This window comes from Alosa alosa, chromosome 9 (genome assembly GCF_017589495.1).
Source record: "Alosa alosa isolate M-15738 ecotype Scorff River chromosome 9, AALO_Geno_1.1, whole genome shotgun sequence".
Lineage (NCBI taxonomy): Eukaryota > Metazoa > Chordata > Actinopteri > Clupeiformes > Clupeidae > Alosa > Alosa alosa.
The window spans coordinates 12,312,679-12,422,843 of record NC_063197.1 but is presented as its reverse complement, the minus strand read 5'-3'; the positions used below and the strand labels follow the sequence as shown (position 1 = coordinate 12,422,843).

At 43.9% G+C, this 110,165-nt stretch overlaps 4 protein-coding genes and 1 long non-coding RNA gene across 6 annotated transcripts; 3 read left to right on the top strand and 2 right to left on the bottom strand.

Moving 5' to 3' along the window:
* The first annotated feature begins 10,132 nt into the window (after positions 1–10,132).
* bsnd (barttin CLCNK type accessory subunit beta) lies at positions 10,133–15,137 on the top strand. 2 transcript variants are annotated; one of them, XM_048253741.1, is made up of 3 exons: positions 10,133–12,860; positions 13,582–13,640; positions 14,616–15,137. In XM_048253741.1, the coding sequence occupies exons 1-3, from the start codon at positions 12,684–12,686 to the stop codon at positions 14,875–14,877; spliced, it is 498 nt and encodes a 165-aa protein (XP_048109698.1). In that variant the 5' UTR covers positions 10,133–12,683; the 3' UTR covers positions 14,878–15,137. The 2 variants fall into 2 exon arrangements, with proteins under 2 accessions (XP_048109698.1, XP_048109697.1); XM_048253740.1 differs by having other exon boundaries at positions 13,558–13,640.
* LOC125301282 lies at positions 13,647–16,366 on the bottom strand. Its single transcript, XR_007194703.1, has 3 exons — positions 16,177–16,366; positions 15,889–15,983; positions 13,647–14,297 (listed from the first exon to the last, which is right to left on the bottom strand). It is a non-coding gene; the product is annotated as an uncharacterized LOC125301282 (long non-coding RNA).
* Positions 16,367–16,474: 108 nt separating this feature from the next.
* pcsk9 (proprotein convertase subtilisin/kexin type 9) lies at positions 16,475–23,185 on the top strand. Its single transcript, XM_048253499.1, has 12 exons — positions 16,475–16,782; positions 17,130–17,321; positions 17,418–17,541; positions 17,826–17,959; positions 18,518–18,659; positions 18,968–19,164; positions 19,388–19,571; positions 19,899–20,075; positions 20,376–20,524; positions 20,705–20,870; positions 21,604–21,776; positions 22,303–23,185. Exons 1-12 carry the CDS (start codon positions 16,603–16,605, stop codon positions 22,531–22,533), a joined length of 2,049 nt encoding a protein of 682 aa, XP_048109456.1. The 5' UTR covers positions 16,475–16,602; the 3' UTR covers positions 22,534–23,185.
* A 3,672-nt stretch (positions 23,186–26,857) lies between these two features.
* Positions 26,858–81,420, bottom strand: usp24 (ubiquitin specific peptidase 24). Its single transcript, XM_048252043.1, has 63 exons — positions 80,783–81,420; positions 73,220–73,388; positions 72,733–72,800; positions 72,294–72,437; positions 70,781–70,903; positions 69,198–69,233; positions 68,628–68,693; positions 65,203–65,268; positions 64,631–64,705; positions 64,257–64,415; positions 63,495–63,609; positions 61,742–61,899; positions 59,599–59,694; positions 58,799–58,906; positions 58,331–58,480; positions 57,834–57,965; positions 57,535–57,646; positions 57,179–57,255; positions 56,896–57,036; positions 56,720–56,773; positions 56,517–56,632; positions 56,009–56,075; positions 54,497–54,607; positions 53,427–53,525; positions 51,549–51,722; positions 51,090–51,175; positions 50,822–50,930; positions 49,656–49,814; positions 49,329–49,426; positions 49,103–49,198; positions 48,622–48,850; positions 48,329–48,392; positions 44,724–44,794; positions 44,457–44,617; positions 43,140–43,201; positions 42,627–42,818; positions 42,008–42,122; positions 41,213–41,357; positions 40,937–41,056; positions 37,955–38,080; positions 37,703–37,801; positions 37,265–37,347; positions 36,723–36,864; positions 36,036–36,155; positions 35,347–35,567; positions 34,424–34,548; positions 33,613–33,754; positions 33,187–33,337; positions 32,982–33,077; positions 32,767–32,870; positions 32,292–32,405; positions 30,796–31,003; positions 30,533–30,622; positions 29,815–29,917; positions 29,456–29,574; positions 29,196–29,309; positions 28,953–29,018; positions 28,785–28,851; positions 28,399–28,477; positions 28,162–28,237; positions 27,941–28,027; positions 27,698–27,808; positions 26,858–27,453 (listed from the first exon to the last, which is right to left on the bottom strand). The coding sequence occupies exons 1-63, from the start codon at positions 81,059–81,061 to the stop codon at positions 27,391–27,393; spliced, it is 7,308 nt and encodes a 2,435-aa protein (XP_048108000.1). The 5' UTR covers positions 81,062–81,420; the 3' UTR covers positions 26,858–27,390.
* Positions 81,421–81,516: 96 nt separating this feature from the next.
* bloc1s2 (biogenesis of lysosomal organelles complex-1, subunit 2) lies at positions 81,517–89,848 on the top strand. The gene is made up of 5 exons (XM_048253500.1): positions 81,517–81,728; positions 82,151–82,267; positions 83,566–83,685; positions 83,834–83,938; positions 88,718–89,848. The coding sequence occupies exons 1-5, from the start codon at positions 81,560–81,562 to the stop codon at positions 88,747–88,749; spliced, it is 543 nt and encodes a 180-aa protein (XP_048109457.1). The 5' UTR covers positions 81,517–81,559; the 3' UTR covers positions 88,750–89,848.
* Positions 89,849–110,165: the final 20,317 nt, after the last annotated feature.

Here is a 110,165-nt window from a genome sequence, read left to right as displayed (position 1 = left end):
ATTCCAAAAGGACACAACAACAGATTATATAGATCTCTGCATTCCAAATATCTTTATCTAATACTTTGAGCATTGTGGGGTCAACCCAGTAAGCTTTAGATGAGCGTGGGAAATCTATAGATTAGATTAGATTCAACTTTATTGTCATTGTGCAGAGTACAAGTACAAAGACAACGAAATGCAGTTTGCGTCTAACCAGAAGTGCAAAAAAGCAGAAAAGTGCAATGTGAGGTTGATGCATTATCAAGCAATTCACAATATAAACTATCAATGAACTAGTGGGAAGGTGGAGGCATGCTAAATACCTGAAACCTTGTAATGTATTATTTTACAATAAACATATTGACATTCAAAGAAAATACATTTCACAATCTTCCAAAGTAAACAACAATGTCATTAGCAATCCAAATCACAGGAGGCCCTTTTCCTTTTAGATGACATGCAAGCACAATATCTATGTTGTTTCAAATATATTGTCTTTCAATATAAAATGTCCTATTAAATGGATGTTATGCAAGTGCAATTTTATTTTCACTGTTACTGAGTGTCAGATGTGTAATTCATAGTCATAATTTATCAGATAATCCAAAGAAACACACTTGAAAGTCAGTGGTCACAGCTCTCACGTTCACAGCGTCCAGAGACCATATTCAGTCCGTATTCAAAGACCTGTATCAGGATCATGCCAGTACTCCCATGATTGCATGCCGCTGGTATCCCTGTCGAGGCCAAACTGACTGTGTTTTAGCTGACAGAGTCTCTGTGAGCATGATCTGTGGGTGCTAAACGACCTGTGTCTACTCTGCATGCATGTATAACGTTGGCGTTGAAATGGCCATATCATTGTGATAGGCACCCTTCATCACATGACATATGTGCATTAAAATATTATATACTCACTTTTGTCCAGATTTTTATGTGAAGCTGACTGTTGATGGGGAAGTGATGACATATTCTCAGCATGGGATTTGGTAGAGGCAGAGGGCAGACACAGGAAAAAACCCCAATGGGGGCATAAATCATACAACACTGAACCGGTGGCAGGATCCACATTTGGAGATAAGTGCCCTTGGGGACCTGGGCTCAATCCTGACCTACGCTTATTCATTTCCCAATACTCCCATCTCTCTCTCTCCCATTTCCTGTCAATCTCTACTGTCCTGTCAAAATGAAAGCCAAAAACCCCCCAAAATAAACATAAAAAAGACCAGATCACTGACAGAAGATACATACTAACATCGACTCAAAACTAGAAGATAGAAATACACCATAAGTTATACACACTCCATTTGGACTATGTAGGCCTAATGGCTACACTCTGACTCTCCCTCTCTCTCTCTCTCTCTCTCTCACACACACACACACACACAGAATTAAATCTCATGTATGCATAAAAACATATGCAGATATGGACATAGCCTCCGTCCATTCTCTGCATTGATTTCGTCCGTCATTTGTGTGCTCACTTCAAGCTTATGAATACGGACGGAATGTACCAATGGATGAAATGAATGTAACCATTAACATATGAAAGGGGAGCATAAGGCTTAACATACACAAGTGCACACCATGTAGATCCAACCAGGCAGGTTGTTTCTCACATGAACCCATGCCTTTAACACAAAGTCTCTTAAGTGTGCTTAAAGTTGTCAGCAATGCTGTGAGTGCCCTGAGAGTGCTTCCAATGCTGGGGAGAGAGAGTACAGAATCAGGCACTGCACCCTTGTCCTCTTCTCTCTCTGGGAAAGTCTGACACTGCGGCCTGTATGGAGGCAGCGATGGTGGAGGATCACTGTCCTCCTCCAACTTTCCAGCTGGACTGATACACAACATCTGACAGTCTAGCAATCACCATAGTTCATCCCGGTAGGTTGACAGCTTTGGAAACACCGCTATTTTTATTTGGAGCAGAAAACCCATACCCAATCTCCTGCGTTGAAGTCCTTTTTTGCGTCCAGCAAAATTTTGTGCGCACGCAAAACCTTTTCACATGAAACTTTCATGTGAGCACATGAAAGTTTCACGTGAGCACATGAAACTAAACTTTAGATTTTTTTTGCTCATGTCCCCTTAGGGGCTCCGTAGTTTTGTGTTATTTAAAATATTTATAAAATATCTGGTCATGTCAGACGTAATTATTCCACTCATTTTTGAAACAATGCAATTACCCGTTTCAGTCACCAGGGGCAGTGCAGCTTTGCACCTGGACCCTGGTTTCCACTGAGGTTGGATGCTAGTGTAAAGGTAGCCAGCCCAGCTGGTACATAGCTGTGCAGTATGCACATTGTGTAAACCTCCCTCCCGATGCCTTAAGAGTTTTACTAGAGAGAGAGCTGGCAGCCTGGGCTTTTAGCTCAATTGCTAGCACACTTGACTCCTGATGTGATGTGCTGCTGTTTGGCCAGGGAGCGGCAAGGTTTGTTTTTTCTCTGAATGGGTGCTTCCATCGGCTGAAGCGGGTGGGCTGGTGTCTCCAGTTCCTGATACAGCTCCAGTGTCAGCGGTCAGTGGGCCTAGTGCTGGTTACAGGGTGCAGTTTCTACCTGCTGCTCCTGGCTACTAGTGTAGCATTTAATATGAGAACAGCTTTGCTAGCATTGCTTAAGCTATCTTTAAGCTTCCACTTTCTCATTTGGACTAGGCCTACTACATCATAGTACCCTACCTGAACATGGGACACACATGTTCAATGACACTCCTGCATGACACAATAGCTAATTCCTAAAACGTTGGGACGCTATGTAAAATGCAAAGAAAAACAGAATGTAATAATTTCAAATCTTGTAAACCCATACTTCAACATATCAATTTGACTACTTCATAGGGAATATAAGCACATTTTGAATTTAATGCCAGTAGCACACCTCAAAAAAGTTGGGACGGGGGCAACAAAAGGCTGGAAAAGTTGTGTAATGATAAAGATTACAGAAGGAGGAACATTTCACGACTAACTAGGATAACTGGCACCAGGATTGGGTGTATAAAGAGCATCCCAGAGATGCCAAACTTCATTCTGCACACATTATAAAAGTAAATAAAATTGCCTGTGACAATCCATCCTGTCACACTGGGTACATGGAATGAAAAACATAGTTAAGATGGACTATTGAGTAATTTAAATCCTATATCTATAAATGGTACAACATCTAATTCTCAAAACTAGCAGCTGGTCTCCTCAGTTCCCAACATTTACAGAATGTTGTTAAATTAAGAGGTGGAGCAACACAGTGGCAAACATGCCCCTGTCCCAACATTTGTCAGAGGTGTTGCTGACATTAAAATTCAAATTAATATTTTCAACAACAAAAAAAACAACAATTCTCGGTTTCTGTTGAAACTGATGTTGTGTTTCTCAATGAAATATAGGACTAACATGATTTGTAAATCATAGTATTCTGTTTTCATTCACATTTTACACAGCGTCCCAGGACAAACATGATTTGTAAATCATAGTTTTCTGTTTTCATTCACATTTTACACAGCGTCCCAACTTTTTTGGAATTGAGGTTGTAGGCGTGAACTTACTCTAAAAACCATCTATTTTTTTCGGGAGAGAAAAAAATAAGATTTAGATTTACCAAAATTCTGAAATCAGACTAATAATTACCCCAACTATATTGCACTTGTTGACCTTAAATATCACGTTAGTAGCCTACTCTATGAATAAATGCAGTTATCAGAGCTATGGGAGGGGCATTCTGGAGATGCAATGAGATATCTAATCTATCATCAGTGACACTGATGATGAATTGGTCCATTACCCACAACTTGCCTTCACACACAGGTGTTAAACACCATCATGTCCATCCAGGGGAGTCACGGATTACTTATGCAACTGTCAAGAAACTAAAGTACTCAGAAGCTAATGTTTTCGTGGGAAGATCCACTGGTTTAAAATCGCAGCGCAGGTGATTAATTGAATTACATGGGAAGTGAGGAATATCCGACTCCATATCCTGCTCACTCCCAGCTCTGAGTAAAATAAATACAAAAGAGAGCTTCACGGCACAATGCCTTCTCTTCACCATGGAGGAATAGCCATAGGACTGATACTCATCGTCGCCGGTGGATCCATGGCTTTCAGACCATCTAGTTACACTAGGATACATGCGTTCAGCTTGTGCAGTTTGGTCATGGGTACCCTGATGCTCATACTGGGTCTCTTCTGGGCAATGAAAACAAGGAGAACCCCAGTGACTTACAGGAACGAGAACACACAAGACAACAGCTACGTCTCTTTCTCCCCTCTTCACGGGAACCACGTCTCAGAAACAGAGTCATCATCCATCAACTCGCAGAGGTAAGCAACGATTTTGTATAGTTGACAGTGCATGTCACTATTAACCATTAAATATAGAGTAGCGCATGTTCTTAACTAACAAACCCAGCAAAACAGCACTCACATTATTCGTTTTTTTAAATATTATTTTGCATTAGTAGTTATCTAACCACGGAACCACGCCCAGACTCATCGTGAATTTACAGAAAGATGACGCCATCATTTAGCCATTAAGATAATTAAACTCTCTCTCTCTCACACACACACACACACACACATACACACACACACGCACACACTAGCCTACACTGAGGGAAGGAGGGCGCGTGCTAGTTGTTCCCCTGAGATGCACTGGCAACATTATCCGCTCATAAAAATCTGTATTTTAACGTCAAAGTATTTCTGCCGCCATCTAGTGGTGTTACACTTCAAACAATTTATATTTGGCACCTGTGTCAGTATCATTGTCAAGTCTCATTATAGGTGTTTTTAAGATAGAACACAAGTGAGTTGACATTGCAAGAAAAGTTTGTGCAAGGTTTGCGAAAGGGAATGTTTTGTCAAATATGATTATTGTAATGTATGAAATGATGTGCTGATGATTTGACATAATCCGAATCATTTTTATTTCAGGACTGTGGACAGACAGAGGAGGGGAGGTTATGAGGACTTTGACTATCCACCAATGGAGTCGACCGGTTTCAGCCCCCCTCCCTGGAACCCGGATCCCCCTCCTCCGTATGAGGAGGCCATCAAAACCTCAACGAGCTCCACACACCTGAGGAGAAGCTACTCTGACACGTTCCGGCCGACAGAGCCCCTCTTTGGCTGCTCGCGAGAGATCAGCTTTGAGGTGTGATGGTGCCATCTTGACTCGGGCCTTCACAATTCTATGAGACCTTTGTGGAACAATTCCCAAACCACTCCTGTCTATCATACACAAACTGTAATTATGTAAGATGTAAGCCTTAGTCATACCTGATAATACAAGCCCCAGCTTCCATTTGCACACGTATAGGCCTACACATTCTCTACCAGGTTCCTTGTTTTGTGTGATGTGTCCTTGTGTTAATGCTACAGTACAAAATGGCTGCAAAAAGAATTCCACTTTGCCCCCTTTGCCCTGTATTTTAAACGAGTGGAAACAGTGTCGGTCCTGTATCCTGTGGTAGGATTGCCACGGGTTAAATCATTGAGATCATGGGCCTCATTTATAAAACGTTCTTACGCACAGATTTGATTTTAGTGCATACGTTTGTTTTCTCTGAATCACACGTATGATCATTTCAGAAATTAACGTAGATCATTTTTTATAAATGAGGCCCAAGTATGATCTGTTGATCTGGGCTAGACAAATATTCTTTGCTAATCTTTTAGATACAGCCATTTCTTGGTGCTAATTGACCTTCGAAAGTGCCTCAGAGTGTTATGTGTTTCTGCATGCATGTGTAATGAAAAGTGCCTTATGTCTCTGCATGCATATATGTAATGTTTACAGTGAAATGTCCATGTCGTCGTGACGAGCACACCACAGCACAGGTGCATTCAAATTTAAGTTATGGGGGTCCTGTGGCACAACTGGTTGCAGTGCCCGTGCCATATTTGGGTCTACGTGCCCACAGGGACCAGGGTTCAAGTCCAGCCCGCCCAATCTTGCTGCTTTGCTTGCTTCCTGTCACTCTCTTCACTGTCCTGTCAAATTAAAGGCATAACCCCCAAACATTTTAAAATAGAAGTTATTCACTTTTGTCCATTTGTTTTTCTATTTGATGGAGACAGTGGATGGGAAACCGCTTGTCATCATGGACTGAACACTAAGCATTGTTATACATTTCACAAGAACTGAGCCTATACATTTTAAAAAAGTAAAACATAAAAAAAAAAAATAATCTTGCTCTACAGGCCAGGCTCTAGCGTTACCCTGTCTGGTGGGTCACAGCATGTACAGCAGGGGCCTGTGAGACTTTTGAAATACACAATGATAAAACAAATGCATGTGACAGTTATACATTGTGCGTGCCATGGCAACATTACTAAGCAACCCTGCTTTAAAATAATGCAGCGTAATGCTAAGATCACATGTCTGCAATCAGACAAATCAGTCCATTCCATGAGTGACTTTTTTCATATTACATCTATGGAGTTATAAAAGATTAGGCTACAGTAGCAATACTTAGATGACATGTACTCATCCATTCATTTTACCTATTTGATTTTCATGTGTCAATTGTTAGGGCTGACAAATGTATGCATGCAGCAACTTGTGTAGGAAGACTCTAGTGTGTTGCATTGCTCTTTGGTCCTATGTGCCCATCTGTGAAATTGTGTGAAACAAAGCGGGTGGGGGGGTTAATTCTGTACCTCATGGTCTAGTCCTATGCATTTACAATTTATTCGAAAAGTATATACTTGCTTCAACAAACCAGACAACAAGGGTGACAGGGTGGCATACAAAATCATAATCTTCACATGTTTGGCTTCTCCCCTTTGAGCTGATCGACCGGTTCTCGTCCTTTGCACTTCTGAGAGCTAAGCTGCAACGAGGCTCGCCGTTTAGATCCCCGTGTATACGCAAGCAGTGGGCGCTGCTATTCGAGGGCGTATTTTGATATTTCTATCCTGAAGTCCTACTCCTCCCACCACCACCACTACCGAAAATAATAGCAAGAGGAAGTCAAACAGAAAAGGGGGAAACGACTGAGGACAGCTGAAATGCAGTACCAAGACAGGCTACAATGCTACAATGTTTCTTACAACCATTGTACGGCTGAAGTAATGCAATATGATGCGAGATGAAGTAGCCTGGCGTTGGCTGATCTTAATATAATTAGCTTTGTGTGGATGTAAAGATATGGGTAAGATCGAATATATCATTTTGTATAATGTGCAATGTAGGCTACTTTAAAAATCAACATTAGTAAGTCACACGACGTTTCTTACTATTGTAGAGATTGCAGTGAAATATCCCAGACTTCTTATTGTTCAGTTCTGGTGCGCTCCTGCAACAAGTACGCTTTTGTACAGATGTTGTGAGTAGACAAGACGCATAGAACTATGAACTATCCATTCGGTTTATGCCTTTAAATAGCTGTATTTAAATGTGATCGGTATGATATGTTGTACGCTGGGCAGAGATATATTAATTCCTTCCTGCAGATCTCACCGAGGATGTCAGTTAGATGATCCTGTTGGAGCAAGACCTAGAAGACTAAAACAGACCCAGGCTGGCAGGGCAGAGGGAGCAGAGAGATGTTGTAACCTAACGCGGGGGAAGATGCCATCCCTACGCGCAATGGCGATGACCGGGGGAGCCCTGTTAATAGCCATCGGGCTGTCACTCTTTTTGACCATGCATCCGCCCCTGCAACTAGTCGGCTTCCTTTTGGGTGTTTTCGGCATCATCATCCTCGTGTACGCCTTCTGCCAATCCATGAAGTCTGACCATGTAGCTGTCCCGGGACACTTCTTGCTCCATCCACGCACAGGGACGCGCTACAGTCCCCATCAAGCCATGGCCATTCAAAGGTACCACACTGTTTGATTACACACACATTACAGAGATAAAGTCGTCTTTTATTTGTCTGTTCACTAACAGCAGCCATCTGATCAAATATCAACAAACACATTTCAGAAAGTGATTAAAAACTAGGTTGAGTTCGTTCTACAGTTGGCCTATTCATGGGTTTCATCAGGTCCCCACAGGTGTATACAATCAATCACCTAGATTATGAATGCAGACTGCATGGTGCTTGATTAATACCTGTGGAAAGGGACCTGATGAAACCCATAAATACATAAACTGGTTTGTCTATATTATAGCTTGGCGTGGCTATAACTTCTCTTGCTTAACATGAGGAAATTGGCAGAAGCACAATGGATGATGTGATGAAATAGTAGGTCAAGCAAGGGAAAGCACTGTTTGTTTATTCACTCAGATGACAAGGCCACTTTAACTGGGATCTGTGTATGATCTGCCCCTGCCACAGTACTTTATACAGTAGTGTATCTCAGGACAGCTCCCGGATCTCTTTGTTCTTGGGTAAATGGGGCAACCTCTGCATCTAATGCTCTAGTCCAGGGCACACCAAAAGGTCAAACTAAAACGGGAAGGTACACCAACAGATGGTTACTTATGGTTACAAGTAATGTTACCCCAGGTTTATGTGGCGTTATTTGTGAGGAAGGTCTGGGATAGGTCTTTAAAGATCCCTTTTTCAGCTGTAAAATGTGGTGATTTAAAGCTCTTAGTGGTTGTCTGAGACTTCTAAACTAGAGAGTTCTGCCCCTTCCCCTTCTTTCACTTCCCCCTCGCCTCCAATCTCAACTCATTGTCACGGGGAGGAACTAAGGAACTAAAGTCCTTGCTGGCCGAGACAAAGGCAGCCATTGGCCAGGCTAATTCCTGTGGCCCACCGGCCTGTCATCGCAGTACTGGGCCAGGCGCGGGACTCAGTGAGTGGAAGAGCAAACTTGGCATGAGAGTGCAGGGGCCTGGTAATAATGAGATCCAGACATCCTGAAGGAAGAGACTCGTCCATGGCACGGCACTGCGTGGCACTTTGAACAACAACAGTTTTGCAGATATGTTAGTTAGTAGTTAAATAGTTGTTGTAATGTCACAGCGGTATGATTACAGACGAGTATGTATGTGTAAACCATACGTTCTCATGTGTGATGAGAGCAACTGGTTAAAAGCATGAACAGCTTGTTTCTTGAGTGACTGATATTTATTGAAACGCCTGCAATGTAAATGTTTAAAAATGCAGGGTGATTTAATAGTGTTAAACAAATTTGAAGGGTATTTTCAAAAGGTTGCAGAGGTTTTGTTTACCCATTCTTGGATGTTACTAGAAAACAATGTCTGCCTTCTAGTTTGGTTCAGATTGTTGTGCAACATGGTGTATGTGTGTCTGTATGAGTGTGTGTGAGAAAAGGGAGAGAAACAGTAAGAGAGAGCAGGAGAGAGAGTATTTTGTGTGTGTGTGTGTGTGTGTGTGTGTGCCGAGGCAGTTGTGTTTGTATATGAGCATACCGGAGTGATCACAGCAGCCTGGGGTCATTCCTTTTTTTGTTTGTGAAGAGAAGTAAACAAAATTCCTCTAGCTAAGCACTGGCATTGTCAGTATTTTACACAACCAGCCAGACTTACTCGTTCCATTTAGAACACAAAGACTTTCATCTGCTTTTTGAAAGAAATACCATCTACTCATGGTATTAAGAATTGAGAATGATCACTTATTACTGTACATGTTTATATTTGACAATTTGCATTTGAGAATTTAATCCATTATGCATACTTGTTTATGTTAAACATAAACATGTTCATTTATTTGGTGGTTTTATAATCAGTATAACTGAGAATATATTAGCAATAGTGGGAATAATTGAATATTTGGAGAAAATTGAATATTTATGACAATAGTAACAGTTTTTCAGTGGTTTAGATATGTTAAACAAGATGTACAGTATGTGTAAAAATTTTTATGGTGTGCATGAGGCTGGAGAGTTAATAAACACCGCTGCTGATCTATCCTGTCCTCAGGAGGCTCGATAGGATCCGCCGAGCGGCCGAGGAGGAGGGACACCAGGTCCGGCCCGTCAGCACCCCCCCAGCCTTGCTTCAGCACCTTAGTCAGCAGAGCCTTCCGCGGACACCCCCGCCCTGGGAGATGGAGCCACCGCCGTCCTACGAGACGGTCATGAAGGGCAGCCAGAGTCCCGTCCAGAACTCGTGACAGACCGGACTGACTGTCTCCTGCCTGATGGCGAGAGCACATAAACCAGCTTTGTCTTCAGTGGCTCGTCGTGACCAGTTTGTGCCTTTGGGTGGAGGGGTGTCATTGGGAACCCCCATCCACTGCCCCCTTTCTGAGGAGGGTTCGAGTGAAGAATGTCAAATGATGATTACTTTTTTTCTTTCTCACACTAGGCCTCGTGGGGCCCTTAGCCAGCTATGAGCTCACCAAGGTCCGGATCTCGGTCATTTTTTTTAACTAAAAATAACTGTCGAAATACAACTGGATAAAAAAAATCAGTGGTTGAGAACATCTTAATGGGACATCTTCACAGGGATTCATTTTATACATGTTATGAGAGTCTGCTGCGAGTGAGAACTTTGAAAATGGGGTGCAAGAACAGTTCCTGGCATCAGCAGCACTTCCCCTGATCTTGTGTGTGAACTGCAGGAAGCATACCAATTGCTGAGATATTGCAAAGCTGATTATGCCTAAGAATTGTTCAAACAGTAACATGGTAGGCTGCAGTGTCTGGAATTGCAAGACATGAAACATGTTAAACAAGCGTCATATTGCATATTAGGTCTTATTCGATACAACCACTGATTGATAAACAGGGACAACAAACCAGTTCAAAGCTAAATGTGGAAGGGTACAATAATGACATTAGCTTATAGTAACACTTTGATTTTTTGTCATTTTCTTGGCTATAAGGTTATTATTATCATGTGTCAAACAGTAGACCTGTGGAGTTTGATTTTCTAGAATACTTTTGACATCTTTCTAACTGGCCCAACTAAAACAGCACCATTAGAAGTAGATGGGGTGGGGTAAAGAGGGAACATCCAACATCAAAACAATTCAGTTCAGATAGTTTACTTACAATTGAAGGGACACTATGGAACAGTTTGGCACTTTTTTGAGGTATTTTATCAGACAACCAAGTTCCCCCGCTGCACTGAAAGGATAAGAGGCAGAGCAAAGATCACCTCCATGATCTGTACTCCTGCACAGGCTTAAGGATGACTGACAAATGGTTCCTCCAGTGTAGTCTTGCAGTTGGGAAGATGATTACAGTTCCAGTGGATGGATCAGGTCTTTTCATTAACCAGTTTCTGGACTGAATGTATTAATGTGGCCCTTCGAGCAGGAAAAAAGGTATTAGGTCCACCTAGTTAGCATTTTCTGGTCTCTACCTCTCTCTTGTGTTACTCAGTGAAATATACTCAGGCATTGGGAGTGCTTCGCATACAGTTCTGAATGTTAATTTTTTTTGGTTGGAATTGTATCTCACCCAATTAAGTGTCAGAGAATACATCATCCTAATACAAGAGACAAATGCACTTATAAGTTTTTGTATGTAAGGTCTTGCATCCGGTCAATGGATTCCAGACTTTCTCTGCTGAAATATGTTTTCATAGGAAGGACACTTCCCACTCAGCAGGAGTTTGTTTATGCATTTTGGAGTACTTGTGCACTTACAAGGTCAGGGCTTCCATTGTTGGCAGTCTCTACCTATCAATTCACATTCTAATGATGCTTGTTGCCTGCTTGCTTCTGCTTAACTCAGCATGGACAATACATCTGCAGTCTCAAAGTGCCTTGTCAAGATACCAAGAGGCCTGGGCATGTGTTATTGAATAATAATGAGTGCTTCATTGTCAAGCCATGGTTGGAATTAATGTTTATTTTAAAAACTTAACAACTGAATAGATGTACTGGTATACTGGATGGAACAGTAAGACGTTACAGTTATTATCTTTTTGGCCGTGCATATGGATGTATGTATGCCTGGTCATGATAGAGGATGGTACACTATGCATCAGGTGCCTTCTGACCCCCAGGTTAGATCCAGGGGCTCTACCCACTGCATTGATGAATTGGCACTCACTGCCAATAACTTTATTACTAGCATTTAAAAGTTTGAGGATTTGACTCCTTATCGATGATTCTTCATTTCATGTGGCCTAAAGATGTTACGTCTATGCTATTACTGGTTCTGTAATGTATCCCAGCTGTTTACATGGCAATCAGTAATCAGTTAAAATGGTTCTGTCGCTGAGTTTTTCTATGTCATGGTTACACACTTACCATAATGCAAGTGAATACTGATGCTTTGATGACCTTTGTTAATTGTTCACTTGTCAGCATGAGAAAATACATAATAAGGGATCTATGCCTTTAATCTGTGAGGCACTTCAGTGTAAGTGTGAAATGTGTTTCATTTGTGAATATATATATATGTCTCTCAGAGCCAAGAATGTTGTATGTTCAATGTTTACTGAACTGTAAAGGTTTTTATAACATGGCAAATATGTGCACAAACAAATACATTCACAGGTCTAAACACAAAATGATTTTAGTGAGTTTATCCATCCTTGACTGGAGGAAACCACGTGAGAAGCTGTAGGCAAGGTGACCTGCCAAGCCTCATTGCACCTGAAATGGCCCCCGAGGCTCCAGTTTTACATGCCCCCTGTAACGACCCACTCTACCTGGGCAGGTCAGGTGGTACTCGGCACACCCAGCCCACACTCTCACCTTTACCCCACGTTGACAATGTCATAGCGGCACATTTATCACAGTAGAAGCGGAGTGTGACTGTGAGGAGCCTGTGTCAGTCTCGGCTGTGTTGGTCTGGAGCTGCCCTGTTCCTCCGCAGCTAGCCGATGGCTGAGAACAAGCCGTATCGTTATGGGCTGATCGTGCTGGGGCTGCTACTGGTGTCTGTGGGCCTGTTTGTGATGAGCGTGGAGGAGCCCCACGTTTTTGCCACCTTCTGTGCCATGGGGGTGCTGACGGCCGCCGTAGGCACAGTCTGGAGTATGTGCCAGTGCTACCCAAAGGTAGGTGGGCCAGAGAGAGGGGGACAGACAGAAAGGAAAATGACAGACAGAAAGAAAGAAGCAGCGAGGAGATTGGAGAGTGTGCATTAATCTTTTGTGGGGTTTTGGAACCTTTCGAAATTAAATGAGGACAAAAATAATTATAATACAGTCTAAAAATGTATAAAATTCAAGTGAATAAGTAGCCTAGAAATCTAGACGCGCCCCTAGCGCCCCAGGGCTAGTCTAGCAACTCTCCGTTGGCTTGTGAGCTCCAGAAATCGAAACTAAATCAGGCCAATGAAATCGTGCATAGAGTCGTTAGGTGGGCTTAACATAATGATTGATGGCAGAGTTGCAACGGATTGGCTTGAATTCCCTGCTACTTGAAAACAAATAAGATGGATGTTGCTGTTAGCGAACAGTGTGACACGAGTTAAGCTTTTATTAAGTTGGCAAACGTTTGAACTAGCCAACTAGCTCCGCTGGTGGGAAACGCATGAGACTCATAGCGTTGCCGCTGTCCTATTGCGTCCAGAGGGAATTTGAAAGACAACTGATTATCCCGCCCCTCAGACTGAGCACTGCGAACGGTGAGTGCCCAGACCCTACATTTTAATGTGGGTCTGGCTCGTCAGGCTAGTGAATAAGTGGAGAACTACATAAATATAAATTATGTTCAGAAATATGTAGAATTCTATATCATGTTTATTTCCAGGCAACCTTCATTATACCCAACCAGGAGGAGATCTGGACGAGTGAGAGGGGGGGACAGTATACCATTCCAATAATCAGCTCATGGTATGTCTAATGGATCTCATTAAATTGCCACTTTTAATGCCCTGCCTCTTCAAGGAATTTGTAGCATAATCACACTGTACTATTGTAATTAGTAGCTTTTATCCAAAGTGATGCACAGAAGAGGAAACGAGTCACACACACACACACACACACACACACAGGAATTTGAAACTTGAAACTCTCAATTTTGAGTCCTAGAATCATTTTTTTTCCACAAAATTAGTTCCTGGTAACACATTATGATGAACAGGAGCCCATTTTGAGTCCTAGAATCATTTTTTTCCACAAAATTAGTTCCTTGGTAACACATTATGATGAACAGGGGCCAGTTGGGGGGAAATCTGTGTGAAGGCCCAAGATAGTGGTTGAGTATGGAGAGAGTCCATCCCCTGTCTGCTGTGAACCCTCTGGCCAGCTGCAGTCTGGAGATCATCAAACGCAGAAAATCAAAACCAAAAATGAAACTGCAGACTGCATCTTCAAGTCTCCCAGTATCAAGGAGAGGGCTTGGCACCTAAGAGACCGTCAACGTTTCATCTTCCATTCACCCAGAGATCAGTCACATCCCATTATGAGCGTCTCCGGCCTGCCAATCCAATCCATCCCGAGCAGGCACTGGTCTCCATCTCCCATGATATAATTAGGTGCTCTGAAATACTGATAATGAGGGAGAAAAGAAGACAGAAACAACAACCACTCACTCAGCAGACTAGATGCATCTGGATGCATCTTAAAGTGATAATGGCCAACAGGATTGATGGTCCAGCAAAGGAGTTTTTTAACAGTCAATACAAAAATACAAAATCTGCCTTAGAGAGCCCTGCATTCCATGGCACATTGTGTGCTCTGTGTGCATTTGGAGATTGCATGGATTGTATTTTGGATTTCTGTAATTTTTTCATCCATCAAATTTCAATCCACACACAGTCTAACTGAATTTGGTCCCCTTCTAACATGATTCTGTTTGTTGTACAGTGAGACAACCACTGAACCACTGAAGGCTCCTCTGGCAAATCTCAATGATGAAGAGGAGGAAGAGGAAGATACATATGTCATGAGTGGCTCTGCTGTGACAGCCATGGCATCAACCATGGCCGCCATCCAGGCCTCTCTGACTCCTCCATCCCGCAGTCCTCTGTCTCACAGCAAGACACTGGGGCTGGAGTTGGAAGCTGAAATGTATTATGGGACCGTGGAGGACTCTTGCCATTTCAGCTCTGAAATAGACAGTGACTGACCGGTGTCTGTACTTTGAAGATAAGCTGTTAGCTAAAATTAGAATAGACAGTTAGAAGGACATTGACTAGCTAGACACTTGTTTTGAATGCAGAAGCATTTGAATTCTGTGGGTTTATGAAGGATAATCTAAATTTGAATTGACTCAGGGCATCTGCATTCTATTTCAGGTACAAATGCGGGTTTCTCCCATGGTTATAATATTCAAGTTTGCTCTTATAAAATAGATTTGTTAATAAAAAAGAGTTCTTTTTTACAATGGTGCTTGTGCATTCTAACTTTATTCTCACATCTGAAACAGAAGACCTCAGATTATAGAAAACCTTTTAAGAGACAGAGCCTTGACCTTGGCACCGGTCCCCATGGAAACCAGAGGGTGGTGGGGAAAAGGGGACAGACAGAGCTGTGTCTGTGTTAAGGCAGAGCTCAGAAACCTCTAGCAATCATCACCTCTTAATAGGCAGGATTCTGCAATCACCATAAGAGCACTCATAAAAAACTCTGCAAGGTGGAGAATAACTGAACACTGAAAATTGAGGAAGGTCTGAGCTCGGAATTTTGCATAGTTCTGACAATGTGGACTACATGCAGTACATAAACAGAGGACAAAAAGACTATGTGAATGAGAGGGAAGGAGGGTTTCAGGCAGAGAGAGTTAAACTAGAGAGTTTACATTCCTAAAATTGCATCTGCTGATGATTTACTGGAAATAGTGAGACCACATGAGACCACCAGAGGGCAGTAGGAGATTACTATTATATACGATTATATAGACGGCGTTATGTGGAACATTAAATTGTGGAACATAGGCTACTGTTTCTCCCCAGGTGATTGCGATTTGCACCATATATTTTTTAAAATGATTATTTAAATGCATTTTTTCTTACACGAGGAGACAATGCATGTCAGTCTGTGGAAACAGATAGGTCATAGAGTTTTCAGATGAAGATATCAATCATCTATGCGCGTGAAACCGCAAGTACACTCCAGAGAAACTTCGTTCTGTACTTACCAAACAACTGGCAACATGATAGACTTTCTATGCCACAAACACTTGTGCACATGTGCGCGCACAGAATTGGCTACACACCTTCCTCCCCGGGGAGCCTGCGGACGCACAATGAATGAACAGTGGGACTATAATGGAAATGTAACCACATGTGATCTTGATTAAAACGCATTATTACTATTTACAGATGTCCCATGTTCATACATGCATCATAATTGTTGCAAAACAAACTGTCCAGTGGGACCTGATAACTATGTAAATACATGTGAAAATATATTTGATTACACATACCAAAACTGCGCTGGATAATCACAGCATTCAAATAAGATACAAGTCTAAGCTTGTTGGTCACCCTCCACATTTTCATACTGACAAAGCTGATAGCCGCAGGCTTGGAACGTTACTGGTGATTGCAGCTCTGAAATTTGAATCCTTTTCAGGACATTTATTAAACGAAGACATCATTCGATACAAAAGCGGTGGCGTGACCCCCCAAAACGTCACAAGTCCCCGCCTTGAGGGTTTGCCCATGTCAGACTTCAGTAATTTAAATTAATCTCTTAAATGCCCAAATGAAATTACTGAGAAAGTACAGTGTTTCTGGACTGTCTCTTATATATGGCTATTGTTAATGACTTTTTTTTTTAATGATATTCATAGAACAAAACGTATAAGTATCTTATATATTTCAACGAAATTCAACAATAATCCGTGAAAATGAGCGCTATAGTTGAATTTGTGATAGTCGGTGCTCTTCTTTGTATGCTTGTTCCAATGACCTTGTCCACAGAGGACTATACGGAAGATGAGGAGATGATTATCTCTCTAATTCGCCAGGATGATAGCCAACCTGAGTCCGGAACAGAACAGCCCGCAGACTTCTACAGGTGTAATAAGGTAAGTTAAAATATGATTATTCCCAGAGCAATATATACAATGACGTAAAACATTTTTTTTCCCCCACAAAACATTATGGCTTTTGTCTTCATGTAGAGTGTGTATTCAGATATTACTTTCTTGTCACGGATGGTTTTACGCATTAATAAGACAGAGTATTGCCATTCTTAATCCCCCCCCCCCCCCACACACACACACAAGGTTGCAATGCGGCGTAGTTCACTTGCGACAGAACAGTGACCTCAGCTGACCCTATAGCTTATTATACGAAAATGTGGTTAAATATCTCAGGGTGCGGTGTTTGACATAACGCACTTTCATCTCACTAAAACAAACTTTCCGCACAGGACCAATGGCGAATGCCTGGTCAGTACATAGTCGTGTTGCGAGAGGGAACACACGACAACCATGTGGACCGCACCATCCGCAGGCTGCAAGTTAAAGCAGCTAAACGCGGATATCTAATTGAGGTGGTCCAGAAGTACGCTGGAGCTTTCCACGGCTTTTTGGTGAAGATGAGCAGCGATGTTCTACATCTGGTAATGTGCAAAGTGCATTGTATCACATCAGTAAGGCATTCAAGAGTTTCAATAATCTTAGGTCAAGAGTGATTGTGTAATTCTCCCTGTGTACAGGCAGTAAAGTTGCCACACGTGAAGTACATAGAGGAGGACTCTTCTGTATATGCTCAGGCTGTACCCTGGAATCTGGACCGCATAGTACAGATTAAGCACGAGGCTGGAAAATACACCCCCCCCAGTGAGTGGATGCATTTCTCAGGACACACACACACAGTACACACACAGTACACAAACACAGACAGACAGAGAGAGATTAGACATTAGATAAAAACAATATTTCATACACTGTTTTTTTGTGGGAACTGATCATGACTGAACTGATCTGATCTGAACTGATTCCTCATTATATGCTATATGTGTCAGAGGTGCAATCAGTACAGAGATGGCAATCTTCACATAGGTTGTATATGTCTATGGTTATCTTATGTGCATGTTTGTTTGTGTCTGTATGTTCCTTAACAGATGACGGTTCCCAAGTGTCAGTGTATCTCCTAGACACTAGCATCCAGCTGAACCATCGTGAGGTTGACGGCCGAGTTCAGGTCACTGACTTCAACAGTGTTCCAGACGAGGATGGTGTTCGATTCCACAGACAGGTCAGTGATCAGAGAAAGAGCTTGAAAGCATCTTGTGATGTTGTTGTCCATGTTTCTATATGGACTTTGCATAAATATCCCTTATCAACTCTTATCACTTGTGTAGTTGTCTTATAAGATGCAATTTGTGTTGTGGCTATCTGAAAAAAGAAAGCCAGTCAGATGACTATTTTCATCTGGAAGAACATCATACTGCAGTACCTGTATGAGATCAGCAGGGGGCAGAAGAGATCACATGTTTATCACAAGCGTCTTTAATGCTGCGTGAAAAAAGTGCTGCCTCCTCACTTTGTTGTAATCTCAAATGCCTTCATGCTCCTCAGACACATGACTGATTACTGTTTTTACGTTGAGAAGTCAAGACAGGAAATCCCCAAAACCTCACATGGAGCTTAACTTCTTTCCTGCTGGGACAGACATGCATACAGCTGGATGAATTTATGTTTCTGTGGGTCTACAGTGGGTGGCGCAGTGAAAAGTGGAGTTAAAGAGTAATGTACCTATTTATAGGCCATTACCTCACCTTAACTTCGCATCTTTTCTGTCACGCTCCCATAGGCCAGTCAGTGTGACAGTCATGGCACTCACATCGCAGGTGTGGTGAGTGGGCGGGACTCGGGCGTGGCCCGGGGGTCGAACGTGAACAGCGTGCGTGTGCTTAACTGCCAGGGTAAAGGCACCATCTCTGGAGCACTGGCAGGTAAGGGACACAACAGGGACAGTGTACTGTGGAGAAGATGTCATCCTGAAATTGCATTGTGCAACTGCAATTCCATTTTGATGCAATAGATTGGAATTAGATCTAATCAGGCCTAAAATATTGTATATATAATATATATAAACTGAGCCTACAACAGCAACATATTACATTTAAATATACAGCTTTATCTAGACATGCAAAGCACAAATGAAAGGGGGAACTCCCTTCAACCAATGAATGGCACCCAACTGGGTGATGCAGATCCACCATTTTCCGTGCGAGCACTGACCTATTCACCCAATCCTCAGCTCTAGAGTACGTCCGAGCGTCCCTGCTGATTCAACCGCTGAGCCCACTGGTGGTACTACTCCCGTTTGTGGGGGGGTTCAGTCGCACCCTCAACACTGCCTGCAGGGACATGGTGCAGTCTGGGGCCGTGCTTATCGCAGCAGCCGGGAACTACCAGGACGATGCCTGCCGCTACTCTCCGTCATCAGAACCAGAGGTAACCCACTACTACTGTGAGCTCATTCTTCTGCAGGTATAATGGAAAGTAAATACACTGTGCAAATTGTGTTATATTTTAAAGTTTTGCATGACTACTAGTTTGTAGTATAGACTCTACAGACTATGCTATTATTACACAGACAATATGAACAGAGCTAATATGAACAGTTTTATCAATGTTACAACGTTTTGCCAACATTAAAAATACCTCCTGATAATAGGTGATTACAGTGGGAGCCACTAACCATGCTGACCAGCCTCTTACCACGGGCACGACAGGCACCAACTATGGCAGCTGTGTGGACCTGTTTGCCCCTGGTGATGACATCGTGAGTGCCTCCAGTGACTGCCCCACGTGCTTCACCACCAAGAGTGGCACCTCTCAGGCTGCGGCACATGTAGCTGGTGAGTCTAACAGACAGAGAAGTCCACCGAGAATATCATCAACTAAGAATTAGAAACATCTATCCGACATGTCCACAAATGTACCAAATAATATACAATAATGTGGTGCAAAGTAATATTATAGTAATTATAAAAAACTAAAATCATATGAAAATGAATTTCTGAATTGTACTTGAACCATGTCAATTCTCAGATGACTTTGAAGTAGCCTTGGCTTTGGACTCACTATTAGGTTGTTTTTTTACATTTTGGAAGATTAATTCTAATCCATGGAAAAGGATTTCTATGTTCATCGTCACACTCAAGTATGTTACTTGACTCTCTTAGGCATAGCAGCGGTGATCCTGAACTCAAGGCCCAACGCCACGTCCACTGAGGTCCTGCAGTTGCTGCTCAGGCACTCAGTCAAACAGGCCATCAACCCAGAGGGCTTCCCTGAAAAGCACCGCCTTGCCACACCCAACATGGTCGCCTCACTGCCCAGTCCAAACTCTGCCCTCACAGGTATGGCGGCATTTCAGGAATTATAAAAACAACACCAACAACAAAACAATTAAAAACTAACCGTGCACTTTTCACTTGATTTGAGATGAAAGAGTTATATATTACACGTAGTAGTTGTGTGATGGCCAAATTAACATTTATTACTCAAAATGTAAAGATTAATGTCGACATGTTGAGTTTAATCTCGTCATAGCAAAAATATTTCTTTTTCTTCATGTGTTGTCCTAATATTCCATCGTATCTTAAGGACAAGGCTTAGTGGCAAGATTTTAACTGTCTGTATCTGCCCATGCACCACAGAGGAGGATCTGCTGTGCCGAACAGTGTGGTCAGAGATGTCGGGCACCTTGGCGTTAGACACGGCGGTAACAAGATGCCGCCAAGGAGAGGAGCTCTTCAGCTGCTCCAGTTATGCCCCGGGTGGAACTCGAGCCGGAGACAAAATAGAGGTGAGAGGCAGGAGCGGATGAACAAATGAAACGTCAGGCCAGTTGGGAAACATAGAGGAAGACAGAATAATGGACGAACATTGTAGAGATTTTTGGAGAGATCAATATGTCTGATATTTCATCCGCCAAGCTAACAGTGGTATTCTCACTTTCCTTTGTCGCTTTCTTTTTTTCTTTGAGGAGCGGGATGGTGTAAAGGAGTGTGTCGCCACCAACAGTTTCGGGGGGCAGGGAGTGTACGCAGTCGCCCGCTGCTGCACGTGGAGCCCTGTGCAGTGCCAGGTCAGTGCCAGCAAACAGACGGGCACCAAAGCGTCCTGCACCAACGCTGAGCACCAGCTCACAGGTAAGATGTGCGATGCACACACACCCTCATCACCAACACAATCAATAGCCCGAGATAAGAGGTGATTCACAACGTCCCACCAGAATCGTGTGTTTAGGGCAGCCGTGGCCTACTGGTTAGCACTTTTAATCAGAGGGTTGCCGGTTCGAACCCCGACCAGTAGGCACGGGCGGCTGAAGTGCCCTTGAGCAAGGCACCTAACCCCTCACTGCTCCTCGAGCGCCGCTGTTGTTGCAGGCAGCTCACTGCGCCGGGATCAGTGTGTGCTCACTGTGTGCTGAGTGTGTTTCACTAATTCACGGATTGGGATAAATGTAGAGAACAAATTTCCCTCACGGGATCAAAAGAGTACACTTATACGTACCTACCATGGCAGATGATTTGACTAATTAGCTGAAGAGTGATGCTGATCAAAATGAGCTGGTTTATTGAATTGTTGCAACAAATATGCGGTAGGACTTTTACTTTGTTAAGATGGAGATTTCCACCTGGGGATAGGGCTGTCAATCCACACCAGACCCAGGTCACATTAGAGTAAGAGACAGTTCATAATCATGCCCTGGTTCTCTGGTGCCTATACTTCTTTACTGCTCAACTATTGCTGTTTTTACTACTCTACTATACAATTGAATAAACTCTGCCATTTCTAGCTTGGCCCCTGATGGCATCCTGACACTGCATATGTTAATATCTTTGGATGCCCGTACTAACCTCAATAATGACCCCACCTCAGGCTGCAGTGCCCATTCAGAGTCAGGCACTGTGCTGGATGCTGGGCGGCCTCTCCATGGCGACCAAAAGGCGTGTCCTGCAGGGGAGGGACTGATGGCATATGCCTCTTGCTGCTACGCCCCCGACTTGGAGTGTCATCTAAGGGAGCATGATCCAACTGACTTCACTGAACAGGTATGTGGGAGCTGGGGGGGATTGTTCTGGTACCATTTTCACGCTTTATGACAGATGCACCATAAAGCTTTATGCAGACACTTACAGCGTGTAAGTTCATAGCTTTTCTGTTAGCATGCCGGCTCTCTGTGTCAGAGGGTGCCGAACCCAGTGAGGGACTTTCCTTCTCACAACACAGGTGACAGCGCAGGACATGTGCAGAGGTTGTGTTTATGTAACAGTATATCTTCAGAAGGTTGCACAGATTTTGTAATTGTGAAACAGGACGGTTTTAAATAAAATGTCTATATAGGATCTGCAAAAAAGTAACATGAGTGAATTAACACTGGCTAGCAATAGGTTGAGTAAGATGAATGTATATTTGAATGGTTTGGGAATATCTGGATTGTGAGGTTCTGTCTCCTTTCAACATTCATCGTAGCTTTGAATGCTTGATGGAGATGGAGACTGGGGCTGCAGGTGTGTCATGTGCTGCCCTGCGCGCCACTCCATCCTCACTGATCCCTATGCTGTGTTGTGGCCGCAGGTGGAGGTCTCGTGTGAAGACTCCTGGACGCTAACCGGCTGCACTGCCCTCTCCCACGGCTCACCCTCCCGCGGCTCCTTCAGCCGAGCCAACACCTGTGTGGTGCGCAGCTCGGCAGGAGGAGGCGGCGGCGGTGGCCGAGGGTCCACCGCTGCCCTGGCCATCTGCTGTCGGAACGGCCGGAGCAAACCGGAGGAGCGGCTGCAAACGAACCAGAGCAGTCACAAATGAGGATCCCTGTCTGTCTGCAGTCTGGTCAGATGCGTGCCATGCGCTCACATCATTAACTACACTCCTGTCTTTCCACGCTTTCTCTGTGGTGCCCCGTTTCTTCGCCAGGAGGGTAGGCTACTGGATCCATGTTGCAGGTTGTATGGAGAGACAGAAATATTTATCACCATTAGGGCACACAGAATATAGAGAAGATATGTTTTGACCTCAATGTTTTCCAAGTGAAATAAACTGAAACATAAAAAAAAAAAAAAAAAGTAAGTGAATGTATCGCTACTGCCATATTTTACATAGAAAGGTACATAGAGTACCATTGCTAAAGCTTTTTATCTTTTTGTATGTAAAGCGGTCACCTACAGTAGCTTTAAAATCTTGGCCTACCTATTGCTTGTGGTTCAGTGAGAGCACATTCCACCAGACAAATGTAAGCTATTCTATAAATTCGCAGTAGAAATGAGCTCAATGATTCTGTTTAGAATTATATGAATGCTGCTTTATGTTTTTTTGTAGTTAAATCATATGCATACAATGGAATGTGCCAAGTCAAAATGTATTTTCCTAACTGTATATATACACACACACTATTCTTAAACATTAAAGCTGGTTTCTTAAATGGTTGGTCATTTTTAAATGCCCAAAATGGCATAAACGAGAAAAAAAAAAACTCTGTATAAAAGGTTGAGCATTCCAGTTTTATTTTTTTTATATCAAATATTCCCATAATCAAACTCTGATGTACAAATTAAAACGCGGTTTTAACATGCATTAACAGAATTGTCACTTCAGAACGTTCAGACTTCCAGCATACAGGTGGATGCTCAAAGCTGAGGAACTGAAGCATTCAATAAAAACCCGTATAGGCTTCAACCCCCTCCCCTTCACCCGATTTTTAAAAATCCAGGAGACCCTCCAGAACCCTTAGGAGAAGAACTACAGGCGCAAGAGGGGCAGTAAAAAAAAAAAAAAAAGGAAGAACAACAAGGAGTCAAGAGGCGACACATGTTAGAGCTTTAGCGCTTTTGTAACGGTCTGCCTCAGGCCCCTCACGTCCGTCTCTTTTAGCGGGTCAGCAGATTCGGCTTTGTCTCACATGAACCCGTCTTCAGTCGGGGAGGAACTCCTAGTCCTTGGCACACTAATTTGAACTTGGCTCAGACTGATGAGATGTTCGTCACTGCAGCTGACGCAGGTTTGTGGCGGCTCTGACCACGGACAAGACCGCACACAGCTGACGCTGAGGTGTCCGTCTGTGAGAGAGGGGGAACTCTATGTGTGTGTGTGTGTGTGTGTGTGTGTGTGTGTGTGTCAAAGGGAAAGAAATAAAAACAAAAAAGTGCCTCTGGTCAAGGCACAGCAGTAGTGAACTCTGAGCTTTGAAACTCAATCTACGATTATCGCAACCACCAGAAAGCCACTGATGGGACGAACAAAGGGAAAATACAAAAATAAAGTCTGACGATTTTCGTAGGTGTCTATAATAAAAAGAAAAACCCATCTCACGTCCATAAGCTCATGGGAAGCTATACTCTAGGCTATTTGCAGTGTGGGATGTAGTTCAAAAAAGTGCATTCTGTCCAGGAGAGTGATAAAGGACAAGGATCATATAGTTGCAGTTAGGCCGACATCACTTGGCGGAGAGGTTGTAGGATAAAAGCAATGTAGGCCACTGTGACTATTTAGCCTAACCGTCCTAGAAAGCTTTTCAGAGACAAATCAGAAAAAAAGCATTCTGACTCACTAGAAATGTGAGTTCTGCCAAATAGTTGCTTGTCCAGAAAAGGTTTGTACACTTAGTTCTAGTGATTGTTTCAGGGGAAGCGTTTTGGTGTTCCAATATGTCACTCGGTGATACCCTGAATACGAGGTAACTCACACATACATTCACTGATAACACATGCGACAGCGAGGCAGCAAGAGAAGGGACATAAACAAACAAACAAACAAAAAACCCACATTCACTGGTAAGAGGCAGACAACTGGACACGCTTTTCAAACGAGGTTCATTACAGCACAAGATCACTTCTCCTTAAAAAAAGAAAAAAAGAAAAGCACAACTACTAGATCTCCTTCCACAGCATTTATGAATTTGATAGGTTAAGACAAAGGAACAAAACCTGTTAAGTGTTGTTCATTCAAGGGAGAGCTCATACATGGTTTGCTTTAGGTCCTTGCACTTAAAACGTAAAAAAAAAAAATGAAATGGTGGTAAGGAGTAAACTACTGTGTGGCAAAGCAACAACAAAGTCAGCAGCACCCTCTCCAGGACAGAAGAAAAAGGAAACTTGTTTCTGAGCGCGTGGCACCCAACAGTCTGTGGCAATGTTCTTCTAATGCTAATCTACTGGGTAATCATGTTTCTACAGTCTGATGAGCTATGTGGTGTTGGTGGTGGAAGTGTGTGTGTGTGTGTGTGTGTGTGTGTGTAATACGGTTATGAGTGTGCTAGGGAGGACCACAGACTTGCAGCTGTGGCGTGGTGGTGTACTGGGGTAAAGGCACTTGAGGGCTCGGTGGACAGCAGTCCGGGTGAACGCCTTTTCCACCCTCTCCCTCTCTTTACTGCGCAGAATAAGGCAGACAAAAACAAACAAACAATAAAAAAAGAAGGGGAAAAAAACAAACAAAAGAAAAAGACAGAATAAGCATCAAGTAAACTGCAAAAAACACCCAAAAACAAAACAAAAGAAAAACAGTTGGCAAATGGCAAATCCACCACCCCTGAATGATATAAAAAAGTTAAAGCTTATGGCAGTACGTGTGTGAGTGTGATTGTGTGTGTGTGTGTGCATGAGTATGCACACTTGTGACCTCTGATATGACTACCACTTGTCCTCCTAAAACCAAACGCTTCACTCTAAATTGGCTATGGAAAAGCCCTGTAAGACGAGAGAACTGAAGTAAGAGGCCTGTTGATGTCAAAGATTTCAACACGAGGTCATTAAGCACGGTATCAAAAGCAGCTCTTTCTTTGTGTATCTGCGTGTCGGTGTGTGTGTGTGTGTGTATGTGTGTTGTGCTGCATGGAGAGGGGGGAACATTGTCATTAGGCCAGAAATAACCCAAAAGAAATCCAGCTGAAGAACGACTCAAGAGTGAATATGTGGTTTTTGTCCTGTGGGAAGTGAGGGATGATGGGTACTTCAACTGGCCTCTATGTTTCATATCTCCTTAAAGAGGCGCTCTGAGCAACTTGACTGGCTTTGCCCAAGCTAATGCAAAGCGTGAGAAATGCCAGCCCTCTTCCTTTCCACGGGCAGTGTAAGGCATAGGAACAGAAAAAGAAAGCAACAAAGGAAAAGGAAATCCCTTCAAAAACTGAATCAAGCCATCCGGAACTCAAAAAAGAAACATCAAACTCAAGGAAAAATGTCAGTCAGTCCAGCGGAAGTCCATGTCGCTGCTCGTCATTCTGGAAAGTTCTATCCAACTCTTCGAGCTCCAGTATAGGTGGGAATATGTAGTGGAAAAGGGGATCATAACGTCATCACTTCCTCCAGTCTCAGGATAGTCTAGATTGTTGATTTTTTTTCCTATATATATATACATATATGATAAATATAATATATATATATATATATATATATATATATATATATATATATATATATATATATATATATATATATATATATATATATATATATATATATATATATATATATATATATATATATATACATACATACATATATCTCATTCCCACTTCTGGTTACCTGATTGCAAGCAGCTGCAGTGCTTGCATGGCACTCAATCTCCAAGGCTGTCCACTCACTGTTTGGCCACTTCGTTTGTATGCTACAGTATGTGACATGTGGAATCCTGGGATAGCAAGGTTGATTTTTGGTGTGCTGTGTCGGTGGTGTTGTTTGGGTACTCGGGCAGGTACACAGGTGTGCAGGTGGGCTGAGGCTGTGAAACGTCTGCTGCTCTCTCTCAGTGGGGCTAAAACCAAACCAGGCAGAGAAACTGGCAAGAGCTCTGAAACCACACTGCGACCAGTACAGAAGAAAAGAAAGAAAGATATATGTATGTGTCTCGATTACAGTGACCTTCCATTCCTATTCACTGCCTTCCTTTGACCATAAAGTGCATTAAACAAATACCAGGTTGAAAAAGAAGAAAAAAAAAAATGCTTTGCTATATTGTTGGACTTTCGAAAGACACCAGTTAAGTTCCCCCTCGCATTGAAAGGAACTAAGCAGCACCTCATCAATTTTGAACAAACACTCAAAGGAGCGTTAGGATACTTTAAAAAATATTATTATTTTTTTACATTTGAAATTTCCCCTGTGACACATCTTTACATTATCGTGAATAGTATCTGTTTAATTACATTGGCAAATGTGCACACTTGCCGATTTGTTTTTTTTTTTAGTTTTTTTTTTTTTTTTTTAAAAGAAGCCCCTGTTTTCATCCTGTAGTTCTAGTGTGAGATATTAAAAGGGCAAAATAAGCAATAAGAGCTGATTTCATTGGTGTTCTACTAAACACTTTTTGCTTGAGGAAAAAAAAAATCAACAATGTTGTAGCCCACAAATGGTCAGATATAGTGATTGGTGATTAATCTAATCCAGAACAGAATGGTGTCTGTTGGTGTTGACCGCCTTGGGTCGAAAACGTTTCCAGCATCACTGGGGCAACAGAAGTTCAGTGTTCTGATTGGCTGTCTCGCTTTGTCTGCTTCCTCCATTATTATTTTTTTTAATCTGTCTGCTGCTGGAGGTCAAACACAGTCTTTTGATTGGCTGCTTGAAGCCACAATGTCTCTCCATTGGAGGGATTGTTTATGCTTCTTTTCTTTTTTTTTTTTTTGCTTTCGAAAAAATAAATCACACCCCTGAACGCTGAGAAAAGCGGTTAGGGGTCGACGTCCTCTAGGTCACTCTTGGAGTCACCCAACATCATGGGAGACTCGGAGCCCTGGGGAAATACAGAGAAGAAAGACTAGGTTAGGAAGTGAGTCCAATTTATTTCTTTGAGTTTATCTATCAACAGTAAATAATAGCATTCTGAACAGGTATCAATGCAAGTCAAGTTTGGATAAAAGTATCAGTCAAAGGAATTATAAGTGTAAGAATATAAGTATAAGGTAGAATCCTTCTAATCGAGCTGAGTTATACTGTGGGTCAAACCATGTGAGAGACCCCCATTCCTGCAGACGTACCTGTCTGAGGCTACGGTCTGAGTTCTCATTGGCTGGGCTGCCATCGGAGCCGTTACTGCTTCCTGACTGCTCCTTCTCATTCAGGAGGGCTGTGGCATAGGCCAGCGTGTCCTACACTCACACACACACACACACACACACACACAGTACAACAAAATATATTTAACATTTCAGACACATTTGTAAAGAGGTTGTAAAGTTAATTTGCATGAAGTGGGGCGAGTACTAAGGTCAAAGGCTGACCTGTGCAGAGATGGTGCGCTGGAAGGTTTTGGCAGTGGAGGTCTCATTGGAGACGTTACTTTGAGGGGTCCAGTAATGCTCAGACATCTGCAGATCAACGGCAGACAGAGGGAAAAAAAAAAACAGTTAGGACAAACAATGTCCGTCACTACAGAAGAAAAGCAAACTGCACAGGTACTGATGCCTGTAGGTACGTAAAGCGAAAGGCTCCATTGCCTGACCTTTTTCTGTAACCACTGAACCGCCCAGCTCCAGTGACCAGACAACTCCTTAAAATAGTCTTTTGCTGGAGCGCACCTAAAATACACACACACACACACACACACACACACACACACACACACACACACACACACACACACACACACACACACACACACACACACGCATAAAACCACTGCAGGTATTATGGATTAAAGTAACGCCATGAATCTGAGAACAAAGGACCAACTCCTTACTTCTGGGCCAAGGTAACCAGGAACTTGACACACTGGTAGCAGCGACTGCTATCTACATTGTTGCTCTGGTGCATCAGTGCTGAGAAGAGGAGAATACAAGGGCATGTTAGCACATAAATCACACTTGATCAGCCCTTACTAGAGGATTCAGGAGTAAAGACAGTGACGTGTAAACTTGCAAATAGGATAATCTTTTATATTTTGTCATTCAGTCACCTACAATGGGAGGTAAAATTACCTTCCAATTCAAAAGGATAAAAAAAAATTACATTCCAATTCAAAAGGATAAATAAGAAAGCCTAGACTAGTTTCCTCCCCATTTACAAATGTAACTTCAAATGCAAGAGACAGACATATTTCAACATACTGTATTTTCTTATACATACCCAGCAACCCCTTGTCAGATTCAAATGCAAACTTCAGTCTTCTGGCCTGCAATGGATCCTCCACCATCTGAGAAACACAAAAAATGATTACAAACGTGTACATCTCAATTGTAAGACAGACTTAAATCACTGCTACCAGACACGAGTGTTACAATAAACAGCTCTAACCAGGATCTCCTGAAGCATTTGGAAGACGTTCTTGAGCTCGTGTGGAGGAGCAGTCTCCAGCTGGTTCTGTAAGAACAACAAACATAACATGCCGTCAGAAGTGGTCTAGGATATACCTCAGTTCACATCATGCTTAACACGCCTTAGCTGTAATACAATCACCATAAACCGCCGTGGCGTGTCAAGGATTAAATGACCTCTGATAATGAGATGAGATGAGACGTTCTCAGTGGCCTGAGTTACCTTAAGCAGCTGCAGCACTCCCAGAGAGAAAGGCTCATTACAGAAGCAGCTATACGTGATCATGTCGATGAGGAAAGTCAGGGGACCTGACAGCTCCCGCATGGCAAACATCACCTAGACACACACACATTATAATTTCATTGAACCTCTCCAATAGAGTTAATATCAGATTAAACCAGTTATAATATCAATTACCCTTTTGCAAATAAGATGACCATATTTGGTCTCATGACTATGGTGTGAGAGGCAGGTGAGTTTACCTCCAGCAGGTATGGCTGTCCCTCAGGTTTGAAGAGCAGAGTGTTGATGTCTGGGTGGAGGGGAAGGAGTGGGGCAGAACAGGGGCTACTGGATGAGGTATACTTGTATACACCTGGAGCTGAAAGAGAAGAGAGACCATGTTAACATGCGCTCACACACACGCACGCACGTCAGACTGCTATAATAACATTGTGTACAATCTCCGAATGGATAAAAAAAAAAAAAAAACTAACAAACACACTTTACACACTAAAGTTTACACACTAAGCTGAATTAAGCACTAAGGCAAAAACTATACCCAGGCCTACTACCCCCTCCATGTCCCACTCCTGCCACTCCGAGGTCTGACGTCGCTTACCCTCGGTTCTGTGGGAACCCAGGTCCGTGTGCAGCACCACCATGGCTAGCGTGTTGTGCAGGTGCAGGAACTCGCGGGCCTGGGCCGAGCTCCAGCGCCGGTTCTGCCGGAGGAAACACGGGTCACAACTCACACTCAACTCCACCAGCGCACTGTGTGGGCGCACAAGCATCTCTCTCACCAAGTGAGTGGGAAATGCCACAAACTCTTGTAGACTACATAAAATAGCCTGATGTTTTAGGCCAGGCCAGGTACATTGTACAGTGACTCAAAGAGCTGTAAACAGTGTTTTAAGGTTGTGTGTACAAAACCACTTGGAGCACCAGTGAAATTTTGATTTTGCGATGCGAATTCCCGTTCTAACCGTTGATGTGCCAAGTGGGTGGGTGGAAATAGGGCACCCACCACTACTGAAAAATGTAAGGTTCATCAATCCAATATTATTTTGTAGTATTTTTTTTTCCGACTGAAGGGGCGGAAATTGGTACTTTTAAGATATGGTAATTAGCGTTGACTTTACTCACTTCCCACCCACCGACAATATCATCATCATCCATCGCAATGTTTTACTGTACACATCGTCAAATGCCAATTAAAGGGACATTGCCCAACCCTAGTTGATGGGCCACTCTCAGCCTAAAACAGCCTGGTAATAATAAGTGTGTGCTGTTGATGGGCTCTCTCAGGCTTGCTGCAACTGGAGCGCCCCCTGCTGTACCTGGTTATTCTGGCGGTTGGGTCCCAGCAAGAAGATGAGCATGCGGCGGTAGGCAGCATGCTTCAGCAGCAGCTGACAAGGTTCTCCGCCCTGCACATACAAACCCACACAAACACACACACATTAACCAAACGAGGAGTAATAATGTCTACTGTCTCTAAATCAGTCACCACCAGTGTCCCAAAAAAAGGAAGACACACGTCAACATTAGAGGCTGTTGTGGTATGACAACAAGTGCAGTGACACAACACCACCCTCCTCACCCTCTGGGCGAAGCTGCTAAAGAGGGAGAAGTACTGCGAGCAGTTCTTGCAGTTTTCGGGCACGTCCTTGTCCAGGAGGGAGAGGAGCGCGTCCAGCAGGCAGTCAAGGCCGGGGTCCTGGAAGTGCAGGGCGCTCTCTAGAGTCTTCTCCAGGAGGTTGGCCACCACCACACGCACCTCCCGCACACTACACTCCAGCAGACAGATCCTGCAGGGAGAAAGATCACACAGACACACACACCATTAGTAAATCACAGGTGTAGTCCACCTGGCTGTATCTGCAGGTAAGGCAAGGTCATAGATTTGACCTCCATACAACATACACTGTGAAGTAATATACAGACAATATACACCAAACAAAATGTATAGCAATTGTGGATTCACACTATACAACACTAACAATAGAATTATTATGAGCATTGAATGAACAAGACCGAGTTGCGTTACTGTAAACCACCATGGCAGCAACGGAACCACAACAGTGAGCATGTCGAGAGATCATCTGCAGTCACAAGCAGGGAAGGCCAAGCCTCAAGCCAGCTATGAAGTGGAAAACCACCACTGCTAATATTGTTTCATTCCTCCTGGTGGAATTGCTGCTGCTGCTGCTGCTTCTATTGGAAAGGCCACCCAGAAAGACAGAGGGAGTGTATGCGTGTGTGTGTGTGTGTGTGCGTGTGTGTGTGTGTGTGTGTGTGTGTGTGTGTGTGTGTGTGTGTGTGTGTGTGTGTGTGTGTGTGTGTGTGTGTGTGTGTCAGGCTCGTAAAATAATTCCCTCCTCCACATTCCCTGGCCTTGACACAGGCATGGCGTGATCGGAGGGCAGCCTCAACGTTCGATCTCCATCAGCCAATCAGGAGCAACAAGGAGCCACAGACCCCCCCTATCCCTTCGCGCTGTTGTTCCCTCCTCCTCCAACGAGTCCCTGGTGAGACGTTAGCTCCTGCAGACATTGTTGGGCTTTAATTGTCAGGTTCTGCCGCCTCACCCGCACACCCTCTCCCTCCTCCATCGCAGAGCCTCCTCCTGGCTCGAGATGTTTACATTCCAGGACCAGGGCCCACTTTCCGAGGTGCCGCAGCCAATGGGAGCGTAGTACAGCCGCCGCACCCACTACCCCACACAGGTGCTAATGATTTAGTGGCTGGCGGGTACAGTGTTTGCTTTTGGGGTCAGATGGCCCCATGACAGCACCACTCAACTAATGCATGAGGCTGTGTTTGTATATAGGTAATACAAACGAAGGGTATGTGTGTGTGTGTGTGTGTGTGTCTAGAAGATTGCTCTCTCAAAGGCAACTTCATTTTGATATATCCTGTTGTGTTGCATTACAATGACAGCTTCTATGTAACACATGAACTTCTGCGACCCGAAAGCCTGAGTGCTGTAATGCCAGCACACTGTGACACCACTGCACTGAGATGGTAGAATGTTCCGGAGGGCTCCACCCACTTGATGATCACACTGTGGAGGACGTTCCGGAGAGTTCTACTCACTTGATGATCTCGCGGCCCTCGGGCCCCACCAGGTACTGCGCCATCCACTGGCACGCCTCGCTGCTTTTGGACAGCAGCACCTCCACCGTGGCAATCCACTCCTCAGTGTCCACCCTAGGAGGGGCAGATATGGGTCAAGGTCAACAAAGTTTCTCACATGTAAGAGGTACAGCGAACCAAGTACAATGAAATTCTTACATTAATAGGGGTTAGGGTTTCTTCAAATACTAGGGAATTAATATTACTGTAACCACAAAATAAAGATATACACTTATAACAATACTTATACAATAATAAATAACCAAGAAATGCCAATAAGTAGTGCATGTTAATGAGTGTAAACAGTCTTATATAGTCAGTGTCTTCTTTCCCTTTGTATCTCTCTGCTGACCATACCGCCTGCATACAACCTCACTGTAACACTTCATATTGACACTACTGCTAATGCGTTGGGTTTGGATGCTGCGCCAGCTACCGGAGTTTCTTTTTGGTGCGCAGGTAGGTGTGGAAGAGGAAGTGGACGGCCAGCTGCAGACTGCCCGTGGCCATGGCCTGGTAAGAGGGGTGCTTCAGCTTGGTCTGTGGGGGGTGGAGGATGACATGACGTTAACAATGACAACATGTTGATATCGCAAAAAGATGATTTACGGAGTCATTTCTAGTGTTGGCTTGGCTCGGTGGGCCACTTACAGCATTGACTGAGGCCAGGGAGAGGGTGAAGTTGAAGTAGTCTGGGTTGTACACGTCTCGGTTCTTCATGAAGCGCAGGTTCTCGTCCCTCACCATCTGTGAGCAAAACATCCAGGACACAGGTGTTAGTGAGTGTGCGTTCACACCTGGCTCATATGAAGCAGCTAAATGGTAACGTGGCTCTTTCCAGTTGTGAGAGGGCTACCTGGTAGATCCAAGCGGGCATCTTCTCCACAAACAGGCCCTTCTTCTCGCCCTTCCTCACCAGGCGTGTCAGGAGGGTCAGCCGGTCGTTGTTGGCCCTGGGGGGCCGTGGGGAGGACTGGGGGGAGATCTCAGGGGAGGAGGGGGCCGACCTGGGGGGGAAAAATAGCATCCATGTTGTTACAAAAAAGGAAAGAAAATGCATCACTCCATAGTGAACAGAAAACAGAAAAAAAAACAGACCTAAAGCATATTTCAGTGTGTCAGTAGACATCAGTAGACAGATGCGACGCAAACAAATCGCATGAAATTCATGATCAGCTGAACACAACCAGTATTCATGTTTGTCATGCTTGATGTGGAACATCTGTTTGAACCAAACACTGTGAAACTGGTGGCGAGGCTGATATCCATGGCTGACACTCACAGGGTGAGATCCTCGGCTTCCTGTCTCATGACGCTGACCCGGCTCTTCTTGGGCAACACCGGGGAGTTCTGGTCGGAGATGCGCTGGTAGAAGAGCATGTAGGCGTTCCAGTATCGCCTCCGCACGTCCGGGTACGGGTTAGCTGCATGGGAGAGGCACAGTGGTGGAGTTAGGAAGGTCTGCTGTCCGCTTCATACAAACTAATATTCATGCATCTACAATGGAGAGCCATGTTTAATGATCAGCACCTCTGGCTATTTCATGGCATAATAAATATAATTGATGAATAACTGAAATAAATAAATGAACCAATAAAAAAAAAAAAACAAACATAGATTAATTACTAAACTAAATTACTAAAAACTAAACAAGATCTATGAAATGCTTGTGATAACATTTTTCTAGGTACCACCTTATAGAATTTAGTACAGTCATGAAGATATGTCACACAACAAACTAACATCAATGACATCAATAACAACTAGCATCATGGTTGAAGAGTAAGTATCGGTAGTTCTGTTGTTCTTCCCAGTCAATTGGCAAAGAATGACACTTAGTACGATAGTGCTGAGCATTCAAAGGCAGTATTGATGTGACTACTCATGCGCTGTACTAAATGCTTTTCCTAATCTGTGTGTCCATCTGGATACTTTAAACTGTCAGTTGATCAGATGGAAAGGCTTCCCCAGATGCAATGCCACTTGGCTGTGACTCACTGTTCAAGAGGGAGATAGAGAGAGAGAGAGAGAGAGAGAGAGAGAGAGAGAGAGAGAGAGAGAGAGAGAGAGAGAGAGAGACAGAGGGGACTTACACTGGTCATACACTTTGGGCCTGTACTCTCCTCCAAAGCACTCGTACTCCAGGGTCTCATCATTCATGTCAAACTCCTCCACCACGTTATCGTTGAACTTGTACCAGCGCCCTCGAGCACAGCCCCTAAGAGTGGACAACAGCACAGAGGGGGAGAGGACAGGAAAAATAAAAGAAATAAAAATATTAGGAGACAGAAGAGAAACCATCACATAAAGTAGTGGAGAAATATTTGTTATTGGAGACAGGCGCAAAAATGTAGGCCAGTTTTGTGGAGGGTTTCCACATTCCTGCATTCATCAGATGCCTGCCTTGCCTTGTGTTTATTATTTGTTAAAGCGGTGTGGGTGCCAGACATCTGGATCTGGTTTGATGGTTTAAGTGTTGCAGACCCCTCCATAAAAACAGCAGCCAAAACCAGGAGTGTGTGTGTGTGTGTGTGTGTGTGTGTGTGTGTACCCCCATCCAACATGGCCCACATAACGATGCTTTTTATCTAGGCGGGCAGACTAAGCAGCTTTCCACTTTGCCCTCCCTCCTCCTTCACCTTGACCGCTAAATTCTATCCTCAGTCAAGTTAAATGGAACAGTTCAATGACAGACCAGGTAAGTCTTTTCATGTCACTTAGTTTTCACCTGGACATCCATACTGTAAAAGATCTGCCTGTGCTTAACCCAGACTACCTAAATAACTATGTGTTATACGATAACACCTACATGTTGACTAAGAACCCTATCACAATCTCATGGCTACTCCTGGTAACTGCTTCAGACGTGGTCAGTGTATAGAGAGACACACACTCATCACTTGTCATTTACAAGTACTAAAACACTCATCCCAACATGAGCGGAGTGAATGAGTGATCCCAACATGAGCGGAGTGAGTGGTGGGTTAAAGAAGAGAGGCAGTGCTGGGAGACCCACCGGCGGTCCTTGATGAAAGAGTAGTAGTGTCCGGCGTGGGCCTGGCCACTGTGCACCACCACGCCCACAAGCTCGTAGTTCTCCGAGATGGTGACCTTCTTCCGGGGGGAGGAGCCGCCCGAGGCCTCGCCGCCGCGGCCGTTCTCGCCGTGGTCGGCGCTAGAGTCTTGCCGGGCCATGCCGGACACTGTGTACGGCTCCATGTTCAACACCCAGGGGAACTGAGAGACAGAGACAGAGAGCGAGAGAGTCACAGAGAAAGAAAGAGGGAGAGAGAGAGAGAGAGAGAGAGAAAGAAAGAAAGAAAGAAAGAAAGAAAGAAAGAAAGAAAGAAAGAAAGAAAGAAAGAAAAAGAAAGAGAGAGCACACAATGAGTGCAACTCTTAAAGCCCATCCACAATAACTATAATCAGGCTTTCCTTACTGTTCTGGTCAGTGTGGATCAGTTCATATTGCTCAATGTTATAGTTATAGTTGTCCTTAAAGTTGCCTTTGGCAGTATGGAAGAACCTTTCCTATGACGAACAACACAAAAGTTGCTTTTTGAGAAACTCGATCACAGCACGGAGGGCATTGGGATCTTCATGAGTGGTCATCAGCATGCACTCTGCATTCTCCACATCGGACCCAAAGGCCTGGGGTTAAGCTCTTCGGCTCTTTACGTCGAAAACAGGAAGTTGGGTTCTCACCCGAATCTGCTCGTCGTATTTGATGGAGCGTCCGCTCTCCCAGTCGAAGCCGAACCGCATCAGGTGGATGACCAGCACACTGGGCAGGGACTTGATGCAGGTGCGCTTCACTGTGGTTCTCTGGGACAGGGAATGGTCAGTTAGTAACACCATCCATACACACATACACAAAACCAGGCTTGCAGGCATAGACACATTCAAAGCCAAACTCACACACCCCTACACAAAACACAAGCACAGACACCAACACAAACACACACATGCACACGCACCCACACAAACACACACACACACACAAACAGACAAAAAAGCACTGACACAAACGTATACACACATGCATGCACATACACAAACAAACAAGCACAGACACCAACACATGCACACACACACACACACGCAGATACAGACACACACACACACACACACACACACACACACACACACACACACACACACACACACACAGACACACACACAAGATACAGACACACACACACACAGACACACACACACACACACACACACACACACACACACACACACAGATACACACACACACACACACACACACACACACACACACACACAGACACACACACACACACACAAACAAGCACAGACACCAACCCACACACACACGCAGATACACACACAGTGGGGGCCACCTCAACGGAGGTGCTGAGTTACCTTCTCCTTGCACTTCTCGCAGTAGTAGGCGTTGCTGCCCTCTAGCACCTCTCCCCTGACAAACTGGTCCAGGGAGATCTCCAGGCTCTGGCAGGACGTCACCCCCAGGTTCAGCGCCATGAATGTCTCCTCCCGCTCATACCTGGCCAGGGTCAGGTCAGCAGGGTCAACCACCAGCAAATATCACCAAATATCACCACTACTACTACAGTCCAGGTGAATGAATGAATGAATGAATGAATGAATGAATGAATGCTAATTAACATGGTGTATTTGAATATTGGAAGCAGACAAGATATAACAACGATTAAGGCCTTTGCACACAGAGTCCTTATTGTTTGTCTTAATTGTCGAATGATTGAAACATTTAATCCATTTAATGTCAGCGAATGAGGTTTCTGTACTTGATGGATCGAAAAAAAATTTTTCGTGTGCAAAGGCCTTTAGAATATTTTTTCTCTACACCACATAATCTGCTGGAATGTGTAAACCATGATTGCAGTATGACTGCAGTGTCCCTCTGTGCCCACTCCTTCACTCACCTGTGTGGACAGTCTTTGCAGATCTTCTGGTCGGAGAAAATGCCCTGGAAAGTGTTCTTGAAGATCTGTTCCCGTCCAATTTTCTGAACAGAAAATAAATACAGATTTGTTTGGGCAGGATTTACGGTTGATAGATGCCTGCTTTAATTAAGGTGTGCCTGCCTGCTGTGGGATCTCTGCATAAAACTCATAGTGTTGTTGCGAAATATTTGAACATGGACATAGACAGAACTGTACATCACTGTTGGGACATGTACGCAGATAGACAAGGGAAGCAGGCTACTAAAGCCAATCAGTCGCTCAGCTGGTGTGACTGAAGATACTTGTCTGTCTGTCTGTCTGTCTGTCTGTCTCTCTCCTTCTGTGTCTGTGTGTCTGTGTTTGTGTGTGTGTGTGTGTGTGTGTGTGTGTGTGTGTGTGTGTGTGTGTGCGTTGTACCTTCAGGTGTTCGTCCAGCTGGTCCACCAGACTGGTGAAGAACTCGTAGGCATCCTGCTGCTCACGCACATACAGCTCCTTATTCCACATCTTAAATATCTGCAACAAAGGCAACAGACACAACACTCACTCACCAGCAGTCCACACCAGCTGCACTTCAGTGCGTCCTTCGGTAGTGTGTTGGGAGAAGGACTGAGGCCACGGGATAATTTACTCAGCTGGTCAGACATTACTCAGTTATTCAGACATTACCTTCCAGAAGTTTTCTGGGACGTAGTACTGCAGTTTGCTCTCCATCAGATGCCCAAACAGAGACTGGACCTGACAGAACACACTCTCCTCCGGGTTCTCGGTGTCGTCCTCGATTGATAGGAAAGCCTGGAAAAACACACACAGACACACACACGTTAAAAATATGCAAAGGACAATCCATAAGAAATGAGGCATTCAATAGGGCTTCATGTTGCCATCTCTAAGGAGGCTCCCCAGGCCCTTCTGCACTCATGCAGCCCCAGATCATCACACTCACACAGCCTGGAATTATACTTCTAACTACTCTATACACTTTTCACACTATTTTCCATTAGCATTCTTCTTTCATTATTTTGTTCCCTGTCCAGAAAGTTTCCGATCTTGAGCTGTTGAACTTGATCTTGTTACTAGCTGTTCTAGCTGATAGGAGTGGAATGCGTTTCACATACTGGTAGACAGCGGCAAGGTCAAGAGTGAGAATGTTCTTCTGTCATTTTCCGCACAGCCTATGACTAGACATTCTAGCAAGTTCTTCACTTCTGTTTCACACTACCCACAAACATACTCATACAGGGTTGGCCCTAATGACTGACATCTGTTCCAGTCAGACTGGGAAGATGCATGGACTATTTCCTTATCCAATTACAGACAGAGTGAAACTTTACGTGTACAAATATATCAGTCCCTTATTGCACATTAGTGTAAAGAATGCAACCATGCCTCTTGAATGAACACCACTACCTGGTTGTGTCTCCATGTATCTGTGGTGTCTAGAACATTAAATCGATTGTATATCCTGAGACATGAATGCACGGCCTCAGTTCCATAGTGTCTGTCCCCATCTACTGGAGAGACCCTGCTAAGACTCACTTTATGCTAGCCATGAAGTCTGAAGGGGCAGTGTAGAAAAAGACAGCAACGGGCAGCTATATTACTCTAACTGCAATACTATACACTTCAGTGACTGAAGATCAGCAAAAGTGTTATGAGACTAATTCAGAGGTCCCAAGCTAAATATATCCTGTCAGTTCAGTAACAAATATTGTAATGTAAATATTGTAAATGTTGAAAATTCAAGAAGTTTAGCTTGCTGAGATCACAACCTTCCCTGCAAGATGAAGGTTGCATTGGCCTTGGCAGCCCAGGCTAGGCTGGCAAAGTCTAACTGAGAGCATGTAGGTCAACCCATTTGATATGAAACTGAATCTAACACAGCATAAAGGCTAACTTTTTTTCCCCAAGCTTTTTTGAGTTCACTTCTGAGAGTTGTGCTGTGTGTGTGTGTAAGGCTGTGTGTAGGCCGGTATAGGTACCTCGGGCAGGCCTGTCTGCAACTACTAGAGCGAGTGAGTGAGTGAGAGTGAGAGAAAGTGGAATAGAACATTATGCCCAATATTCCAATATGTGGTTAATGTTCTGCATTTCTCATTAGTGGGTCACTTTGATACTAAAAGTATGATTCTATGTAATGACTACGTAATGATGATATCTGTACTGTCCCTGTGTATATCTGTGTGTGACTATGTATTTAGAGATAAGCGGGAATATTATGACTTTGCAGTGTTTCACTGTTCTGCATGGCTGCGTCAGTAGCTATGTCTAGTGTCTAGTTAGAGCAGCTGATGGATCTTTAGGTGAAGTCATGCTGTCTCTCCCTTGATGCGCATCATTGTAAATAAACTCTGTTCCTGATTTTTCATACTATTGGTCTGACTGGGTCTCTATTAAATCTATGTTATCAAAATTACCATCAGAGTGTGTGTATGCGTGTGTAATAGGCCTAGTATAGTTCTGTGTCTGTGTCCGGCGCACGTGGCGCGTGACGAGAACTATGTCATCAACGCGGCATGTGGTCCAAATACCTCACGAAGGCCTGGCTGTATGTAGAGCTGTGTGTGTGTGTGTGTGTGTGTGTAAGGCTGCAGGGTGGTCCAGGTACCTCGGGAAGGCCTGGCTGTATGTAGAGCTGTGTAGGGGTGTGTGTGTGTGTGTGTAAGGCTGCAGGGCGGTCCAGGTACCTCGGGAAGGCCTGGCTGTATGTAGAGCTGTGTAGGTGTGTGTGTGTGTGTGTGTGTGTAAGGCTGCAGGGCGGTCCAGGTACCTCGGGAAGGCCTGGCTGCATGTAGAGCTGTGTAGGGGTGTGTGTGTGTGTGTGTAAGGCTGCAGGGCGGTCCAGGTACCTCGGGAAGGCCTGGCTGCATGTAGAGCTGTGTAGAGCTGTGTAGGTGTGTGTGTGTGTGTGTGTGTAAGGCTGCAGGGCGGTCCAGGTACCTCGGGAAGGCCTGGCTGCATGTAGAGCTGTGTAGGGTGTGTGTGTGTGTGTGTGTAAGGCTGCAGGGCGGTCCAGGTACCTCGGGAAGGCCTGGCTGCATGTAGAGCTGTGTAGGTGTGTGTGTGTGTGTGTAAGGCTGCAGGGCGGTCCAGGTACCTCGGGAAGGCCTGGCTGCATGTAGAGCTGTGTAGAGCTGTGTAGGTGTGTGTGTGTGTGTGTGTGTGTGTGTAAGGCTGCAGGTCCAGTCCAATTACCTCAGGAAAGGCCTGGCTACATGTAGAGCTGTGTAGGTGTGTGTGTGTGTGTGTGTAAGGCTGCAGGGTGGTCCAGGTACCTCGGGAAGGCCTGGCTGTATGTAGAGCTGTGTAGGTGTGTGTGTGTGTGTGTGTGTGTGTGTGGCTGCAGGGTGGTCCAGGTACCTCGGGAAGGCCTGGCTGTATGTAAAGCTGTGTAGGTATGTGTGTGTGTGTGTGTGTGTGTGTGTGTGTGTGTGTGTGTGTGTGTGTGTGTAAGGCTGCAGGGCGGTCCAGGTACCTCGGGAAGGCCTGGCTGCATGTAGAGCTGTGTAGGTGTGTGTGTGTGTGTGTGTATGTGTGTGTAAGGCTGCAGGGCGGTCCAGGTACCTCGGGAAGGCCTGGCTGTATGTAGAGCTGTGTAGGTGTGTGTGTGTGTGTGTGTGTGTGTGTAAGGCTGCAGGGCGGTCCAGGTACCTCGGGAAGGCCTGGCTGCATGTAGAGCTGCTGGAAAACGGCGTTCATGTAGCAGGTGGCCCCGCCGTTCTTCAGGCCCACAAAGCCCGACACAGAGCGACTCTCTACAGGAGGCAGGTACTGAGGAGGAGGGGACACACACACACACATACACAATTATTAAACACACTGCCATCTATATTCGAAGGAGAATACAAAGCCTTGTACAACACTGGAAAAGATGGAGAAAAGAGATGGTGAACACAGGGCGGGGCAGGGCGTTGGAGGTCCACTTACGTCAAACTCCTTGCTGAGCGAGGGGTCAGACTGGTGGTGCATGGAGAGCAGCTCACGGGTGATGAGCTGCAGGTTGGTGAGGGAGCTGTCGGCCAACATCACTAGAACCTCGTACGCTGCCAGGCGACTGCTCACAGTGCTGCACCTGGGGAGGGAGGGAGAGAGAGAGAGAGAGAGAGAGAGAGAGAGAGAGAGAGAGAGAGAGAGCACAAGAAAAGAGAGAGGAATGGTGGGTCAGTTGAGAAGTCACAGAGAACACAGTTGGAGTCTGCTATGTGTATGGGCAGTAGCTCATGTTGTGAACCTGTGAGTGTATAATGTCAGTGTCAATTCCAACAGTGTTCACACTGAGAATGGATACAAATAGACTGTATTTCAAAACAGCTGAAGTAGAAGGTTGGCAGTGCAATACCATGGGAACTGCTTTGGTTTCATGCCAAGTCCATGTCCTGCCATACTGATCCAAAACAAAAATTAGGAGGTTATCCAAACATGGCAGACTGCATTTTGCAAACAATTATCCCCTTATATTAAGTTTAGTAGAGTGATTGTATGGGCATGTCCAGAAGAGAGAGAGAGAGAGAGAGAGAGAGAGAGAGAGAGAGAGAGAGAGTGTGTGTGTGTGCATGTACGTGTGTGTGTGTGTGTGTATGCATGTATGTGTGTGTGTGTGTGTGTATGCATGTATGTGTGTGTGTGTGTGTGTGTGTGTGTGTGCGCATGTGCACGTGTGTGTGTGTGTGTGTGTGTGTGTGTGTGTGTGTGCGTGCATGTACGTGTTTGTAAATTTCTCACTTTGGGTGGAAGTCGTGGCTAGGAGCCGAGGAGCTGGAGGGGTCGCTGCTGTTCAGGATGATGCGGGACGCTCGGAACAGGAAGTCGTCCAACAGCTGCTGGATGAGGGAGGAGCCTGCAGATGTCACAAGAGGGAACACATTACACACACACACACACACACACACACAGGACACTTAAAGCCTCCTTACACATTTCCCCTCCCCACCCCCACAACATCTGGGATGAGTCGAGCAGCAAAGCTTTGAAATCTCTTAGGTTGGAGCAGCTTGTACAAAGCTCCCTTTGTGGAGGCGAACACGAAGCAGCTTACAGTGATGAAAGTGTGTGTTGGAGGGACTAAAGTGAAGGAGGGCATTCATGAGTAAACTAATGAAAGAGAGTGTTAGTGTGTCTGTGTGTCTGTGTGAGTATGTGAGTGAGTGAGTGAGTGAATGAGTGAATGAGTGAATGAGTGAGTGAGAGAGAGAGAGAGAGAGGAACAGAGAACAGAGGCAGACAGATAGAGTTAGGGAATAAGTGAGAGGCCGTAAGAGAAAAGGTTGTGTGTGTGTGTTTGCGTGTGTGCGTGTGTTTGCGTGTGTGTTTGCGTGTGTTGCATGTGGGGCTCCAGTCTTACCCAGCTGCTCCTTCTCGTTGCCGCAGAGCGAGAGGAGGGTCTTGATGAGGCGGAGGTGTCCAGCCAGCAGGATGTTGTCGGCCTCGCTGGTTTCCAGCTCGGCAGTCCACGTGGGCTCGAAGTTGTCCAGCCAGCTGATCTCGTCCTCCAGCATGGCCGCTGGGCTGATCTGTAGCTGCTCCATCTCCGTGGCTAAGCACACACACACACACACACACACACACACACAGACAGACAGAGATTACAATGTGATTGAACATCTCAAATGTATTAAATATCAGTTCAAACAACCAATCATGATATCAATTTTGCATATGGGGAGTTACTCTGCTACAGATTATTGCATCTCACGCGTTTCAGAACTGAAACAAATTCCATAGCTTTTAAAATGTGGTTGTTTTGCTGAACAGATTCCTGGAGACCATGAGAACTTGAGGACATCGAGTAGACGTCAAAGGAAGCACAGTCTGTATGTGCTCATATAAGGACCTACAGACAGCAGAGGGCACTTACTGGTCAGGTCGTCAAGGAGTTGGCATCTCAAGTCAAAATATTCAGTGCACTGAGAGAGAAACCTGCAAGAGAACACAAAGGGAGAATAAAAGTGCTTGAATGGGTACATGCCTCTCTAAGATATCTAGTTATGTATACGTATAGTACAAGTACCGGTATATATACTCTTTTGATCCCGTGAGGGAAATTTAGTCTCTGCATTTATCCCAATCCATGAATTAGTGAAACACACTCGGCACACAGTGAACATACAGTGAGGTGAAGCACACACTAATCCCGGTGCAGTGAGCTGCCTGCAACAACAGCAGCGATCGGGGAGCAGTGAGGGGTTAGGTGCCTTGCTCAAGAGCTCTACTGGTCGGGGTTCGTACCGGCAACCCTCCAGTTACAGGTCCGAAGTGCTAACCAGTAGGCCACGGCTGCCCACAAACGTATGTATGTACATTCATGAGGGTGTGCAACATACTGTATGTGTGTAGTTATAGGAGTGTACATGTAATCTAGTCTATGCAAGGATGTGATTGGCAAAGGTCAAAAAGCAGAAAAATATACGTAGCGCGGAGTGACCATACCATGATTTTTTCCGTTTATAACATGTTTTGTTTATAATTTAAACCAACATAAAATTAAAATGTTGAGTACATTATTTAGTATAGGCCTACTTGATGATAATATACAGCATGCTCTCTCCTCCTCTCCTCCCAAAGCAACATTGTAGGTCCTACACCTCTCCTCCTAAGATAAATGGTAGGCTCTAACTGTTATATGCTAATGGCCAGGATTGTGTAGGCTACATCACTAGTTTTACAAGCGCACACACTAAATGGAAAGCTAGGGTTAAAATGCAGGCTGCACCTGTAAATGGGTGACTTTTTATCTATCAGCACAATGATACAGTACGCTATTCCCACTAAATATTCAGCGCAATATTATATGCAAGACTAATATTTACCAAGCATGCCAAAGCTTTGATCTCTTAGCATTGTCACCATTAGGGCTGAGCTACACCAGGCGAGTAACTGAAGCGTTCCGTTCCCGTTCCGTCTGCTGCAACAATTAGCTTCCATTATAATCAATGGAAGTAGCTACACCAGACGTGACAGTGGGGCGTACGTTCGAAAAAAATAGACCATTCATCTAAAATGGATTTTACACGTCACGAACGGAACGTTTCAGTTATGCGCCTGGTGTAGATCATACCTAACGTTACGTTTTCTCATGGTGAGATGGCCATCCTGAAATATGTTTTGGATGACATGCGGCGCAAGGTTCACGGAGGTGAACGGCTGGACAAACGCGAAATGACAAGGTGTTCACCTCTGGTTGATGCCTCTCATGATGCTGGTGGGGGACCAAAGGGGTAGCTGGGCAGACAGCACCACCTTCAGCAGGAACAGGTTGGGCTTCTGCAGTTCCGGGTAGGCCGACGCGTCCGTCTGGCTCAGGGTGTACAGCTGGTCGCAGGCCACACGCCGGATCTGACACACACACACAACATTACGTGTGTGTTTCAATGAAGTGATGAGAGTCATCAGGTATCTGTACACATGCACTTGTCGGAGTCTGTCATTGGTCTGTCCTTACCTCTCCACTAGGTGATCCCAGCAGGATGTCTATGATGAAATCACTCACACTTGGCAAGTTATAAAAAGACGCTGGAAGAGAAAAATGAACAGAAGATTTTGGTTTGTGCGTCCTTTCACCTTTCCTAAATAATTTAAATGAAGAACAGTTTCTGAAAGACTAAAATTGTTAGTTGTTAAGCTGCAGGTTAGAAATATTGTCTGCCCAAAAATGCATGCTATTTAGAAAGATGACAACAGATTATTTTTTCCTCTTATGCCCTTTTGGCCGGTCGGTACTGTGAGTGTGAGACCCCTGCTCTCAAGCATATACATTATCTCAGAGATAATTGACGACACAACGTTCGGTTAACAGACAATAAAGCACATTTCAGGTCGTAATGCGGCCGTTACATCTCGTCAAGTGCATGTTACGCATCACAATAGGAAATTCAACAAAGCAGTGGTAGAAATGAGTATACATTTTGTGATGCCCCTCTCTGTCTATGAAATAACTAGATGTACCGCATAAGCGGTACAAAATATGACCGCCCGCTCAGTCCTGTACATCCGTTCTTGAAAATAAATCACACTTCAATTTGTCTCCATATTTTACTCCATCCCCCACTCTTGAAACTTTTGTGTATGCTTATTTGGCATGCCTGAGTGTGTGTGTGCGGCTGCACAGAAAGTACCCTACTGGTGCTGAAAAGGTGAATAGATTGTAGAATAGCCAAAGAAGATGTAGAATTGTTATAAAACCTTTAAAATCTCTAAACAATCACAAGTAGGGCAGTTCATCACAGTTCATCCATTGCAACTGGATTGATGAAAGGTCACTTACACCTGTAGGCTACATTGTATTTGGGAAAAGCAAAAGGTATCAGCATAATGTTATTTATTTATTTATTTTTTATGTATTTATAAACAAAAACCATCTCTGTCAGTTCCATGCCGTTTTCAACAGCTATCAAAAACAAAGGTCATTTTGGATGGATGGATTTTTTGTGAATGTTTCTTCTTCTACATAAGATTTTAGTCATCTTTAGTTCATGTAATACTTTATTGTCAATGCACAAATTAAGTAACAGTAGTCTGAAAGCGTTATTGTTAATGCACAAATTAAGTAACAGTAGCCTAGTCTGAAGCGAAATGCTGTTTTACATCTAACCAGTGGTGCAAATAACTGACATGTCCAAATGGGCCTTGATGAAATCGTCGCTAGACTGTTCATACACATTTTAACGGGCCAAAGTTGAAGAGCTTTTGTCCGTTATTGTTAGTGCAAAATAGGCTGATTCATGTTCCCTTGCATTGTTTAACTGAGGTCCATGGCTAGTCTGGCTTTCATCAGACCAAGCTCAATCTTTTAAGAAATCAAAAAATAAATAGCGGGCAGATCAGGCTGGGTTCACCCAGCCTAGTCCATAGGCACCGATATTGTTTAATTTTCGATTGAGATATAGCCTTCGCGCTCTGGCTATTCTAAATGCAAAAATGCATCAGGGAGTTATGACAAAGCGGTAACTAACAAACTAGATCCTAATAGAAAGTTGTTAGCTTCCCTAAGCTACAGGTAGGATTATAAGGTAGGCCTAATGACAACATAAATTGTCAATAGGCTATGCTGGCGACACAAATAAAATCTCCTTTGGAAACCAATGGCTTACGCCTTACAGTATCAAGCGGACTTAAACTGTCATATCGTGGCGAAAAGTTGTAATAACATTCCGCAGCTCCATGAGTCAAGGAAAGCGAATGAATGAAGTAGCCACTTCTAAATGGGACCCACTACACAGTAGCTTAAGGTGTTTTGCTAAAGCAGCCATAATGAAATGAAGGTGTCATTGTTTGGATACTTCACACACACGTGCTTTTTTAATTTCACAGACTACAACTACCAAGCTGTAATCAAAGCACATCGATTCCCCTCTCACACCCTGCACGCACTTAAAACAAAATAAACAGGCGTCTCAGTCTCCGCATGTATAGGCAAAACTGTATCAGACCCGATTGTAGCGTTGGTAAATCTTCCATTGCACAGAATGATTTTTGTAGCCGCGTGCAATAAATGACAGTCGAAAGATACAAACAGTGCTGCTATACATTTGCTTGGTATAACCGCATTTATAGTTTTCTACAAATGCAATAAATCAAATGCCTCCATCACTCAACCAAGCTAACGCGGTAACATTACCTAGGTCCTTATTGATATTACAAGATTAGCATTACCTGCAGTAAAACCAAGCATGTCCGATAAACATCCTCAGATTTATTTTAGGCTTCAAGAAGAAATGGGAATTACACTTCATGTGAACATCGTCCTATCCTTATTAGATGTTAAGCTGCGGTAAATTACAGTCCTTGTATGAAGCGTCCATTGTTTTTCCAACCCACTTTTAACTTCCAACAAAATTACGTCTCACTGCAACGATCGCCATCTAGTGGACAAGCGATAAGCGACCAATACTGAAAATGCAGCCATGATGATGATGATGAATATTTATTTTGGCTTTCTTTTTAATCCTACTGATTTTCATTTTTTACCGGGGGCAAATCACAAATGAGTGATTATGAGCCAGGTTGATGTGGGCCCTTGAGACCAACATACCATAAAAGATTCACAGAGAACTGTTTCTGCCCTACCCTCCTTTCGGGGGGTCCAGTCCATGGGGGGCTGCAGATGAAAGCGAAAAATGGCGGTTCCATGCTATCCATGTGGGGTACATGCCCACCAAGTTTTGTGTACCCGGTCTTTCAGTGTCCGGGAATCCTTGTTGGTGTGCGTCACTAAATGTACACATAAATTATTTTATTGTAAGGCCCCCCATGAACGAAAGTACACAAAACTTGGCATGTATTCAGAGGGTGTCATAATGATCCTACACTTTTAATTTCGTGCAGTTTTGACCTTGTCAGCCAGAGATATTGAGATGAAAACACTTAATTTTTTGCTTTTTAATTTTTAACTAGGTGGCGCTATACATGAAATAAGTGGTAATGGGATGGGTTGACATGCCCCCTTAAGACCAACATACAAAAAAAGGTGGACCCCTAGGCCCTACGGTTCTCGAGATATTCACAGAAAACTGTCTCCGGCCACCTACAGGCCAGTTGGTGTATAGTAATATAAATTAATTTATTGTGTGGCCCCCCATGAACAAAATTCCACGAAACTTGGCGTGCATTCAGAAGGTGTCAAAATGATCCTACACTTCCAATTTTGTGCAGTTTTGACTATGTTAGGTCACAGATACCTACAATTACAACACCTCATTTTTACTTTTTTGTGTTTAACTAGGTGGCGCTATACATGAAATTAGTGGTTATGGAATGGGTTGACATGGCCCCTTGAGATCAACATACAAAAAAAGGTGGTCCTCTAAACCTTACGGTTCTCGAGATATTCACAGAAAACTGTGTCTGCCCTACCCTCCTTTCGGGGTGCAGTCCAGCGTGGGGGCTACAGATCAAAACGAAAAACGATGGTTCCATGCTATCCATATGGGGTTACATGCCCACCAAGTTTTGTCTACCCCGGTCTTTCAGTGTCCGGGGAATCATTGACGGAAATTTGGACATCTTAAAAAAAAAAAAAAAAAAAAAATCTGACTAAACCTATATGACCGCGCGGCAAGCTGCGGCGGTCATAATAGGCCACTGTGGACGTGAAGTCCCCAACCTCCATCGTCTAGTGACGGGGAGACAAACACACACACAAGCTTACGTTACATAACCGCTGAGCTGCATTAAAACACATAACTGATGACATATGAAATTCATTATTGCTTAACTGAGCTAGCATAAAACACAAAACACACACACACACAGCCCACACACACACACACACACACACACACACACTGTGTCTTGGCACTAAAAGCTGCATGTTCAGGCAGTGTCCAGGCGCTTTCCCACACCTGTATGGCGACACGGGCGGCGGGGATGATCTCCTCCACGCGGATGGACGAGCGGTCTGACATGCTCATCTGCCGGTAGGACGACTTCTCGGGCGTCCCGCACAGAGACAGCTGCCGGCTGCCCTGTCGCCCCGCATTGCGGAATGGCCGTGACGACAGCGTGTCCAGGCCATCCTTGCTGAACTCCTCATCCAGGATACTGGGCATGGTCTGCCCTACCAGCAGGAACCTGCAGGGGGAGCCACACAAACAAGCTCAGTTAATACAGGGAAACTACTGAACAACAACAGGTGTGGCTTTTGACTGTAAGAACAGTGAAAAGTGATAACTCCCTCTCCGATGACAACTTTTAGACTGTGACAGAGTTATGTTGCCCTTCCTCAGCATCCTGATTAAGCACATCTGTCACACCAACAATAGGGATCCAGATCATAGACACATAAGCGCATAGGAAGTACTACTGATTTATAGATGGGAGTACCTGGCCAATTGCAGACATATGGAGTAGACGCCCTGCCTGGTCTCATAGTCCACTTCCGAGGGAATGGAGTCTCGCTGCATGACGTTTACCACCAGGCTGGACACAGGCACACAAACACACACCGATATGAATCAACGTCCTAATGTGTTACACACAGCTCAGGTGCTCTCAAGGTCACACACAAGGTCATCCCATTTGCGTTGATCGAATGAGCATGTTCGAATACCTCAGGCCTCCTGCTTTGAGGAAGTTCTCGCAGAAAGACTTCACACTGGTCTTGGCCATCTCGTCATCAGACGTGGGCATCAGTTTTGAGCTCAACACCTGGGACAGAGACAAAGATGGAGGGACCGAGAAGGACAAAGGACGATAAGAGAGACATGTCAGATAAATCATTTCTATTGCAGAAGAAAAAAAGAGGCAACCAGATTCAGTTAGTAACGCACATCAGGCAGGGTGACGTGTGTGTCCCTCCACTACCTATCTATGGTTTGTTGTTGCCATAGTAGATCTGTGTGTGTGTGTGTGTGTGTGTGTGTGTGTGTGTGTTTACCTCCAGGTTGTAGAGCACTCTGAAGGTGGACATGCCCGGTGCGGAGGAGCGGAAGAGTGATTCCAGGATGGACGCGGCACTCTGCTGGTGCTGCTGCTTGCTGGACAGAGACGGAGACTTGGAGGCCTGGGAGCCCGAGCCCAACGTGAAGAGCGTTTTCTACACACACACACACACACACACACACACACACAGACACAGACACAGACACAATTAAATCCAAATTGTGATACACACAGTTTGTTGACCAGAAACAACTCATACAATGATAAAAAAAAATCAGCTTATTTCATGCTGTTCGCACTGTTCACTGTTTCACAGTGCAATTACTGTTTGTTATGAATATTTGTTTGATCATGCACTAAATCAGTAGTCCAGGATCATCTTCAACATCAGCTGATCTAGAATCAACATTGCAGCTTTTACTGTGGTTACTTCCTCAAACTAGCCTGGGTGTTCCCATGCTGCCTTGCGCGCGATTTGATTCACGCTGCTAAGGCAGCCTGGAGACCATGGAGCAAATTTTCGCCTGAGATAGGGAACCAATCACAGAACAGGTGGGAAAGCAAGACGATGATGAGCTATGCACAGACACATTTGATAGACATCCGTGGCACCCAATAAACGGATCTGGGCATTTTTTTTCAAATACGAGAAAATGAACGTTTGATTCCCAGACCACGTCTCATTGAGAAGTGGTGGCGCTAGCCAGGCTATCCTCAAACCTGATTAAGACGAGCAACACGTCAACATTGCCCAACCGGATTGTTTACCTGTGTAATCATCTGACATGACTCAGAGCTGCCAGTCCTGCTGGGCAATTATGCCTCTTCACAAGCATGACAAAGTGAAGCTCTGCTGTGACACAACGGGAGAACTAAGCGATGAGATGAAATTGTGAGTCTCTGTAAATCATCCATCACAGCAGCTACAGCTGTCCTCCAAATTAAAATATCCTTCATTTGTGTCATATGTGGCAGCACCTGCCATACCACGTTCAGGTGCCCATGGCGACCTGGCTTCGTTTCTGACCTCTGATCCCTCTCTCACTCTCTCTCCAACTCACATCCTGTCGTTCATTTCAACTGTCCTATCTACATAAAGGCAAAAGCCGTTTTTTTCTTTTCTCATTGAAAACAAATTAACTAAAAAGGGTTGCCGGTTACCTGGTGACTCCAGACGCTGGACTCTTTTGGCACAAAGTTGTCGAGGGCATCCTGCACCTCGGGGTCCGTGGGGATGAGCAGCAACAACTTCCGCACTCGCAGTGTGATCCTGACAACACCAACACACACACACACACACACACACACACACACAGAGTAATCTCAGTGATGGGGCTCTCAATCCTTTCAGCTTTCCACATTTGCAGTGCATAATATGCAGTGCATGCCCCGCCCTCACAGCTCCCCCTCCCCAGAGGTCCCATCTCACCTGGGCTCCTCCAGGTTGGCCAGCTGGTAGAGCATCTCAAAGACGTTACACACTAGGGCCATCACCACGCCTGGCAGGGACTTCTCCTGATAATAAACACGGACACAGACAGAGAGGCCGACGCCGGCGTCAACGCACAACACTTTCTCACATACCACCAGGGCACAGCCTTCATCAACACATGCATGGGGGTGGGTGTTAGTTGAGGACATGTGCCGTCTTAATATAGCGTTCGACATCATATGCATTACACAGTATAGCTCTGTCTGTGTGTGTGTGTGTGTGTGTGCGCGCGCATGTTCGTGCATCTGTTTCAGGGCATAGACAAAGGGCAAATAGAGTTTACGTCTATTTCCATGTATGCATTTGTGTGCGTTTGTTTGTGTGTGTGAAGGCACCTGCTCCAGGGAATAGTATGACATATGATTAATAGGTCTATTAATATGTGTGTGTGTGTACCTGCTCGAGGGCATAAGCCGAGTTGAACACCCCACTGCTGCTGCTGCTGACCGAGGCCGAGCTGTCCGCTGAGCTGCCTGAAGGTGTGCCCGTCCCTGAGCTCTTCACCGTCAGACTCTGCTCGTCAGAGAAGCCCAGCTGGTTCAGGAGCTTCTGGTCCCGGTTCATTGTCAGCTGTATCACACAAACACACACAAAAGTATAAACACAAGATCTCTTTATCTTTATGGCAATCTTACACTAACCTAAGCTTATGTGAGGACACCGTTTGTTTCCCGGTTCATCATCAGCTGTGTTACACACAAGCGCACACACACACACCAAGTTTTAACACAAACATCTCTTTATCTTTATGGCAATATTACACTAACCAAAGCTTATGTAAGAGCACAGTTTGTGTTTGTGATAGCTCTTCCTAAGACTATCTGTGTTTCTCATTGAAACATTTTTTAACCATTCAGTGGAAATGGACAAATGTGTAACATGATTAAACGGCACTTCCATAGCAGCCTTAAAGATGCTGTGAGTGAATCTAAGCGATCTCTAACCCCTAACCACAGACTGATTAATCTAATATTTCCTCACGTTCCGCCAGCTGACCATTGTCTGAGTACACCGTCAAAACACTCGGTCTTCGTCCACAGCTCTGGCTCTGTCAACTGTAAACAAATACGGTGGAGAAAGCCTGTCCCCCAAACCACATGAAAACACTGCTCTGTGAGGAGTTTCTCTGGAAGCACTGAAGGGAGGGGCAGCTCCCTGTCCAGTGTGTTTTGTTTGGCACTGGTCAGTCGCTTTGGAAAAAAGTGCCATACACACAAACTTCAACAAACGTGATGTTATCCAGAATTTTTACATCTACAGCACGAAACCAAATGGTGAACCAACCAAAAGACTGCCTTGTGCAATGGGGTCTTGTTTTCCATAAATCAGTTACCGCAAGGATGTCGGAGTGGCTTGTTGAGATTACACATGTTGATGTGTGTGTGTGTGTGTGTGTGACTTAGTGTTAATTTCGTCAGACGAGATGAGAGGAAAAATGTTAGTCAACAACCTTTTTTTCCATGACTAAGACGAGACGATGACGAGACTGCACTAATGTCCTGAAACACTGACTAAGACTATCTTAAGATGCATTATTGTTGACGAAAAAGCGAGACTAAAATGTTTTGCTTGAAATAAAAAACTAAAACAATATTGCAAAACAACTCATCTATATTATATTTTCGCCTGCTCCGTGGACCACTTGGGATAGCTTATGGACACTGAAACACTGGTCTATGAAGATCATGACAGTGGTCCAGTCAAATCTTTTACTGTCTATGGCCAAATCCCAGCCGAACTATAGACCCTTTCAACAAGGTAAACAAAAACAATGCTTGAACGTTTTATTTGGGCCCCAATCTACTTCCTCTGCATTAAGATAACATATGGAATGTTAAAAGGAAGTCTTGTGGGGCCAACTATGATGCTGATCATGGAACTCTCTTGAAAGGGTCCATAACTGTAGCCTGTCGACTTACCTTGACTGACAAAAAAAATCAGAATGAGTAATTATTAGCCCTGTGGACACACAATATTGTTGAAAATTGAGATGTGTGAAACACTATTTGACTTAAATGGTAATCAGAAATAATTTGTTATAAAAAAGACTAAAATGTTTTGACTAAAACTGACTAAGACTAAGATAGCTTTAGTTTTCTTTTGACTAAAACTAGACTAAAATGATGAGACTTTTAGTTGACTAAAACTTGACTAACAAAAATGATATTTGAATGACTAAATATGACAAAGACTAAAAAGGACATTTCGTCACAAGACTAGGACTAAGACTAAATTAAAAATAGGTGACAAAATTAACACTAGACTGTGACTGACCATGCTATCATTGGCAAAGATCTGGACATTGTCCACCGGACAGCTGAGCTGCTCTGCAATCTTCCACCTGATGCTGCCGATGGTCTCATTGCTGTGAGCCTGAAAGATTCAAACAAACACACACATGCATAGTTACAGCGCACTTCAAATACTCTTCATATAAGGCAAACAAAAGATGTTCCTGTGTGAGACCCAGTCGTTAATCAGTTTCAAATAAAATACAATCATCTAAAGTGTTTTGACAATCTGCCTGCATGTGTGTGTGTGTGTGTGTGTGTGTTGCTATGCCTGTGAGGCTAGAGGTGGTGGAGTGGAAAGATGTTCCTGACCGTAATCCATAAATGGCTCTACACATGGGGACTGTTCTCATTCACAGACCAGTGAGTACAGCTCTGTATGCCTACTCCATGTAAATGCTCTGCCTGATGCCCAGACACTAGTGTGTGTGTGTGTGTGTGTGTGTGTGTGTGTGTGTGTGTGTGTGTGTGTGTGTATATACAGATGGACAAGCATATGCAATACTGCAGATGTATCTCTTCACTGCTACAGTTAATCCTATCAATATTTAACAGAGCTTAAAGCAAGGAACACCTTGGTGCGTGTCATCAGAATCAGACATGATTAACGTCAGTATATACAATGACAATTTTCCCCCAAATCTTAAACAACCTGGCCTATGCTTGAATTCCAGCGGCACATTGCCTGTGAAACTTCCAAGACCTGATCTAATAATAATACCAGGAAAGGAAATACAGGCTATCATACAGGCTTAGAGATCTAAAACATGCTGCAGCATGTATAATGATTGAATGACCCCTGCATATTGAATGACCCCTGTTTGAAATGTGCTATAGACCCTTTCAACAAGATAAACAAAAACAATGCTTGAACGTTCTTTTTTGTTCCCAATTTACTTCCGCTTCATTAAGATAACATATGGAATGTTAAAACGGAAGCCTTTTGGGAACAACTATGATGCTGATAATGGAACTCTCTTGAAACGGTCAATAGAAATCAACTCAACTTGACTTGACTTGGCTTGAGTGTATGGCTGTGTGGCAGTGCATTACCTCCAGAGTGAAAGTGTCTTTGGTAGATTCGTAGGTAACGTGGAGGGACACGGGGTGGCCGTGGAAGGAGGCACCATGAGGTAGAATGGTCCGAGGAACCGAGTACAAGTCCTGCAGGAGATCAACACAAGCACACATGACTACCGGTGGGACCGGCAGGGCGGGAAGGCGGAGGACCGGAGGTGGACACAGCCCGTTACTGCACAGGAGCTGCACCGAGCTGTACACATGCCAGGTCTTCAGAGCCACATACCACTCATCAGCAAGGAAATTGGGTTCCTTGAGAAGGGCTCTTGTGGCGTGTGCACAAGCACACACACAAACGCACGCACACACCACACACACACACACACACACACACACACACACACACACACACACACACACACACACACACACACACACACACACACACTTGCTGAAGCACAGATACATAAGCACACGACGTGCTGAAAGCAGATACATTTGCACAAGCACAGATACATTTGCTGAAGCACAGATACATAAGCACACGCACGCACAAGCAGATACATAAGCACATGAGTGCGCAACTGCGCATTTGCTGAAGCACAGGTACATAAGCACACACACACACACACACACACATATTTGCTCAAGCACAGATACATAAGCAAGCACACACACACACACATATTTGCTCAAGCACAGATACATAAGCGCGCGCACACACACACACACACACACACACACACACCAAGAATGATGATCAACACAGAATAAGTACAGCCAACCTCTTCACGGATCATGTGACACGTATCCGTGTTTTAATGAAATAATCCTCAGCGCCCCGATGAAACCAGAGCCATGCTTATCGACTCGACAACTAATCTCTGAGAGGTGCCTTGCAGTGCAGGCCTTCCCTCAGGATAGCTGGAAGGTTTGCCACTAAAAAAAAGCATCCCAGCGGTCCCTCCATCCAGCAATATTAATCAACACTGCTGGAATTAACATGACATCATGCACTGTCTGAGAGCTATCTCCTTAAATCCACCTCAAGTGCCGTCGTCCCTGAGCTTGTCTCTTAGGCGTAGTGGCCCTCTTCCATAACGCAATCTTAACCCTAATCTCTGTGTTTACATTAGTCACACTACTGTACTTTAAGTGAGCGCTTGGTCATACTACTGTCTTTTAAGTGAGCGCTTGGTCATAAGGAAGCTGCCATGAGCTGCTGAGGTCAGCAGTATCAGGCTACGCAGTGCAAAATCAGCTCGTTTGGACAGAGGGCAGGAAGAGACATGAAAACACAGCAGTGCTTTTACGTCAGCTTCACATTTTAGGCTTCTGTTCATCCCAAAAAAACCCATTCAACCAAAAACTGAAATTCCGCCTTTATCACTTATAAGCTCCTACAAGTAGTCATTCACAAAACACTTCCTCAATGCAAGATATTCAACATATGTCAAGCACTGTGTAAATGTCATTTTAGCTACAAAGCCACAACAGCATATCCATCCACTTCATCCATCCACACTTGTAAACAGTGGAACTTACCTCTATAGTAATGACATATCTCTCTGCCAGTAACAACAGCCTCTCGATAATCACCAGTTTGGTTGACCTGGTGGAGCACACAATTAGATGAGTGGAGTCTACAAGTTTAGGTCACGTCAGTCTGAACAATGAAGCGGCATTAGCAAAGTGGAACGCAGCATCCATATCATAATAATTCCACATGGTTGGTTTGTGATGAGTAGTTTCATCTTAATCTTTACTGCTTTGATTGGTCAAAATGCATGACATCTTTAATTGGATATATTAAACTGACATTGGTGAACATAGTGCTGCACTAAAGCTGAGCCAAGTTCAACTCAAATCAATGCTCCGGTCACTACGTCACTTGCATAAAACGACTGGTGACAACTGTGCTGCAGCCAAACCATAACAAAAAACAGAGATCATTACTGATAATCAGCATGATTTGTGAAGAACTTTGAAAAAAATGTAAATGTGTAAGTATCACACGCACACACAGCCACACACAGACTATCTGATTTCAAACCTGGAAGGGGATTGCACAGATGTGGCAACAGTTGGCATGGCGGTGGCTGTCAGCATCTTGGTTGCCCTGGTAACAGCGTGGGTGAGGGTGGGGCCCCCCAGGGCAGAGCTGGCGGCCTGGAAAGCAACGAGCATAAGAGTGTGAGAGCAGTGGAGAAGTGTACACACACACACACACACACACAAGAATATAGAACCACTCACCTCCAATCTTTTGTAACAATCTGCAATAAACTTCTTATGCAAAGACACAGAGTCCTGCAGAGGATGAAACACACACACACACACACACACGTTAATAACAAGTCAACCTCATCTCAGTCCTCCAGAGAGCCCCACTATGCTAGGCAGGGCTCAAGTGCGCCCCTTCCCCGTCTCACCTTCTTCATTTTGGGGTTGAGGTTGATGTAGCTGTAGGTGATGATGAGCTGGATGGCCTCGTTGGCGATCTCCTCGTCGGGAGACTCCATGGCGATGCGCCAAATGAAGTCCATGCCGGCCAAGTCCAGCCGCTCCACGCACTGCCAGGACAGAAACAGCCACCGTTACATTCAAATCGCACCACACTCAAAAAGGGATGTCTGACTTAAAATACAACTTAACATCAACAGAGAAATAAAGCAATGAGAAGTGTCTTAAGGAGGTTTAAGAGAGAAGGCCTACCAGCTGGGTTCCCTGCCGTTTCAGTCGATGGTCACAGAGGTTCACATTCTCAAAGAAGGTCTTAAAAAGGTTAAAACCTGCAGAGAACACAGACACACACACAGTTGCATAAGAAAACACACAGATGTTACTATGAGGACACACGTCAATGTGATGCAACAGCTGCACAGGCTAGGGTTCAGTCCAGGCAGTGTGAATACATGGGGAGTAATGATGGTCATCTTAGGCGGGACAAACAGCTACTTGTCTGCTGTGACACACTGACCCAACTGTTGGTGTTTGTTGGCATTTGTTGGGGCAGTGTGCAAGCAGCTTAAGCATAACAGATTGATTGTGCAGAATCTCTGCTGTCTTACCGTTCATAGTAATCTCATAAGGCTCGAGTTTGAGGATCTTCTCTTTGAAAAGCTGCTGCTGGACGTCACTTTCCAGATCGTGCTGGCCCTTGGTGAACCACTCAAAGCACATCTGGACTCAGCGCGCCACACACACACAAACACACACACAGAGTAGATATATGCTTATTAAATGTCTAAGAAATGTATACTTTCTGCTAACTGTAATAATAAAACTAACACAAAAGAGTGACAGAGTGAAGATCTTCTTATGGAATCCTTTAAGAGGAATTAGACCCGGTATTGGTGGTGATCAGTACCTCCCGGTCCATCTCGCATACGTCCATGCCGGACACCAGGCACTCCCACACCTCCTTGGCCCTATTCCAGACCAGGTAGAGGCTGGCCTCCTGCAGGAAGAAGGCCAGGAACTTCAGATGGGCCTCAAGATACTGCAGAGAAAGAGACAGAGAGAGAGCACGAGAGAGAGAGAGAGAGAGAGAGAGAGAAAGAGAAAGAGAAAGAGAAAGAGAAAGAGAAGAGAATGGACAGAGGGGGGTTAGATTAGCACTGTAGATGAAGGTCAACGGAGGACTTCACAGTATTTGGGCACAAAGGCTGAAAAACTGGGCAACAGTATCTATTACTGTGTTAATATGTAGCTATATATATATATATATATATATATATGTGTAGTAGTATTACTGTATTAATGCACAACGAATGTACATAAAGAAAAGTACATAATTTGCTAGGCAAAAATGTGTGAAAAACGTGGTATATGCAAATATGTTTGTGCTTGTGTGTGTGATGTTACCTCCTGGTAGGAGTATCTCCCATCTACGAGCGTGGAGCCCGAGAGGCCGTTGGTGCCGGACACGGACACAGCCAGGCGATGGCACGACACCAGGCTGCTGGTGATCAGCTTCACGATCTCAAAGTTCTTCTTCAGGTCCTGGATGATGCTCTAAAGCGAGGACAGATGTGTTCAGCTTTGGTCCCAGAGAGCCAAACATGTGTGGTGAGGGGCAGACTTCTCTGTGTGTGTGTGTGTGTGTGTGTGTGTGTGTGTGTGGTAAAAGGTAAACGGACTGTACAAAGCACTTTTCTACACAACAGAGCACTCAAAATGCTATATAAGTTCACCAATCACACAGTTCACCAACAACGCAGACTGCCATGCAAGGTACTAACTTGCAAGTCGGTAGCAGTTTGGGGTTCAGTGTCTTGCTCAAGGAGTGTGAAAGGTGTGTGTGTGTGTGTGTGTGTAAAGGGATGGCTGTACCTTATCCTGCTTCTGGTAGGTCTGTTTAATGAAGGAGCGGGTGATCTCATGGAGCTGCCGCAGGGCAGGCACCACCCACACGGCCTGAGGGTTGCTCTGCTGGGAGGACTAAACACACACACACACGCACGGACGCACGGACGCACGCACGCGCACACACACAAACACACACACACACAAACACAAACACACACACACACACAAACACACACACACAGAACTGTGACCTTGGTGAGCTGTAACAATGTCTTATTATACCTTCGGCAATGTTAATAGTTTACTTTTGACTGAGCAGGAGCCCTCTGCTCAGGGCCCTGGTGAGGGGCAGTAAACTGGCATCGGTATGGAAGGGAAAACCTGTCACCTCAACCACACACGAGAAAGCCCCCTAATGCAAGGTTGCCAGTTAGCTATTAGAAGAGATCCTTCTTCAGGAGAGGGTACTAATTGAGAAATGTACAGCATTTATCATTAGGAAAAGTTAGTCACAAATTTCAAGGTTGCTGCTACCTGACTTTTCTGAGTACATTTTATGATGTTCTTTAGAGATTTTATAGTATGTTATCAGCCATATGTCAGAGAACCTGCCTAGATGAAATATCACCAGCCAGTTGAAAGCCATAAATTAATTTAAATATAAGTTTAGTGTGCTTCTTTACATTTCCAACAACGTGGAAGGAAACCGAATCACCAAAAACGGCAAAATTCCCAATCACAAGTCCCAGGTGTGATCAAACCCCACTATCAGGTGATTTCTGATTGGAGGAGGGATAGGCGGGGCCTGCGGGAGCGACTCTTACTTTGGCCAGTGAGCTGGGTTTCTTCTTGCCCCAGGAGCCAGTAAGAAACGAGACCTGTGTCTCGTTTGAAGACTTTGGTTCGTCCAGCATATGTATCTAAAAACATAAACTACAGTTGCATTCAGTTGCCTCCTTGGGTGATGGAGGTGAAGAGAGGGCTGAAGCACCGAGTCTGGACCTCAAACCAGTTGTGTTGAGGAAGCGAAAGAGCAGAGAGAGAGAGAGAGAAAGAGAGAAAGAGAGAGAGAGAGAGAGAGAGACAGACTAAAGCGGGTGCGTGTGAGAGACAGAGAGGGCACGAGAGAGAGAAAAAGAAAGAAAGAAGAAAGAAGAAAGAAAGAAAGAAAGAAAGAAAGAAAAAAAAAGAGAAAAAAAGAGCACTGAGAGTGGTAAAGTAGCGACAGCTTGCAACACTAGCGTGCACACCTCCACTTCACACCCAGAGGAGAGGATAGTGTTGCTTTAAATGGAAGAGGCTGCTTGCAGGGAGCGACGGAGGAGGCGCGAGGGAGAAGGTGAGCGAGTGCATCTCCTTATGTTGGGTGCTTTCTCCTCCACAACAGCACTAAAAATGTCACCAGGAGCAAAGCACAAGTAAAGACGATTTTATGGATAAGGCAATAATTAAGGAATGAGAAAGAGAGAGAAAGAGAGAGAAGGAGAGAGAAAGAGAGAGATAAGAGGGAGAGAGATGGAGAAAAAGAGGGAGAGAGATAAAGAAAGAGGGAGAGAGAGAAAGGGAGACAGAGAGGGGAGAGAGATAAAGAAAGAGGGAGAGAGATAAAGAAAGAGGGAGAGAGATAAAGAAAGAGGGAGAGAGATAAAGAAAGAGGGAGAGAGATAAAGAAAGAGGGAGAGAGATAAAGAAAGAGGGAGAGAGATAAAGAAAGAGGGAGAGAGATAAAGAAAGAGGGAGAGAGATAAAGAAAGAGGGAGAGAGATAAAGAAAGAGGGAGAGAGATAAAGAAAGAGGGAGAGAGATAAAGAAAGAGGGAGAGAGATAAAGAAAGAGGGAGAGAGATAAAGAAAGAGGGAGAGAGATAAAGAAAGAGGGAGAGAGATAAAGAAAGAGGGAGAGAGATAAAGAAAGAGGGAGAGAGATAAAGAAAGAGGGAGAGAGATAAAGAAAGAGGGAGAGAGATAAAGAAAGAGGGAGAGAGATAAAGAAAGAGGGAGAGAGATAAAGAAAGAGGGAGAGAGATAAAGAAAGAGGGAGAGAGATAAAGAAAGAGGGAGAGAGATAAAGAAAGAGGGAGAGAGATAAAGAAAGAGGGAGAGAGATAAAGAAAGAGGGAGAGAGATAAAGAAAGAGGGAGAGAGATAAAGAAAGAGGGAGAGAGATAAAGAAAGAGGGAGAGAGATAAAGAAAGAGGGAGAGAGATAAAGAAAGAGGGAGAGAGATAAAGAAAGAGGGAGAGAGATAAAGAAAGAGGGAGAGAGATAAAGAAAGAGGGAGAGAATGGAGGAAAAAAAACTATCTCTATTCCTTCCTCATTTAAATGGCTATTAAAGAAACTCAACCTGAAACTGGCAACTTCTGACACAGTTAGCCGAGCTTAGTATAATTCGTTGGAAGTGGGTTAGCCTAAAGCTCCCTATTAGCTATAGGCTAACTGGTATAACCCACTTCTGGTGAATTGTGCTAAGATAAGCTAACAGTGTCAGATTAGGATACTCCACACACATAGAAAAGAAGAAGCCATTCTCTCTCTTCTTATCTAACAAAGCTAGCAAATAAGCTAATTTCCCGAAACATTGCCGTGTTTCTTAAAAGTTAGTTATTGGTCTTGTAAGGACTGTTTTCAATTGCAAGAAATACGTGTTCGTCCTTGTCTCCTTCAAGCTCAAGGATGTATGACGGGCCAGGGCTAACACAAAATATTAAACAATAATAAATCAGTTTCAGGCTCTGTTTAATATCGTTTGCCAAATGTGGTTAAAATCCTTTACTAACCAATACGCATAAGAAACAAGGGACACCTTTAAAAACATCCTCAAGTGTGGAACTGTTGCATGAGTAAGAGCAATGTTAAGGTGAAGCTGTTATCAGTCACCTATTCCTTGCCAGGGTTTTGGATAGGAAATGTGCATGAGTCATAGAAGAGCCATTTCAGGTCTTATGGGCAGCTCAGGAATGGTGGACCGGGCTTTCACAGGAGCCCAAGGGTGCGGGTATACTGCCCACCCACTCACCCACCTGTATTCTCCAGATCTTCGACAACTCGTCCAGAGAGAGCTTACTGCCCAGAAGCTCAATGATTCCCTTTATCCGATCACAGTACTGCGCCTGGTCAATATTCCCTGGCATTCCGAGAGAGAGAGAGAGAGAGAGAGAGAGAGAGAGAGAGAGAGAGAGAGAGAGAGAGAGAGAGAGAGAGAGAGAGAGAGAGAGATATGAGTCACATCCGAATGTAAAAGATGGAGGGTGCATGTTTGTAGCAAGAGAAGTGATCAGAGGATGAGGGCGGTAAAAACAGAAGTCACCTACAAAAAATAAACACTTTAATGACAAATGATAAATGATTAATAAATAATAAATGATTAATAAATGATTAATAAATAATAAATGATTAATAAATAATAAATGATTAATAAATTATTGTTTGGACAAAACCAAGCAATTACAACAAAAACAAAAGCGAAAACAGCGAATGAGTAGGAGGAGGGAACACTGGCAAGGGCAGTGGATAGAGGTGGGGGAGGGGAAATCAGGCACAACTAACACTCAACAGGGTGACTTAACCACTCACCTTTAACACAGGAAGGGGAAAAAAGAGAACAAGTGCCATGAAATGAGAGGAGAGGAGAGGAGAGGAGAGGAGGGAGGAGAGGAGAGGAGAGGGGTGGAGAGGAGAGGAGAGGAGAGGGGGAGTGGGAGAGGAGAGGAGAGGAGAGGAGAGGAGAGGAGAGGAGAGGAGAGGAGAGGAGTGGAGAGGAGAGGAGAGGAGAGGAGAGGAGGAGTGGAGAGGAGTGGAGAGGAGTGGAGAGGTGTGGAGAGGTGTGGTGATGGTGAAGTAGCCAGAGCAGATAGTTCATCACAAAAACAAGACAGTCATGTTGAAAGTCACAACTTGTAACGGGAAAAAAAAAAAGAAAAGAAAGAAAAGAAAAGCAAAGCAAAAGAAAAGTATGAGAGGCATAAGGCCCAGACCCGCAACTGGGTGTGTGAGGAGAGTGGAGAGGACAGGAGTGGAGACGGAGCCCACACCTGACGCCCCCCACACCTGACGCCCCCCTCAGCAGCAGGGTCCAGCGCAGAGATCTGACCGCAAGGCTACACCAGGAGCGCAACTGAAGCATTCTGTTTGCGGAGCATAAAAATAGTTTTAGAAGACTGGTCTAATTGTTTCGTTATCACATCTGGCGTAGCCAGTTCGATTGATTATAGTGGAAGATAATTGTTCCCGCATAGGCTCAGCGAACGGAATGCTTCAGTGACATGGCCGGTGTAGCCACCCTGTAGGAATGCTCTGCCCACTCTGCTCCTTCAGTACCCACACACACACACACACACACTTCAAACTCCTGCTCACTGTCTATTTCACTCACACACACACACACACGGCAGAAGCTAATTATAGGATATCAGGGCCCAGGATGTGTGTGTGTGGCAATGGCTGCAGGGTAAAAGCCACACAAGCCGGCTGAAACAGGGACCTATATACGAACAGTGGCCTCCAGCCTGTGCAAATGTGATGCAATTAAGAGCTTGGCACGTCCTTGTGAACGCTTAGCACATGGTGGAATTCAAGTGCCTCGTCAGACTTTACACAGCAAACAGGAAGTAGGGTTTCAAAACTTTAACAGTTTAGAACACTACCTTGAAGTTAGCACATTACCTTACAATATGTAACGGCGAAACTGAGATGGTGGCAAGTTATTTCAACTCTCCTTACCTTCCAGGGCTATTGAGAGAACAGAGTTCTCTACCAACCAATCCAACAGCCGGTCCGTGTCGATGGCGTTCTTCACCGTCTTGGACACGGTGCTTTCCTCGATCAGCTTGGTCACCTAGGAGACACGCAATTCAGAGTAAGGTGGGTGGTCACAGTCTGAGAGGCTTTACCAATGCCAGCAAGTCCATGTGGTGACACAAAGCTAGGAAACAGCCCTGACGGGTTAAACACTATATATATATCTATACACTATATATATATACACAGTATATGTCACAAACACTGGCTATAAATATCTACATGGACTGCATGAGGAAACACAGGAACTTGGGTGAAGATGCTAATACAGAACGTCCTTGTTTATGTACTGAAATGTATGTCAATGTAATGCCTTAGGAACTGTGTATACTGTAGGTGCAGCACTGCACACATAATGCATAAGACTGGGGCAGGTGTGTAGAAAGCTGATGGAGCGGAAGTTTGTGGGCGCTAATTTAAATGACGAGTGATGTGCGAGTGAAGTCTACTTAAAGTTAATTTAATAACAAGCTTCAGCTAATTTAATTCAGTTGCTAATGCCAATGCAAGATCTTAAGTGCAAGCATTGAAGGGTCAGCTCAATACCTGCTACACGATGGCTTTAGTTTTTGCATAAGATGCTTGTTACCAGATTTGACCGGTCATTTAAATTAGGGCCGTGTGTGTGTGTGTGTGTGTGTGTGTGTGTGTGTGTGTGTGTGTTTTAAACTCCAGGACTCGGACCTCTTTGAGGGAGTTCATCTTGGCACTGAAGTGTGGAGTCTTGAGCATCCTCAGCAGGATGTCCAGCCTGAGGTCGTCCACCACAGTGACAAGTTCCCGCTGGAAACGCATGCACAGCAGCTTGATCGCAGACAGGAGCTCTGGGATGCTCACCAGACGCTAATGAACGACAATGAAAGAAAGAGAGAGAGAGAGAGAGAGAGAGAGAGAGAGAGAAAGAAAGTGAAAGAAAGAGAGAGATAAATAGAAAGGAATGGAAAGATATAAGGGCAGCAAAGTACAGTACAATCTGAGTGGCCCTAAAAGTGTGCTGGATATTACAATGAACATGCTTATGATTACCAAGCAGAGTGTGACATGTTGTGTGTTCCTACCTTATCTTTGAGGTCTTTCTCCTCCAGATTCTGCACGTAGGTGATCATCTTGTGAATAACAGGGTCCAGCATTGGCTGATGACAACATAAACAGAACAGAACAGTTAGGGTGAGCTGAAAAATGCAGCAATTGATCGCTTCAAGGAAACATCATCTCAGATCAGATCAGTCACAACACACCGATAGCCTGATTTGGAATAACATTTCTGCTACTCCCGGAGGATTTAGTTTTAATGAAACAGGCACCCAAAAAGGGTGCTCAAGATTAAAACATAATTGACAGACTTGCTGATTCTGTATTTACATTTTGCTTCCTGAGATCATAGAATAATGTGGATTTCCCCATTTTTTCTTTAAGCATCTAAGTCTCTCAGTTTTGTCACCTCACAGTCTGCATCAACATGCTCAAAACATTGATTTCTTTGGGAGATTGCCCACTTATTATCATACACTTGAGGATAAACTATTACAATGTCAGCATCAATATTCTTTTTCTTCTTCTCATTTTATTTATTTATAATAATTGTATTATTTTATTATTGTGGCGATGCATATAGAGATGATGAGCTCACCTGGACGAGACTGGAGTTGAGATACTCAGCACACACACTCAGCGGCTGGACCAGGGCCGACACACTCTGGGGACACACAACCAGCACAGCGTGCTTGTGTTAATGTAAGGCACGTGTAACACACAGCCGAGATGTTCACAAGTCATTTTTTGGAAGTCCAAGTCGAGCCTCAAGTCTTTGAGGGGCAAGTTCAAATCAAGTCTTTTGTCAGATGTCCATGTCAAGTCTCAGGTCATCTGATCTGTCCATTACACTGCATTGTTAAATATTATGAATTCAAAGCATGTCCTATAGCTACCACCCATACAGTACAGTATCAAAACCAGTTGTAGGATAACCTTATGTTATCTACTGCAATAAGAAGAAACACAAATTAGGAACTCTGTTTCAATATTTTTTTTTTCAATAGTGCTTGCCACAATTGATATGTGTAGTGAACTGGGGGAAATAGTTCTATACTGCAAAGTTTCGTTTATGTTTTTTTTCTGAAATAAAATATGGGCAGCCAAGAGTGGATGTGAACTTGTTACAGGAAAAAAAACACTCATACTGGAGCTAGCTTAATTTGGTTTACATCCAGAACTTACATGGGGTCTCCAATTTAGGACATTATATAGTCTAATCTTATGCTACTTAACACATCCCTCTAGCCCTCGGACCTGGTGAAACCTTTTATTAACCTAAGTCTGTCACATTATATGGCCAACTATAAAGATGCAATCTGCCTGTTCCCAGCAATAGCACAACACTTTGCAATGGTTAACTTGTTACCTGTGACGATATATGCTAGGTTTAATGTCTCTTTCATTAGTAAGTGCTGGGAACCTATCTGGGTGCGTTTTGAGATGCCTGATGAAATTAGACGTTGTTGAACATGGCATAATTTATCCTGCTGCCACACACCTTGCATGTAGCTGTTCGCTTATTTCCACTCTACACAAAGTTATTGTAACCGAAAGTAATGATAAAGGGCACCACTCTGGGAGGACTTGTCGCCATGGTCAAGGCATTGTTTTTTTAATCTGTGAGTGCGCACACATAGCACATGCGTTACATTGCACATTATGGCAAAGGGGACATGTAGCTCGTCATATGTTTCCCAAAGTATATGCAGCAACAAAATAAAATAGAAATACATTAATAAATGTCAGATAAAAATAAAAAAGAAATAATTGCATGAAATAGAGATTGCTTACGAGTCTCAAAGCTTGAGTCCGAGTCAAGTCTGGAGATTTTTGAGGTGGAGTCGCAAGTCTGAAGTCACTGTTTTTGCGACTAAAGTCTGACTCGAGTCCGAGTCTCAGACTCGAGTGCCCATCTCTGACACACATCAAGCACACCACAAACAACAGACAACTAAATACCACTGGAGAGCAAACACAGGAACCCCAGCTCATGACATATTCACCATAGACATGAATCACTTCAATGGCTTAATAGCTCCAATGATCCATATGTTACACTCCTCAATCTTTTTCCAGTTTTTTCCCTCACCAAATAATGTCACCGGTGAAAAGAGAGTGGCAGGTGTTGAAGGGATGTGTAGGAGCACCAAAGTCACCCAAGTGATGGAGCCATCGAGCAGGCGGAGCAGGAAGGGCAAAGGGGGCAGCAGAGCATGTTAAAGCCTCTCTCTTTCTCTCTCTGACAGACACGGAGAGCTGAAGGAGCTCGGCAGCCTTTTGTCCAGCGTGCCGGCGGTGAGAGGGGGCATCTCTAGGCCTCTGATGAATCACCCCTCTGTTCACCATCAAATGACTGCTTCCGCCTGGAGAGAGTGAATGAATCACTCCTCGCCTCCTCCTCCTTCTCCCCCTCCTCACACACTTTCTCCCCCATCTCCATCCCCCTCCCCCACTTTGGAGCTGGAATGAGACACTGAGTCTCCAGGTTTCTTCCCTTTCCTTTTTTCCTTCTTTCACACCCTCTCCTGTGGGAGCTCTCTCTCTCTCTCTCTCTCTCTCTCAGGCTGGCTGGCAGGAGGATGAGGAGAGTGGAGCGGAGTGTGTGTGGGGGAGTTGTGTCTGGGTATGAAATTACTGATAGAGAAGCAGAAGACGCAACTATTGTTCTCTGACAGTGTTCGACCAGAGATCTATACATCTTATTTTAATGTCTATATACAATATAATTAATATACACAATATATATGTGCATACATCATTTACATGTACACAAAGATGCATGTCAACATCCACTGGCTTGTCTTAGTGTCGCTTGTCTGATTGGCATGCAAATCCCAGCTCATCTCTCTCTTTCTCCCAAGGTCCCTCTCTCTTTCTCTCACACTCACTGACTGACTGGACTGACTGACACACACACACACACACACACACTGATAAATCAAAGCGTCCCAACACTCCCCCCTCCCCGCCCGACTCCTCCAGGCCACACATCCGGCCTGGCACACCCGCGGCGTGTTAATGCCCGCCATCAAAGGCCCACGAGGAGGAACCAAAAACAAGGACACTTTAGAGTACGCAGACAAGGAGCAGCCTTTTAGGGGAGCAAGCGGACGAGGAGAGGAGAGGAGAGGAGAGGAGAGGATGCCTATTAGGCCAGCCAGAGGCTGCGACTGAATAACTGAATAAATATCTCAGTAGGTAGTGCGGCACATTGGGGTTCTCTCTCCTACACACAGTCGTGAGGCTCAGAAGTGGGTTTCTGGAGGCAATGGGGTGGGGTGGGGTGGTGGGGAGGATTCCTCGCTCAGCTCAGCTCTCACTCCCAGACTGCACGATAATTATCAGCTGAACTGCACTTGTTTATCTGCCTTGTGGAATGTGGCACAGCTGAGTCTCACTATCGTTCTCCATGCCTCTCTCTCTGTGTGTGTGTGTGTGTGTGTGTGTATGGATGACTGCATCCATGTTTGAGGGAGTGTGTATGCCATGCCACTCGCTGCATAGCAGCTACAGGGCTGAGGAGTAAACAAGACAATCTAGCCAGAGTCCATCAACACACATCCGGAGGGCGCCAGCCATAATTGAATTTCTGCCCTCTCTGAACTCTGCATTCTCTTCTTTCTCACTCACGTTCTCTTTCACTCTCTCTCCCTTTCTCCACTTTCACTCCTCGCTTGACTAATCCCTCTATTCTTCTCGTCCTCTGTTTCCGGCACACATCACCCCCCCCCTCTCCTCCTCCTGTCGCTCATTCTCTGCCACGCGTCCTACAGAGGTAGAATCCCAGCTCCAGGCACAAGCCATTCACGCCCTACCTCCGGCAACTCTCTCCCTCCCTCCCTCACAGTCTCACACACACACACACACACACATTACAAAGCAAAAACACCAAAGCCAAAAAGAAAATGAATTAAAAACAAACAAACAAACAGACAGCAAAAAAAATAATAAGGACAACAAAACGACACAGTAGCCAAAACTGACCATATCCTGACCTAAGTGGACGGTGAGGGCACTTACCCCGATCTCAATCTCGTCCATGTTCAGCTTGCCCTGGATAGCAGTGAATCCCCCCATCTCGCCAAACTGCACACACAGACACACACACAGAGTGAGAAATCACTTCAGCATTGGGATTCCGGTTGGATTATTTTCTTGATTAATCTTTTAGTTGTTTTATCGATAAAATGTCAGAATATAGTGAAAAACACAATGATCAGTGTTTCCAAAATCCTAAGGTTATGCTTTCAAATGCCTTGTTTTTCTCCACATATACAGCTCTTGAAAAAATGATGAGGCCACTGCACATGATTTTTGATCATCCTACGGTTGCTAAGTGACATTCGAACGGGCTGACGGTCATATTCAAAATTAAAAGACCACTGAATATTGAATATGACCTTGATGACACAAACTATTACTAATTTACAACAACTTATTACTAAAATAGTTGGCAATTAATTTAATAGTTAACAACTAATCGAATAATTGATTCATTGTTGCAGCCCTTTTCAGCACAAGAGTCTCACAAGATTAAGATCGAGAGAGAGAGAGAGAGAGAGAGAATACGGACGATCTGAAAATACATACCCGATTCACAAGGTCCACCAGCCAGCCATGAGGCTCCTGTAAAGAGACAAAAATGATTGTCTTTTTTCAGCAAATTCTCTGTAATCCTGCACTCCGTTAGCTCCCGTTTCCATTGGGCAGACCTTTATCTCTCTGGTCCCAGTTCAGTGGAGCTGCACACTTACTGCTGAGTGAGCACATTTCAACTCTCTTCACCCAATCAAACACTGCACAATTCTTGATTCTTGACTTCCTGATACAAACAAATCTCTTTACAAAGTCACATATTACCAACCGTCCCGTATGTCCAACGTGCATGTGTCACTTAATATTAATTTCTATACAAACCAAGATGGCGGATTCCTAAAGAAACGCAAGCACCCACACCATAAGTATATCTAAATTAGCTATGGACCAAAAATAAAATTTTACAGTGACTTGAAGAACTGTAAACAGTCTTGTAAGGCTGCGTGTACAAATCCGCTTGAAGCTCGAGTGGAATTTTGAATTGAGACGAGAATTCTCGGGCTAACCGTTGATGTGCCGTCAGAAGGTTGGGAATATGCACCCACCAGCCCAGCACGTTTTCATGTTAATTAATCATCTTTGTAAGTCAGTATATGGTTAAATGAATCATTACAGGGCGAATGAAGACTCTCTCGCCCGCCCCTACTGCCTGTAGGAAGAATATCCCACTTGCAAGTTCGGTGTATCGTACCCGCCGACTTTCAGTCTCACAAAGTCTCAGACATCGCGAGAAGCAGTTTACATCCTGCATCTCCAGCACAGAAGCAGGCTAACGAAACGCTAGCGATTGTTGCAAACATGTGTATAATGGCAGAGCTGGCGAAAAAGCATGTGAAAACCCTTGATAGAAGATGCAAAGAAAAGGAAAAGAGCTTCAGACCGAGCGAGGGCTCGCACACGAATCAACACGTACAGAGAATAGGGGGAGCTTCTTAGAGAAAAAGCATCAGGCTTGCCTGGTATCCCTTTAACTACAAAGACAAGAGATTCCGTCATTCCTTGAGCGTGCACACACACACACACACACACAGTAACACAGTAATGACCATGAAATGCCATGCTGTGGCTAATTATCTAAAATAGGCATGTGATTCCTCAATAGTTTTAGTTATGGATGTGGTCAGTGTATTATTTGAAAGATTAGGCCTGCTCTTCCTGTGACTATTATGGTCCTTCTAGGAAACTTGCGCCAGTGGCAATTTGGGTGTGTGTGTGTGTGCATGCATGTGTGCGTCTGATAAAGCGAGACAGAATGTGTGTATATGTGTTAAATAAGTGTGTGTGTGTGTGTGTGTGTGTGTGTACACTCATATAAGCAGTACTGTGTGTCTCAGGGTGAAACAATGTGACAGTTGCAGAAAAAAAGGCAAGATTACAAAAGACGGGGAGAGGAGCGTAGCAATCCACAGGGACAGCATGAGAGAAAGAGAGAGAGAGAAACAGACAGAGAGAGAGAGAGAGAGAGAGAGAGAGAGGAAGAGAGAGAGAGAGAGAGAGAGAGAATTAGATGGAGTAGAGCAGCATATATGCTGGGAAGAGAGCAGAGGGGAAGACAGAAAGGAGAAGTGTGGTGTTACCTTCTGGTAGCTGGAGGTGGGCGAGACAGCAAACATGTTGTCCTCCCCAAACACCTCGGCCCAGTTGCGCTGGCAGGCCTTCATGCGGTTCTTGAAGTGGTACTCGTTATCAGGGTTAAAGGCCTGGAACAGAACCCAACGGAGACCGGGGTCAGTGAGGCCGGACACTCAGCTCTTGTGCTAAAGCACTTGCATGCAGCACACTAATCCCTCGTACTCAGATATGCTACAAACTCACATACACAAACGCAGATACACTAGCAACTCTCATACAACATACACTAGTAACTTTCATACACACATACACTAGTAACTCTCATTTACACATACACTAGTAAAAGGCTCAACATGCTTCTGCGTCAACTCCACGGCGTAGTTACGCCGGCACTCCTACGGCGTCATGACCATTTCATGGTTCTGCGTTGGGTTGCTTTGCATTGCGGTGCATTTCACCGCCATAACGCTCGGTGTCGCCTGTGTTTGCGTCGCCCAACACCGAAACAAGACTGTAGCCTATGACAGAAACGGTAGCCTACTCACAGAGAATGTAAACGGGCTCTGCTACTCAGAATGGCAAACCCTGTCGTGGCAAATATTAATCTTATTTGTTTGGCCTTTTCTTGCTTAGAAGTATCGAGAAATACACAGTAAAACAGCAAATAAGTCTAAAGTTATTTGTGAGGTGTCTGCCATCCAGTTTAAGTTATGTTAGCAGGCGAACTTTAACACAACTGCCCACAAAGTACTGCTTGCTGGCGAAGTGCTAATTTCAAAACGTGACATATAAACACTTTACAAACGGATAAGCCCATCATTGCAACCAAAATATGTCTGAGTTTATTGGCAAAGCTTATGTCAGTGAACTAGCATGTTGCTAATCTCCACAGTAGGTTGCTTGAAACACCAACTATCAACACACAGGACGAGTTGACCAATCACAGTCCTTCCGGTCTGCGTCGCCTTGATTTTTGAAAAAAAGTTGGAGGTGCATGTGGAGCTACGGGAGGGAGGGTTGAGAGAGGGATGTGGGCGACGCAGAGGGGTCATGGGGCACCGTCGATTCGACGAAGAAGCATAAATAGGCTTAACTCTCACACACTAGTAACTCTCATACACATATACACTAGTAACTCTCACACACATGCCCGTATACACTACACATCACTCTCATATGCCACTTCCATGTCAGCATTAGATTAGAGCAGGACCTGAAGGGTTTTGGACTAAGATTCATTGTAATATGAACTCAACGTTGCAACTCAAGATTTACAAAAACAACCTGTGTGGACTGTTATGACTATCTATATCTATGCATAATAAATGGATGGTAAAGCATTGTGAATATCCCAAAAAAGAAAATAATAAATCAGTCAATCACACACAGGTACTCCCAGTAATCATCTACAAGCAATGCACACTAGGCATTTGTATTCTGTTAGGAACAGGGGTGTGTGTGTGTGCTGAAGAGAGGAGGGAGGGTTGCTTGTCGTGGCAAAGTGGAGGCTGCCGTTACCATGGTGAGCACGCCCATTAGGCCCACGGGGATGGGGTCCTGCTTGACCCGCTCGGCCACCAGCTCCACCAGCAGCATTAGCATGTTGTAGATGCCCTCGTGGATCTCCGTCCCCCACTTATGCACAGCACTCGAGGTCAGCAACTACAGTGAGGACACAGAGAGATGGAGATGAGGAGAGAGAAAGAGAGTGAGAGAAAGAGAGTGAGAGAAAGGGAGAGAAAAGGAGAAAGAATGGATAGTGAAAGAAACAAGTGGACAAATAAAAGAGCGAGCAGAAGAGAGAGAGGGACAGCAACAGCAAGAAAACGAGGGAGAGAAAGGGAGATTGAATGGGGGGTGGATTAACTGATGCACACTGGTAATAACCGGTGTTAAGCCCATGTTCTGTTTGCTTGTGCCATTATTGACGGGTGCTCTGGCTCCCTGCGGTCCTCACCTTTTTAAAGGCCTCAGGCATGCAGCGCTCTATGAACCTCTTGCAGTTCTCATCTGCATCAGCGAGGCCTGCACTCACACACACAGAGGAGGGGGGGAGAGAGAAAGAGAGAGAGAGAGATCCAATCAGAGCTGACATCACACAAACAGACTTCAGAGCATATATTGTTTACACAAACATCCAAAGCAGGCAAACAATTAACAAAACCAGTGGAAAGAAGAGAATGCTATGAGTGCATACAGTACGTGTGTCATATGCTTGAAAAATGCCATGGGTACACACTGTATGGAGCAATTCCAGAGCATGTGACAGCGCCCACGCAACTTCAACTAAGCGCCTATGACGTCTGGCTTATTGTGAAATACACACACACACTTGGATGTTCCCTCCTGCTGATGACAAAGACACACTTCCTACTTCCACACACACACACACACACACACACACACACACACACACACACACACTCACACGCATGCGGGCTTACCGAGTCTGGCCAGGCACGTGGAGGCGATGAGGCACTTGCCCAGCGACTCCTCCCGCTTGTAAGGGATGGACCAGTGGTCAGTGAACACTCGACTCTCCAGCTCGTACAGGTTGGTGGTGGGGAACTCCATGTTCCCTCCAGAGCAGTTTCCATTCTCATCGCTAGTCCTCTGCAAGACAGACAGACAGACAGACAGACAGACAGACAGAAAGACAAGGCAGTAATTAGGGAAAGGGAAAGAACAGCTACAACCATTTAAGCCACAACCTCCATCATATTAAAGACCAGTGGAAATCATGTGTTCCAGCATCAGTCCATACACTCCCAATGGTTACGTGGTTAATACAAACTTCCTGAAAGATATTACAGGTCTGGACGAGAGACCACCTCGTGGTCTCTGCTCACCACACGAGCAGCCACGTTCTGGCTGTTCTGCAGGACATGAAAAACTGTCAGGCGTCAGCTAATGCCATCTCAACATGCTACTGCAATCACGTCATGCAAACTGTGGAGACTCAGAAGGAAAGTCAGGAAAGACTCAGAATTAGTTGTTTATAGCTACTAGTTGAGATATGCATGTAGAATTTATAATGGATTAGCATGAAATGATCATCTGGAGATTATTGATAGGTTAGATACTACTACCTCCTTATAACCACTTCTAAAAACATTTTTTTACAGATACTACCACTATTGTCAGCTTTCAACAAGGCATGTCACACTCACAAGGGTCTAGTTTTTCCTGCAGTTGCATCATTGTGTAGAGAAACAATGGAAATCGAACGGCTTGAGATGGCACGTCTCATTGTGAACGCTACCCTGGCAGTCTACCTGTGAATTTGGCAAGGTAACCAGTGTTAACATCAGATATCACGACCAGAACATCACTGGGGCAGACAGACTCTCAGACTCGATCACTCAAAAGCTGAGGACAACCTACAGACTGAGCCACTTTCACCAGGCAGCCTAAACCAGACTGAACCAGTTGCGGATCTGTTATTCCAATGTAATTCCGACGACACTGAATTTTCCAGCCCGGCGTGATCTGATGAAGAGAACGCCAGCAACCAGCAGCATACTGCTGGGTGATGAGAGTGTTTTCCTTGGCCTGGACACACTGCTCCCAAAACTGCCCAGAGGTAAGTGACAGCCTGAAGGGTGGATTCAAAGCCAGAAGTGGGATCCCCCTCCCACACACACACACACACTATAAAATTGCCCTTTCAGTGCACACACAGAACTCCTCTGTGTGTGTATGTGTCTGTGACAAACAAGAAAAACATGAGCATGTCCTCTCATTGCTCCAGAGGTGCATCTGTATGTGTAATTATGCGCATGAAGTGCGTGGGACATCAAGGAGCGAGCCACTGATGAAACACTGTCTGCTGAAAGTTGTCAGGGAGGATGGCCACAAAACAACAACAACAAACCAAAACGTCCTGCCGCATTCCTGGGGGACCTTGGGGAGGGGAACGCTTTCCCCTTTGTCACTGTGACTAAACAGACAAACAATGTGATTCCACAGATAGGCACTGTGCCAGGGATGTGTGGAAAGGAGGGTGAGGTGAGTGTCAGTGTGTGTGTGTGTGGCGTGCACGCACATACGTGCATTGTTCGGCATCAGGAGCCATAACAATCACTGTAAACCATGATGCAACCAGCCAAAATCTTCTGATCTGGGATCAGGTGGTCTCCACTGAATACTGCCGACTATCAAGGATTGGACCACAGCTTCTCCACTTCAATCTGAACTCTGCTCATCAGTGTTAAAGATGACGGTGTACTCTGGCCCAGTCTGCTGGTTGTTCTGTCTCCTAAGGGTGCAGCCGGGCACATGTGCTTTCACTGCAGGCGCCATATGTAACGTGATCTATAATGTATGGTGCTCGTCATGTGAAGACTCTCAGACCAGCAGCAGTAGTTGCGGTGTCCACTCTGGAGCCTCTTGTTGTTCACCCTGCACATGCTCACTCCCCTCCATGCTCCCAGTCAGAGGTGCCTGACAGCAGAGCTACTAAAAGGACTTCTGAACTGACTAACCTCTCTTTCTCTCTCTCTGTGTGTGTGTGTGTGTGTGTGTGTGTGTGTGTGTGTGTGTGTAACTGGTGTTTGTATCTAAATGTATAGGGCCAGGGGACTATTTGCTCATTCGAAGTGGAGCTGTCTACACTTACGCACCCCTTGAGAGAGTGAAGGAGAGTGGAGCTGCGCTGTGTTGTGCTGTGCGGTGTTGTGTTGTGCTGCGTGCCGAGCTCGTTATGTATGCTGTGGAGCAGTGGCAGGGACCACCTGCACTATGTGGGCCTGATTCATCGCTGATCCCTGGCAGCTCCCCCACACTTCTCCTTCCCTTCCCAACACACACATTCACACACACACACATGCACACACACTAAAGATAAAAAGCACAGCGACCCACAACAACACAAACTCCTGGGGGAAATGCATGAATGCAGCTCACTCAATTATTTACATAATCATGCGAAAGCAAACGCAGATCTTTTCCTTCAGAGGCTTCCGCTATAGGCACCCACAGCAGAGACAGGCAGCAGCACACGTTAAACAGCACTGCTAGAGGATGGGCACCATCCCTCCCACCTTCACTGCAAACCATCTGAGAACAATTCATGTTTGGGGAAAGTGCAAAACTGAGATACTAACCAACTACTAGGCTAATGGATGTCAAGTTACTTGTCAATTTCCATCCCATACGCGATCTCTTGATGTACCCGTTATGTGCAATAATCTGGCTTTCAGATATATTCAATGGCGCTGAATAGGGCTGTAATGATATGCAAACTGAAACCGAAATCATGATACAAGCATCTACAATCTTGTATCGCAATCTGATAAAACAAAAACCGTGATACACTGCCCTCACCAACCCCAGCAGCTGTCATCCTTACAGATACAGCACCTTGAGCTCAATGCAACAAAACCCATTTTTACATTTCACAATTCACATTAGAACACATGTAAATCACAAAATTATTGTTCACCATTTCCCCTAACGTAGCAGTATCGCTAAACTTTACCACCTGAAAAACAGGTATAAACCAAAACGTGGCTCGAAAATTGAGGTATGAACCGAACCGTGAGTTTGGTTTATCGATACAGCACTAGCGCTGAATTGTGAACACTGGCCTTCTGCAGTCTAATAGCATCCTACTTCGACTAGCTTAGCTGTCTCCCCTGGGCCTGCTTCTTTAGTGTTCTTGACATTGTGAACCTACAGGGACACTGGCCCTGTCCTCAGATCTGTCGTAGCATTTCTCCATGTTTGAAAATACATACACTACTGCTGCTCTGACTCAATGCTGTGACCCCAGCTGCTATTGTACTTGACCAATAACATGTCAGTCACATGTCATGGTTCCTATGTGCAGGGAAAAGCAGGAGAACTGTAGTCAGAGGAACTACAATTGCCCACCGTTGTATGCAGTGCAAATGCATGAAAAAAGGGGTAGTTTCTCAGAAGGTTCTAGGAACTATGACAATCAGAGAACACTGCGCTCCACAGAGAACCCATCCTTATGTGTACCTAAGCACTGCTTGTTTAACATATGTATTACATCTTGGCTTATGTGTGTGGCCCTTTAATAATAGTACATGAATGCATACATGATAGAGCCCAAACCAATCATGTAATGACTGAAGTTAAACTTGTGATGGGTGCCATATAAATGTCTTGTTCTAAGTTAAATATAGCATATGTGGTGAATTCACTAGTTCTTAAACACTCTACTCTTCCTTTTACTTTGAGACCGATCATAAAGGTCTGCATTAAGCTAACAGTATTTACATACCAAGTTTAGGGGTGGAATACATTTCAATACATTTTCCATTCCCATAGTCTCTAGGATAATTACACATTGCAGGGTGTGCATCAGCAAAGAACAGCACTGCAGTGGCAAGGAAAGGTCACCGCAGCACTTGAGCAACTCGGACAAGTCTTGAGAGATGTCAACAAGACTCCCGTTTACGCATTCCTACATGTGACGCAAGTGTGAGTAGAGCAGGATGGCCAGGCAGCGCGCTCTTGTTTCTCAGGAGCAAAGTTCACAAGCGTGGCTGTGCAACAGCAGAAGGAAAGGAGGAGAGTTAGGTGACCCAAGAGCCTATCAGGGTCGGGGAGGGTTTTTGCCAAACATAGAGTCGCGTGACTCCACACACGCTGTGCCGTTTGTATTGGATGGCACACGTTTTCCAGTGTGCTGAAATGTGAGGAAGCCTCTGAGAACCTTTTCCAAGAGGACCAAAGAAGGAAAAAAAAACATGCTACTGGGCTAATGCAGAGAAAGCAAAGGGGTGCTTTGAGGCCAGTGGTACATTCCTCACCTGAGCCTCTGGGCCACACGTGTGGAGTGGGAGAGCCCCTGGGGCACGAGGGGTCAAAAGGTTGCCCATGCTCTGCACTTGAACTTGGTAAACACATCCAAGAGTGTGTCTATGGGAAGACATTAAGAGGAAATAACTGGGGCCATGTCATTACTTAACAGAACATAGACAAAAATAGTGGAGAAAAATAGCTGAGAATACAGAAAAATATGCCTCACAATGACGCAATATTAGATATAAAGATATTAGGATCCTTCTTATGTAGCCTACTACATTTATAAACTGTGTCAACACAGTGCCTTGAAAGGTATCGGCAATAAAGCCGGTGCAGTGATTAAACAACAGTGCGTACAAGAGACAACACTGCCTTGCGAGGCGACTCTTGTGTTTATGGTGGAGGTTCCTGGAATGCTCCAGTCTCTGAGGCACTGTGTGTGTGTGTTTATGTGAGTGTGCATTTCTAAAATGGAATGTGTGTGTGTGTGTGTGTGTGTGTGTGTGTGTGTGTGTGTGTGTGTTAAAAGCCCCCCTCCTCCCCGTGCTGTGCAGTGTCTCTGATGTGCTGTTCAGTAACTGGATCTCCAGCCTGTTACCATGCGTACCGACCCACCCGAGGGCCAGTCTGCAGGCTCCCTGTGACTCCACTAGCTATATTTAGGGCAGGAACATGCGGCTGGGCGACCTGTGACATGTATCACCGGCAAAAACAGAAGCCAATGCTGCAAAACAGCCACGCCGGCCTGTCACTGGCAAACCACAGTTACCACACAGGGCCCTCCCTCCTACAGAGGAATCTACATCAGCAAAACAAAACCCCAAGACCAATATGAAAGAAATCAAAACTGTGTGGCCGGCTTTCAGTTTTGTTTTTTAAGAGAAAGCACAACTAGTGTTCATAAAAAAAAACAGCAGTGTCATCCCAGTGCTAACATGTATTGAAGAGAGCCAGCCCGGCCAGTTCCTTGCCTATGCTGTTTTGAGCTTCCAGCATTACATTCTCATGTGCCAGTGATACACATGTGGTTCTGACAGATGTGAGAGAGCATGAAGGCCCACACCCATTGATTGGTAGTGTGTGTGTGTGTGTGTGTGTGTGTGTGTGTGTGTGTGTGGGTGGGTGGGTGGAGACAGGATATTGGAAAAGAAGGTAACTGAGCAGAAATGTATTTCAAAACAATAGACGCCAGTTTCATTCTGACCATCAGGTCTTGTTTAAACAAGGACTCAGGGACCGGAGTCATGTCTAAATTCACAAATGTATAAGAATATACTTTGGAATTGCATCATGCCATTCATAACCAGTTGTAGGAAAAAGATAAGACTTGTGTGCAATGAGGTACAGCTGATATAAATGTTTACCCAGCAGAATGACACCAACTTCACTCAAACTGGCATGGAGGAACGTGTCAGCAGTACTTGTGCCAGTGAGCGGCTCCTGAATAAAAGACACCACTATTCTGAAAGGTCAAATGGTCAAGTGCTGCCTATTTAAGTCAATAAAGGCCTTAAATGGCCTTTTCACAAACTGATCTCTGCAGCTCTGCAGGTGCATAGAATAAAATAAGTAGCACTGGATACTGAAGTTAAACCAAAACATCTTCACATTTCTTTCAAATTTCTGGCACGTTTCACACAGTACCCAAGAAATAGTCCAGAAGTTAAGATCCCCTCATCATTATTATATTGTGCCCTGAGGGCACTGTCAATCGCTGTAAGATCATGTAGCCATGATATCTTTCAACGATGCTTGACACTCAAAAAACAGATAGATAGATAGATACTTTATTGATCCTCAAGGGGAAATTCAAGAATAACACATCTGTGATAAAATACCAATACAACCTTTATAAGGCAAAGAGAACATTAAATGATTGGGCAGCACTGGGTAAGCCGCAGCCTCTCAGACAAGACAAATTGGACTTAACACGCAATGATAGTATTTTGAGGATGGATCAGAGAGAAGTTATATCAAATCTCGAGGTGAGATGACTAATGCTACACACCACCATCTGACATTACAATAACCGCGACAAATTGATTGCATATTGAAATGTTGTGGAGTCATTGTTTAAAATATCAATGTCATAGACAATTTTCGATAATAACGATAAGCTTTTCAGTTGAACTAATGTCTGCCCCGGTTTCTGGATATGAACCCCAACGTTACTCGACGGTTCGACATTGAAGGCAACATATTTCCTCCTCATATGTTACTTACATTACAACAAATCTAGAAGTAAACGTTAGGCATTGCTGTCTCATTACACAGTTAGTGAGTTTGCCATGGCCACACGGGAAAAGTGCCAAATCACAGTCCCTGTCAGACACTGCATAACCTACGAAGCTGACTATTAACTTAACTGCGGTTGTCAAGCAGGCGACGAGCTATATCTATTGGCTAACTAAGCAAACGCATAACTGCTCCATAGGGCTATCAATTACTTTAACACCAGGTGGGCGAAATGACAGTGGTTGGTATTTAAAGCTTTAAAAGGTAGGACACCTCATGCAGCTGCCTCGCAGTTTGACAGATGCAGGTAGATAAGCCACCGTTACCATAGCTAGCCAGGAGAGATAGCCTAGGGATAAGCTCTTTTCGGTGCTGTGCAGGTTAGCAGCAACACCCTGCTAACGCTAGCTGCTTGTGCGTTAATTAACGAGATCATCAACACAATCATTTGCACTACAAAATACGTTTTGTTATTGCCAGAGCTCTATAACACCAGTAGTTGTCGGTATGGAAAGATAAAGTCAAACTGCCCAGCTGCTTTGATGAGTGCATATAGTAATGGCTAAGTTAGCAGGCTGCAGCTAACACGTTTAAATGCTAGCCAGCTATTTCCCCTCCCCCAAACGGAGAGCTAGTTGGCTAGGCCTAGCAAGCTAACCAAGCGGATGCCTGGCGGGTTAATGAACTAACGTTATGGAGACATCATAGGCTTAAACCAAATACATAGACAGCGTGCATAACACAATTTCACGAGTTGTTTCGCTCTCAGAGTAACACTGCAAGCTTAACCGCCATGTGAAGTAACGTTACTTTTAGCTATCTTGCCTGCAACATACCGTGGTTTTCCCTCCCTCCCTATTTGCCTATCCATGACAGCCCGATTCCACTCAGATATGAAACCTAGTTAGCTGGCTTGCTAACTATAGTGTGAAAACTACTTATTAAACTGTCTAACGTTGGCCAACATGTGAAACAAGCGATTTTTGTAATTATACCTCACTCTCCACGACATCATGATAAGCAGGTGGAGGATCAAACCCTCCAGTCCCAGTTCGAGTAGTATTCTCGCTGTCTCCACCGGGCCCCGACCCGGGCGCAGGCCCACTTTCCATCGGCTCATATCCATACCCGAGCCCGGGGCTTTCGTTGGTGAGGAGTGCAACAGCTTCGTTAATGTCATTTTTGGCTAAACGCAAGGCTTTCCTAATAGCAACAGGGTCCGGAAAGCCCATGCAGAGAAGCGTTGTCATATGTTGCTCCTCTTCAGTCTCCATAATTGATTGTTTTATCCTATAGACTTAGTAGGGTGGTATATTGCACAGACTTCTAGCTGTGCACGCCGCCATGTTTACAGTCCGATGGTATTCTGTCACGACGGATGCCCATAACAGAGTAGAAAGCGGGCGGGTCTCTTTGCGACGTATTCGTGGCTCCAAGGAGCGTCACCTCGACCCACCCATGTAACCAATCCAACAGAGGCTCAAACTGCAAATTACACACATTTTCTCCTTACGTTTTGAAAATACCTTTCTGCCTATATTTCTCAGAGAACACTGGTTGAATTTATTTTTTAGATAAATTCTCTCCTCGGGAAAATGCGATAAATTAAAGATACAATTATAATACTCTTAAGTAAAAAATAAAACATGCTCATGGGGACACTTAAAAATATGAGTAAACGTGAAATAATCGGGAATGGGGTGACCACAACCACAAAGAGAAATGCGTCACGTGAAAAGCGCTATCTGATCATGTGATTATTTACATGGAAAATGGCCGCCACTGGAGAAGAGGCAGCTGCGATGGACAGCATCTCCAAGGCCCCTATTCCCCCATCGGCATTGAATATCAAAACGGACCCAGATTCTCGGTTAGAAAATACAAGCGTTGAAGGCGTCACTGAAAGTCAGCCTCCTGTCTCCAAAAAGGGCAGCAACAACAGTAAGCGACAGGCCTGCACCTCGATTCATTTCCAGTCCAAACAAAGCTAGGTTGTTAGCTATTAGCTGGTCAGTTTGTAATCTATTTATCTTAGTAAATTCCAGCATTCAGTTGTCTTTATGCCATTATTTATAACAGGTAAGCTGTTTTAGGCCTACCTGGCAGGGTCATTGCATTACTCAAGTCTTTATTCTCATCTCATCAATAGTTTGCTAGCTAGTTGATTCGAAGGTTCAGTTATAATTGCATCATCAGCCGTCAAACATGAGAACATGTTAAATGTAAGCGTGGGTCTAGTGTCATTTATCTGGGGTGTCTACGTTTTTATGTGCCTGTCTATGTCCATTCCCAAATTCCCCTGTAACATATATTTTGCGCACATGCGTTCCTTGAATGAACATGACAACTTTTCTTTTGTGCAGATGATGGGAGTGTGGAAACCGCGGAGGAGGCTGTCGAACCAGCAGAGCCTGACATCGATGAACTCTGCAAAGATATGTTTGATAAAATGGCCGTCTTTCTACAAGGCGAGCTTACAGGTACTTACATCACAGACTTTCTAATGAGGAGACACAGCACTCCACAGCACAGCACTCCAAAATCCTCCATAGAAATGCATGGGGTTAAGTTGCCCAAGAAGTGCCCAAAATATGGCTGCCGAGTGGAGGGACTTGCCTAAAAGGACTTTGCTTACATTTTGTGTTTGTTTAAACCTGACCTCAAAATACTTTGAAATTGGACATATTGTAAAAGCATTGGATGCTCTGATTGTTGAGCCTTCTGGTGGACCATGACCTTACACTTTCTAAATATCCTAGTGTAGCTCTAGCAGAATTAGATGAGGAGTATTAAAGAAAAGTAGCCTGGAAAATCCAGACCCTGGTAATCTAGAACGATTAAGGGTCTGGCCACGAACAATGTAATGGCCCAACTTGAGGGGCGGCACCAAGCATGCATTTGAAAATCTCACTCCACGCAATTGTATAACACTAGACCAATGTTTACTCTGAATGATTCTGGACTTCGACGCATTTGGATAACACTACGACCAATGTTTACTGATCAGGTTAGCTCGCCTCTGGCCCGCCTATATCAGATATACGATTTGATTGGTTCCCCGTGATGCAAGGGGTAAAAGTAACGTGCATCATTGCTCATTGCCAGAGTGTCTCGCAGAGACGATTCCATTGTGCTCTTGCGAGAACTCTGGATTTCCAGGGTAAAAGAAAAGCAAAGCTGGACGAATATGTAATCGCTTGAAGAGTCTTTATGCAGGGACTAGGAGGATTATGTGTCATCATTTATATTGGATGGTTTGTGTTACCATGGTTTTAAATTTGATGAGAAATTATGTAATATTGTGAAGAAACAAACTCCCACTTCAGTTCACTGCACTGTAAGGTCATAATTGATTTGTAATGAAATTGATAGATGTATTAATGATAAAACGTACATTTTAAGAACACTTACCGTAGTTTTATCTGTTTCAATTAAAATTTACATTTGACATTTATTCATTTAGCAGACGCTTTTATCCATTACACATGTCAATTCTATTACAAGGGCCATTCTCCTCAGAGCAACCCGGGGCTAAGTGCCTTGCTTAAGTTCACTACAAACCCACAACTTTTCAGGCTACTGCATTCTAGCCCAGCTCCTTAGCCACTACGCTACCACCACCCAAGATTTGGGCAAGATAAATGTAGCTAAAACAACATTCTCATCTTGTGATGTGTGAAAGGCGTCAGACAAGAGGAAAATCCATACCACTGCAGTTATTGTTAATGTGGTGTATTATTGGTGCACATGAATTCACTATTGTTTCTCATCTGGCCAGCTACCTGTGAAGACTACAAACTCTTGGAAAACATGAACAAACTCACCAGCTTGAAGTATATGGAGATGAAGGACATATCAATAAACATCAGTCGCAACTTACAAGATCTCAACCAGAAATGTAAGCATTGTTATTAGTCAGCACAGTTATAACATTAGTGCGTGATCAATACTATTCCTGGTCTTCAGTGAGGGGATTGTATTGACAAGTATTATATTTGACTGTATTGTATTGCTGACGTTGGAATGATATTTTCCATTTCCTTCAGATGCCAGTTTGCAACCCTACCTTGACCAGATAAACCAGATAGAGGAACAAGTGACGGCACTTGAACAGGCAGCGTACAAAATGGACACCTACTCTAAAAAGCTAGGTGAGCATTTGTCACTAATTTATAAGGGCTCCACATTCATTTCCAAAAAATTAGTTGTGTGCATGATGCAAACTATTCCCCTTATGTGAAACTGACCTTGGGAGGGATAGCAGAGGCCTACTCTACCTGTGATTGGCTCTGACCTCTAGCCTGGCTGACACCAGTATGTCTCCACACTCTCATAGCCTTTTTGCACTGACGGCGAACAGGTTCTGTTCCCGTTTGCAAACCAACATTTGAACTGCTCGGTGCATTTTGAACAAATAAAATCTGGTTCAGAACGTAGGACTTTGGATCAGAGCTGGAACACCAAAAAATATTTGTTTTGTCCTGCGATCGGGAGTTGGCATGACATTCTATCATTCAGAGAGAAGCAGGCTAAAGACATGAATTTTCTCTACATATCGACCGTTACCATGACTAAACAAAACTAATCAACTAGCACTACACTGAAGACATCATATAGCTAATTTCTGCAACTTTCATATCATCCTCCTATTTATGCATCTCATTAACTTTTGTTTATGCATGCAACATCCTCTGTTGATGATGCATCCTTGGTTCCGTTCAAAACTGGTTGAAATGCCGGCAGGTTCACTAGATGGCACCAAGGTTAAAACTAGATGTACCGCATAGCGGTACAAAATATGACCGCCGCTCAGTCCTGTACATCCGTTCCGCGAAAATAAATCACACTTCAATTTGTCTCCATATTTTACTCCATCCCCCACTCTTGAAACTTTTGTGTATGCTTGTTTGGCATGCCTGAGTGTGTGTGTGCGGCTGCACAGAAAGTACCCTACTGGTGCTGAAAAGGTGAATAGATTGTAGAATAGCCAAAGAAGATGTAGAATTGTTATAAAACCTTTAAAATCTCTAAACAATCACAAGTAGGGCAGTTCATCACAGTTCATCCATTGCAACTGGATTGATGAAAGGTCACTTACACCTGTAGGCTACATTGTATTTGGGAAAAGCAAAAGTTATCAGCATAATGTTATTTATTTATTTATTTTTTTATGTATTTATAAACAAAAACATCTCTGTCAGTTCCATGCCGTTTTCAACAGCTATCAAAAACAAAGGTCATTTTTTGGATGGATGGATTTTTGTGAATGTTTCTTCTTCTACATAAGATTTTAGTCATCTTTAGTTCATGTAATACTTTATTGTCAATGCACAAATTAAGTAACAGTAGTCTGAAACGTTATTGTTAATGCACAAATTAAGTAACAGTAGCCTAGTCTGAAACGAAATGCTGTTTTACATCTAACCAGTGGTGCAAATAACTGACATGTCCAAATGGGCCTTGATGAAATGCGCCGCTAGACTGTTCATACACATTTTAACGGGCCAAAGTTGAAAAGCTTTTGTCCGTTATTGTTAGTGCAAATATAGGCTGATTCATGTTCCCTTGCATTGTTTAACTGAGGTCCATGGCTAGTCTGGCTTTCATCAGACCAAGCTCAATCTTTTAAGAAATCAAAAAATAAATAGCGGGCAGATCAGGCTGGGTTCACCCAGCCTAGTCCATAGGCACCGATATTGTTTAATTTTCCGATTGAGATATACACGCTCTGGCTATTCTAAATGCAAAAATGCATCAGGGAGTTATGACAAAACGGTAACTAACAAACTAGATCCTAATAGAAAGTTGTTAGCTTCCCTAAGCTACAGGTAGGATTATAAGGTAGGCCTATTGACAACATAAATTGTCAATAGGCTATGCTGGCGACACAAATAAAATCTCCTTTGAAACCAATGGCTTCGCCTTACAGTATCAAGCGGACTTAAACTGTCATATCGTGGCGAAAAGTTGTAATAACATTCACGCAGCTCCATGAGTCAAGGAAAGCGAATGAAGTAGCCACTTCTAAATGGGACCCACTACACAGTAGCTTAAGGTGTTTTGCTAAAGCAGCCATAATGAAATGAAGGTGTCATTGTTTGGATACTTCACACACACGTGCTTTTTAATTTCACAGACTACAACTACCAAGCTGTAATCAAAGCACATCGATTCCCCTCACACCCTGCACGCACTTAAAACAAAATAAACAGGCGTCTCAGTCTCACGCATGTATAGGCAAAACTGTATCAGACCCGATTGTAACGTTGGTAAATCTTCCATTGCACAGAATGATTTTGTAGCACGTGCAATAAATGACAGTCGAAAGATACAAACAGTGCTGCTATCAATTTGCTTGGTATAACCGCATTTATAGTTTTCTACAAATGCAATCAATCAAATGCCTCCATCACTCAACCAACGCTAACGGTAACATTACCTAGGTCCTTATTGATATTACAAGATTAACGCGTGCCTGCAGTAAAACCAAGCATGTCGAGAAACATCCTTAGATTTATTTCGGCTTCAAGAAGAAATGGGAATTACACTTCATGTGAACATCGTCCTATCCTTATTAGATGTTCGCTGCGGTAAATTACAGTCCTTGTATGAAGCGTCCATTGTTTTTTCCAACCCACTTTTAACTTCCAACAAAATTACGTCTCACTGCAACGATGCGCCATCTAGTGGACAAACGACTACTTCTCGCCAATACTGAAAATGCAGCCATGATGATGATGATGATGATGAATATTTATTTTGGCTTTCTTTTAATCCTACTGATTTTCATTTTTTACCGGGGGGCAAATCACAAATGAGTGATTATGAGCCAGGTTGATGTGGGCCCTTGAGACCAACATACCATAAAAGATTCACAGAGAACTGTGTCTGCCCTACCCTCCTTTCGGGGGTCCAGTCCAGCGGGGGGGCTGCAGATGAAAACGAAAAATGACGGTTCCATGCTATCCATGTGGGGGTACATGCTCACCAAGTTTTGTGTACCCCGGTCTTTCAGTGTCGGGGAATCCTTGTTGGTGTACGTCACTAAATGTATACATAAATTATTTTATTGTAAGGCCCCATGAACGAAAGTGCACAAAACTTGGCATGCATTCAGAGGGTGTCATAATGATCCTACTCTTTTAATTTTCGTGCAGTTTTGACCTTGTCAGCCAGAGATATTGAGATGAAAACACCTCATTTTTTGCTTTTTAATTTTTTAACTAGGTGGCGCTATACATGAAATAAGTGGTAATGGGATGGGTTGACATGCCCCTTTAAGACCAACATACAAAAAAAAAGGTGGACCTCCTAGGCCCTACGGTTCTCGAGATATTCACAGAAAACTGTCTCCGCCACCTACAGGCCAGTTGGTGTATAGTAACATAAATTAATTTATTGTGTGGCCCCCCATGAACGGAATTCCACAAAACTTGGCGTGCATACATAGGGTGTCATAATGATCCTACACTTCCAATTTTGTGCAGTTTTGACTATGTTAGGTCACAGATACCTTCAATTACACCACCTCATTTTTACTTTTTGTGTTTAACTAGGTGGGCTATACATGAAATGAGTGGTTATGGAATGGGTTGACATGGCCCCTTGAGATCAACATACAAAAAAAATGGTCCTCCTAAACCCTACGGTTTTGAGATATTCACAGAAAACTGTGTCTGCCCCCCCTCCTTTCGGGGTCCAATTCAGCGGAGGGCTACAGATCAAAACGAAAAACAATGGTTCCATGCTATCCATGTGGGGTTACATGTCCACCAAGTTTCGTGTACCCGGTCTTTCAGTGTCCCGGGAATCATTGGACGGAAATTTGGGCATGCTAAAAAAGGAAAAAAGAAAAAAAAAAAAAAAAATCTGACTAAACCTATATGACCGCCGCTTAAGCGTGCGGTCATAATAATTCTGAACCAAACCGGTTCAAGAACGCCCTCAGTTCACTTTCGATTGTCAAGGGATGTAACCACTGTTGCAGTTAAACTTAAGTCGTACATCAAACTCTTATTGAATCCTTTCGGAAGTACAGCAAACATGTTCTTTTTGTAAAGGATTTAAGTGCAGTTGTTTACTCCATTTCAAAGAAAATACACATCTATGTTTAATACTAACCCCGTCAAAGTAACCATTGGTTGTGCACAAACTAAGTGGTGCCAATTGTCCTCCTTGTCATTGTATAAAAATGTACATAGTAGTTTTATTCATCAAAAACATCACCAGTGTACATCACTTCAAAGTTTATTTGTTCCATGCATTTCTTGCCTCAGATTAACACACACTGCTTTAGTCACAATCTACTAAATTACAACCAACAACACCTGTTAAAAATAAGTAGTCCTTTTTGTCAATACTGCTTTCCATTCATGAAATCCATGAATGTTACAACTACTGTGGAGCTAATTTAATCATCAAACATAATGTCAGTTACTGCTTTAAAGGACCTCCTGTACTGCCTTATAAACAGCCTTCTATTGCTGTTGGCTACCAAGTTTGCTTATTTGACAAATATCAGATATTTATATGTATATCCATTGCATGTGTGCTATTATTAGTTGGACATTCTTCCCATCTCAAATTACCTCCTGAAACTCTACCACCAGGTGTCACTGTCCACCCATATATCACCCTGTAGAATGATAGCTCCTGAGTTTCAAGGTTCTCATGTGAATGTTCTAATGGCCAACCTGTTAAGTACATTGGTCTGTTTTGCTCACAGGTTTAGCAACAATAGGCATTGCTTGCCAAAAAATGCAGTGATATTATAACCTCTATGCTTGTGTGATGGTCCCTAAGAGTTTCAGAACAACATATGTTTAGTTGTCCTTGCCATTGCTGTCATAAACACCAGTGTTTTTTTTACCCTTTTGACCATTTTGAGAAGTGCATTATGCTTACTATGGAACATGTGATGTCATTGTCAGAGGCAAAGTTCAAAAAGCTGGAGAAGCGGTGAGAGGACACTGTGCTCTGTTGCACTGTCAGAACCCCAAGTCTGAGCAAGTTTGGAGGAGTCCGTTGCCGTCAGCCTGCTTCTAGAATTAGGGACATTGGCTTGCTGTGGGAATAGTGTGCACTGTACACAACGTTAAGACTCCCTTTGAACGGAAGAGCATGGGTGGAAACGCATATCAAGAAGTGCTCACATCTGATATCTGATTCTGTACTCACTCAACTACCCTTTATGAAGGGGCACATCCTTGGTGAAAAAGACTAAAGGACAGAATCCATAGTATGCACCCCATCAAATGTACCTTGTGTATGTCTTTCAACCCTGTCATTTATTTTGCTTTAATTGGATATGCATTCCACACATGAAAATCACTGGGAAGTCATTACGAGAAAATATGTTTTGTAACCTGACATTTTTTGTCCTGACAAAGTCTTCTGTGGCTACTTTTTATGGCTCTCTTCTCTCTGTTCCTGTTCTAAAGATCATATTAATGTAGCCCATTATACAGCCTGTATGGAAGTAGTACATGCCTACAACCCCCTGCTGAGTGAAGCTTGTTTTAGCAGTTTTAACATGCTTTAATATAGCACTTCCATTCCACTTGAATCGCTACAAATCCACGTTTTGTCATTTAAATGGTGCATCATACGCAGTTTAAATGAGCATTGATGTTCTTTGCTACCCAAGATGATAATCTGGAGGAGACCTTAACGTAAATCTCCTGGCCATGTTTATGTTCAGTCAGAGTGTTAATGTGCCTGTGCTTTCATCTGTGTGTTTTTCAGTGATTCAGAATTAGTAACTTTGGAAGTAAGTCCTGTGTGTTGACCTAACACTGGTCATAAGCATTAATGCCTTCATTGTTTTGTACATGAACTTCATATGAGCTGGCTTTTATTTGTAAAATGGCATGTAATAAGCAGGCATGCATAACATTTAAGTTATATGATGAGGCCTCTGAGACCTTTAGGACAATCTCACTTATTACATTTTTGGAATTGTCTCTGTTTTTGTAACAATTTCTCTTTTTTTTTTCTTCAATAAAACAGTATTGTAAAATGTGCTTGCAGATGCAACAGGAATTAAAAACTAATTTATGTTACATGTGTCTGTGTATGTGGGTAAGAGAACAGCCAGCAGGTGGTAGTCAAGCTCTACATATCAATGGATTGAAGACTTCATTGTCAAGAACCTTTGCCTCATTTTGACTTCTCATGTATATAATTTTCAGGCCTTTTCAGCCATGGCTGTCCTTTACAAGGTGCATTATATGTGTCAAATAAGTAGTGACCCTATGACAGATCACAAAAGAGCACATACATGTGCACTGGTGTTCTTCAGCTTTAAGACCCATTTAGACTGCAAGCGACTAGCAGCAAGATACCATGGAATGTTAATGTAATTCAGCAATTATAAGCGAAATAACCATTGGCAAGAAAGTTAAACCAATTTCAACTTTTCAAGCAACAAGCGAATCATTGGCAATGTGTGTGCGGCATTAGGCCAACTCACTCTTTCATGGGAATTTAGACCATGTTAGGTTTTAAGACACGTCTCAAATGTCATTGACAAGCAATGAGCGAAGTCTGTTGCACATTGAACTAAAGCCATCATGTGGCATGCTGGGGCACTGTGTTGACCTTACATGCAGGATGTTATTAAATTAGTATTGGTATTAAATTATTATTATTAAGTTATTAAATTAGCTTTTATTCTTTGCTTTGATTGTTGCCAGTTGCCCATCAATGAAAATAGTTCAGCTGAGAACCATTTTTCTTAGCTTTGCAAGAGGGAAAAGCAGTTCTTTATTGCTTTATTAGTTAAGTAGTATATTCAATATTCATTAACAGCATATTTCAAAACCTACAAATGGTAATAGTAAATCATATACCTTTCATGTGCTATATACTCCTCTGAAGAAAGGGAACAATGAGAGGGAGGACCATTTGTACAGAATTGGATTTATCAACAAAGCAAAACAAAACATGTTGCTATCTTTGGTGTTGCACATCAAACAAGAGGTATCAGGTCTGACCACTGATACTGACATTGATTGAGAACCATTGCTACTGTTGCCAGGGATGTTTAAGGACAACACTGATAGCATTATCTTTAAAATAGACACACAAGATACGAGGAGGCTTGCCTCATATAGCTTTTGCTCACATACATAGCTTCAGACCTCACATGGCTGAGGGCAGATTGTCAGCAATTACTCTATTATCAAATGTAAATATTTTCCCCAGATGGACCGCGGTGAAAAGTGTGACCTTAGGAAGAGATATCATATGGAGTCGATTTGACCAGTATCTGCCCAGTGGAGGTTGTGTGTGTGTGTGTGTGTGCATGTGCATGTGACGGTGTGAGAGAGTGTGTGTGTGTGAGAAAGTGTGTTATGGGGGACTGAGCTGACATAAAAACAGTGAAACACTTTGTCTAAAAACCATGGACCGATCCTGAGGATGACTTTCACTTTGGACACAGGGCCAAAGGCACTATGAGAAATAACTAACTCCACACATGGGCATCTAGCTCTTCTGTTTATCATTGCGGTCACATGCTTTCAACACACGAATACACACACATACATATGGATCAGAGTGAGGAGGACCCTAGAGAATGTATACACAATGTTGAAATTTGTAGAGCAATTGCTATGGGACATTGCGCAAGTGTCAGATCCAGGCCTCACAGTTTTATTGAGCTCATCGCTCTACATGTTTACAAAAGGACTGGGCTGACATTTCTTGTGATGACGTGCCTTCTATCCCTGCTGTATACCATTTGTTTAATACTAATCTCTCTGTTTCCAAACTCTCTAAATCCCTCGTAGGTTATTGCTCGTCAGCTTGCACTCATTGCATGTAGTTTAATGGAAAGTGAATCTGCAAGTGTTGAAAGTGTGTGTGTGTGTGTGAAGGGGGGGGGGGGCTTACCCACCATCTTCTGGGTACTGCTGGGCACGATATGATTGTTAGGATAAGCATCTATCTGCATTTCTCTCTCTCTCTGTCTCTCTCTTTCACACAGTCACACACACACACACACACACACACACACACACAACCACTGCAAGGATTCAACTTGTTTAGGAAACTGAGACTTCGAGATCATTCTTCAGTCTGCTGGTCCATTATGATTGATCAAACTGATCCAACCTAAGTATCCTCAATCATCCTCTGTGTCAGAGCAGAAAAAATGTGGCCATCACAGGCCATGTCTCTGCACAGGGATCATCTGGTGATTTAAGACAGCTGACAGGGATGACATTGACAAAAAACTACCATTTACGCATTGTATGGGTGCTTGCCCAGTGTACACGGGCGCGCAAAATAAACATGTAAAATCCTCCATAAAAACGTGTCTTTGTGGCTCTGATTCTGGCACCTACTATTATTACCTCAAGCTCATGGGGATTACTTTTGATCATGTGAGGGTTTTTCAGATTCAAAAATTGAAAACTGGGTTTCAAAATGGCCTCAATAAAAAAAAGAACTGGCTTTTTATGTTTCCTTTTGACTTCATCAATCACTCAAGAATGTTAAATAGCAATCTGACCCCGGTCACGCAGGGAAAATTACATAAGCTTTAACTATAAACACACTTCCTATACAAAGCTGGCAGACTTCCGGTCCACTTTGCCCCAGTAAAACTTCTCACAGTATGGGTGTGAGGTTTAACCTGCATCTACCCTTCATTTTGGTCATGTGATCGGTCAGAGCACACAAGCCGATGAGGCAGCCAGTGATACATTCTTATTTACATAGCTGTTCTTAACCATAGAACTCTACATCTTGGACACAGCGCATTGTAATGTTTTTGAGATATTCAATAAGTTTAAGTTAAGTTCAATAAGTTTGTTGGCATATCTCCGTGGTGGTCACTACTTTTTTGACATAGCACCTCTTGGCCAGCGGAAAAGGGTGGTGAGTTATAGTCATGATCAGACAACACTCATAGATTTTTTTAGAGCTGTCAGAAGATCTCTCTGGGCTTTCTCTCTCATATATACATGTCTTTGATTTCAGAGTCATGAAACAAATGCCTTTGATGCACATATTGGCACCTTTAGCACTTTCTGATCTTTACAATTTACAATGACTTGACATTTGTTTCATGATTGAATGTTTGATCATGAATACACAGGTACTATTATTATTTAATAGTAGGCCTATTAGTAGTTATGCTCTTTTGATCGACATAGCAGAGATGGATAGCATGATATGTATTGGTAAGTTCTATTAAGGGAGAGGGGGTCTCATGTTTTGTGTGTATTTGTGTGATACAGTGTAAGAGGAAGAAAGGAAAGAGTGAGAGCTTTACATTATGTTACATGATAACGGCCAGTTCAAGTGCGGACTTAACGAGCGGCATGAGGCCACACTTCAATGACATCATTCTTTTACTGGTGGTCATTTCATCAGTAACCATTCTCCCTTCTCCGTTACCCCCCCCCCCTCTCTTTTTTCTCTTTCTTTTCTTCTCCCTCTTTCTTCCACTCTTATCTTGCCCAACTCCTGCTTTCCGGGGTCCCCCTGCGTGGGTATTGTTGCACACTTGCAGTGGTCATAGATCATTGTTTGATCTGGCACCAGTATCCATTTCCAGGCGGCTCTGTCAAACAAGCTTTAGGCACAGCCTGGGCCACCTGCTTTAACTTAGGACACAATGATACTGGTGGGGCCCTGGTTCATTGATGAGGCGAGGGTGTGTGTGTGTGTGTGTGTGTGTGTGTGTGTGTGTGTGTGTGTGTGTGTGTGTGTGTGTGTGTGTGTGTGTGTGTGTGTGTGTGTGTGTGTGTGTGTAGGTGTGTGTGTTTGGTGTAGGTGTGTGTGTGTGTGTGTGTTTGTGTGTAGGTGTAGGGTGTGTGTGTGTGTGTGTGTGTGTGTGTGGTGTGTCTCCTGAACTGTATTTCTTTTTAACTAAAGTTATGTGCAGGAGAGGATGTGGCTGTGAGCGAGTGGATGAGATGAGCGTATTGAGTTCAGCAGGGTTTTCAGGGGGTTTCTGGGTGGGTTCTGGGCCATGCTTGGTTTTTACAGGGGAAACGTGTAATCCAACAAAGTGCGAGAGGACACGATCCCAGAAATCCGTTCCCCCTCCGTCCAGCGCCGGGTGGGGGGGGGGGGGCAGTCCCACTGCAACAACAGCTGCCCCAACACTCGATAAGACTATGAACTGACACAATAATAATGATGTTATATAAGATAGCACAACAGACCACAGTGCAACACAGCACGTGCTGACTCAGATATACAGTCTGTGGGGATAATATCATATGAAGTGCCACAGCAGTTTGCCTGCTTTCATTCCTTTCAAAATTATGTTGTGGAGACCTAAATGAGCAGTTTCATAGACATGACATGAAAAAGTGAATGGCATTTGCCTTTTGAATGCTAAACAAACCTTTTATGTTTTGGCAGCCATTCCTTGAACCTGCCTTGCAAAACATCTGTTTTTTTCTATTGGATCTGAAAGGTTGCTTGCTTCAGTAAAGGTGGAGAATTAATCTCTGAAAGGATCACAAAGGGAGCTTGCAGGGAGCTTGTCTTACATGAAACATCTACAATACGCCTACTTATTGCAAAACAATGAGTGCGGATGAAGAATTGTGGGTCACAGGCTGGAGTTAGGAAGCCAAGACCTGTCAGGTGAAGCACATGCCTCAAGTCGACAGATAGCTGAGTTAACCTCAATGTCTACGTGGATGTGTGTGTGTCTGTGTTTGTGTGTGTGTTTGGCCTATTGATGGGGATGAGGATGGTAAGGAGGTGGTGGTTTGAGAGGGAATATCTGTCACATACACCCAATGTATCATCCAGCACCTGGACTGGAGAGGACGCCGGTAACTGATGTACACGCACCAAATCATTCCATTCCCCCTATGCACCCCATCACACCTTTGACATCCACACTCTAAAGCCACAACCCCTAGGCCAAACACACACACACACATTCACACACACACACACACACACACACACACACACACACACACACACACGCACACACAATGAGCCTCAACAGACAAGAACATTAGCCAGTGTGGAGGTGTTACAGCACACACACACACACACAGCCGTTTGGCAGCGTGTGGAGGACACTCTCTGACAGTGCTGAAATGAGAGCTGGCCCAGCGGGCCCGCCGTGGAGCCCAGAACCTGGAGGGGGGAGGCAAAGGGGAGGAGAAGCGAGGGGTTGTGGGGAGCGAGGAGGCGGGCGGTCAGGCAGTAAGGAGTGTGAGGGCTGCCTTGGCCTTGGGCAGCCGTGTAGAGGGCCATGCGTGTGCTCCTCCTGGGGGGTGGCGATGCAGGGGGTCCACGCTGCGTGGGGTGTTTTGTAAGCTCTGAGCTGGCTGAGGAGCGATGTGCATTTGGGACCGTAAGCTAGGGGAGCAGGGGAGAAGGCAGGTGGCAGTGGTGGCCGGCAGAGGCCAGGGAGGTAGGGGGTCGTGAGAGGGAGGATCCCAGGGTTAGTGGAGACACACTCACACACACACACACACACACACACACACACACACACGCTTCATGTTTTATACTTGAATGTTTTGTGTGCACATCAGTTGTTTCGATTCTTTATTTAGGCCTTCAGTGTAACAAGTTTTCCAGTTATCCAAAGTCTAGTACTCCTGACACACACACACACACACACACACACACACACACACACACACATGCACACACACAAACAAACACATGTGTGAGCATCTGGAGAGAGCTGTTATTTGAAGTTTTTAGTTATTTTGTGATCATTATGTGGCTTCTTTATTGAAGTTGCTCAGCTTAAAGGGCTTTATATTAAGGTGAAAAGGTTATTGAAAGAGTTATTAAAAGTCAACAACCAAGCAAAGGCCCCCTCGCCCTGCACCTGCAGCGTTCATTACATTTTTAATTCTAATGTATACAAGCTGATGGATTTTGACACATGATTTTTAAGCAGATGATTGATCTGAATGATTAGAGCAGAGAAGGTAATTTTGTTAATCTTGGACATTGACGGAGATTCGAGTTGCTGCTTCAATGTGAGAGACATTTTGACAGATATCACAAAGTGATAAGAGAAGGAGATGGTCCTGAAGTTTTTGACCTAACTGTAAAATCTGAGGGATTTATGTACGTCCACTTCACGGGCCCAAAACTATTTTTCAGAGGAAAAGAGAGAGAAACATAATACATGTATTATGTAACTGTATCAACAACTTAAGCAAGCGCTCACACAATTGTGCACACGTGACAAGATTGTTTTCACGAGAAATAGTTGGCTAACATTTGATGCGGTTTTGGTGAAGTTCAGAACAATGGCGTGTCTGTGGAGAGGGTTGCGAAAGACCCTGTCCAAAAACGAAGCCCCCTAGTGAGGTTAACTGTTACAAAGATGATACCGCAGTAATCACCGAGAGGAATTAAGGGAAGGGTTGCTGGCAGAACGGTCGTAGCCGGTGTAGGATAGGCCGGCGCTGTGGTTCTGAACTCCTAGAGCCTCCCTCTGGGGAGCTGTTGACCCAGGGTAGGGGACGTAAATAAACAGCTGTAAACACGTCTCCCTCTGGATGGACACATTCCACACAGAAGGGTCGGGTGTTCATGATGCCGAACCGAAAGTAGTTAACGCCTGAATAAGACCAACAAATCAAATCACCAGTATTCGATAATAAGCAGGACATAATATTCAGTCCAGGCTTATAGTGTGGCAACACAAATGATCCATTTTTATCCAGTTGATTTTTTCAAACTCATTCACCTCATCTCATACAGTAATTGCCATTCATGTTCATGTCCATCAGTATTCATTAGGTATCTATTTACAGTTACAGTTGTTAAAGCTCTACTCATGGTAAGCTCTACTCATGGTATTCAATGCATTTTATTGTGTAAATAAATGAGACCTTAATGTATTAGTTAAAATGTACAAGGTGGAGGTTATGTTTGGAGAGACATATACATCAAAAGGGTAGTGTATTGGTTTATGAAACTGTCATAATGGATGAATATGAAGATAACAGTTAGACCAAGGCAAGGAGGGAGGAGATAGAGGGGAAAAACATATCTGTTATTGCCTAAAGTGAGAAGTTGGAATATGGGTGTGGAACCCACAATCTGACACAAACGCCAGAGAATTTGTGAGTGTGTTTATTCAGAAATCAATTTGTGGTCACTCAGAGGTTTGAGAGGTAATTTATTTTGATATACAACCCTGATCAGAATTTCTTTCTCGTGTTTTGAAAGGCAGTGTTCCTCTTCTACAGGCAAGACTCTAATGACACTTCAACTCTATTTGGACTAACGGTCTAGTGTCCATCTTGAGGTCACCATTATCTGGTCAGTGTTCATCCCCACAACCTAAATTAAAGTCATTTTTTATGGCAAAAAGTCCCTCCACATGACACCAGTTTTCAGTTATCTCTCATCATCAATCAGTCGCCATTTCCTGTTTGTGTTCCGCCATTTAGCGCTGTCTCTCCTTCATGCAAACTCACCTAAGGTCATGTTAGGCCAAGGAGGGAGGTAGCACCAGGACAGAGCCTTTGCCTTGCGCTGGTTAGGGGGGGCTTGAGCCTTCTTATGGATAATCAGAAGCAGCCGGACGGTGTCTGTCATCAGCAGTGGTCAAAGCATGGGGAGAGAGAGATAGGGTGGGAGAGAGAGAGAGAGAAAGAGAGAGGAAGTGAAAGAGAGATCATTATTCAAACCAGTGCTGTGTTTACTTCTGCTGTACCTCCAGGGAGAAGAAGTGAACGCTCAAAACAATTTATTTAAGGCCGTCACTACGCTCGCTAGCGTGATGAACGACCCAGTGTGTGGTGCGGTTGTTAAGCCGTTTCCATGTAGGAGCCGCGGGTGGGCTAATGCAGGACAGATCCGAGTAGAGAGGGAGAAGAGGGAAACCAGCGAAAGAGTGGAACAGCAAAATGCTGCTTCCATACACTCTTCTGGGCTCATGGGGGATTTGTGATGCATGAGTGTTTGTATACAGGCTGACACATTGCATCCACACTACAAACAAACTCTCTCTCTCACACACACACACACACACACACACACACACACACACACACACACACACCACACACACACACACACACACACCGCGCACACAAACACAAACACACACACACACACACACATGCAAGTTTGCTATTTTTTATCTGCACATCTCATGCATGTATTTCAACATGTCTCTGTGTTTATCTTTGTCTATGTGTGTGTGTGTGTGTGTGTGTGTGTGTGTGTATCACTTTCAAAAACACAGAAAATTTACATGTACAAAGAAAGTGTGAAAGGTAGTAGGCCTACTTGTGGATTATCTGTGTGAGTCATGAGTGTTGCTCAGTTCCAAACTATGTAGACAAACAGGACATGCTAGCACCCAATGCCCCAGCGATGGCTCTCTCTTTATTGGTTACCTCTTGGCATTATTATTGAAGATGTTGATGACAATGCAAACTTGTTTCACATTGGTCCCTGACACATTAGTGTGTTTTCCCGTTGTGAGAGTTTCAGTCTTTATTTTTCTATATTTTGTGTTTCACCTTCCCACGGTAGTGGACACTATACAGAATTCTGCCCATTCTGCTACGAATTTGCACCACTTTGAGTGCACGTCCACTGCCTAGGGATATTGGTTGACCTAAACATGTGTTATCATTTTGCTTTGTTGCTGACTAATTTGATTTTAGTAATTTGAGTTTAGAGGACAAATGACAAACGCACGCACTCATGCACATACCTCGCACACATGCACACACACACACACACACACACACACACACAGACTTGAATGTTCTTAAAGTGTTCAGTTAACACTTCAGCTGCTTGAAATTATCATAAAACTGTCAGTTACAATGTTCTCCCATGTAGAGTCTAAAGCAAATCACCCTACTGACTAACATAAAAAATACCACACAAAGCACAATGCATGATTATTATTCATCCATACATTTATTCATTCACTTTATTCACTCATTTCACTAATTGCGACCCATCCATCCCTTCATCCATACAATCATTCATTCATTCATTCATTCATTAATTCATTCATTCATTCATTGAATCAATTATGGCCTCGTTCATTGGTTCATGTTCACTAATGTTAAAGTCGTGTGTGATCTCCAGAGTAGGCCATCTGGTCACCGGGCCACAGCTGTCACGGAGGCCGAGTTGAGTGTAAATCACCAGGGGTATGAGTCACGGAGCTGCCTGGTACTCGGAGCTCCCCACATCAACCTCAGCAGACGCACATCAGATCCCTCTCCAACCGACCAGCCGCCCGTAAATCTCACCCCACACAATAGCCACCAGGCTGGAGGTGTGTGAGAGAGGGACAGCTGCAGGCCTCTCAAGCTGCACCCGACCGCACTACCCCCATCCCTGTCTCCCTACCCAAGACCCCGTCCCGTCCACCGGGGCCGACTTTATGAGGGGCATAAATAAAAGTGGGAAGGGACAGGAACACTCTTTCTATCCCTCCTTCTCCCCCTCCTTCTCTCCCTCTCTCTCCTTCTCTCCCTCTCTCCTTCTCTCTCTCTCTCTCACTCCTCTCTCTGAGCGCAGGTCTGCTGCTTCTGAAGGGGTTTCCCACACTGCTGCCCTTTTACTGCCTGGCGGTTTGTTTGCACATGCAGATCGGCAGCTGGAGCGCTAACGTGCCACACTAGGTGCTCTGGAACATCTGTGAGACGTGCAGCAGGAGTCACCTGACCATGCCCCCCAGCCCCCAGTGGAGTACAAAGGCGCGTGCACACACACACACACACACACACACCACACACACACACACATGACCAAACATTTCTGAAAAGTGAAACATTGCATAGAGAACCTTAGGAAAGTAGACAACAGGTCCATTAACAAAATGGCTTTTTTACAACCTTCGGTAACACTTTACTTGACAGTATCGACATAACAGTGAATTTGACGCTGTCATGAACACATAAACACTAACCTTAACCCTAACCTCTAATCCTAACCCTAACCCTAACTCTAAACCTAACCCTAACCCTAACCCTAACTTGTTATGACAAAAAACAAATGTTTTTACTTATTAACAGAAGCATTGTCATTAACGTCTATGACACGTTCATGACAGTGTCATGTCACTCTTATGTCGATACTGTCAAGTAAAGTGTAACCCAACCTTCTTTATGCTGGATGACTGAAATCACATCTTTAACGGTGAACAGTTCCTAGAACCCAATCAGAACCTGTTGTGTCCTCTGCTGAGGACTTTGGTGTAGGTAATATTCTGCTTTTTCCAGGTACTGTGGAACCTTTTTTTCTTTCCCTTTGTTCCGCTTTGGCCTGAGGTTACAGGCCAAACAAATTAACCCCGTAAGTGAGGGGAAATCACTCTCATATGGCCATGTTGGGAGTACCACTGTCTCCAACTGATGACTTCACTGAGTGCCTCATGTGAATGGCTCACATGCCAGCTTTGATAGATGGGAAAGGTAAATCTCTATCACACACATGCACAACACAGAGAGAGAGAGAGAGAGAGAGAGAGAGAGAGAGAGAGAGAGAGAGAGAGAGAGAGAGAGAGAGAGAATCAGTGAAAAGCTGTCGTCATGTAAAGGATAATATGAACCACCCCAATGATGCCATCAATAATGTCATCAACATATAATATGGACCTCATCAGAACACAGCAGACTTCTATTTACTGTCTATACACACACAACTTGATTAATCCCATTCCAAAGCAGCCCAAAATAACACACCAAAATGATCTCCAGCCACCTTCAATAAGCACAATGGTTTTTCCTTAGTTACGGCAACCAGGAAAACAGGCAACCAGCACACACTCACACACACACACAAATACATCACACAATAACACACACACACACACACACACACACACACACACACACACACACAGCGTAATTATCATAATTAACGGTGCCGACAAACATTTACAAAAGAAGGCAAGGCAATAACATAGGACCTCATTTAAACTAGCTCAGTTCTTAGTTTCCCCCCCATCTCCCCTGGGACTGGCTCTGTTATGTTACTAGAAGGCTTACTTTTACATTAAGCATGTCTCACAATAACCACAAACCCGTTTCTTTTTTTCGTCAGATTCTACCAGCATGAGTAAATAGTTTCTGAATGACATCACCCTCCTGGCTGTGCCATTATCTTTTCACTGTGGCTCTCTCACCCAGCGTGATGGCTGCCCAGGGATGTGCAGCGGCATAAATGAGCACTAGGCAGACAGACAGGCAGTCGAGGGGAGGGGAGAGGAGAGGGGACGCTCTCACATATGGAGGTGCTCTGACCTGATGTTGAACAGCAAATGAACGGCCTGGCCATGAAGTGTCATGCTCCCTTTCCCCGGGTTGAAGTGACGAGAGTCAGGCTTCAAAGAGCAAGAGTGTGTGCCTGTGCATACTAAACCCTGCCAGGAGGAGTGTATGTACACATATACACACACAGGCGCTCACGCACACACACACACACACACACACACACACACACACACACACACACACACTTGTGTGTGACATGTCAAATAGACACACAAATATTCAGACACACAAATACACACATTCACACGTTAGCTCACATCCACGCATAAACATACACAAACAAAATGGCTTCTCTCTCTCTTTCTCTCTTGCACATACTTTCAAACAAATGTACGCGCGTATGCACACACACACACACACACACACACACACACACACACACACACACACACACACACACACACACACACACATACACAAACACACACACACACAAAAGACCTCCAAACCCACAACAGCAGGCCACTCCCTGGCATGCTTAATGTTAGCGTGTCACTAACTCAAACAAAGGCATTCATAGGCATCTGCTGCTGCATGAGTCTCTGATGTTATTTTGCAAAGGCATGCTCCTGCTGTCCTGTCCAGCTTCTTGCAAAGGGCAGTGTTTAGGTCTGACTGGTACATCCACCCGAGGACCATATGAGTATGGGCCGGGGTGGTTCTGGCAAAACAGATCCAGAACCTTGTCTGAGTTATTAGGAGGCAGGCCAGGAATACATTCCCAACCTGCTTCGAGCAGAGCTTCCCCCTTTGCCCACACACGCACACATGCAAAGACACCCATGGACACACACACACACATACACTCAAGCACAGAGAGACGTACAGATTAGAAAAGTCCACATGCATGTGTGAGCATGTACATACACACACACATGCACACATACGCACACACACATTGAAACTTCCACATATGTGAGCGCACGCACGCGTGCACACACACACACACACACACACACACACACACACACACACACACACACACAAAGTCTGGCCTAACCCATCCACATGTGGGATTACTTTCTTCATTACACTCTAAATTGCAAGTACCTCACGCAAAAACACACTAAGACCCCCCCCCCCCTTTTTACCCCCCATCTCTTATCTCCCCGTGAGAGCAGATCCTGACTGCATGGGCCGGGCTGGGCCTTCCACCGGGAGAGAGAAATGCCCTGTGGCCACGTCTAAGGTCTTCATCACACTACTAAACCGCATTTCCTCTCCTCTCCGTCTCAGTTACAGCGCCCGAGTAAGACCTGGAGGGCTGACGTGTGGAAAGCAGCTTCAGATGAGAGACACAGTAATCATCATGCGCGAAACATGAGACGTGCTGTTTACCACTGCAAGTAGAAGTCTGCGATTTGTGCCATACCTGATCCTAAAAAAAACTTATATTACATCTTGATCGCTGACTTAAATTTCAGAAAGGTTTTATGACCAGTCCTTATTCCCTTTCTGACCTCAGATTTGAGGCAGTCTAACACTCTGGATTCAGTTTAATTTAGTTCCAGTCCCAGTTTTTTTATTTAAATTAAGTTATAACTATGACAAAGTCTCTGATTTCAATAGTGAACTGATGAACATCACACTGACAATAAAGACAAAATATCTTCTCTTCTCTGTTATCTGATTTAGGCTTTGATATATAATCCCATTTGTGGGAATTTGATGTACTCATAAGTTGGCTGTTTCTCATAAGCCTCTTCCTGGTTCCACCTAATTCACACACTAACACATTCTCCATAAGTGACAGCCAAGGATGGATTAACTGCGGACTACAGTTTTATCGCATTAACACTACAGATACAATCTGGGATTCTAAGGGAAATTGTAATGCGCTGGGAAACATGAGAACTACAAACACAAAATAGCACAGGATTTTCAGGCGAGGCTGTTTGTGAGACGCTCTAGGAGTGTCCTTATGGCCTTGTCCCACAGGGTGAGGGGGTTCTGGCAAGGCACAGTGAGATGGACGTCTCTGCAACTTAGATGGTGAGCGCTCAATATTGTGGCCATCTCCATTGGATGGATTTGTGGTTTTGCAATGTGCAAGTAATGTCACAACAGCCCTGAGGCCAGGAGGTTTGTTTCAGATGCTACAAGGGAAAGTTCATACCAGTCAAGGTCCATTTCTATACTAACAGAAAAACAGTTTTGTTTTCTCTGAAAAGTTGCCTTGTCTTGTCTTGAATTGATTTATTGTTGATGCTTTATCTGCGCTTGTGAAAAAAAACAAACATTTCTGTGGTTACTAGACCTTGGTATTGTGTAAAGGGGAATCAGGAATCAGAATTCACATAAATGATCATATGCAGACTATTCAATTTAACCTACAAAATGTTGACACTTTCCTGAGTCAATCCTTTTCTATACTGACAGAAAAACAGTTTTGTTTTCTTTGAATAGCTGCCTTGTCTTGTCTTGAATTGATTTATTGTTGATGCTTTATCTACGTTTGTAAAAAAAAAAACATTTCTGTGGTTACTAGATCTTGGTATTGAGTAAAGGGAAATCAGAATTCACATAAATGATCATATGCAGACTATTAAAATTTTAAATTTCACATACAAAATGCTGACACTTTCCTGCGTCAATCCTTTTCTTAGTTTGCTTAAAGCCAGCTTTAATGTAGGTGTGTTTCATGATAAACACACAAAACATTGATGTCATTTTACACAGTACAGATTACCTCAGAAGTCCCCTGCTAATGACAGTGACCTTTTTATAATGGTCACCGGGGCTGCCAGGCTAAGGGTGAATACTAGATACTGTCTTGATTAAACCTTTGGGGAAGTTGGTTCCAAAGATTTCCTTAATTTGTTCCTGTATCAAAGCATCCTTATCAGGTAGTGCAAGGGTCTTTGAGTTTCTAGCCACTCAAGCTGCACACTGGCCATTACCTCATCTCTTTAGTGGACTGTTATGTAATTAAAATGGCGATAATCTTGTCAGAATGCCTAGCTGAAAATCAATACCACCGGAGCAAATTGCTATCTCTACTGAGCTCTGATTGCTTGAGAGCCCTGAGAAATGTGGTAATGGACACCATTTAGATGTCCTTAGAAGGAGATCCCTGAGACAGAGGAGGCAGTGCTAAAAAAGAGCTGATCGAAAGGGGTTAGCACGATATCTTCTTCCATGACCGAAACAGGTGGTCAATCATTGAGTCATTGTTTACGGTCAATGTGACGACCTCACATGTTTTCCCCGCTTGTTTTTCTGGACGGAGGTCTTTGCACTGATTGATTTGCGCGGCAGGGCTGTTTTGTCAGGCTGTGGGTTGCGTCTGAGGGCTGGCCCGTCGGCATGTTGTGTTTGGCGGCCGGGTGGTGGTGGTGGGGCTCCACGGAGTTGCATGCGGGACCTGGGATACTTACACGAGCAACAGTTGCGACGCTTCTCTTTTCCAGAGAAGAGAGAGAGAGAGAGGGAGAGAATGAGAGAAGCAATAAAAAAAACAAATGATCACTTACTACTTTGTCACCAGGGCAAGCATGACTTTAGACATCACAAGGTGAAGGCAAAAGGGATCCAAGGCTGGCTCACCGTTGTGTGTGTGTGTATTTGTGTTTGTGTATGTGTCTAGAAATGACACAAAAACAACTCATGCCTGAAAACCTGCCTAAAAACATGCCTGAACCACTACTACTGGCAGTGTGTTGTCATTATACACCAGCTCAGATGGATGGCTTGACCGAGCCTCAACCAACAGCTCCCCACACAGATCTGCCCCTTCACAAACACTCACCGAGCTGATTGTTGCCAACCATTTATTAACCATTTATTAACAAACTGCTGCTCATGGCTGACAAGTAAATGGTCCATAACTATGCTTTAAACTGAACATTTTCCTAATTAGGCAGTGGATAAGCGTGGAGATAAGGTGATTTGAGGCATGGAGGTTATGGAATTACCAAGAGGAGATACACCCGGTATTTTCCTACATGCCTATGACTCACTCTGCTGAAAAGGTCTTTAAGCATTTCACTAAATGTTAAAATGCATCTGTGTATTTGATTTCAGGCAACCCAGTCTGTAAAATGAATGGCAGCTAGATTGATTAAAACTCGGACAAAACATGCACAGAACACAGCTCTTGTATTATGCATGGAGGTGTCATTAAAACATGACAGCTGTGCCAACAAATGAATTTAAACACAATCTCTTTAAAGGAGGCATTAATGTGCATGTGGAAAGTTTCTGCTTTGTTATATATTTCTAAGAAACATGAGTAATAACTTGTGGACACAAAGCTTAACGGCATGTGTGTAGTTACATTGTTACTACATATAAACTAAATGAGAAGCAGAGGGCTCCACTTAGTGCATGTCAAATGTGATCTCAGCCTGCCATGCCACCCTTGTCAGTGCTAGAGACAAACACACATTAACACACTTCCATCTATTTTGGACCCAAGCTGCTCTTTTGTGGATCTGTTTTTAGTCCTTTAATACACCTTCAGGGAAACAGTTGTGACTTCTGAGCTCAGTTTTCCATTTTTCCTCTTCAGCTTTGGCAGCCGTTCAAAGAGACGCCGAGCTGAGCCACGCCACGCCACGCCACGCCGTCCTTTTTAAAGGCATGTCTGAGAACTTAGTTAAAGCAGAAAGCATGGAGCTTGGCCTCGCCTGCTGGTATTATCTAATAGGTTGGCACTGTCTGCTTGACTGCCACATATTGAGATCATAACAGAGGCTGCCAATGAGCTGTGGCGCTCAGAGAAGATGAGAGAGAGTGTGTGTGTGTGTGTGTGTGTGTGTGTGTGTGTGTGTGTTCTTGTGTCTGTGTGTGAGTATGCCAGCAGTGATTCCACTATTAAATCTTAATGTCTTAATGGGTTGTTTTGCAGGTTGGTCGTGGGTGGGGTCTGACATTTGGACAGTAATACTTATTAGAACAGGTTTGTGAAGGCCCATTAAAATCACTATACAGACACTTTCTAATACATATGCCCAGGGGCGTAGCACAAGATCCTGGGCCCCATGCCCCCACCCAAAAAAAGGAAAAAAATAATAATCGCACCAATGCAAGGCCTAGGTGATAGGGCAATTACTATTAACTGTAATGCTTAAAGTAGGTTAATAATCAGTGATGTGTGCCTGACTACACACATTTCAAACCTCCTTTCCCAACATTATCTAACCTACTTTACAGTGGTTATTAAGGTTAGTTTAAGGTACATGACACGACTACATGCGTACTATGGTGTTTGATCATTTGTTAATTTCTCTGGCTATAGTCCTGGATCCTCTGGCAAAAACTGTTCTGCATTGCTCTGCCTACTTTCTAGTTCCTCACTGTGCTCAGAGCAACCATCTCTCTTCGCTTCCATCATCCTCAATCACATCTTTTCTATCATCTTTCTCTACATGGAGCATTTGATATTTGCCTCTTATCCTAATTATAACCTAATATACTAAGATAGCCTTTCAGTCAAAATGGTTAAACAGGGTTCATTTTACTATATAAGCTCACCTTGTCTCAAATCCACAGAGGATGATGAGGGGTCTGTTGCTACTCCACTCTCTGATGTGACCGTTTCTGAAACAGAGGGCCATGTGTTTCACAATGTTAAGATCTGCTTCTACTTAAATCTGTACAGCTGTAATGACATGATATATAGTCTAAGCTACCTATGACACTTTAATATTGCATAGCTATCAGCTTATTAATTTAAAGTTAAACATGTTTCAAATTAGGCTACTATTATAATGGTGTGTTGTATGCAAACAGCGTAGTAGTGTACAGTTTATTTATTTAGCCTTTACCTCGGATTCCATTTATAACCAAGGTATCATTGAAGTGTATTTTCTGTTCTTTCAATGGGTTGTCTCAGTAGGTTTTTAGCACTAATGATTGCGGAGATATTAAAACAGTTAAGCACCATGGATTTCGTGTTCTAGTTTGTGCTCACCCTTCTTTGAAAATAAGGCTGTTAACAATTGTTTCCCTTCATTTTGTTTTATCTCCTTCTCCTGTCTTTCCTTTCTTTTTTGGTGGCCTGTTTTAGCTTTCTTAGAGAAAGACAAAATTAAATCTCTCCTGTCAAATTGTCCGATTGAAATTGGCTAATAATCCCGTCCCCCTAACGCAATCTGAATTTGAGAATAAGCCTTAAAATGTAAGCCTATATTAAAGCAATATGTCCTCTGGCTGTTTTTAAATGTACCGTTTGAAAGCTATTAAACAAGACGCATAGCCTATGCTGCATTTCAAATAGGAAGCGCACGCTTAAAACGTCCATGTTAAACAACAAACAAATGAGTGAGGCGGTTCAAATTGGCCAGGCCCAGGCAGACTAGCCTTAAAAGTTTTTTCAGCGGCCAGACGCGATGGATGATGATAAATTGGTAACGTCTGAAGCCTCAGATGTCCGGTGTGTGTCGGGCGTAGCCTATCTGACGTTGGAAGTGGAGTGTCGGGTACGGTGTTCATTTTAGGACATCCTCAGACTCAGGTGTCAGACTCAGAAAAACATCGGTCATCTTCAGACAAAACTGCCTCAGCGTCAGAAAAACCTCTGTCATCTTCAGACAAAACTGCATCAGCGTCAGAAAAAACAGACTCAGGTGTCAGACTCAGAAAAACATCTGTCATTTTCAGACAAAACTGCCTCAGCTTCAGAAAAACTTCTGTCATCCTCAGACAAAACTGCCTCAGCGTAAGAAAAACCTCTGTCATCCTCAGATAAAACTGCTTCAAACCAAACTGCCTCAGAAAAACATCTCTAAGGAGTCAGGTCTCAGAAAAAACGCTGTCAGAAAAAGTGGAGTCAGGTCTCAGAAAATCAGGTCTCAGAAAAGTATTAAGTATTAAATAAAGACAAATGTGCTATGCCATGATGTAATACCATATAATACCATTATAAAACGTTAGCAGTTGTCATTGTCATTGCACAACAATAATAGACAGACATAAAGATAGACAGGTACTTGAAATGTAATCCCCAGGGGACAATAACTGCAGCGTTGTTGAATTCATTTGATATGAGATGTTATCTTAACTTATTTAGAGAAATGTGCCTTGTTGTTGGTACCTGCTATTTCATGTATTATCATAATGGTATTATATGGTATTACATCATGACATAGCACATTTGTCTTTATGGGGGTTTGGGAATAATGATGTGATGATAATGATGCAGGTTTCTTACTGGTAGGTAGTGTACAACTGGGAAACGGTTAGCAAAAGTAAGAAATAATGGTCCAGGTGTCGTTCTGGACTTTCGTGGTGGAAAAATGTTTAACCCACTTTTCCCTAGCTCATTGAATGTACCGTAATCCTACGAAAAACAAATTATTTTGCTGTATGTAGTACGTAGCTTACTCCGGTATGTGCCTTACAGCAGCTGCTAATGTTACTAGCGAAGTGAGGTTAGCTAAGTTACATCCATGGATTTCCTACAATGTGTATACCATTGGATCACTTTCTACCTTTACTTATAATTTCTACATCTAACCAAGCACCAAATATAACATGCCAGTGACCAGGCTTGGAATTTCACCATTCTGGGGGCAAGGCCACTTGGCCTTCAGTTGGGCATATTTGGTGGGGGGAACAAAGGCCACATGGGCACCAAGGCCAAAGTTAACTATACAGTAGTAGGCTATAAAAATGATCAAAGTTGTATTTAGCCTATTCACTGCAGTAGACCTGCATCATTGCATGAAACATTACAAAACATGAAACATGACATATTACATATAACTGTAAATCATCTGATCATCTAATAAAAACAGATATCTAGGCTATATATAACATTTATTTTATATTTGGCCTGCTATGAAATCATGTATTGAACAATTTAAATTTAAGCACAGCTCATCTTTAAGAAACTCAAATAGCCTAGATGCATGCTTAGCATTTTGTGATCAGGCTACTTTCATAAACTCTTAGTCAGCCGTCCTCTGATTTACCAATATCTAGGCGATATTTGTAACATTTATTTTGTATTTGGCCCGTTATGAAATCATGTGGAACAATTTAAACACATTGTAAAACTTAAAGCCCAAATTTGAAGACATCATTGCATGTCGAAATTTACTGCAAATTCAAAACTGGATTACTCTGGAACGGCTAACTGTACAGGGGACTGCTTTACACCTTTATGTTAGGTAAGGTCTGCTGTTTATTCTGATATGTGGTTTGTCATGTGTTAAAAGAAGGGTTCGTGAAGTATTCCACCGAGATGAATGGGTAGGGAGATCATGGACCTAAAACCTTCAGTAGAATGTATGATTAAATTGAATTATATTATTTACTTTTTCATGAACCGTTCAACACAGCAATTATCGGCTAACATCGTTGAAAAGCTGAGAAAAAGCTCTTTCATGTGACATCACTTGTGATGTCTGTGTGATGAATAGGCTACTTCGCGAGTAGTTCAACTGAGACAGCGTTTTTTCTGAGACCTGATTTTCTGAGACCTGACTCCACTTTCTCTGACAGCGTTTTTTCTGAGACCTGACTCCACTTTTTCTGAGCCAGTTTGGTTTGAAGCAGTTTTATCTGAGGATGACAGAGGTTTTTCTTACGCTGAGGCAGTTTTGTCTGAAGATGACAGAAGTTTTTCTCAAGCTGAGGCAGTTTTGTCTGAAAATGACAGATGTTTTTCTGAGTCTGACACCTGAGTCTGGTTTTCTGGCGCTGAGGCAGTTTTTTGTCTGAAGATGACAGAGGTTTTTCTGAAGATGACAGAGGTTTTCTGATGTTTTGTCTGAAGATGACCGATGTTTTTCTGAGTCTGACACCTGAGTCTGAGGATGTCCTAAAATGAACACCGTAGTCGGGGGTAGCCTATCTGACGTTGGAAGTGGAGTTGCAGGGTTGCGGCCGTTCCAAGACACTGTCATTCTCCGTGCACACTGGACATGCAACTGTTCTGTACCCAAAGCATACAGTAGGCCTATGCTTTCTCTGTCTATGATCTGCAGGGTTAGGGCCTCCTCGACGAGGAGATTGCTGGTCCGCTGATAATTTCCGGCACAATTAAACGGTAGCCTATCATTGAACCGCGGACCAATAGAAAAAGAAACTAAACATTTCCCAGAATAGGAAACATTTCTTAATTTATTGTTATCAAATAAAGAGGCATAGCATTAGGGGGTAG

What these genes read in the sequence shown, in the direction of transcription:
- bsnd (XM_048253740.1), top strand. Translation starts at nt 12,684, where the DNA reads ATGGCTGAGAACAAGCCGTATCGTTATGGGCTGATCGTGCTGGGGCTG. An exon ending in TGTGCCAGTGCTACCCAAAG is followed by an intron (nt 12,861 to 13,557) that starts GTAGGTGGGCCA and finishes GTTTATTTCCAG; the next exon opens with GCAACCTTCATTATACCCAA. An exon ending in ATTCCAATAATCAGCTCATG is followed by an intron (nt 13,641 to 14,615) that starts GTATGTCTAATG and finishes TTTGTTGTACAG; the next exon opens with TGAGACAACCACTGAACCAC.
- pcsk9 (XM_048253499.1), top strand. Translation starts at nt 16,603, where the DNA reads ATGAGCGCTATAGTTGAATTTGTGATAGTCGGTGCTCTTCTTTGTATG. An exon ending in ACTTCTACAGGTGTAATAAG is followed by an intron (nt 16,783 to 17,129) that starts GTAAGTTAAAAT and finishes CTTTCCGCACAG; the next exon opens with GACCAATGGCGAATGCCTGG. An exon ending in CGCTGAGCACCAGCTCACAG is followed by an intron (nt 20,871 to 21,603) that starts GTAAGATGTGCG and finishes ACCCCACCTCAG; the next exon opens with GCTGCAGTGCCCATTCAGAG.
- usp24 (XM_048252043.1), bottom strand. Translation starts at nt 81,061, where the DNA reads ATGGAGACTGAAGAGGAGCAACATATGACAACGCTTCTCTGCATGGGC. An exon ending in TTATGAGATTACTATGAACG is followed by an intron (nt 57,256 to 57,534) that starts GTAAGACAGCAG and finishes TGTTCTCTGCAG; the next exon opens with GTTTTAACCTTTTTAAGACC. An exon ending in GACAGCCATACCTGCTGGAG is followed by an intron (nt 29,310 to 29,455) that starts GTAAACTCACCT and finishes GTGTGTGTCTAG; the next exon opens with GTGATGTTTGCCATGCGGGA.
- bloc1s2 (XM_048253500.1), top strand. Translation starts at nt 81,560, where the DNA reads ATGGCCGCCACTGGAGAAGAGGCAGCTGCGATGGACAGCATCTCCAAG. An exon ending in TCTACAAGGCGAGCTTACAG is followed by an intron (nt 82,268 to 83,565) that starts GTACTTACATCA and finishes TCATCTGGCCAG; the next exon opens with CTACCTGTGAAGACTACAAA. An exon ending in ACAAGATCTCAACCAGAAAT is followed by an intron (nt 83,686 to 83,833) that starts GTAAGCATTGTT and finishes CATTTCCTTCAG; the next exon opens with ATGCCAGTTTGCAACCCTAC.